The following is a 141250-nucleotide window of genomic DNA, read 5'->3' as shown; positions in this document are numbered from 1 at the left end:
TGCCTGATTCAGGGAAAAAAAATAAAATAGAGAGTGGGAAAGGACTGCCAAGACATGAGCAGCTCTGAGCCTGGGCTGAGCAGGCTCCTGTTGCCTCAACTGAGAGATCTCCCTGGCTGCCACACACCCTCCCAGTTTCCAATGAGCTGTGCTCATTGCTATGACCACTGCTGTCTCACCAGTACCCAACCCCTGCAGTGCTGCAGTGCCTCAGTTCAGTGCCTGTGCTGCTCTCCACCAGCTGGGATTTACCCAGCATGAGCACCAGTTAAACAGATCAGGACAGTAGATAAAGCTGCTGAGGAAAAAGTTCTGTCATATGGCTTGGACTTCACATCTCATTTCCTAGAAACTGGGAGAATCTGTGATTACTCTTAAGATAAAGTTAGTGATACCAGAGAAGAGCCTCTGGGTATGACTGAGCAGGGAAAATGCCCAGAAGCATCAATTCAGTGAATATTTACTCTAATTTGCAAGGCCCCATGAAAGGGTGGTACCTGCAAGCCCTGATCAGCCCAGAGCTGATTGCAATTTGCTCCAATAGTCTTTAAAACCACAGAACACAAAACCAAGCAGTAACAGGCTGTGGGGACCCTCCCATTGAACTTTCAGGCCTAGCAAAACCCCACCACTAGTTTTACAATTCTTTCTTCCCATTGTATACATGGGAGGAAAGAATTGATGAAAGAAAGAAAATGTGAAAATATATTTAACATTCCAGACCTTTCTGTGGCTTACACTGTATTACCAAGTGCTCTCTGAGGAATTAAGAGGAGACTCACTCACACTCTTACAGGTTTGTCAGGATCATCGGTGAAGGCATTAAAACCAAGCTTGAATGTCTTAAAACTACTAAAGCTTCATTGTGGTACATCCACACCTTTAACACTGTCCAGGCTGTGGGGAGAGGACGGGGTGAGCCCCAGCCAGGGTGCTCAGGCAGTCCTGGGGAAGCAGCTTCCCAGGGGACAGCTCTGCTGAGCAGGAACATGGTCTGGTCAGCACCAGGCACAGGGAAGGGTCTTCCTCCAGGGACTCATCAACTTAATGAGGAAACCTTTGAACCAAGGCCAGTGGGGTTGGTGATGTGAGCCTGCAGGTGGGTCCAGAGCCCTGGGCAGCAGCCTGAGCACACACAGTTGGAATGGAAACTAAGAAAGTACTGCCTCATTTTTGTTCCCCTGCTTTGATGTCCATGTCCCAGTGACAGAAATGCACCAGCCAGCCCTGTGCCAGCAACAGGAGGAGATTTCCATACAAAAACATGCAAACACAAAGTTGTTTCCAATAGGAAAATACAGCAAAAGGTATACTTCTTAATTTGATACTGGAAAACATTTTTCACCCAAGATTTTTTTCAATTTCAGATTGACAGTGCTAGCTTGTATTTTAAGCTAAAACATTTTGATCTTCCAATAGCAATTGGCAAATCCTTTTGCTGGCTGGATCTCTTGTGAAATTGGCCTTTTCCATAAAACATTTTGGAAGCCTTGTGTGACTGACAGCTGTCATACTGGCATCACAGACTCTCTTCTTTTATCCCTGTCATCTCCTTCCTTGTGTCTGAATTATCTCAGGGATTTTGGTTAAAAGCTCCCAGCAGAGGAGCAGCAGAACCCCTGGGATCCCTTCCTTCACCCCACGTGGTGGTTTTAGATCATGATCATCTCCAGCAGACAGTGCTGAAATAAGAGTCTGCTGAAGGGAACAGGTTCTCATTTTCAACCAGGGCCTCTGGGGGCTCTTCTCTGTGGTGTGCTAGCTTGGGTTTCAGGCAGGTAAAGAATTCAGAAAAAAAATTACAGTTGGAATCTTTCTTTATCCAGAGGCAGAAGTTTATGTTTTCCACTTAATGTTTCTAGAAATAGCAGGAACAGCTGTTAAAGAAAACTGTCTGTTTTCAGAAAAAGAGAGAAACCCTTAATTTCAGATTTGAAATTATTTTTGCTTTGTTTAAACACACCTGCCAAGTTCTAGCTTTCCTTTCTTTTCAACTTCATTAAAAAATTGTCATACAGGGAACAAAAAACAGAGCTCTTTCCATTTTGAATGCCAGACTTTTGAAATCTCCAGCAGTTCAGGGTGAAAATTGCCAAGGAAAAGAGGGCAAAAACTGTTTTAACAGACAGCTAGACATTTGCTATCACAGGAAAGAATGAGGTAATTTAGTTCATCTAAAACACCTAGATCACCTGGAAAATTGAGCTGACATTTCTACACACACACTAAATACCAAGACATGAGCACATCAGAGGAGTTCCCTAAGCTGAAGATGTCACAAACTGCCTGTCCTGGGTACCTGACTTTGGGCACTGCTGCCCAAGAGATGTACCAAAGAAAAGCTGTGTTTCAGCTAAGAGTGACTGAGTCACAGCCAGGACTCAAACAGCAAAGGCTAAAACAGACCGCAAATAACTCCCAGGAAATAAATGTTCTGGGGCAAGACTGAAGGGGGATTCTGCTCAAAAGAAGCATGACAATTTGACAATTGAAGCAAAATTATCAGGTTACCTTCCAGCCCCAGCAGCAGCCCCTGGGATGGCAGCCAGCTCTCCTCAGCTGGAAGCAAAACACCAAAGCACATCCCTAATCCCAGGAAGAGGCTCCCAGAACACGGCCAGGCCTGGTTCTTGAGGACATGGGGAAAGGCAAATGGTCCTTGAGTTTCACTTAGCCAGTTGTACCTGGACTCACACTTGGCAGTGTGTGGGTAACATGCTGTTGGCAGTAACACAGCCAATAAATAACCTTTAGCTCACAGCCAGGGGTACTCAGTGCATGATGCTCTACAGGATTAGGTTAAAACTGCCTCAGGCTGAGTGACACCTGCTGCTTTGTCTGGGTGCTCAGGTGCCTGATCCCAGCAGGCTGACCTGCTGTGTGAGGCTCTAGGGCATCTCCAGGAAACGTGTGCTTGGCTGCACACACTGGCTCAATGAACTCAGTTACACAGCCAAGGAAAGGTTCCATTGCTTCCCTGAAAGCCATGGAAACAAGTAATGATTTATAGTGGTTTATTGATGGTCTGATTCTGCTACCTCAGGAGAAGAGTGAACAAAAAACAGGATGCTGACTCATGAGCAGAAATGGAGCAAAAAGATGACACCTTGCTCAAACCAGCCTTCAGAGCAGTGATGACATTCTGGAAGAGGATAATGACTGGGAGAAATATCTGTGGGATTGACCTGTTTGTTTTAACTTTCCCATGGCAAGTGTTTTTTAGCTGTGGGCTTTCATGTATATTAGGTGCAATATTATTACTCACAAATCATCAGCTGGAAAGGAGAGACATTATGTCAGAGGACGAAAACTGACACCCCCAACACTGGCTTCAGTTTCACCGGAAATCTGTCACCTCCCTGGTCTTTTTTGGAAGAGTCTGAAGATTTAAGTTCAATGTATCAGAGGTATTTGGCTACTCTGCTCTGGCTGACCACTGCAAGGCGTCAAGAGCTATTTTTAGACACATGAATAACGAAGGATTTTGGAGTGGATCCTGAAATGTCCTGAGCCTCAACGGGAATGTGGCAGTGGCACTCAAAGGGGCTTGTTTGCAAGTGTTTGATTTGTTCATTAGCTCTGAGCTCTCCATCCCAGTGTGTGCTGTGAGTCACATCTCCTCTGCCCACAGCCTCCCCATGGAAGCGGTTCCAGCTGAGGGGGTCTGTGCTTACTTGGGGCTCAGCCAGGGTCTGGGCAGTTCCACCTTCTACTGATGTGGCTGTGGGAGTCACAGCCCTGGCACAATCCCTCTGCATTCCCCCCAGCCCCCTGCCAGGCTGGCAGCTGGGGTTTGTCAGGGAGGTGTTGGGGACACAACTGTTGCCCTTCCTTGGCCGATCTGTGCAGCCACTCTCAGCAGCCCAGGGCTCGGGGCAGTGACTGCAGCTTCAGCTCAGGGTGCCTTGTCCCGTTTGTTTGGCTGTGTCCTGTCAGCTGAGACACCAAACTCCTCGGGCATTGCTGTGTCCGAGGCTCAGGGGGACCCTGCCAAGGCACCAGCACAGCTCCAGACCACCAGCATCAGCACGAGCATCACTGTGGTACATCCCAACAGAGCAGGGTGCAGTGTCCCTGCGCCACATCCTGCAGTGTCCCTGTGCCACATCCCAACAGAGCAGGGTGCCACATCCCAAACAAGCAGGGTGCAGTGTCCCTGTGCCACATCCCAAACGAGCAGGGTGCAGTGTCACTGTGACACATCCTGCAATGTCACTGTGCCACATCCCAATCAAGCAGAGTGCCTGGTTTATCACACCTGGGGCCTCTGGAATAGCAGGTGAACCCCTAGGGACCGGCGGGCACATGCACACACTTTTTATCACATCTCACATTCTTCTCTCCTGCAGCAGATGACTGAGAAGCTCAGACCGGTGCCCAACTCTGTACAGTGTTTCTCAAACCCTGAATTACATTTTTATTTGATTTTTCAAATTCTCCGAGAGACTCCCCGTTCACTCGGCATTCAGTGAGGCCTGGGTGCTCACTGGGTGAGCAGTTGAGGACGAACCCGGGGGCCCACCCCGGTCACGGGCACCCCTCGCGGGCCCTCCCCAGGTCACGGGCACCCCTGGCGGGCCCACCCCGGGGCACGGACACCCTCTCGGGCTCTCCCTGCCCAGTCCCGACGGTCCCGGGGCCTTTTTCCCTTCGGGGCGCCGCGGCCGTGCAGGGCGGGACCGGCGGGCCGCCAGGGGGCGCTGCGGGGCCGCGTGGGCGCCCTGACGACGGGGCGGTAACACAGCGCCCCCTGCTGGCTCCCGCCGCCGCTCCCGATCTCCCGGTGCCGTTCCCGATCTCCCGGTGCCCTCTCCCGGCTCCCGCCGCCGTTCCCGATCTCCCGGTGCCCTCTCCCGGCTCATTTTCCCCATTTAACGACGCTGCCGTGGCCCTTCCCGGTGGCTGTCGGTCTGCACCGGTCATTAGATGGCGGCACCCCAGCCCTGGGCTCCCCGCACCCCCGTGGCCATGAGACCCGTGCGGACTTTCCTGCTCATTGAACTCAAAACTTCCTTTGGCACCGGAGCAGCCGAGCGAGCTGGGATCCGCAGGGGAAAACCCACAGGATATGTCCCGGTTAGGGTGTTTGAGTGGGCAGAGACTTTCTCCACACCTCACATTCTCGAACACAGCAAAGCAAACCTCCAGGAATAAAATAAAAATAAAAAATAAAAATAAAAATAAAAATAAAAATAAAAATAAAAATAAAAATAAAAATTTATGTCGCTGGTGACATCGATCCCTGCATTTCACAGGCAGGCGGGGTGAAGCAGTTGAGCCAGCACAGGTGTATGAAGCACCTGTATAAAGCCCTGTTGGCAATGCAGATCTTATAAAGAGTCATAAGGCCTTCAGCAATGACAGGAACTCAGTGTGACACATTTTAGCTGAAAAATACTCTTCTCTTCCTGGCCTTTGGTGATTCTCACTCTTTCCTGGGTGAGAGATGGGACAGGACACAGCCTGTCTCATGTGCCACTCTCTGGATCCTCAGCCTTCCCAAAAGCTGCCAGCAGCTCAGTCCCTCTGTCCCAGGGCTCCATCCTGCTCCTGCAGTGTCCCTGTGCTTGAAGGCTCTCTCCCATCTCTTTGTGGCAGCCACCCATGCCCAGCCCCTTGCCCACACACAGCCTGGGAGACGCTTCACACCAGGTTTCTGTGAGGTGAATGTCAAGACAAGCCCCACTTACTCTTGTCTGCATAGTGACAGAAGAATATTAAAAATTAAAATAAATTCAGGATCATTTAAGAGTCAATGCAGATGGCACAGAAGAGGATTTTCTACTTGAGAAAGCTGAATTTTGTCCTCCTGTGAAAAAAAAAAGAGTGGTTTCTCATTTTGATGTGTAGGAGACCAGGCCCATTCTTCACCTGAAGCAGCAGTCTCTGTGCAAACAATTGCACTGTGTGAGTTAACACTTCTCTTGTATGGAGAAATCATCAAGAAGAAGCAATTCTTGTACCTGAGTCAGGGATAAAAAATTTTTTAGATGACCAAAGTCCACAGTAGCAGTAAAGTGTCAGACCAAGTAATTTGGTTTTACCAGTTTAATAGTTATTCAGTTAGCTAATAATTACTTCACTGGCAAGCTGAACTCCTGCACAATGAGCACTGGGCTCTTTGACAATAGCAGCAATCCCAAACTGAGTACAGCTCGGGTGACCCCTCTGGTGTGTTCAGCACTGTGTTTTGGGGGGCAGAGCACCCTATGAGAAGACTCTCAGGTGTCTTCTTACCACAGTTAAAGCCAAAGAGAGAGGAACCCTCCATGGAGGGATGTCGTTCCCATTCCTCTGACTTACACATTCCTGTTCCTACATCTCCATGTTTTTCAAACTGAAGTAATTTGGTCTGGGTTTGGAGGGTGCTGCAGTGCTTTGGGTGATGTTGAAGTGAACCCATTTAACAGCTTTCATTTTAATCACAGAATTGACTCAAAAAGCCCATGAGCCCTCTGTGGAGCTGCTCAAAGCTCATCAGGGCTGGTTAAATGATTCACAGCTGCAGGTTCATTATTCTGCTTGGAAAGTTTCTTCAAAAGGAGAGATAAGAAACAGCTCTTCAGAGAGGGCAATAAAAGCCTTCTCTTCTTTTGGTGAAGTCACCTGGTTTTAACACTTTGAATGCTAAAGAGTTATTCTAATGTAGCTGCAGGGCTCTGTATTACACATATTGCTGGTTTTCAGTAGATGTGTAGCTGGAAATTGGTGCATCATCTTTGGTGACCAGTTACCTGCCCGAGCTCTTGCTGCCCCACTTGCAGCTTTCCCAGGCAGCCTGGGTCTGGCACAGTCACAGCACACGTGCTGTTACTGAGCAGCCCCTTCCAAACAAATCTGACTTTGGTGATCAGTTTTCACGTGTGGCAGAGCTGCAGCAGACTTGCTGTGCAGGGTTCCTGCCCTGTTTGCTTGCAGTCATTGAGGGAGAGCACAAGGGGATGGCTGAGCATCCCAGCAAGAGCACCATGGAGAAATGCACAAGAAATTGATCAGGCTCTGCTTCTCTTCATGGAAGTGTTTATTGGAGAATAACAATTAAATTCAAGGAGACCTCAAAGTATCCCATGCTGCTGCCTGGACCAGCATGCCAGGCTAAGAGTGCTGCTGGGACCAGCCCTTGACTGTGTGAGCTGCAGGGAAGCACATGGCAATGAAACAGCATTTGCAGTCCAGGCACATCCATGGCTGACTCCTCACCTGGGTAACCACAGCACTTTTTTGTGCAAAGGGCTTTTCATGCTGAAAGAAGTCAAGACACGTGGAGACAAAAGTTTTGGTCATGTGTTTATGTCTGCCACGAGCAGCAGTCTGTGCTTTTTTGCTAATCCTCTTGTAAGAGGGGATATCATCTCCTTTTCATAACTCAAAAGTTGCACAAAATCCAGAGGAGAGAGAGGGTGCTGAACCAGTATTTTATTTGACTGTTAGCCCCAAAGAACATTGGTGGATCAAATCTTACTCTATTACAACCACACAGATATTTTAACAGAGCGGATATTAAAGCAGAGCATCCAGTGGGAGGTTGTGTGTAATCAGGAGGAAGTTTGCCAGACTTTTACAAAAACAACCACCTCAAAGAAATGATGGTTTTTAAGGCAGCTCAACACTGCCAGACTGCAAACTCCTACTGAGGAAAGCACTGCTGTGCAAGCATCAGCATGGGATGGATGTGCTCTGAGGAAGCAATGTCAGCTTTTCATCTGGGGGCAAACTATCCCTTGGAGAGCTGTTGCCAGGTGAGGGATGATGCTGACAGGTGAGGGATGATACTGGCAGGTGAAGGATGATACTGCCAGGTGAGGGATGATGCTGACAGATGAGGGATGATGCTGGCAGGTAAGGGATGATGCTGACAGGTGAGGGATGGTGTTGGCAGGTGAGGGATGATGCTGACAGGTGAGGGATGGTGTTGGCAGGTGAGGGATGATGTCTCCCTGCTGCCATGGGCAGATGGGCAACCTGTGGCTTTGACCTTGGCCTGCACCATCCATCCATTCACACAGGGCTGAGGGATGCTGAGCCAGCCTGCTGTCCTGCTGAAGGATGAGGGGCAAGAACAGACTCTGATTTATTTAGCCCAGAGTAAGGAGTTTGACAGTTCTCTGGGAGTGGGTTGGGATATACATGCAAACTGTATAATATTTATTATTTATTTATTTTCGTTGATTTTTTTTCTATGTAAAGAGAAGAACATTTGAATAAGTTTTACTAAGTTGCAGTAACGATGTTTATTTGCATTTGTGGATTGGTTTGTTTTTTTAAGAAGAGACATCTTGTTTATAGAAACCTCCAGACAGTAATAGTAGGGAAATGCCATTTGCAGTGCCATGGATTCCTAGTTTTCCGGGCAATGAAACACCCAGTTAGGAGTGGTATCTGGTTAATGATGTAATTTACTTGTACCACAGAATTAAAGGTTTTGGTACTGCCTCTCTGGCGCCAGCTCCAGGCAGGATTCCACTCCAGTGGAACCAAATCAAAGATCCACCTGGTCAGAGCCAATACCTGAGCCCTGGGCATTTGCTCTCTGAGGAGATGTTTCTAATTCCATTTCCTCCCCATAGCAAATCTTCACAAAGAGATCACTGTGCCTCAGATGGGAGCACAGACCTGAAGCCTTAGTGCTGTCAGTGCCACTGGGATTTGCAGTGTCCCAAGCCATGCCAGGTCCCTGTCCCAGCTGTAGTTGTCCTCCTCCTTCCCACAATAACTTAGGAAAAAGCAAGATTACTGTTACTCTTACTCTTTCCTCCCCTTCACAGTTTCTTTTTGAAATACAAATACATTCTCAGGTCACACATTTTTGTACCCATCAAAGCGTCTTGATTTCCAAATTGAAGCAGCCTTTCACGCAGGCCTGCAGCTGTGACATGCTGCCAGTCTGGGTGGAAATGCTCAGCTAAAGAGGTGTAATTTAGAGTATTTTGCATGGGAAGACTGAAGCTCATTTCCTTTTCACTGTCTTTTGAAGCTCAACCCTTTACCAACACAAGGGCTGAGCCAGTGCAGAATGGACACAAAGAAACTGGTTATTCTTTCTGAAAAAGAGGAGAACACAACTTTGGTGGCTTTTCATAGCCATAGGCTGAAGCTGGCCATGTGCTCTCATCTCTTTCTAGTGACCCAAACCCAGCTCTAAATGTGGTGGCTGGCTCCACTGTGAGCCCCCAGAGCAGCAGCTGCTGGCGCCAGCTGTCAGGCACACACACCCCCAGGAATCCCAGCTATCTCTTGAATTCCAGAGGCACTGTTTGGACCAGGACCAGCGTCAGTGCACCCTGCCACTGGCGATGTAGCTGGAACACAAGGATCTGTGCTTGAGGCGAATGCTGTGGCACATTGTCAGATGCTCAGTTTAACTGAGCAGCGAATGCATTACTGTTTACATATTACAGGTTAAACTTCTTCCACCTCCTGCCTTTTGGGTTGAAAACCTGCAGCTTTGGTCTGCTGGTTCCATCTCAGACAAAGGCAGAGCCCCCAGTTCTATAGCTGCTTAAAGGCTGCTGCTGCTGCTGCCCACAGGATAACTACAGGACAGAGGGACAGGCTGACCCAGAGGGGAAGGGCTGCCAGGCTGGCAGGGAAGCCACAAAGAACACAGCTCTTGAGGACTGGTGAAAAATAAAATACTATTGAAAGCAAAAATAATTTAGATTTTATGCCAAAGAAATGTCAATTCACAAAGTTAAAGCCCTAACAGCTTTACATCAAGCCACAGTGTGTAGCTGGTGTGTGTATAACCAGGGTAGCTTCCCCATGAAAGGCTTTGTGTGCTGTTAAACAATTCTTTTCATTTTTTGCTGACTGATGGAACTGTTCCAATGAAAAATTCACTCAGCACCCCTCATCCTGGAGCCCACAAGTGGGCAGTTCATCCCTAGAGAATTGTGATACCTGAGAGAGCAACGTCCTGAATGACCCAGTCAAAGGCTGAAGTTTGCATGGTGTTGGTTGAGTTGATGGTCTCCAGAGCCCTTTCCCAACCCATTTCCCCATGATTTTGCAATCCCTGTGTGATGCTGCCCAGCTGTCAGATGAAAGGTTCAGCTTTCCGCCACGATCGGCTGCACGCTGGATATGTCCGTCCTTGCAGAGCTCCTCTGTGGGGGAGCCTGTGCCTTCTGGCACGTGCTGCTCCTCCTGCAGGGGCAGTTCTCAGGCTTGGCCCGGCGGAACAGGGGGGAGAGGGGCTGCAGAGCGTGGCCCTGCGCCGAGCTCCGGGGGCGGCACACGCACAGCAGGCAGCGCAGCTCCGCGCGGAAGCTCTCGTTCAGCCAGCAGTAGATGAAGGGGTTGTAGCAGGTGCTGCTCATGGCGAACCAGTGGAAAGCAAAGTACAGAGCGTTGCTGCTGTGGATGGCCCTGCAGGAGAGCAGCACCACGTAGCAGTTGAGGGGGAACCAGCACACGGCAAACACAACCACCACCAACATCAGCATCTTCAGCGTCATCTTCTTCTTCCTCTGGTGGGCATAGTATTGCTCCATGGTGAGGTCCCCGATGGCGTTCCTCAGCCAGAGCTTTTTGGCCACTATGGTGTAGGTGATGGAGATCACAAGCAAGGGCAGAACGTACAAGAGAACAAACGTAGTCAGGTCCAGGTACTTCCAGAAAAGATCAGCAGGAGGAGGGAAGCTGGGGAGGCAGACCATTCGGATGGTTCTGTTTCTGGAGATCAAAGAGAAAGAGCTCTCAATTCCACTAGCAGCTGCACACATCTGAGGACAAACAGCCCAGACATTCAGACAAGATTCAGTACAGGTAGCAGAACTCATTTGATGTTGTATGGAAAGTGCCACTTTCAATGGAAAATTTTACTCTAGGTCTGACCTTTGGCTCCAGTGAAGGTTATCTTAAACAAATCCCCAGGAAAAGAAAGAAATCATCCATATTGGCATCTGTATCCTCTGCTGACAAAGAGGCTCTCTCCCCTGTGCCTGCCCCAAATTACATGGTTGAACCTCTGAGCCTAAAACAGCTAACGAACCAGCCTGGAAGCAATTCCATTGATTTTCATTGTCCCTTTGTGACAGACACAGCACCCATGTGAAGGGAACTAAAACTTCTCTGTTTCACCACCCTTTCTGCTCTAATAACATGGATGGAGGGGTGTGGCCTTGGCTTATCTGGGGCTTTGCAAATATCATACAACAAAAAATATGTAAATGTCTTACCCAATATAAAACCTTGTCAGAGTCTGATAAATGGCGTGGGGCAGTGAGAAGCAGCTGGCCATGACCCAGATGATGATGATGCAAATCCCTCCTTTCACCATGGACATGCGTGGCTTGAGAGGGTGCATGATCACCTGCAGAGAACAGCAACTCCTGAGGATTTACAGCGTCTGGGTCACTCTTTGAGCCCTATCTTGCATGTGGCATGCAGCAGCAGCTCCACATCTCTTCAATGTTAAAAGGCAGAGAGACTTGCTTTACAGGATTTCAGGGAGCACAAGGGAAATGCATGAAGTTGTGTGTGTATTGGATGTTACTGCTGGCCCAGAGCCTGAGCAGAGAAACACATTCTATGTGACCCTCAGAGACTCCAGAGACCACAGTAGTGAGATGTCTGTAGAGCTATATGCACTGGGGAGGATTACCTTAGGCAATGAAACAGTAATTAAAAATAGACCTATCATGCCATCCAGATGATCTCTTGGCTGATGAGGTCTTTGGTATTTTATGCATGTCATTTCTAGTCCCATTATAAATACCTACTTAATCAAGTAGTACAGCTCCCCCAGAGTATCTGTCTGCTGTGGTATTTCTCAGGATTAGCAATATTTATAGAGGCAAGTGTTGGTTTCTCTTTAGTCCAGGACATCTCCTCACTTCTGTCTTTATCTCTTTGGGCCATACTAGTTCATTCCAGCCCTGAGGAACCCCCTCCACTGAATTTAAGGCCATGTATTGTTTGCCCTTAATTAAACACTTATAGATACCAAGCCATGCCTTGCAATCAACCCAGAATCTACTGATTAAAATGAATCACTGTCAAAGTGCTTTGATTTCAGGAGCTGTAATATTGCACATGAAATGGGCAGACTGTCAAACTCTTTGTGGTAAAAGGGACAGAATTGTCTGATTTCTGCTTTGGCAGTCCCCCTGATTCTCTGACACCAGGTGGAGCCAGTTCCTGGTCTGAAGTTCATCCAGCCACGGCGTTTATCACCTGAAGATGCTTTTCTGTAGCAACTGTTTCAGTGACTCCAGCACTGCAGAAATCCAATCTACTTGAGAGCTCACCTTGCTGGGTCTGGCCTCCCAGCACTCAGCACTCATCAGCTAAAGAACAAATTACTAACTCTGCTTCACTTAAGGAAACCCTTCAATCTGAACTGATTGCTTGACTTGAAAGGTTTTCCTGGCTGGTATCAGGGCTGGAGGAGGAGAGAATTTCTTACCTTGAACTGGACGACTTAACATAGTTCTTACTGTTTCCAGCCTAAGGCAAGGAATGGGGCAAGCGTCAGAACAGACAGACTCTCATAAATCTGTGTGCAGAGATCATGTGGGCTGGCTGATGTTTGAATTCAGCACTCATTCCCTGTGCTCTGAGGCAGGGCTGAGGAGGGCAGGGAGCCCACAAGCCCAATGGCTCAGGCAGAGCAGGGCTGGACCAGGCTCTCTGGCACTGATCTGAGTTTTCAGAATCTCCAAGAACAGACTCCCACTAACCACAACCTCTCTGGACAGCCTGTTGCAGTATTTCATCACCCTCAATGGAAAAACCATCGGTGTTTTGTCCACTGCCATGAAAGCTGGAGTTCTCCCCTCTGTTCCCTGAGTCTCGAGACAGTGCAGGCTTCAGGCACTGGGATTTGAGGAGGAAACAACTGTGTATTTAGCACATTATTTACTAGCACGCACGGGAGTGGTGCCTTAAACATACCTGGTGCCGGTCCAGTGCGATGGCAGCGAGGGTGAGCACAGACACGTGGACAGAGCAGTACTGAACAAACCTGCTGATGTGACACATCAGCTTTCCAAACACCCAGGTGCTGCTCACAAACCTCACCTGGAGAACAGACCACATCAGATTAAGAGGAGCAGTACCTGAAGAGAAGAAAATTGGCTTCCCAGGTGCTTTAATACAGCTTCCTGAGGCTTTGGAGGGCTTTATCCTCATTTTTTCCAAGGGAAACAGTGACTGTGCAAGAGGGTCTCAAAGTGAGGTGAGACTTACTGCACTGTCCAAACCAATGGCTTGAGCAGAGCTCTGTGTATGTTGTGTAAATGTGTGCACTTGTAAATTTACCATGGCCCTTCTGGAACACATAAAGAAATCTTAGCTCTGAGGCTAAGGCTCTGCAGGGCACACTAGGTGCCTCCCAGAAAACATGATACCTTTGGATGCTGAAAGCTGCACAGTCTCCAGACTTAGTGAGAGAAATCCATGGAATCCATCTCACCTGTTCCCAGAGAGGTCTTATTGATGATGGCTTTTCTGCAGAGGAGAATGTGCCAAATTGCCTCATTACCTTGTTATTCCTGACTGTGTAATATTAACTATAAATTAATGTCACTCATTTTGCTGCAGATTAAGCTAATTTGAAGTAAAGTATATTTACTACAAAGCATCTGTCCACAGAAAATTAGACTAGCTAATCTGTTTTCAATTAGTCTAATTAATTTCCCTGTAGGGGTGACTCTTGCAGCATTGACTGTCACTGAATTGGAGCACTGTGCTGGATCTCTGGAGCTGTTGCAAAGCTCATTCCTGAGAGAGCTTATAGAAATTTAATTACACGTGCCCAGTGTGTGGCTGTTTGCGTGTGAACACACAAGAGGGCACCAGGCTCTCCCTGAACAAATTACAGGATGCAAATCTTATCAGAGCAAGGCAGAGAAGTCCCACCAAAGAAACAGCATCAGTTTAAGAAAGGGTGAATTCCAAGAACTAATTCAAAACCTGCTTTTGGAAGGCTGAAGAGCACTCTGGGCAGGATGAAGCAGGAGGATTTTGAACTGGAGTGCTGGGTTAAATCCAGGAGCAGAGTCCTGTGTACAGGGCATGTATAGTCTGTGACAATGGGGCAAGAAATTAATCTTTCATTTTTCCCACCTCATTCATTTAATAGTCTTTTATATCATATACATTTTTAGGCACTGACAATAAAAAAGGATTGTTAGCCCCAGGCAGCACTGTCTGTAGTGGCCGAGGGAGGGATATGCCACCGACACTGTTCAGTGCAGCCTGAGCACTTCCCTGAGATGTTGCACAGGGACTGACCTGGTTCATGTTGTTTCCACAGGAAACCAGCCATTAGTTGGATTTTCTTGTGTCAAACTTGTCCCCGCTTCCTTCCCCATCTACAGGCAGAAAGGGCTCCCAGATCTGTGCCTTGCCCACGCAGGGAGGGAAGGCTGCAGCAGAGTGACCCCTGCAATGGATTGGAGGGGGTGTGAGTCCCCAGCTCCACTTGCTCAGGGGGTCTTTGGGATGGGGGCTGTGGCTGCACCCTCTCCAGGAGGCAAAAGGGGTAGGGAGGCAACAGTAAGTCTGTATCCCAGCCTGGTCCCTGCCCCTCAATCCCAGTGCACACACTGACAGGCACACACAGACACCGGCTGGACGGGGCTCACCAGTGTGAAGGGGGTGTTCAGGGTGGTGATCATCACGTCAGCAACAGCCAGGTTGACGATGAAGAGGTTGGTGGCAGAGTGCATCCTCTTGTTCTTGATGACCACGTGGCACACCAGGATGTTGCCAAAGAGGGAGATGCAGATGATCACAGAGTAGGCGACGATCAGCAGCGCCTGCACTGTCCGGCTCTGGGACTCGCCCTCGTACTTGGCTCCGCTGTCAAAGTCCCCCAGGTCCTCCAGGTTCAAGTCACTGTGGAAGAAGGACTGGTTGGGGAAGCCGTACAGTGCAGAGAAGAAGCTGGTGGTGTTGTGGTTCTCTGCTCTCCAGAAGGGCTTGGGCATGTACTGCAAGGGGAACCAGGTGTGCTGTCTCATGGCTGGGGCAGCTGAGCCCTGGTCCAGCCACACTCGTCAGCGCCTTCTGCCAGCTCAGCTGCTAAAGCCAGTGGTTGCAGGACGGAACACACACACTTGCCTTTTCAAAATCTGCCCCATGATTGCAAATTAGAGAAAAGGATTGATAAATGGGTCCTTCTGCCTGTGCTGGGGACACATCAGCTTCACCTCAGAGGCTCCCTGTAGGCTGTCCTTAAGTCCCATATGTCCCCCCTCAGAGATGCTGATTCAGAGGCTGAAATATCAGAGATCCCCAAACACTTTCTCTCTGCACCAAGGAAGAAATCTTAGTGAAAAATTCCTTTTGGGCACTGTTCTTCTTCAATCTGCAATTTATCCTCAGAAATCTGCTTTACTGGTTCTCCACACAGTCCTTAATCCATCAGGTTTCCATTTCCCAAGAGTTTTCAGAGCTTGGCAGAAACAAAAAATCAAGGGATGTCTTTTGCTCTGCTTTTCCCCCTCCAAGTATCTCTGACAACTCAGTGAAGCAGCTTTGCTGAGCAGCAGAATGGTCCCTGTGTTCCCTGTGATATGCACAGCTGCCAGATGACACACTGCACAGGAAGGAGCCAATGGCAGATCTCTTCCCAGTTTTTCCTGAGGTGTATCACAACCCACACGTGGGCAACAGCACAGCCTGACATGTGCAGATCCAGAGAGCAGCAAAACACAGACAGAGGGTGAATGTGCTATGATCTCCCCTGTCTGCTCTCTGCTCTTCTCTGGACCCCCAGCACAACTGCTGCATGGGGGTGAAGCATCTTCATTACTCTGTGGCACCTCTCTTTCTCTTCATCCCAGAGATTTAGCAGAGAACATCTGAGGGCCTTGTGCTTGGCCCCAGCCCCTTCCTGCTCTCATGTGGTGCAGAGAATGGAGTGAAAAGTGAAATCTGACAGTAGGAGCAGCAGCCCAGCATGCATGGGGGGCACCCAGGATGGGCACTCTCTGCATCCTGGCTGGGCTGGGGTCTGTGCTGACCCCAGGGCACTCAGGCACCTCTGGCATCTCTGCAGCAGCCTGGCAGAGGTGCTGGAACACACAGGGCTCCATCCCTGGGCTCCTTTGCTGTATATGGCCCCACAGGTCCCTTTGCATTTCCCTGCCATTTCCCCGCTGTGCATCAGGAGGGAGAGGGGCACAGCAGCACTTGTGTTTTGCCCACTGCCACAAAAGCTGCAGTTCTCCCCTCTGCTCCCTGAGTCTCAAAACAGTGCAGGTTCCAGGAACTGGGATTTGAGGAGGAAACATGCACATGCATGAACCCAACAGCAGTGAGATGTCCCAGGTGCTAGAGGGGGTGACTCTCATCCCATATTCCTGCAGAACAGATTTATTCTCTTGCAGGTACAAACCCTTCAGCAATCACATACTGGTTTGCTGCAGTTATTATCCACTTACAAACATTCTGAGCTGCTCAAAGCAGGATTTGGGGCTCATCATGCATTGGTGCTGGCTCCTCTCAGGCAGACAGACAAAGCAAGGGAGAAATGCACTTTTGCCAAACCATCCAGGTGAATTGTGCCACCCTTTGTTTCTGTAGAAGATTTCTGGCTTTCACGTGTTGACACTACTTGAGACACAAATTACTGGAAATTTTCATTTTTGTGAGATTATTTAGCATTCTCCTTGTTAGTGCTCTTTTGAAAAGAAATGTCAGATTGCTGAAATGTCACTTGAGATGCATATCCACCTTCTGAACAGATCTAATGTAATCTCATCAGCAGATCAATGTTGATGAGGGCCAGAGAAATCAGAGCTATACTATAAAAATTCAGATCCTTGGGAACATGAAATCACCAGATGTCAAGCATTTTCACAGGACATTGCCATGGTTCATTGCCTTTGCTCATGGAGGCCAAGGGGCCTGTTGGGAACAAGTCCCTGAGTTCAGTGGGTTCATGGAATCTTTCCTGTGCTTCCCTCCAGGGAGTTTTTCCTGCCTGACAGAGAGAAGTGAGATAATTCAGCAGTCACACTCATTGTACAGCATGTAAAAGCATCCAGGGTCAAGGCTGTTTGCACCTGCACCTGAATTTAAGCTTATTTTAAGGAAATGAATTCTAAAGACATGATTCATCTCCACTACTGGACAAAATTAAATGATGAGGCAAATCATAATAGCAGTGGAGATTTTCTCTGCAGGGTGTTACTACAGGCTCAGTGAGTACCTGCATTCAAATGCTTGCCCCTGTCTGCTCCCACAAAGATGTACAGAAAATGCCTTCATCACTGGAGTATTGAGCTCAAAAACTGAATAAAGTTGTCCCCACAGGTCCCTGCAGATTGTTATGTTTCATATTTATGAGGTCTGTAAAGACTTCACAAGAAGGCAGATGGGAAATTCTGTGAACCCGAGGCCACTGCATTAAAACTTTTCCTAATGCAGATATTCCCATCATGTTCCAGCTGTGGAATTTTTGGTTTTTGCCTTGGTCTTCTCCATCCATCCTTCCCTGAGCTCCACTCCTGATGCTGTGTGGGGTCCCCATGTCATCAGGAAAGGAGGTGAGAGCTGCTGGAGATAAAGTGCTGCTCTGCTTTGGGTCTGCACTCAGGACCCCCAGAGCTGATGCCCAGAGCTCCCACCAGGAGATTCCAGCCCCTGAGAGAATCCTCTCCTGCCAGCTGGGAGCTGGGATCCTGGCAAAGCTAAACCAAGGTCTGCTGGTGCAATAATCAGATTTCTGGGTTGAAAAAGAAAGTGTCTCTGCTCTGCCATTCAGAGCTGAAAGCAGCTGGAAGCAGACAGGAAGTTTCAGTGTTTCAGTGGCTGAGCCTCGTCCAAAGGGAGAAAATTCAACAGCTGAAATTGTCAAGTCCAAATGACTTGACAATTCAATTCAATATGTTTGTTGCATCATTCACCTTCTTGAAAGATTTTCTGCCCTAGAGAGTTTCATAGTTTACTCTTTTCTATGTGAAATAAAAGTTTGATAAATAACAGAAAAAACAAAAGCTACAGAGCAACCTCTGAAGTTTTATTTCACTCAAAAGGTGTGTTAGAAATAAAGGTCTGGACATTCCTTACATACCATGAATCTGCAACATTTTCTCTTTTCATATTTGCTTTAAAGCACTTGGGACACTGTATTCTTCTCCATTTGCAATGATTATTCCTGCTTTTGTGACTCAGAAAACGTGGGACAAACAGGAACAGGAATTTTACAGGACATTTCATGGACCTGATCATAATAAATAACCCACATTTGGTGATGACAGAGTGAATACCCCAGTAATACACTAAATAAAGCAGCTCTGTAATTCAGACAGGTGCTAACCATTCAAAACCACACTACACACAATGCCTTTCTGTGCAGGTGAGCCAAGGTTTGGCTTCTGGGGAGGGAAAGATCTGCTCATCTCCAGCAACCTGAGGGTCACCCGTGTGTGCCTCCATCCCACTCACATCAATCCTGTGTGCTCCCTCCTGATATATGAGAGCCATTGTGGCTATAATCCAGCTTTTACAAAACATTTTCACTTAATGAGGGCAGACTTTTGGGCAAAATCATAACATTTACCACTCTCAATGTGGTAAATTTACCAGTCCCAATGGCTTTTGTTTTTTCCCTGAGAAAAATCCCTGTTTGGCGGAAAAATGTGGAAGGAAGGTGCTGGGCACAAACTGTCTCTGCCAGATACTGAATTATATCCCCTTGAAAGAGAATTTGAGCTTTTATTCTCAGATCTTTCTTGGAAGCAGTGTGATTGAATTCTCATGCTGCAGACAGACAGAGGGAACAAAAAATGGAGGACACGTGTGGGATACCAGGGTGCTGATGCTTGACTTGGGAGCTGGAAATAACTTCTTCAAATACACGAGGCCAGCCTTTCTGCAGTGAAGCCTGACATCTGAATTATTCACAGTGAATAACTGGGGAGGAGCTGCATGGCCTTGGGGCCAACTGCTGCGCTGTAATGGACCATGTCCTTTCCTAGAGAGCAGCCTGGGTCAGCTGAGTGTCCCGGAGAAACTCCCCAGGGCCAGAGGAAGAGTCAGCTCTAGCTCAAAACAATGTACCTGACAGGTTTACCATGACTTCTCTACTGTAGCTGCAATTATTTCTAATTCCATATGCCAGACACCCAGAGAGGAGCAGCACACACAGCAAAGCACTTGAGGAGGGCAGAGGCAAGCTGTTCTCAGCTGAAAGGACAGAGTTCTATTCTAAAACTTCAGTTTATTCCCCATGACTATCCAACGGCTGTGAGGTAAAGCCAAGGGACTCTCTGTTGGCTCAGAACATGGAATTTGGCATGCATTAATGCAGAAGATTGGCCCTTGGCAAAGAAGGCTCAGCAGATACAGAGGAGACAGGATGTACAGGGGGGATGACATGGCAGCTGTCACTCATGGTCCCTCAGGAGACAGGAGTGAGCACTGCCAGGTTCAGGCAATGCTGGGGGTTTTTCACTTTCTAGAAGATTCAACACCAGAAGAAAAAGACAGGTGGGTTTCCAGGTGGGTTGTTCCACAGCCAGCTGACCCTGGCAAAGGGTGGGCAGCTGCTCCTGAAGCCTCTGTCAAGCCTTTTTTCTTCTGTTTGAAGGGAAAACCTTTGGAAGGAAAACTACTTTGAAGTTTTGAAAAATAACAAAAAAAACCCAGTCTGACTATATAGCAGCTTAAAATGTTCAGACAGAAATCAAGAGCCAGGGTCCTTGAATAAGTGATGCAGAAGATAAAGTATGGTTTGAAAGGAAACATTTCTGAAGACAGGGATGCCATGAGCCCTGAACATACAGTGCCAAAACCCACCCATGAGTAGCAGCTTTCTTTTTGGAGAGAGTGACTGGAGAATAGGTGGTATTCTGAAAGAAATGCTGGTTTTTCACTGAAAATCTGAATGAAATCCAGGACATAAATGCCATGACCAACCATCTGAAGTTTTAGCTGTGGACAATATATTTTACCTCGTTCCATTTAAAAAAAAAATTAAAATGCTTTGCTATATTTCAGAAGCAAATACTTCTCTAAAATAATAAAATTTCCAACTTCAGTCTCTCAGCCCAGAGTTCAGTTGCTGAATTTGGGGTCTTGGCACACAGCTGGAGGAGGCAATGCCTCCAGGGGACGTGGCCCTGTGCAGGGGTGCCTCAGGGAGGGCAGTGGTGCTCCAGAACAGTGAGAAGCAGAAAATGGCTTGTCTCAGGTGTGGGAGGTTGGCTCTGGAAGCAGCTCAGCCAGGAGATCAGCCCTCACCCCACCTGCCAGCCCTCACCTACTCCCCAGTGCCCTTCACATCCTTGCCAGTCTGGGCATCTCCCACTGGGACTCTTTTGCCCTTAAAGCATTCACAGCCTTTTTCAGTGCCTCTTATTCCCTCTTGGATTTTGTTTTTTCTTTTTTTATTTCTTCAGATATTTCAGGGGCTAAGTTTTGGAAACACTGATGACGATTCCAGCTTGGGTCAGTTTGCATTCCTAGTATGAAAAGCATTTCTTGCATTCATCCCCTTCTCTCTTTTCAACTGCCCTTTATCTGAGTGCTCCAGGAAAAGCAGAATTATCCATGGCTTTGTTTTCTCTCCTTACAGCCCCAGCTGCACTCACTACAACTCCTGGCTTGCAAGGGGGAAAAAAATTTCCATGTACTTTTTCCTTTAGATGCCAAATGCCATGTTCCCAGATCATCTGTGAATGCCCAAATCTCTTCTCAACATCCAGAATTTGAGGGGCAGAGGCACCACACACCCCAAAGACAAACCTGTCTCTGGCACACCAACACATCGGTGCCCCTCCTGAGAGCCCTCCTGATCCCTGGGCCCCAGAGGCTCCTTGGCAAGCGCAGGAGTGATGTCAGTGCTCAGAAGTGAGCTCCAAACAAGGGCTGGGGCTGGAGGAAAGCTTGGCAGGATTCAGTGCTCAGCACTGTTTGCTGTGCAGCAGCGGCACAGCTGGCGTTAAAGGGGTTTTGACCATTTCCCAGCCCAACCCTGCCACCCTGTGCCTCAGCACCTCCTCACAGAGACGGAAACCAAGGGCAGGGCTCAGAGTGAAATGCACAGCCCCACTGCTGCCCTGATGGAGGGGTGATGGCCCTCACAGCTCCTTCCTCTCACTGACTGACCCATTTCTGAGCACAGACCAACTGCAGCTCAAAACCAGCTGCTCTTACGGCACAATCACCTGAAACCTCCCAAAATTGTGCTGTTATGTAAAATTACACAGCTGCTACCCTCTCTCCATAACATCCCAGCCTTTCTTCTCTTTGCCCGGCTGCTGGTGCTGGGGGAAGCCAGGTGGGTGGTGTCAGCACTCAGTTCAGGGAAACAGAGAGCCTTGGGAGGAGCACAAACCAGAGCCCAAACTGCTGTGCCTGGGGTTTGGCTCTGGGCAATGGAGCAGGGGGTGGTCTCAGAGCAGCTCTTCCCAGCTGAGAGCAGAAGCTGGGCACAGGTGCCAGGAACCACCCACCACATCCCTGCTGTGGTCCCACAGCTCCAGCCTGAAGTGAGCACAGTGCAGGTGGCAGCAGCTCGGTCTGGAGGGACTCCATGTAACACTTGGATTTGAAAGAAAGCTGGGAAGAAAAGAAGCTGAATGTGTGTCCAGGAAGGGATGTTTGTTTGAGCTGGTCCTAAAGATAAAGAGATATTAGAAAAACCACAAAATCCTTTGGAAGTATCCTTTTTCCTGTTCAGTCTCAGTGTGTCTCCTGCTGCAGAGGTCTGATGCTGGCACCAGGATACAGAGCTGGGGCACCATCCCCTGCCCTGGCACACCCTGTATGGGGGAACTGCACTTTTTTCAAGGTACCACCAGTAATTTGATGAGGTGACTTGGCAAAAGTGTGGGGCATTACAGGGGGTGTTTGTTTAAATTACTGTGTAGGAATATTTTTAAGACAGAAGAGTGAACATCCAGGTTGAACCCTGCTCTCTGCCCATCACCTGCCCAGGGCAACCAGGGGAGTTTGGGGCACCACAGCCTGAGCTGCCCACTCCTCACCGGAGCATCAGGGAGCTGTGGACACCCAAGGAATGGGTGCACTGAGCCCTCCTGCAGCTCAGCCTGAGCACATGGCCAGCACATCCTCCCTGCTGCTGCCCCAGCACTGACCTCAGCACTGCTCTGCTGACCCTCAGCTCATGACAGCACCAGGCACCTCTGCAGTCCCATCATCCCATCAGTCTCAAACTCTTCTCCAGTAAGTCACTTCCTCCTTTGAAACCTTTCCTGAAACTTTTACAGTTTCCAAGTTAGTGGTATTTTAAAGTTCTGGTCCATACTGTAAACTGACAGTGATCAGCAGAGTAGAAATTATCTGGTCTTGTTTTCTCCCCAGCACACAACATTCCACATTACAGAAACACACATTGCAGATGAATTACTTGGCAGTGAAAGTGTAATGAGACAGCCTTTGTTCTTCTTTATTTCTCTGTAACATGAGTGACAGGAGTGGGGGAAAAAAGAAAAAGAAAAAGAGAAAAAGAAAAAGAGAAAAAGAAAAAGAAAAAGAAAGAAAAAGTCAACCTCACCCAGCTAAAATAAGCAAGAGACAAGAACATCTTCATGTGTTCCCTGTTAAGCAGAAGGAACACAGCTCAGCCAGACCCACTGGCAAGTGCTGAACCCTTCACTGTCCTGAAACTAACAATAAAGGACAAAAATGTTCTGAAGGACAGATAAAGCCATTCCAAAGGACTGAATCACTGAGAATGGGAGTTTCTTGGTGCAGGGAACTAGGGAAAGAAAAAAGTGTCTGAGTCAAAGTACCCTAAAGGCTTTGCCTGATGAATCAGGTTGATGAGACCTCACCTGCTTCCAGAACATATTTTTTAAGGTAATGTCATTCATTTCTTTCATACTGAAGAATGTCAAGGAGGAACAATGCAGTCATCATCACAACTATTTTCCTTCAGAGACTACCATTGTATCTAGGCTCTCAGCTTGGAAGAAATGCCTGAAAGGAGATAACTGAAAAAGAGAATGAAATTAAGTTTGAGGCTGTATTACCTCTTCTCTAACAGTCAGAATTTGAAAAGAAATACAGAAGTCTATGAGAAGGTTTCCTGTGTGAGAGGTTTTCAACACAGACTACAAATTCTTTTTGTTTTTTGGGGTTTTTTTGGGTTTTTTGTTGGGTTTTCTTTTCTGCTGCTGTTTACTTTAGTTAAGGACCTTCTCCTTAGGCTGGACAGACTTGGGCATCAATCAAACACAGGCAACTTCTCTGAGGGCTTCCATCTCCTCTGGTCAGCAATAGATCATGGCTGCAATTGCAGCTGTCCTGAAATCAGTTGTGGGGGAAGAGGGGGAAGATGCAATTTGGGAGCCAAATAATCTAATTTAGAAATGTTTCTCTCCAATCACTTAGTGATTTGGTTTGGGTGATCACACATCACTCTGGAATGGGAACACTGCGTAACAAGGGAGAAATACAGGAGGAAAAAAAAGAAACAAGGGAGAAAAAAACCCCTGACATCCCAGCAACTCCCAAGGTGCTGAGGACTGACCCAAAACACAGAGAAATGCACTTAATTTTATAAAAGTAGCTTAAAAGTCTACACAGCTATTCCTGTCTTTAGCTCTAATCCTGATCCCTTTGAAATGAATGGTATTGTTATTGTTTGTGTTTTCCTAAAATTTCCCAGAACTTAGCCCCATGAATGTTCAAAAATAATGAGCTGTTTGGGAACAGGCTGTCTCCTTTCAGCACCTCCAACAATGGCCAAAAAGCTTTTATGAACCTGTGTACCTGATTTGCACACAAATCTGACCTCCAGAAGGTATTATGAAATTTTAATTATAGTCCATCTGAAGCAAAATGGCCCTGAATTACATCCAAACTTCTCCCATGCTGAGCAGAGGATTTTGTGCCTGGCAGTCTTACAAACCTCTTCTGCTGCCAACTTAACAGGATAACACTCAAAAACCTTGAGAGCCCTGAGTGGAAGTGGCTATTAATTACAAAGGTTCAATTATCAACAACAGCACCTGAATTGCTGAACCTCAGACCCAGCACAGCAGGTCCCCCTGACCAAACATCGCCTCTTTCTGAATCACTGGAACATTTGCATGAGTCAACCTGAAGCAAAACAAGCAGCCCTGCACACAAAGGATGCCTTTCTGTCCTCTGATCCATAGTTCTGCTTTGACCCACGCTGGGCAGGGACTTTGGGAGCCACTGCTGAGCAGCTGGAGCTGCTGCAGGGTGAAGCAGTTGTAAGCATAAGCAGCCAGCCAAATTTGCAAGAAAAACACTGAAAACATCCCCATGTGTGTGAAACAAAAATCAAAAGAAACTACTTCTGCACAAGCGTCTGGTTTAGGATGTTTTGTTTGTTGTAGTGTCTTTTTTGCCACAGGAAAGCAGGCAAAAGCAGCCCTGAACCTCTGGCCGTCACCTTGCTCCATCTGTTACTAATCAGCATCTAGGACAATATGACTTTTTTCCTGTTTTCTGTGCAGCCAAATTCCCAGAGCTTACACACAGGATGGAAGGTGTGCTAATACCTGTGCTAAATGCTCTGACAGCAATGAAAACACCTCAGGCTTTTGTGAGGAGCATCAGCACAAACACTGATGTTTTGAGAGTGCACTGGCAAGGGCTGGGGGTGGTGACCCAGGCCTGGAATCCAGTCCTGGGCTGGGGCCACTGCCACAAACCCCAGATAAACAGAGGAGGTTGAGCCACGCACACAAACTGCAATTCACATTCCTGACTGAGGCTCCTTCGGGACCCTCCTTCCTTGCAAAGCTCTGATTTCCCTCAATCAGTTCTCACATTCCCTCTCTGTGCTGTGCTCCAGCCTGGGCTGATCACGTTTGCCACAGCCAATATCAGTGTGACACACAGCCAGGAGCCAGCGAGGGGCTCACTCTGCAGGAACAGAACAAATTACTTCTGTCTTCACAGAGGTTTGGCATCGAAATGTCAGATGGAGCAGGTAGGCAACCTGCTGGAAAGATTTTCTCTTATCACACAAAACAAACCAGGATGTCAGAGAAGCCCAGCTGAGTTCTGTCACGTGTGGGGTTGTGTCCTGCAGTCAGGAATTTGTTGTGCTAGGTATGAATCCAGTTAAGGTTTGTTGCCCTTCCAGTCCACACTGTGACATTTATTTGCCATCACCTTAAGACATACAGGGGTTCATTGATTCTCCTCCATTTGGTTTAGTAATTTATGTATCTTTAGCCTACAGAAAGCTGGGTCATGACTGTCAGCTGGCAGGACAAGGACAGACCCAGAAAGGTGCAGGACATGTTCAGAATGTGCTTTACAACTCATTGCCATTGCATCAAAATCCTCATCTGCTCCCTGATCCCAGACTCTCAGTTACAGGACGTACCTGTACAGTCCAGGTACAGACAGGCACAAGATCCAGATGTGGCATTGCCATGACAACACTCTTGTAAAATGGATTTTCTGCTCTTCTGAGACTCAGCATTCAGGCAGAAGCAGCAGTAAAGCTGGGTGCTGCAGGAGACCCAAAGAACTGCTCAATGGAGTGTGCAGAGCAGCACCAGGACACCCTGGGAGAGGGGGTCAGTGGGACAAATCCTGGGGGGGAGGCAGGGATGGAACCCTCAAAGCAGCTGCTGTCATGAAGCACTACTGAGGCCGTGAGGTTGTGGAAAAGTGTAGCCATGGTATTTTCTGAAAAATCATTTCCTTAGGATTTTTTCTCCTGAGAAGCTGAGAGGCCTCGGAACAAAATGTAAACATTGATTATCTGCTGCTGTGGAATGCAACAGGTGCATCTGAGATTGGACTCATAGTCCAGCTGTCCGGACTGTCTCGGTCAGCCACAAGCTTTTGTTATCATTTCTTTTTCTATTCTTAGCTAGCCTTCTGATGAAATCCTTTCTTCTATTCTTTTAGTATAGTTTTAATATAATATATATCATAAAATAAGAAATCAAGCCTTCTGAAACATGGAATCAGATCCTCATCTCTTCCCTCATCCTCAGACCCCTGCAAACACCAGCACAGGGCAGATAAATGAAGCAGCACAAAGCAGCCCAGGGAAAAGGATGCACAGGAAAGCCCTAACAGAGCATGACTGGGAAGCTAAAGAGCTGTCAGAGGTCACAGATCAAGTGCAGGAGCCACGTGGCTCAGGACACAAGAATTGGATGATATTGATTGAATATGGGCAAAGTCTGAGGAGGTGCTTGGTTTGATTTGGCAATATTTGGGCAAACTGAAATGAGAAGAATTTTAAATCTTTGTTCCATTTTACTGGAGTATTAAAATACCACAAATTAGGATTTAATTTGTGTTTCAGCAATACTGATATCCCCCTGGGTATTGAATGAAATTGCTGTCTGAAACATGAGGTGAAATACCAACATCAACTACTGCTATTCAAATTCTTAGAAAATGAAGGAGCAGCAGCAATTTACTCCCAAAGCCTTTTGAGATGACAGCTGCTTCCTGACAGACCCTGAGGTCACAGCATGTAAGCACCAACCATTATGCTAAGTGATGCCCCTGGGCACCTCAAGCACTGTGTTACTGTGGCTCAGCTTGATGATTCCAGAACCTTCCCCACAGCCTCTCCACTTGTAACCAGTCTTCAGGCTCTCAACTTGACTGAAGATGATAACTTACCCTGACAGTGATTTATCTGAGTTTCTCAAAGCATTAAAAGCTGTGGCCCAGTCTCCCATCCTCTATCACTGCAGACAGCAATTTGATGCTCTGCTGGATGATCAGCCTTTTGGGAGTTTGCTAGCTAATGAAACACTGCTATCAGTTTTATCAAATCTTTGTAGAGCTTCACCCAAGGGAAATCATAAAACTCAGCCACAGCACCAGCAATCCATTTCCCAGGATGGTCCTCATAAAGCCACTGTGAAACCTGGTATTTTTGCACCTAAAATTTGCAGTTCTGCCTTAAGTCTGTGGGTTCCACTCACTGAGGATCAGAACAGGACCCAAGAGGATCCATTTCTGAGCTGTGCATCTGGAATATTAACAAAGGCATAAAAGCCATGGCTCCTCACCCACTGGGCTTCTCAGACTGGCAATTAGCAATGCCAGGGGATCCTGGTCAGTTCTTCCAGGCTAACTCACAAAATATCCCCAGACTAAAAATCTCTAAAGGCTGCAGACAGAGAAGCATGAGGCACAATCCATTGTGACACAAGACTTGCAGCCAGACCCTCAGAGGGAGCAAGGATGGGCAGAGAGGAGCTCACAAGGAAAGGGCAGCTTGGACTTGGCTGGCAGCTTCACTTAAGGACCATCTCTGGCCCTTCCCAGGCAGCTGCCTTGGGTCTGTGCCAATGACTGGACAAAGGGACAAACTCAAATTTCAGTTATTGCAGGCTCTAGCCCCAACCTAAAAGGTCGATATATTTTTTTTAATAGTTTCAGTCATACCTCATAAAAATCAAATTAATCATTCTGGTCACATCAAAACAGCTTTGTGAACCAAAAGGATAATTTCCATTTTCCCCTTGAAGACTCTTCAAAAGAAAGAGGGTAGTTTTGACATAAATCTCCCTCAGATATTCACAAAGTAGAGCTGGAATGCCTGTTCCAGCTTTATTGCAGCAAAATCTTTCAGTCAGGAAATGTGCATTGACATTTTTGTGAAACAAGAGATTACAGCTTAAAGGCATGACATGCCTTCAGCAGTGGGAAATGGTTTTAAATGCTCAGCTTTGCAAACAGCTACACGTTTAAGAGTGTGACCAGACCCTGGTGCAGGACAGGAGCCAGCCACGGGCTCCAGGGCTGGCAGTGGGTAACAGAGCCCTCCTGTGCAGCTGCACAACCTATGAGACCCCTCCCTTGTGGCTGTACAGCCCTTGGAATAAGGTATCGTACACTGGGCTGGTGCAAAAATCCAGGTGCATGTATCCAGGAACATCTGTAGGCAGGTTTATAGCAGCATGAGCTCAAACATCTGGCCCATTGAGCAGATAAATCAAAGAGCAGCTCTTCCCAAGGAAAATTATTTCTTTTGCATTGAGAAAATGAAGCAGGAGGGAAGTTTTCTGGGGTCACATGCCAGCTGTAACCTACTGAGCTGTATATGCACAGGGCATTGATGAAAGGAGGTTGAGGATTGTTTCAGCTCTAACGAGCTCTCCTGGCCCTGCTGGAGCACTGCAGAGCTCACAGCTGAACAGCCACCTCCTTATTCCCAAGCTGCTCTCACTCCTTGGCTTCTTTTGATGTTTAACAATCTGAGAGTCTGCAAATTGGACTAGTCACAATTCTCATGTTCAGCCTTGTACCAGAGGCTCAGTTTTGATCAGCCCATCCAAATCTGGCTGCACATCCCTTACCTCACTGGCTCCAAAGAGCAACAACCTGGAAGTTTTCAAAAGGATGGGAAGGAACACCAAACCTGGAGGGACCGACACTACAAAAGCACCCACACCAGTGGCCTCTCCCACATGTTATGTTTTGCTTTAGACCTTCCTGCATTCGGCAGTGACATGGGGAACAGAACTGCCTCACTGCCAGCCCCATTCCCTCACAGAGCCACTGCAGTCCCAGCAGCAGGAGCCCACGGGCAGGCAGGGACACACTGTGCTCACTTCCACCCCCAGTGGGTGCTTTGGGCTTGTTTGCTTCTCACCAAGCAGGGCTGCCTGACCCAAAGAAGATGGCTGCTCTTTACTTGCCTCTAAAAAGGAAACATTTCCTTGGAAGAAAAAAAAAACCTAATATGAAAAATGAGGATCCAGTAAGGAGGTCTTACAGGCTGGGTTTCTGTCAGCTCCTTACAGTGGCAGACTGCAAAGCTTCCCATACTGACATACACAAAGTAAGACAACTTCTTTGTTATACTTGATGACACTGAATAAGAGAGTACTTCTCTCTCCTGTGCCTACCAGACACGCAGAGCATGCACTGAACTGTCTCTTACACAGCAAGTTCCCTGCCCACACCTTCTCCTAACAGCCTGAACTCCTCCTTTATGTTTCCTTGTGTGTCCTCAGGGATAGATGACTGTTTCATCTCACCCATCCTTCCCACAGTTAAAGAATGCAGAATGAAGCCTGTCTCTCAAGAACACCAAAGGATATTAGGTTTACAAAGCACCTGGTGAGCAACATATTTACTTCCCCAAAATAAGAGCAAATTAACAAACAAATTGATTTCCAAGACAGGCTGTCTTTGATTTTTAACACCATAAATGCTAATTTCAGCAACAGCTGTTTGATAAATCTCATGCCCAGCCCTGCTCTTCTCACATCCCAGAACAGTCTGTGACTGAATTTATTGATTGTTTCCAAGTGCTGCAGCAGGTCTGGTACCTTGTGTGAGCACACTGCCTTATTCCTACATCCCACATCCCAGACTCCACACATGAACACACCAGATGCAGCTTTCTCTTCTGCTCAGATCCATCCTCTGATTTTACCTTGCAGATCCCCTTGTTTTGGCAACTGTTGTGCCAAAATTCCTCTCCCTAGGCAGTCTGTGAGCACATCACTCCAGATTTGCCATCACTCCTATAATTTGCTATGCCAACAAAATTGCAAACAGGCTGCATGGCCAGTCTGGATCACCAAGCAATTTATGATCTGTTTCTGTTTTGTCCAAAGCTTTCCCTTGGGTTTTCTCAGTTTGGGGAGGAATTGGTGCTCACAGGACACAGCCCTCACATCACAGGCTCCTCCAGAGCCTGCCCCCACCAATGTTCCTCACAACCCCTGCTGGAGAGGACACCTCTGCCACTGATGCTCCACTTGGCCCATAAAACATTACACTGGAGGAATTTTGGCAGCCTGCTGTTTATGGAACGCGCATAATCCAGCTCCTGACCCTCTGCTGCCCTGCTTGGGGCCAGCACCCAAAGCCCAGGCTGAGCCCAGGCTGCAGAGCTGCAGGAAGGGCAATCTCCCTGTTCTGCTGCCCTGAAGCAAGGGAATACATTCAAACTCACTCCTTTGTCTCAGTGCAGGCCCAAAACATTTTTGATCTATTTTTTAACAAGTCAAGGGGGAAAAAATAAAATAAAGGCTTCTTTCTTCATTCTTATTTCTCATATCATAGCTTCTAAAATTCCCTGCAACTGATGGGTCTGGAAATCGCTGGTTTGCAGTAGCAACTGAACCAGCCTTGAATCTGAGCAAAGTTCATCCATATTCAGAGTATTCAACAGCCCTCCAGCCCCTCACCAGACTTAATGAAGTGTAATGAAAGAAAAAGAATGAGCTTCGTCCTCACTGCCAAAGGAAAAGGCAGCTGGAAATATGCAGGGGCTTGATATGAATTGAACATGATTATGTATGTGATAACCACTGTTCTGAAGAAAATGGTGCTGTTATACCTAAGGAGCCCTCAGCAGGCCCTTGTAATTACAGCCACTTAGCTGCTTTAATTGCCTCTGAAAGCCACCCAGAACAGATTGCTTTTATGCTCTTTCCATTTTAAAACCAGGCACAGAAATATGGAGGCACTAACCTGCATCCATTTGGGTAATGGGGATTCAGGGGAGGGAGCTGGACAGGTATTTACAGGGAAGGGCTCAGTACTGGACCCACAGGGCAGGAGGATGTTATGGTGATGTGTGGGCACACTGATGCTGGAGGATGGCTACCACAGCCCACAGGTGAGCTACAGAACTCTGGTCCCACCACCCACGCCCAGCAAAGAGCCAAAGGATGTGTCACAGCAAGGGTGACAGTGAGGCCCAGCTCACCATGGTCCTTGATGGGGTTCTCACAGTGGTATGCAGTGCCCTGAATTTGTGTCTGCCCACTCACTCATCAAAAACAGCAATCCAACTCTAAATTAACAATCACTTTTCTGTATTCTTCATTGATTCACAAAGCTGAAAATATTATCTTTCTCTCCTTCAAATTAATTACATTAATGGTTCACAGTTTCTTGGGAAACAATTCCCAGCTCAGTTCTGGCAATGAAGCAAGACTGGAATCTGGCCTAAGCTATTCTGCTAGGAAAGACCAATTGGAGCTGTTCTGGAGAGAAGAAAATGTCCCCTCTCTTCCTTGGGGAAGGAGAGTATTCCAGAAGGAGCTTTTTTAAACATTCTTTGTCTTCAGTCAGTTCAAAGTGTCCTTGGATCTCTCCTGGAGAGAGATGGCTGAGGAGAGGGCTGAGGAGAATACATGAAGGTCAGGGCTCCAGCTTTCCCTCCTCAGCTTCTAGAAGCACAGTGCACAATTGAAATGATGCCCCAAAATCTTTGCTGTGGACAAGGATCCAGCCCAGCTCCAAGCACACAGCCCAGTGTTTGTACATGGCTTTCAGAGCCCAGAGTTCTTTTGAGACATGAGTTTGAACCCATCATCCAGGATGGATCTGCGATTGCGCCGTAGCCTCCTCTGCCTCTCCAGATGGATGACTGCTCCCAGGAGCACACCAGCAGCCACGAGCAGCAGCACTCCCACAACAGCCAGGGAGATGACTGTGGCCTCTATCTGCCCTTGGGTCACCTTAGATCCAAACAGCATCACCTTCTGGGACCCATCCTCATCCTCAAGTGCCAACCCTGAGAGACAAACAGAAAGGTATTTGCAACAACCAGCAATACCAGAACTGAAAGGTTGCAAGAAATGCAACAAAGGAACATCAAGAAAAACATGATGCAAAGTAGTGGAATCACCAGCCCTGGAAATGTTCAAAAAATTTGTAGATATGGAGCTTAGAGACATATTTCAGTGGTAGACATGACAGTGCAGAGTTCATGGCTGTACTCAATGATTTTGGAAGTCTTTTACAAACTGAATTATTCAATGATTCAAAGGAGGCCCCAGTGCCATCCATTGTCAGACCCTCATCCCTGAGCCCACACACAGATTTGAGATGGATTGTTCCTTCCCCAACCTGCTCCACCCCAGAACCTGACAGTGTCTCAGAGGTGTCCAGGCCCAGTCAGCCACTGCAGTGCCCAGCCCAGAGATGAGAACACGTGTCCAGGCTGGGCTGCTCAAGCTGCCCCAGTGCAGGCTCCCTGTGCCCATGGCTGCTGTCCTACACATCCCTGAGTGCACTCACTCAGCCATGCCCATGCTGATCACCTGAGCTTGCTTGTGCCTCCACACAGAGGCAGCAGCCACCTGCTCAGAGAAGGGGCTGTCTGCTCAGGCAACAACTGTTGGCCAAGGTTTCTGCCTGCTGAGCACACACAAGCTGATATCTGCTTATGGTATGAAACCAAATTATTTAATATATGGCCACCACTGCTCTCACGTATTTCCTACTCCTCTTCTGCTTTGTCCGTTTTGAGTGAAGAAAACATCGGGGAGAAAATGACTGAAATAACAGTGGAGAAAGTCTGCTGAGTTGAAGGCAAGTGGCTGCATTTGCAGCTGGCCTGAACTGGCTCTCAAATCAGCTCAGCTGAATTTCCTCATAGCAGCTGAAAAATGGAGTTGTGAAGAAAGATGAAAAATCAGGAAAATAAGCCACCAGTGAACATTATTCAGACTTCTACCACAGAAAATTTCAAGGGCATCATATCTACTACTCCCCTTCTCCCTGTGCTGCTCAACCAAATGCCTTTCACATCTGTTCTTTACAACGCTCAGAAAACTCCAGGCATGTGCTTGGGCTCTTTTCCCAGGGGAACATCAGAGCAGAAGGCAGATGTGCTTGTGTGCATGCTGATTTCATCCCTTCAGCTTGTAGAGATGATTGTGAAACTTCCCTAAACCACAGGGTCACTGACAGTGCAAAGCAGGAAGACAACCCATCCCAGGCACCCTGCTGCAAACCTCTGCCAGTACCTAAGCTCAGACTCTGAATCCATACTTAGCAGGCACAACAGGGTGTGAGGTCACCAATCTTTTCCACCTAACACAGGCAAACAAACCCAACCACCCAACTCCCCTATTTCTATCACCAGAGGACAGACTGGTGCCCTCCCTGTTATCTACTGAAGCAAGGCCTCACACCAAGGACCTGCCAGGCTGGCAGAGTAGAGGCTGTGGGTGCTGTGTGTCCCTCCCTCCCCTTACACTGACCCAAACCTCTCTGTTGCTCAGGGATTGCCCTCTCCCCTTCCCACAGACAGAGCTTGGCAGTGCTGTACACACCATACCTGGGGTGGCAGTGATGTCTTCCAGCTCTGACTCTGAAAGGAAACAAAAGGAGGGTGAGAAGGTGTCGGGCTGAGCAGGAAAAGCCCAGAAAAAGGCACATCTGGCAAGGGTCACATCCAGAGGCAGCATGGTTTCCAGGACTAGCAGGCTGTCCTTTGTCCATGTCCATATTTTCCCTCTCTACATGACATGAGAATTTTTGTATCACCTGCTTCAGAGGCAGCCCCAGCTCCAGTGCACAACCCTTTCCATCCTTCAGAAGGAAAAGTGCTGAGGGAGAACCAGAGATGGCCCTGACACTGGGCAGGCACTGGTCACCTACATCTGAAACACTGGGGCATTCACTGTTTTGGTAATAACATCTAAAACCACATCACCATGTGGGCTCAGAGGGTCACTCACCTCTGAGCACCTTCCTGTTCTCAGCAAGAGCAGTTACTGTCCGAGAGCTGAACACAGCATTTCACACACAAACTAAAAATCAAACTCAGAATAACAACACAGGTAATGTAAACTCCAGAAAACAATTTGTTTTAACTCCAGCTCCAGGTATTACCATATTTAAAGGGAATATAATAATTTAATTACACTTAAGTAATCATCTGCTCCATTAACTGGCTTTTTATAGCATGTGAGAGAGTTGAGATACACTCAGAATTCCACAGCAGTAGCAGAAGTGCTGCTGGATGTTTCACAGTGACAGCTCCCTACCTCCTCTAGGCAGGACAGTGAAGAGGATCTCCATGCCAGCATGGATATGGTCAGACACATGACAGTGAAGCAGCCACGTCCCAGGGTTCCCAACCAGCATCTCCACCATTTCAAAGGTCCCAGGGAACAGATCCACAACATCTGCTCTGTAGCTTTTGCCATTCTGTCAGAAAAGGGAGGCCATTAGCTACAGTGCTCAATGCATCTTCTCAGGAAGAAAATTCTGCCAGTGTTGCTGGAGACTTCAGCTTTTTAATGCTCAAAAAACCCCAAAGCTTTCAAAAAGCAGCTCCAGGCCTGCAGCTTGGAAAGCAAACAGTCTGGTAATGCCTAACCCTAACAAGGATTAAACTGGACATCTCAGCACAACACAGGCTCAGGGAGTCAGACTGGGATGTGTAAAACCACATCCTTTCCCTAGCTGGGTGGAGCTTCAGCAGTCTCATTAAAATACATTCAAACACAGAGACAAGTAGAAGTGCTGGTATCAGTGGTCAGTATCTGCTTTACCATCAGCAGATATTCTTACCTTGTATATGAAGGTCTCAGCATGAAAATGGACTGTGTGGACATCAACCTCGTGACCCATTCCCAGCAGGTACCAGTTCACCCTCTCTCCCTCATGCATGGTCAGCCCAGGCAAGGTGGCATAGAGCCTGCCATTGATTGCTGTGAGGGAATGACACAGAGGGAGAAGTGTCAGCTGTCAGTGAAATTGCATGGGTGCTGCACAAATTAGAGGCTACAAAGCTCATACAGCACCCAGTGTACCAGCAGTCAGTGTCCCCCAGCTCAGCTACTTATCCTCCCTGCTCACAGGCAAGTCTCTTGCACTCAAGGCCATGCTGTAGCTCAGCTCAAATAAATCTCAAAAATCACCTTTGCTGAAAACCTGCAGTCAGCCAGTAGTGGTTGCTTCTACAAGTCAAAATGCATAAAAATGGCATTTACAGCCCAATGATGGAGAAATGTGTATATACCTACATGCACATAAATGTCTGAGCAATTTCCTTGATGAACACTGAAAAGGGGTAAATCCTGCCAGTGGGTAGGATTTACCTACTTTCTCAAGAAGGGATTCTGATGTGACTGCACATACAGGAAAGAGATCAAAACAGTGAGTGAGCTGACTGCTATGGCACACACATGGAGACTTTCATGCCCAGATGACAACAGAGGAAGTAAGATGGAAAGAGGCAGGATCTGAGGGCAGAGCACCAGGTTTTTACTCCCAGGTCTGACCTGGATAATTTGTGCAGCCTAAAACAAGTATCCAAGCTCAGCATGGGAGTTCTGCTAGCTGTAATACAGAGTTAACAATTACACCTTCATGGATGTGTATTTGGAGAGTCTTTATCTGCCATACAAAACCAGCAGTAATGACAGTACACAAAATGCAACTCCTCACTGTTCTTATTTCCACAACTGTCAAGGGACCTGTTTTGCTGAGGTTATCTTTGATATAATATGGAGAGAAACTAACATAAACAACATGCTAATTTAAACAAATGTGTTCATCCTTCTATGGTAGAAATAACCTAAAACAGCTAAAACAACCGAGCCACATCTTGCAGCCACACAGCTCAGAAAATTAATTTGAAGCCTAACATACTCTGATGGTCCCTGAGACAAAGAGAATTAAATTTGTCTGACAAGTTAATTTCATGTTTGATTTTATTTCCTTTTCTGAGTCACTCAGACACATCAGAGATTAACCTCTCTGGCTTGGATGTTGCTGTTCCTCCTTACAGAGACAGCCACAACGATAAACCTTCACTGCAGATCAAAGATGAGGGCTGTAGGTGTGCTGCAATATTGAGACCAGACAGTTTAGTTCTGTCTGTGCCACTGATAATGGGAAAGGATGAGGACATTCACCACAAGTCAGGCTCCCTACTTAGAGAGGTTGCAGAATCAACACCAACATTACCGTGCATTTTGTTGCTTTCCACAAATTTCTCATCCAGCAGGTTGATGTTGTGATTTCCCTTACTGAAACGTTCCACATTCTCCTCCAAGTACCAGGACTGATTTTCATCAAAAACCAGGAAGAGCAGAGCAAACTCCCTCTTCACATCCTTCCTGCTCCCACTGGAGCGCAGGGCCCCTCTCCGGCAGACCTTCAGGGGCCCAATCAGCCCACTGTACATGTCCTGAGCAGAAGGAAGGAGAGCTCTGAGGCAGGGACCTTCTCATCCTCTTTTATGCAGTTCTTTCAGCAATTGTTTTCTATTCCCCCATCACCCCTCTGCACATATCCTGAGCAGAAGGAAGGAGAGTTGAGGCAGGGACCTTCTCACCCTCTTTTATGCAGTTCTTTGCCTTTGAGCAATTGTTTTCTATTGCCCCATCACCCCACTTAAAACAACCAGTGCTGCTGTACAAGTATTCTTGTTGGAGAGCATCAGCCACTGAAGCACAGGAACAGGAACTGTACGTGCTCTTATAAATGCAAATCCAAAAGTCATAAATATGGATGGTATCAAAGTATTTTGCACTTGGTGACTGCAAAAACATCTGCAACTTGAGATAAAAAGGCCATTATTTCTCGGTTGAATGTGATGGTTTACATTCACAGGTTTACAACCTGCAGGATCCTCCAGGTTGTTGCCCTGTGAAATTAGTGCTATGACACTACCAGCAATGGTCAAATCTGCCTGCTTTATTCATGAGGTTTATTTTGGACAGTTTCTGCCTTTTGTAGATTAGCCCTATGGCTCTCACCAGTACAAACCATGATCAACTGGGAGATGTTCTAAAAGCCTACAAATAACTGGAGGGAGGTTAGTAGGAAGGAGAGACGATGGAATTGTTTTATGAAGGTTTGTTAGGAAAAAATAAGGACAGACATCAGGAAAATTCAGATAATTTCCTCTCCATGGAGAAGGCCGGACATGTTACCAGGTGATTCTTCCACCTCTTACCTGGGCCAATCTCTAAATTGTACCCAACTCACATTGTTTTCTAAGTGGGGTAAAAAATTGGTCTAATTATGCTTTTCTGGTTATAACTTCTATTTTACCTTTACTGGGTCCACTGCAGAGTAGTAGATCCAAGGCACACAGGCTGAATCATTTGGCCCTGGCCCAGCTCTCTCAGGAACTTCCCAGCGGTATGTCACAATGTCACCTGAGGGACAGAGCAGCACCACACACCCCGTGACACACCCACTCACCAAGCAGCAGCAAAACCAAATGGAAAAAGAAAATCCTGTCTCCAAAACCCAAATTCAATTCTGTATTTACTAAATATTGCATCTGCCTCACCCAAACACAAAGCAGGCTGGAAGATCCCCTCTCAGAGCAAGACCAAGGGGTCACAGGATGTAAACACTGTCTGGTACCAGCACAATACAGGTTTATCTGCTGCTTTTGAGACTGGACCTGACCATGGAAGCTCATTCAGATGGAGCTTAAGATAACCTTTCTTCTCTTTGAAATGAATTTATGATGCTGATTCAAATTGGGGTTTAAAATCATCCGTTTTTCATATTAACAGCCCATTTCACAAAGACAGGATCTGGCTGACAGCGTGACTGAGGCTTGGACAGTCTGGGCAAGCTGGAGAGAACCAAAAATTAAATACACTGGTATCTGGATCATGAGACAAAGTGGCCATTTCAGTCAGATCCCAGCAAGCAGTTGTGAATTTCTCCCATTTTATACTATTTTCATACTTTTGTGCTCATGCATCCTAAAGAATAATCTCCCTCATCCCAGGACTGGCTGAGCTGTCACCTGCCATCACCCTCCCCTTCCCACAGAGAGACCCCACTCAGTGTGGGGGGATAAGGCTGCACACAGAAGAATGTCCTACCCATGTCCCAGAGGGCTGCCATCCCCACACAAATGGTACCACTGAAACTGTGCTGGACCTGAAAAACCAGTTACTGCCCAGTCGCAGCACTCTACTGTAACAAAATCAGGACATCTGAGGCTGCTGAAGGAAACCAGTGTGGCTCTGGGACAAAATCAGCACTGTGAGTGAGCCCACACAGGAATGCAGCTAGAGAAGGGACCTACCAGGGTTTGCCACCTGGGGGTGTCCAGCCTGCTGCTCCAGCACCCCGTGTGCATGGACGGAGTAGGGCCGTGAGGCGTTGTTCTTGAACACGACGTTGAGAATATCGCCCACCTCCGCCCACAGAAAAGGGCCTTGAGACAGGAAGAGTGAGCTCTGAGACCAGCAAAATCCATCAGCACATGTCCTGGGATATTCCCACCCCTCTCTCAACGTCTTCCCAGAAATATTACCTTATAATATTTATCATGTTCCCCTTCCTCTTCGCTACCTCTCAAAAAGAGAATTGGATGTCAGTCCCAACCCAAGTCTTAGGAAACCAGACTGATTTTCACAATGAGGACAATGAAGGTGGTTACACATCTTAACTGGGGCCAGCACAGCTAAGGCTTGATTTCTGAATACTGCTATGCTAAATGTCACATGTTGATCACCACTTGTTATCAGTTTCAAAAAATGTGGCAATATTCAACTGAGCCTGACAGTGTCTCAAATCAGAGCTGCAGCCTATTTTGAGTTACAGATGCTGCCCTGGCACCACTTACAGCCTTGGTTCATAACTCAGAGTTCTGTCTCCACAGACCTCCACTAGTCAGTGCAAAATGCTCCTCCACTTCCCAAGGCTGCCTGCTCTTGCCCCAGAAGCATTTTTCACAGCTACAGATTTTCCCCTCTATTTCTCAGACCCCTGTCCAGAAGTCAGTGGTTGTTTCTGTCCCATAGTCAGAGACATGCAGCTGTGAAACATGCTTTGCCCAAGCCATGACAGAACACTGGTGCAAAGGCAAGTGGAAAAGCCCAGACTTTCCTACAAGCTGTGCACAGGACTCCTCTAACTGCTGTCTCCAAGGCGGCAGATGTGAGTAGGAGACAGTCCCAATTTCTCTGCACTGACACAGCAGATGCCTAAATATCCAGTGAGCCTTCAGATTACAGCTGTGAGCCTCTGCAGCTTTAGAGCCCCACTCCCATTTCTGTGTGAGAGGAAGGTGAACCCTGTGCACAAATCCTTACCCAGTATCCCCAGGTGCTCTTCACCACTTATCCTGGCCTTGGGGGTTTGGAAAGTGCCATCTGTGTACTCCCTGTAAACTGCTTTCTTGTACCTGGAGCCGAGCAGTCCATTCTCATTGCTCAGAAACACATCAGCATAGCTGGGAAATGCAGAATAAGTGCTGAGATAAACCAAAAGCTCATGGGGAACAAACAACTAACTTGTGTCAGGGGGTTCACAAGCTGCAGGGGCTTCCCAGAGCCAGCCTGGGTGGCAAATGTGAGCATAATGGCACGGAGGGCTGCACTCCCACCAGCAGCACCACCAGCACGTGCACCAGGTCACACAGGGTGACCAAGACACCCAACAGGCTCCAGCAGGGTCAGCTGGGCCACTGGCAGAGGCTTCCCCAGAGGGTGGGCTCTACCTCTGAGCAGAGTGGTTGTGGCGCTCCCTCTCCCAGCTGCGGTCGGGTGCGTAGTCCCAGAGCAGCTCCTCGGCCGCGATGTAGAACGTCCTCACTCCCCTGTAGAGATGGGCAGAGCCTGTCCTGCCACACCTGGAAACGCTGTACTGCTGCCTCATCCCAGACTGGTAGTGATTGCTCGTCTGGCAGTAGATCTCAAAAGTCCCTGGGGGAGGCAGGATGAACAAGGAAATCAGTTGCCTTTGAAGATTCCAGGAGAGCAGTGTCAGTATGTGCCTGGTGCATCTCTGTGCTGCTTAGGGAGCTTGGCTGCCACAGGCCAAGGTTAAAAGGAGTCATTGGAGAAATCAAGCAGGAATGGCACAACAAAGTGCTACACAAACATCATCTCAGGAAGCTTTCCTACACAGTAAGAACCTGTAGCAGAGCTGACCCTGTAAGAGTTCATACCATGCTAGACAATCTGTCACAGGAGCAAATACCACAATGGGAGACTCTTCCATCTGCCCAGTCAGCTGTGCAGGCACTCACCACTGTGATCAGGCTGCATGAAAGCAGTGGCAAACGTGTGTGGGAACAGGTTGGCTGAATCTCTCCGCATGCCGTTGATTTGCAGGGTGTTGCCCTGGAACACAGCTCCATGGACGTCTGCCTCACTGCCCAAGCCCAGGAGGTGCCAGGACACTCTGTCTCCTTCACACATGTCCAGCCCAGGCAAGTTACCAAACATAAGTCCATTGATGGCTGGAAAGGAGAAAGCAATTAACTCTCTGCAGGCAGGTGTCAGCCAGGAGATTTTGAGCATACACCTTGCAGGACAGGCCTGCCAGTCAGAAGAAAGGTAACTTGTTTGTAATTCACCCCTGGGTACACTGAGAGCACACTTCTCCAGACAGCTGTGCTGCTTGTCCATGTCTCTCCTGGTGCCTCCAGCCTGGCTTGATTCCAGGCAAACACCACACAGCCCTTCCAGCCCCCAGCTCAGCCTTTAGGTGAACATCAGCCCGTGCTTTGCAGCTTCATCCCTGCTGTCAGAGAGCAGCATCCAACCATACCATGCATCCTGTTGGATTCCTCAAACTCATCATCCTTTTCCACAGATGTCTCTTCCATCCTCAAGTAGTATTTTATGTTGGCATTTAAATACCAGCTGAGGTTCTCGTCAAACACATTGAAGAGAAGATAAAATTCTTTGTCGATCCCTTTCTATAATTACAATGATGGTTGTTAACTTTTAAAATGCAACAATTAAGTATCCTTAGAGTTAAATCTCTTTTGCATGGGCCCTGTATTCCCCTTTATTTTAAAACATGGCTTATTGAGAATCAGGACTCCATCCCTTTACTCATGTTGAACATTTGTCTTTTATTTCACAAAAGGCATCACTTGTGCATTTTCCATTATATTTCACATGAATAAAACGAACAAAACTCAGTCAAGGCCATGAAGTCAGTGCCCTCTTCCTCCCCTACACCTAAGGTGTCTGTCCAAACCAGTCCCAAGACCAGAGCCCAGACACAAGGCAGGCTGATGACCACACACACCCCACCCCTCCTGCCTCCTATCACAGGCCTGGATTGGGGATTTTTTAATTACCCTAAATCCTTCAAAGTGTTAATTCTCCTAAGAAATGCACTCCAAACCATGGTGTTTTCCCACTAAAAGAACACTGTGATGGTGTCCAGACTCTCCTGCTGGTGTCACTGTCCCAGCAGCACACAGGCAGCCAGCCTGCTGAGGTGAGCCATTCCCAGGCTGCAGCACATGGGTACAGCAGAATGGCCATGCACCTTCCACAATTAAACATTCATTAAAGGTTTGCCTGAGATTGTGGAGCCAGAATTGCCACCCCAGGTGATTTCTCTGTCTTACATTCACAAAGGTCTGTCTCTTCTGCTTACATGCTTCCAATACCTGCCCATGTTTATCATTATCACAGCTCCTTCACCTCAAGGGCTGTATGTATTCCCAGTCCTCTTTGCTCAGCAGATCCACATTTCCACCTTGGGTGTACATTGATTTCTTCTACACTCCTGATTTAGTCACACGGTGTCCCCACTGACTGTGAGCTCCCCCAGGAAGGCTCTGAGGACAGCAGTCCCCAGATCTGTCACCAGTCCCTGAGCCACACTGCAGGACAGCAGTTGGGGTTTGATTTGCCATCTGCTGTCTTTTACAACAATACTCTGCTCCTCTGTCTGGTACCTCCTCAGGGATATCAATTTACTGTCTTCCCTAGATTTACTGCCAGGAAATCTGAGTGAAATTCCAAGAGGAAGTTCTGGCTGCCTTGAGGTTTCACCGCTCCATCAAAAGCATAAGACTGACATGGACTTTCACATGTTTTTTTGTAGCCAGCTCTGTTTGAAAATTAACTTCTCTGGCAGAATAAATGAGGCTCACCCAAACCTCAAAGCATTGTATCACCCAAGCAGAACACCTGTAGGCAAAAATGCCTTTTCAGTGTTTCTGGGACTACAAGACATGCCTCTCTGAAAGCCTGCTACACAAGCCTCAGGGCAAGAGATAAAGTAACTGCTCCAAGATACAGTTCTTTAGCCAAGTTTATCTATGAATTAAAAGCAGAGCTCAGGAACTGTTTTGAGGGCAGCTCTTGAGAGCCCAGAACACTACTGGCCTTTCCCAGAACACTACTTGCCTGGAAAAAGTTGATACCAGCTGTACCAGCATCAACTTGGCCAACAACAAGGCTTTGACTCTCCTGGACTCACACTACTGCACATTTGTTTTTAATATGCTAATGTTCTCCTGATGCTTTCATGTAGAGAAAAGAAGCAAAGACCTGGTAGGAACAGGGCAGGAAAACCCCTTTACCTGCTTGTTGTTGTCATCCAGAGTGCCTGCCTTGCAGATGAGCAGAGGCCCCACCAAGCCTGAGCTGGAGTCTTTGACAGGGTTTGCAGCTGAGCTGTACATCCAGGTGAGGCAGGGAGGGTCACTGGACGTGGGCCCCACATGCCTTGGCACAGTCCAGTGGTAGGTGAAGTTGTGCAGTGGTGCCACAGAAACCCCATTCTGGGACAGGCCTTTAAAACAGGGATTACAGGATTATTCCCAAGTCCCTGCACAAACTCTGTCACACCTTCTCACCAGCTATTTCAGAGCAGGCTCTACTTCATTTGTGCCAACCAAACACCCAGCACCTCTGAAGGGTGATGGGGGGGTACTCAAGGAAAGGGATCCACCAACCATCATGGTACCACATCCCCTCTGATGCCTTCCCATAGGACACTCCATGTGGATGGATGCTGAAGGGCCAGGAGGCTTTGTTAAAAAATGTCACCAGGATGGTGTCACCAACTTCAGCTTTGATCACCGGACCTAGAATAGAGCAGGGAGAGCACATCAGCAACAGAGCACTTCCCCAGGCCATCAGACAAACCAAAGCAGACAGGGCACCTTCCTCCAAGCTGCAGGGCCAAAAATGAGAGGCAACAGATGGTGTGGCTTTGTTGCTGCTGAAGGGAGCTCAATGGGAGCAGGGGCTGGCAAGGATTGTCTGAAAGCAGTTTGGGTGCACAGGAGACCTCAGAGAGGTATCACACCTTCATACAGGGAAGTAACAGAACAGGCAGATGTGCTGGAATGCCCTCAGGATCAGCCCATGTCTCTCCTCCACCCATGTATGGCCCCCTCAGCCACCCAAAACACTTGCTTCAGAGGTGTGAGATGCTCCAAGCCCACCAGAGTCTGTAAGCTCACAACCCAACCAGCCAGAGAGGAGCTATGAGCCATTACCATGCCTGTCCATGAGCACCCATACAGGAGAGAAAGCTCTCTGTGAGAACATGGGGTTTGCAGCATGCCTTGAAGGGGCTCAGTCAAAAACACAAAACCAGGAGCTACTGCTGTGATCTGTTTAGCTCTAGTCACACATACTGGACTGCATCCCTCACTCTTACCTCTAGAACACCTTCAGAATGACCCCTGAAGTGATTCTGTCCATTCTACCACCCTGCACCTTGCCTTGTTCAGATGTGACCATTGTGAAGCAGCTCTTGTGCCCCTCCCTGCCCCCCAAAATGAGCAGGCAGGTTCAGCCACCCAGCACTCCCAGCATCAGCACCCTTCTGACAGACACTGACAGAGGATTTGTATTCCTGGAGGATTCTCACCAAGTATTCCAAGGTGTTTCTCCTCTTCTGCTTGCTGCTTTTCCTCTCGAAAGCTCTCATCAGTGTACTCCACATACTTTGCCTTCCAATAGACGCCCCCAATGCGGTAGAGGCTGCGCTGGAAATACTGCTCAGCAGGACTAAATGCAAAAAGCAAATGTCAGGCCATGTCACAGAACAATGAGCCCTGTTCCCCTGCTCCCACAGGCAAGGCCATCACCATCTCCAAATCAAGCAGTATTTCAGACAAGGACAGCACCTCTAGTTTGGAACAAGCACAGCTTTGATTCTACAAAGCTTTTTTGCCCTTACAGACCCATCACCTGTACGTGCGTTCAGGGAGCACCTGTAGCACAAAGCCCTCTCCCAGGTGAGATCAGCATCACTACACATGATGTGTGAAGGAATGAACAAAACTGCAGTGCAGTCAGTGGGCAGGCAGTGCTAGAACTCCACCCTCTTCAGAAGCTGGGGACAGCCCCATTCCCAACTAAAATAAACAGCTGTAAAGATATTTATTTCCTCCACTACCACCCTCACCAAATAAAAGTAACAAGCCTTGCAGGAGAGGTAGTGCAGTTACAAGGCCAGCTCACAGGTCTAAGGTCTGCAAGGTTTGCTGCATGACATTGAGTAAATAATTAACCACTCTACATTTCCTCTTCTCCATCTGAATAAGGAACATCCTCTCCCACAGATTACTAGGGAAGGGACGTCATCTCTGGGAAGGAGAAGAATCTCTTTCAGTTAGCCAAAGACTGAACAGGAAGTCTCTCAACTGATAGCCCTGATCATGGGATGGAGAGCTGCCACCCAAGTGCTGGTATCTGATTTCCTAGAAATTGCATCCTGCAGCAACACCAGCCTGAGGCCCATCTGCAGGACAGCAATGCCACCCTGTGTCTGCTGCACCAGGGGCTTTTTGAATCATTTCTCAAATAGATCAATCTGTTCCTAGGTTAGGCACAGCAAGCAGAAATGAAGCCCAAAGACAAATGTGACAGCTCATGTTGTACATCTGCTGGGACTTCTGCTGCTTGTGGGTACAGCTGTACCACACAGCCCTCTCATGGGAAGGCCCCAAGGTACCTGTACTGCTCTCAGTGCAGTCCAGCTACAGCAGGGTTTGATTGGCTTTCCCAGGAAATGCACCCCATGTGAGCAGCAGGCATGAATTTTGAAAAGAAAGAAATTCCACACTTTCTTAAGCAGTGTTCCTGATACAGGCCAGACTCCCCAAACCCTGCCCAAGCCCAGCAGGCTCTCACTCACCTGTCAGGGTCAGTGAGCTGCCTCCCAGTGAGCTGGTCGAGGGCTGAGGGGCCGTAGTCCCACTGCACCTCCTTGGCAGCTATGAAGTATCTCCGAACTCTCCCTCCCAGGCTGGCGGCTGCAGCTTGCCGAGAGCAGGGCCGGACCTCATAGAGTGCCCCCATCCCAGCTGCCCAAAACATGAAGGTGGACACTCACTTAGCCCCTCCAGCCAGCCTGATGGGCAGTCCCAGCTCCCCTCTGCTGTCCCAAAAGGCACATGGATGGGAGAAGGTGAGAAACTCCACAGCAAGGAGTTCTGTGAGCAGAACTTCCAACCTTAGATATTGGATGCTATGGAAGTATGGACTGAGAGTGACTGGAGTCTTCTGCTGTCCTCAGATCTATCATGCAAGTGCCTCTTACAGAGACCAGAGCTCTTAAGGCACTGCCTCATCTCAGCTTTCAGCTGTACCAAACATCAAACATCACACCACGGTACAAGTCACCCCCACTAAAGCTGCCCTGCACATTAGTAACCAACCCACTCCAATTTTACAAGACAGAATCACACAGAATAATGAGGTTGGAAGAGACCTCTAAGAGACCTCTAATATCAAGTCCAAGGCATCACCCACTCATTTGTGGGTGATAGGGAAAAATGTCATAGGGACATTTTTCCACGCCCAAGACACTGTTCCCTACCACACTGTACATCACGTACATCAAAACCAGAGGACACAGAGTCCATGACATATTCCACCCCCTGCCTTACCTTGTATGTGATCATTGACCTGGCAGCTCAGCAGCCATCTCCCAGGGTTCCTGGGGATCATATCTGCTGTGACAAAAGTGGCTGGGAAGAGGCTGGCCACGTCTGTCCTGTGGCCCCGGATTTTGAGTGTCTCTCCATGGAAGTAGGCTGTGTGAACATCAATCTCATTGCCCATCCCAAAGAGGTACCATGAAACAGAATCCCCAGCACACATCTTCAGCTCAGGGAGGTTGCCAAACACATAACCATTAATAGCTGCAAAAACAAGCAAGCCAAAATTAGAGAGCAGAAAAGGAGCCCAGAGGAGCCTTCCTGCCAGTGGGTGACAGCACAGACACAATAGGAGGGTGGACCTAAGCAGAACTCCTCCTCCTCTTCTCCTTTGGAGAACCCAGCTCCACAGCTCATTCCTAAAGCAAAGGGTATAAAATCTCACTCAAGCCAAAAATACTTCAATTTTCTGGAGCTGTTGCCCTGTCCCTGAGATATTTGCTAAGCATATGACCTCAGAGCAGATCCTGGAGCTCTGACACTCCTGAGCATCTCAGCAGACACAGTGGCCTCACAGAGGTGACACTGACCGTGCATTTTGTTGCTCTCCTGAAACTCCTCATCTTCTTTGTCCACAGAGCCAGGATCTGTGCAGAATGATGCAATGTTCTCATCCAGGTACCAGCTTAGGTTCTCATCCACCACACTGAACATCAGAAAAAAATCAACATCCACATCCGAGCGCCTTTGAGAGCTGCCAGTCAGCGTTCCTGGGGTGAAAGGAGAGAGGAATGAATGCAGAAAATAATCATGCAGAAAATTACACATCAGGCAAGAGATGAGAACCACAGCAGCAGAGAGAGTCTTGTCACATGAGCTGGAGACAGATGCTTTCCCACCATCCTCACAGCTCACCCTTGTCCAATGTATCCCTGCCAATACAGCTCTCTCTCCCAAGCTGCTCTGCCACTACAACAATGCCTCAACTACAACACCTGCAGTCTTCTCACTGGAACCAACCAGTCACCATGATTTTCATACACAAAGTAGATCCTGGAAAAGAGCCTTGCTTTTAACATGGATTCAAGCAGCTCTCTTGGATCAAGAGTCCTGCAAGCTCACCTGCCCAATCACTATGGGAAAATGACAATGCAATGACCAGAATCCAGCTAGAACCCAGGTACTGTCCTCTCTAACCAAGCTGCATTTCCCCCTGAAGCTGGGAGCTGCACAGAATATCTTCACATCCCATCTCTATTCATGTCACCACAAGACCTTTACATTATGGAACTGCAGGCCTCAGCTGCTTTCTCCTGGTGTTTTTACCTGTTTTACATGTAAGTAAAGGTCCAATTAATCCAGATGCAATGTCCCTAGGTGCATCAATATGAGAGTGGTAGATCCAGGTCAAGCAGTTTGGGTCATCATCAGTTGGACTGTGATCTTCAGGGACAGTCCAAGTATAGGTGTAATTCCTTCCTGGGAAAACAGCATCATCCTTCTTCTGATCCTGGGGGGACATATCAGGATACAGGGATCCTAGAACAATTGAGCAATCACAACATCCATTCAAGAAGAGCCAAGATGCCCACACGTCACCTTATACTGAGCTGAGAGTCACCATCCCAAGGCTGAAATAGTGTTTAATCATCACTTCCTCAAAGAGGCACTGAGGCACAGAGCCACTGTAAGGCAACTTGCCCAGTAAACAGGTCAGCACACAGTCAGCAGGATTATTTCCATTCTGCCTAGTGCTGCTTTGCCTTCAGTTCTGCACTCTGCCCCCACAGCCAGTCTCTCTACAATCTCTAGAGCTGATCAGTGTTTTAGAGGTTGTAAAATCAAGACATCTGGGCCCAGGTCAGGACTCCAGCCCCATGAGCCTACTAACCCAAGGCTTGGTGTCTTCACCAAACACCCAAATGCAGTTGCTTTATGGACAGTTCTCCTCCATGCATACTCCTAAATTCCCAGTGAGAAAAATCTGTCTCCATGATGGCAGTAGCTCATTTACCTTCAGAGTCCTTTTTGTAGAAAACACCGTGAGGATGGACTGTATATGGTCGAGTAGCAAAATTTTTTAGGTGTAGTTGAATGGTATCCCCCACTTCTGCTCGGATGACAGGCCCCAGGAAGCCCAGCCAGGCAGGCTTGGGGATCTCAGTGGTGTATGTGGAGTCTGTGTACTGCTTGTAGACAGCTTTCTTGTAGGTGCTTCCCACCCTGTCCTTCCCAGACTGCAGGAATGCTGAGGCCTGGCTGTTGAATTCAAAGGGAAAGGCACCATGAGTCCTCATTACACACAACAGCTGGTCAATACTGCAGCACAGGGATGGTGACACTCCACTCTCTGGGCTACAGCAGAAAGCTTTGGCATTAGAGGACCCTGGGATGCTCTAAGCCACCCATGCATGGCCACAACCTCAACCCCAGCTCTTCACCAACACACACAAAGTGTTCCCTGAACTGTGCCCTGCACACAAGACATGGGAAGGACAGTGCTTCCCAGACAATCCCACGTGGGTGTCACAGGGAGAGCCCTTCTCATGCCCCCTTCAGCCTTCACTGGGCTCTTCAAAATTCACTTTGATTCCTCTGTGCCATTTCCAGTAAATCACAAGGCAGGGAGAGTGGAGTCCAGAGCTCTCTGGCCAAAATTTGAAGTCTGAAATTCTACTTAACAGTTTCCAAATTCCTTCCAGAGTGGCAGAAGGATCAGGCAGGTTCATACCCAGCACATAACCAGCTTCCAGAGTTAAAACCTCATACAGGCACTAAAGTTTAACTCACAAGCATATTTGCTCATTATGGGTAATTCTTAATAGATAAGAGATGAATCACAGTCCAGGTATTACCGGAACCAGCCTAAATGAGAGACAAGGTCACTGCCCTCACTTCCCCCTTGGGATTGATCACCCCCAGCATGAGCAGCCCTGCAAGGGAGGAAAACCCTGATGCAAATCTCAGAGAATGAACAGTGGAGCTGCAAATACTAAACATTGGCCTCATCATTCAAACACAGGCAGGGCTTGGCTCTGGCCACACAATCCAGAGTTCAGCCCTTTGCCAAGTCATCCCTGCAGCCATTATCAGCAGAGTTTAAGATGTTTTACAGATGTGCCTCTTTCTCCACACAGTCCATTTCTTCTGAACAAAAAAAACCTCCTTGAAATAATTTACTACTCCTATCAATCATATCAACATCTCATCCCTTTCTAATTGCCACTTTCATTTCTGCAATCATTGTACAAATAGGTCCCATTAACTAATTGTTTGCAGTGACAAGAGTTTTTAAATAGCTTTTAAGTTCAATGGCCCTGAATTTCATTTCCTTCTCTTCATTTATTATGAGAGAAACCAAACAAAATCCAGTGCATTCATTACCACTTTAGGAGTCAGCAGTAACATCTTTATTAACCCTGAATGTTGGGGTGTTTCCTGGGTACTTATTTACATCTATACAGCACCTCCAGAGAACAGAGACTTTTCCATGCTAAACTGACAGACTTTGATGTTTCTGTTGCACCCTTCCTGTTCCTGTTGCGCTGTTTCTGAAGGAGGTGTCTGAACCTCAGTTATTTTGGAGGGATAAAGGACTGAGAGAAGGTCAAAAAATACCAGCTATTTGCCACAGAAAATGAGAGCAAGGAAAAAAAGTACAAATGCCTTTAAAATACTATGGAAACCTTTAAAAAAAACAAAACAAACCATGCACACAAAAAAACACCAACCAAAGAAAAAGGCTTGATGTTATGAAAGCTAAACCCAAAACACTATTTGTGCAGTAACTTGAACCAATTATTGCAGTTTCCAGATTTACTTTCGCAAGAGAAACAAAAATGTTTTTCAAACAGTCCCTAAAATCCCATGCAGGAAGTCCCATTAAGTCTAAGGCTCGAAATTCCACTGAAACAAAAACAAGCTGGCTCTGTGAAGTCATTTATATAAAGATGAAAAGTCATCATGCTTCAGGATAAACAAGCTGATCACCAGCTGGAACTAAGCAAGATGAAACTTCAGGGTAGAGCATTGCAAAATCTGGGCAATTTTAGAACAATCTGTTCTGCATCTGCTCCATTTTCTGTTCCGTGTTTGTTTTCCATATCCTTCTCTCCAGTGTATGGGTCTGGACTCTCCAGAATAACCATCCCTTTTCCCACTGACACAGGTTTTACCACAGGAGCATAAAACAAGTTAAACATTAAGCTCATAAAGATCAGAATCTACAGGAGTGTGTCTCTTGCTTGCTCAGATGCCCCACAGAACTTGCATTAAATTCCACATCAAAAGACAGCTCAAAGCCAGCCCCAGACTAAATTCTGTACCTGTTACGTGCAATACTCTGGTTAGCAAGCACATTCCTCCCTGTTGGAGCATAGTTCCAGTTCACCTCGTGGATCCCCAGGTAATAAACTCGGATCACACCCCCAGCAGATGTGGGTGACAGCAGGGGGATGCAGAGCAGCAGCCACCAGACTGAGCCCATCTCAGCCTGGAGGGAAGGGGTTTTTTTGGAAGCTACACCTGTTTGGGAAAGACAAAAAGAATGAAACAGGATATGACCATTTGGTTTGAAGGTGCTGGACATTTTGAGAGGGTATGAAGAAATCAGGTGTAAGTATTATTGGGATTATTACTCAAATATTGAAGAAGAAAATCTCTCTGTAACAAAACTGACACACAAGGCGAATGGAGATCATGCCTTGGTAATGAGTTCCCAATACCAAATGTGCTGCTCTCATAATAGTTTAACTAACCCTTTTTTCACTATTTCTCACATTCCAAATCATCTTACAGGTCCAGATACAAAGCTCAACAAAATAGTCCTGGTATATGTACACTTTAAACTGTCACCAAGGTCACTCTATTTTAAGTAACCTGAGGAAGTACAGTTTAGTCACTATGAATTTTAAATTTTAACTTCTTTAAAGATGGCTCTGAGGGAGCAGCTATCTGTAATCCAGGAGTATATCTCAAATAGACTGCACAAAGTTTTTCCTTTCTGTTCTGTTCTTTTCCCCATGATTTTGATCAGTGGGTAGCTTACTCATAAAACTTCCAATTGACACCAAGCTTGTTGGCACTAAGCACCAGAAATACTCTAAAGAGAGTTGGGAAATAGTTGGGGAAACTGTCTGAAATCATCAAAATACAGTTGAATAAAGGCTCAAAGAACCTTGTGAATAAAGGCTCAAAGAACCGCCTGCATGAAGGAGAACCTGATGCAATATGGGCAGTAGAATTACACCAAAAGATAAGGAAGGATTAAACTGCATTTAAAAATCACATGAAAATGACTACAGAAGTTCTCATACAATGATATCCTTAACAAAGCTGGATGTAGCCAGCAAACAAACCCCACCTAAACAAGCTGTTGAGATACAGCCCTTGAGACATGCAACAGCAACTCAGAATTGCAGAGAGAAACAGAAAGTAACAGAATGAGAAGCATGACCTAACAAGAAAACTCAGAAGAATCAGTTTTCCTTTCCATACAGAAAGGGACAGTGACACAGCACCATGGCAAAGGTTTTTCATAAAGAGACTGTCATTACTTATTCTTACTGTCTTTGTAACAGCAAAATGAACGAATAAGGTTTGTCTGCAGCAAAGCTGGATGTTCTGTAAGCTTTCAGTCAGCACAGCATCACACAGAGCTGCTTTGAAACATCTTCTAACATCTGATACCCAACAGACATGATTCAACCCCAGCATGTGGCAATGGACTAAGCACCCTCAAATCTTCACTTCTTGATTTTCAAACATGCTGTGCTATTCTCAGAAGCGAATGATAATCAAGAATTGCTGTTTCCAAATAGTCAATAAATTGGACAAAGTTCAGAGACATCTTTCCTTCCTTTCTCAGAAGGGAGCTGTAGGGATCTCTGAGATGCTTTGGATCCATCAACACAGCATAGCTCTGCTCCAGTGGCTCCACCAGCAGCTCCTGGTCATAGACCTGATAAAACTCAGATACAGAACAGCCCCTTCAGAGCAGCTCCAGCAGTGTGGGAAAAACAGCAGCACACCGGTTCATGCCCACCCTACACACCACTCAGCTTATTCCCTGCTGCTGTTCATAGGGAGCTAAAACACCTTTTTTTCACTCACTCTATGCCAAGGTGGACTCAAAGAAAGGAGTCTGGAAAGCCATACCTGTGCTGTTTCACACCGCAGAAGACCAGAAGAAGGCAATGGTGACAACAATACGGAAAGAAACAGCAGCAGCAGCCCTCAGCCTGCCACCACCCAGCCCGAGGGAAGGGCAGCGGGATGCTCCTGACTCAGCCCAAGCTGCGGCCTTCGTGTCAACTCAGGGCAAAGTTCGCGGCAGCTCCGGGCGCCGGGGGCGGCCTCCTCAAGGCCCGGCAGCCGGGACAGGCCGGGGTCTGTGGCGGCAGCCGGGACAGGCCGGGGTCTGTGCGGGCAGCCAGGGCAGACTGCTCTCTATGCGGGCAGCACCACGGCACGGCAGAGCAGCGGCTCTCCAGGCTGGGAGGGAAAGCTGCCCATCAACACAAATCCGCCGTGCCAGAGCCCTGCTCACCGCCCCGAACCCCGCATGGCGCCCGGGGCTCACCCACAGCCACCAGTGCCGTGCCCTGCCATGGGTGAGTCAAGGACAGGTCTCTGGCACAGCCTTCCCAAGCTTTACAAGAGTCCCACCTGGACTCTGCTTAGAGTTTGACCAACATCGCACACACCCCTAGGGTAATTCTAGGGAACAGCAAAAAATATCCCTGAATGGAGAGGTAGGAGATATCGCAAAGTCGGTGCTCACATACCCTTCACTGTAACTAATCACCATTTATTTACTTGATTATTGCAACGTCAAAGTAACTAAATTAGTTTCAAAAGTTTTTGGTTTCAATTTTTCGTTGAAATTAATATTTGCCTTGATTAAGGAAAGAAAAAGAAAGAAAACCAAAACCAACTCAAGTTTTATACTACATCCATCCCTGAATCTTGTACTTTACAGCAGAATCCTCCCCAGGACTGCCCTATACCGGGTCCCCGACAGCACAAGAATCGCGAATGAAGGGAAATCAGATTTCAGGCGGGGTGTTGGGATCCAACTCCTATCTGACCGAGGCAGACGATGCAGGGATATTCCCCGACACCTGACTGCAGGGAAACCACAGCCCGAGAGCGAGGGGAAAGCAGAAGGAAGGCAGGAGGACGGACGGCTCATCCCTTACGTGCGGAGCGGGAGGCGGCGCGGCGGGGCTGCGGAGCGGGACCGGGAGCGCCGGCGGGGACCAGCCCGGGAGGGACAAAGGGGCTCTGCCTCCGCGGGCTGACCGAGCCCAGCCCCGCAGCGCCGACCGCGCCCGCTCCCGCCCACAGGGCGGGCCGGGCTGCTCCGCCCCGCACCTGCGGGAGCGCCTCTGCCGGGCCGGGCCGCGCCCCGGCCGCGCACGCGGAGCCCGATCCGCGGCGTGCACCTGCCTGTCCCGCCCCGCCCAGGGCTCCCTCCCGTTGCGGGGAGCCCCGGGAAGGTGGGCGGGGGCGCGGGCGGAGCCGCGGCCAGCGGCACCCACCTGCTGGGCAGGACCGGCGGCGGCACCGTGCGAGCACTCCCCAGGGACCTCCCGGGGGGGCGGTGGCGGCCGCTGCGGTCCCTTTAAATGCCTGCGGTGACGTCACACAGCCGCGCGCTCCCCCGGGAGCACAACAAGAGTCACGCTCGCGGCTGCCGGGGCGAGGGGCGGGGTTTGGCAGCTTCTGCCAATCAGCGGCTGCTCCGCGCGCCGGCCCCGCCCCCCGGTGCGTCGCGCGGCGGCGCGCGGCCCGTCCCCGCTGGCGCGGCCCGTCGCGGTCCGAGGATGCGGGAGGCGCCCGCGCTGCCCCGCGGCCCCGCCGCCCCCGGCGCGCCCGGGCCCGGCGCCGTGCCCGGCTTCCTGGCCAAGCTCTGGGCCTTGCTGGAGGATCCGGACAGCGACGACGTCATCTGCTGGAGCAGGGTGAGGCGGCCGCTCGGGCCCGGCCCGGGGAGGCCCGCGCGAAGGACTCGAGGGTGGTGGGGGAGCCGGGCCGGGGCTGCGGACCCCTGCGGGCGGCGGTGGCGGAGAGCCCCCGGCTGCCCGGAGCGTGTCCAGCCCGCCTCCCCGCCCTCCTCGCGGGGGTGCGGGCGGCCCGGCGTGCGCGGGGCCGTGCCCGGGCCCTCCCCCGTTGCCCGCCCCCCCCGGCAACGTGCGGGCCGCGGTGGCGGCGGGGCTGGCGCAGCGGGACATCCCCGGGGACGGCCCCGAATCCGCGCTCAGCGCTCCGAGCGGGGCAAGGACGCCGTCAGGAGCCATTAACTGCCCGCTTTCCTTCCGGAGCGGGGACGGATGTGCCCCGCGGGCGCAGGGCACGGACACGCTGACCCGGCACCCAGACGCGCACTGTGTTTAGTTTTGTTCCCTGTCATTTTTAAATCCGTAGGGGTTTTTCTCCACTTTTTTCCCAGCCGTTTGCCCTTTACAAAGACAAAGATGAAAAGAAACGCAGTATTTTTGTTCTCTTCATGAACAATATAAAAGTGATGCAAAAAGCTCTTCCTGTTTCCAGGAAGTTTGGTCTTGGGCATGTTAAAAATCTGGCACTGCTGGTGTCACACTTACCCCTGGTCACCGCTGGGTTGTGTTGTCTGAACTTTCGGTAACTGAGCAACGTTACGTGGTTATTTTTAGTGATGACATAGCACGTACAATGGAAGAATCTTGTCAGGAGCTGGGCAGGCTGATGAAAGGAGATGCAATCTCTTTAGTGGCATGAATTCCGTTGGGCTTGTGCAATGCTTATGTTTATTTGGGACAAAGGGAGTGAGTTTTTAGAAAAATTTTGCTTTGGATTAAGATCACTGTGTCAGGGCTTTAAGAAAATTGCCTGTTCAATAGAAGTGTTCTATGTAATTGTGTTTTTGAACTCACACTTTTTAGTCCAGCCCCAAGTGTTCCCACAGACTGTTCACTTGGTGAAGTCTTTTGCTTTTTTCTGCTGTCAAAACAGTCTTTGCTGATTTATGATCTTCACTTAAGAGCAACACCTTATAAAAGCTGTGCTTATTCCCTAACTGTTACTTCTGCTTGTTTCCTAGAATGGCGAGAATTTCTGCATTCTGGATGAGCAGAGGTTTGCCAAGGAGCTGCTCCCCAAGTACTTCAAACACAACAATATCTCCAGCTTCATACGGCAGCTCAACATGTGTAAGCATCAGCTTCCTCTGCATTCTCTCTGCCAAGTTCATGGCTACTGGGCTTTGGTTTGCATTTCTTTAAACAAGCACATGGACTTGGCAAGTTTTTCATCCCTAAAAACCCAAGCCCTGGACTTAAGTTTGCTTTAGAGAAGACAAGATTGATGGTAGAGTGTGGTTTAGTGTTGCGTTTTTGTGTTTTAGCTCCAAGGCCTTTAGAGTAACAACTGTAAGAACATGTGCTGGTGCCTAGAGGTAGTGTGAGGTTCCCTGAGCTCCAGCACTGCTCTTGCAGCAAATAGGTGTGTACCCATGGTAGAAGAGGCTGTGTGTGCACCCTTACATCTAGAATGTGAAAAAAATAATTGCCTGGATTTTGGGGCTTCCACTGCTGTTGCCTGCTCTGCTGTGTGGGAACCAGATCAGTCCTGCACTACATTTCTCATTATGTTTTCTCTGCTCAACTTGAGAGCATCGTGTGGCAGCATTGCACAGCACATGTGCAGTGTGGCCAGGCAGAGGGTGCAGTGAGGGTGGCTCAAGGGCACAGTGCAGCATGCAGGGCTGCAGCAACCAACAGGAGGAACTGCAGAAGCTTCTGGAACCGGTGGAGGCACAAACAGCATGGGAGGTGCTGCCTTAGTTAGAATTTCAGACTGAGAGGGAGGAGCTCTCTGTCCTTGCCCAGAAGGTTTGCCTGATCTCTCTAGCTGATGCCTGTGTAGGTTTTGTAACCTGTAGCACATCTGTTTAGTCTCTGGGCAGAGGGTAGGTGCTTCTGTTCGTGTCCTGTGCTTGTATTTGTGAGATCCATCACTTGAGTGACTGGATAATCCAAAGAAACAATCATCTCTTCCCTTGTAGCCAGGATAAATGAAAAAAAAGTAAATATTCCTATGTAGCTGTAGAATGTAGTGGCAGCCTCCTTTTCCTGCTGGATCTATCCTGGCTTTCTAATAATAGTTGGAGTGCATTAATTGCGTTAAAACCTTGACTGAGGAGAGACGTGGATTGGCCTGTCAGCTGAATCATGCATCTCTACCCTGTGGTGTTTGAGCAGTGATGGAAATAGAACTGGCAATGCCTTACTTTGTGCAGGCAGTCTAGCATGTAGAAGCTGCTCTGCTGCAGGTGTTTGCATGGGCAGGCATGGAATTCACTTCTCTACCTTGATTTATTCTATAGACCATGGTTGTCAGGGATAAAAGGGAAAGTGTACCACTCCTCTGCATCCACTGGGACATGATTCTATTCAAGATGTCATAATAAATCTAATTTCTAACTAACTGTTGTGAAGGCTTTTACGTGGCTGTGATGGTTTGCTCTTGGCTGGCCTCTGCTGTGCAGCCTGCCAGGGGCAGACAGTGGACATATCCTCTAGCTGTGAAAATCACAGCAATGAAATCATGAGCACCAGGAAAGGCCACCTTGGCTGTTTTTCATAGTTTCTACCCCCAGTAACTGTAGTGCAGTGGGTGTTTTGGTAACATTGGACTTTTCTTAAGCTGTATGTATTCCAAGTCAGCTTTCAACTGGAAGAAATGGCTTTGTTGATTTCCTCTCCACAGATGGTTTCAGGAAGGTGATTGCTCTGGAGAATGGAATCATTACAGCAGAGAAAAGCTCAGTCATTGAGTTCCAGCACCCTTTCTTCAAGCAAGGGAAGGCACATTTACTGGAGAACATCAAGCGCAAGGTACAGTCTAAGCACATGTTTACTTCACTTGGTAACAAAAAGTGGCTTATCAGGAGTTTGTATGGGTGTTCCAAACACAGCCAGCAAATACCATGGGAGCCAAGGTAGCTCCCTCACCATGCCAGGCCAGTGCTTGGCTGGGCCTCCTTGTGCCAGTGCTTAGACAAAACCTGCCCTGCTCTTGGTTCTGAACTGGGGTAGGACCATGGTCTGCAGTTCTGTCAGCATCTCCAGCTCCGAGAAAGGCACAAAGTAAAATAAGAAAAAAAAAATAACATTCCCTTTTGGCACCCATTAAAAATTAGCAGAGACATCAGTAACCAGTTCATTTGGATGAGTTTGCTTGAATTATATTGCTCCTCCAAAACTGTGTTGCCACTAAGCTACATCCTTATGAGCACTATCTGCTTTTCTTTTGTCTGTTCAGGCCTTGTGTGACCTGTTTCTGCACAGATATTTATCCTCTATTGGCACATTACAGCCCATAATATCCTGAGGAAGACAGTATCATGATACATCACGTTGACATTTGAACAGCAGGATCTTTTCTTTAGGCTGTTGTCAGGTGTGGCTGCATTGCCCAGGGCAATAAAAGCCCAGCATGGGCTGGAGAGGCACAATGATGTTTGGATTGATTCCTCACTGAGCTGCCCCTGCTGGGAGCCAGGATCGATGCAGTGGCACTGCCTGGGGCCTGTCCCCCCCTGCTGTGTGCCCAGCATGTCCCAGCCTGCAGGCCTGGCAGGGCAGGTGCACCCTGACGTCAGGTGTGGCACCATGTGCCCCAGGGGCGGTGCACTGGGTGGAGTGTTCTAGATGGAAAGACAAAAGCTCTGCTCTGTGCCAAGGATATTCGTGTGGAGTGTTGAATAGGTTGGTGAGAGATGTTCTTTGTTGCACAGGAAATGTTAGTGATTTTTTTTGGTAAAGCAGTCATTCATTTCCTTGCTGTTCTACTGCCTGGAATGGGGCCATATTCCAGTATTGCCTCTAAACTGTATTTCAAGCCTCTGTCTGGAATGCAGGTTTGAATGCAGGACTTGCTTTGCTTCCTCCCTTCCACTTTTAGCTCTGCTGGTGTGCAGACACCCTGTGTGTCTTCACAGAATACCAGACTGGTTTGGGTTGGCACCTTAGAGCTCATCTCATTCCACCCAGTGCCATGGGCTGGGACACCTCTCACTACACCAGGGTGCTCGAAGCCCCATCCAACCAGGGATGGGAATGGGACTGCCAAGTTTCCCTGGGCAGCCTGTGCCAGTGCCTCAGCACCCAAGGACTGGACACCCTGATTAGCCAGTTGGGGACTCTGAAGAGCAGTTCCTTGTGCTTGGGCAGAATTCATACTGGCCAAGTTCCTACAAATTTCATTGTCTTCCCACATAGGGAGGTTGTGAAGAGAAATCAGACAGCATTGAATTCCATTTGGGATGCACCCTGTGTACATTAGCATAATTTATTAACTGCAGCAAACAGCAGAGCATCTAGACTGCAGACAGGGAGGAGAACTGTCAGACCCTTCAGTGCATCCTTTGCACCATGGGATTGTGTCAAGAAAGTAATTAGTCATGTCTGAAAAGTGATTGCACAATAGCTGTGTTCTGTTCCAGCACAAAGGGATGGGATGTTGGTTTATAGTACCATTGGTTCATTTCTGACCATTCCACTCCCCTGTGGAAGACAAGATGTGTGAGCCAGCTTGCACAGGAGTTACCTCACACCTCAGCAGGCCAATACCACATGGGTGCTTTCATCTCCCCCATGGAATCCACATGAGATGCTTTCACATCCTCCTTGGAATTTAGCAGAGTAACAAGAAAACTCCCAGCAGGCTGTAAGTTGGGAGGGACACCTGGTACTACTCCATGTGGCTCAATTATAGTCAGTATTTGGCAAAATGATGTTCAAAATTATGCCCACAAAACCTGGCTGTGTTATATGCATGTGATGCACTATAGACCTGTCTTTTTCCAAGTCCTGAATTGTGTTGCAGCCAACAATGCTTCTGCTGCAGAGAGAGGTGGTGAAGGAGCTGGAAAATGTTTAATTTAGAAGTGCAGGAAGGAGATGGTGAACTTTTTGCTCTCTGATGGCTTTTCCACTATCGTTTAAAGCAGCAGCATTCACAGATTGTGCTGTGAGCAGAAGGATGGTTTGGATTCTTCCTTCTGCAGCCAAGTCTCCATAACTTTGGAATGTCACTGAGTAGAGAGGTAGCAGAGGAAACACCAATAGGGGACTCTGCAATTCAACTGGTGTGGGATAAATTTTCAGATTGAGTAGAATGCATCTAACTAGACACCTTTATCTCCTGGTAACTTACTGGAAATTTATTATTCCTTTGCTGGCAGATTTACCCACACCTAGAAGGAATATAATCATCTTGTTCTTCCACTGTCAGCTGTGGGGTTTTTTGGCTGGTGTTCACTCTGTGACACTAGAGGGCAAACTGTCACCAGGCGTGGCAGGGAACCCCCAGGGAATGCCCGTTGCAGTGAGTGGTTTTGATTGTGAATTACAGTCATGAATCTACTGTCTCCAGGTACAAAGTACTAATCTCATGTTTTCATTGGCATCTTGTTTTGTTCATACAGTGCAGCCTGTCCTAAGGATTGTCACCTGTAGCAGTTGTGGTGTTCTGTGTCATGTAAGAATTGCAGCCTTACCTGATCTTGTAATGGGGCCTGGTCCTACCCTGCAGACTGGCTGCGCTCTCCCTGTACCAAGGAGCATGCACTGTTTGTAGTAAAGTGTGTGTACCTATTCCAGGTGTCTGCAGTGAGAACTGAGGATCTCAAGGTCTGCACAGAAGATTTGCACAAAGTCCTGTCTGAGGTGCAGGAGATGAGAGAGCAGCAGAACAACATGGATGTCAGGCTGGCTAACATGAAGAGGTAGACTCGGCTGTTTCGGGGTGCTTATGCATTGAGTGTTGCTTATATCTGATGGAGATTGGCTAAATATGGGTTTCATTTGAACTGGAAACAGGTGAAGCTATATTTTTTCCTAAGAATGCCCTTTCCACCCCACACAACATTCTGAATCTTGTTTGGTTTTGTACTTCAGTTACAGACTGGAGATTTAGACTGGGTGTTTGTTGGCTGCTTTGAGATTTCACTCTGGTTGCCAGCACCTGTAGTAGTTTCCAGGTCAATAAAAGTATTTCATTTTTTGAATACAAACAGGGTTGGATGCAGTGAGGGACAATTGGTATTTTGTTTTCTTTCTAACTGGAAGTGGACTTTGCACATCCTTGTCTCTGTTCTCTCAGATCCCCTTCATATAGGCACTGATAATTCATTCAGGTCATTGCTTTGCCAGCAGATATCAACCAGAGTCCAGGAGATACCTTTCTCTCTCTCTGTTCCTTAAAAAAAAATAGCCAAGCCCTTTGAACACCACCTTTAGATCTGTCCCAAGGCTATCAGTGTTTGGAAACAGGCTGAGTGTAACACAAAGTCCTTACTCAACAGCTTTGAGGCTTTGAAGGAATACCTCAGATCAAGATTGGTGGAGCAGCAGAGGATGAGGGTGTCCTTTTTAAGTGAGTGTTTCATGCTGCTGATGGAAAATGGAGTTAAGTTAACCCAGAGTTTGTTAGTGGATCGAATTAACTGAGGGTTAGTTATCCACAGAGGGAATGTTGCCATTGGTTCTGCAAGGTACTCTAAAAGTTTAAAAGCTGTAAAACTAGAGCATATAAAGTAAACTCTGTTCATCCTCTGTCTTCTGATTTATTCTGCATTGCAGAGAAAATAAGGCCCTGTGGAAAGAAGTGGCAGTTCTAAGGCAGAAGCACAGTCAACAACAGAAGCTGCTGTCTAAGGTACCATTGCAGCATCTTCAGTGCTACCATCCTTATTCCTGCCTCTGTGATACTTCATGGCATTCTTTGCTTATGTAGAATGACAAATGACACAGAGCTGAACAGGCTGTATTAATACAGCATAAAGAAAATGGTCACAGTTCCTGAGTGTCCCAGAAGTAGCACAGTAAAGAACCACAAGTAAAGCACTAAGGAAAAGTCATAGTAGGATGTCAGTGTGTGGAGACAGTGCATGGTAACAGGAGCCCAGAACTTGAGAGATTGCAGGTACATGGAATGGAGTCTGTGAAAGACCTTGGACCAGGATACACTTAGACCACTTGAGAAGTGAACTTGGAATGCAGAAACCGTAGGAGTTTGCACGCTGGAAAAAATTTTCTCTGGTTTATTCCTCAGCTGTTTCTGGTCTGGAATCCTCTAGTGACTTGTGCTGCTATATTGCATTTCAAAAAAAAGCCAACTGTGCAAAGTGAGCTAATTTTTCTATGCAGTTTGTAACTCTTGCTTTCTTCTTTAAAATATAATTGCAAATGTTTTTTTAAAATATCTGTTAATTTCTGTCATGTAACTAAATCATTTTATAGTAAAATCTGATTTAAGAATTAGTTATTAGGATTGCTATGCTGACCATTTGGTTTTGGTTTTCTTTTGTCTTTCCTTTTAGATTCTTCAATTTATACTAAGTTTGATGCGAGGAAATTATATTGTTGGGGTCAAAAGAAAAAGGTAATTACTTGATAGGTCCCAGACCAGTTCCAGATGTGAATTGTAGGGATAAATCAGCTTCTATTGTGTGACAGGTATTTTTATCACTTTTATATTCAAACTTGAGAAAGCTGATGGAAGGTCAGTCAAGCACAATATAATTATCACTAAAAGAGGTGGGAAGGGAATATTCTATACATTTTCAATTCCAGAGGGCACAGTTACCAGAAATGGTAAATCACAAAATGTGCACACATGACTGACTTCTTCCCAACCACAGTGTGTGTGTAGGACAGGCTGCCTGCAGTACCCTGCCCAACACACAGTCCCAAAAGCCAGGCTGCTTGGGAGGCAGGAGTGACAGCCATTGCTGCCTGTCCTTGGCAGTGCTGCAGCTCTTCCTGTGGCAGGCAGGATGAACTAAAGCTCTGCTCTGTCTCAGGTCTCTCACGGATGCTGCGGGTGCTTCACCCTCCAAGTACAGCCGCCAGTATGTCCGCATCCCTGTGGAGAGTGGCCAAGCCGTAAGTCTCCCCAGGGACACAGGCAGTGGGTTGGACAGGATGAAACACAGTGATATCAGTCTTCCTCATAGCTACAAATATCCTAACTTGGTAATCAAATGCTCTCCCTTTGTAATGGGCAGCTTTAGAGCAACGCTCTGGCTGTAAAATTGTGCAAATCAGTGCAACTGGTCACAGATGAAATGTGAACAGGAAAGGGATGCTGCAAGGAGAATGGGGCTTCAGTATGAGAAAAGGTCAGAGCCTGTGGTTTACTCATTCTGTGCTGTATCTGCAGATGGCTTTTTCTGAACATAGTGCAGCTGAAGAGGATGGAAATGGTACAGGTCTGATAATCCGAGATATCACTGACACCCTGGAAAATGCCACCAATGGTCTCCTTGCTGTGGCACACACAAGTGGCAGAGCCAGGTATGTCCAAAATATATGAAGTATTTATGCTTGGGTTGATAACTGGGTAGTTCTGTTAATGTTGATGATCCATCTGGGGAACAGAATGCCTCTCTGAATGTCCATTTGTGCATGACAGGCCTGTTGTAGGCTTTCCTTCTGCAGCATGTAGCATTGGTCATTGTCAGAGCTCTTGTCTCTTCAGGAGTCCCTGGAGACCTGTCAGGCTGATGGCATTGCAGGTTTAATTTGCTGAGGCTTTTCTGTCTGTTCAACAAATGAACACATACTTGACTTTTCAACTGAACAGGGAATGCTTATATAGGTTTCTAATAATCCAAAATGTATATAGATTGCTAACAAATCAAGATGTATAGTTGTATCTCCAGTTTCAATACTGCTCTCACTAATCCTATCCTAGGGAAGGCATTCTCTGTGTGGCAAGAGATTTTACTGAAAACTAGATGTTAATGCCCAGAGTAAAATATGGAATCTGATTTGGAATCTTTTTCTTTCTAGAGTCTGTCTGTTAGGAGTTTCCCTCCTGCCTAATTCCTATATACTATATTGCTGATTTTTGCCTGGGATAAAGAGATGTTTTGCTCTGATACATGTTTTCTGTAAGCTATAGCTAAGAGATTCTTTGTCTGCCACTTTGCTGCTTTTTCTAAAGACCAGTTTGTTACTTGAATCCTTGACTGGCTTAATCTTATTTAGATTTGAGATAGTAGACCTGAAATGAATAGTAATATAGTTGATAAATTCTCCTATGTGTTGTTTCTGTTTGGGTCACTTTTTAGAGAGCCACAGGCAGCTCTGGATCCTGGCTTGTCTCTTTGTCAAGTATCACAGCCAAGTGAGTTAAGTTGTGCAGAACCTGTCCCATCAATTCCTGTAAACGATGTCAGCAAACCCAGTGAAATAGGCACGGCTGCTGTGGAGCTCCACACTGCACAGCCAACTGCTCCAGAGGACCCTGTGTCAGTAATTGACTCCATCTTGAATGAGAGCAGCTCTGGAAACCAAAATGATCCTTTGCTGGACAGGTATGAACTTGTTTCTGAAAGGTGTTATGCTGTTGTCACCTCGTGGGATGCTGTCAGAGTTCTGGAGGGTGTGTTGTTTGGCACAACACAGGGAATTAGCTTTTGAATTGTCACTGACAAAGTGAATTCTCTACACCTTTGTTACCAGGGCTTGAAAAAGCCAGGTGTTGGCATCACACATTGAGAAAGAGCAAGTGTCTTTGTCACCTTCATGGTGACACGTGTGCCTGACTGCTGGTGCATGTGTCAGTGTGTCCTGTCAGCCCACTGCTGTCACTGCCAGGTGCTGCCAAGCAGCAGGTGCAGGGCACTGATCTCAGGCTGGCATTGTGGGCACTTTGTTCCTGGTGGTGGATTGTCCTGGTGGTCATCTCACTGTACCTTTCCTCCTCTGCCCCTCGTTTGTACAGAGCTGTTTCCCATGTGCCCTGTCAGATCACACAGATCAGGGGTGCAGGCTGTGGGTTCCTGCCCCGCTGTGGCTGCAGGGAGCTGTGCCAAGGACAGAGCTTTAACCCTTGCTCCTACAGCTCTTCTGCTGTGGTCAGCAGCAGGCAGGAAGGTCTGGGGTGATGTCCCAGCACTCTTGTCTGAAGGCCCTGCTGTACCTTCCCTCCTGGCACTGCAGGATGTGGGGCAGTGCCTTGGAGCTGCCCATTCCTCATGCAGGGAATTCAGTACAGGAGCACCTCAGGGCACAGCGAGACATGCAGTGTGGGCACTGTGCCAGCAGCTGCCCTCTCAGGTTCTGCACTGTCCCTCATGTCCTTCCCACTGTCCCTGGAAACGTGTCCAGTTTGGCAACAAGCTGATGTTTCAAAGTAGGTGGAGTTCCTTCAGGCCCAGATTGTTTCCAGCCCTTTGCTTTTCATTTATTGTCCCAGAGCAAAGCCATCAGACCTTTGTTTAAACACAGATACTGGTGCACAGGCTGGGATCTGAGAACATTCAACAGGCACTCAAATGATGGAGGAAGTAGGTATGGAAGGAGGAACTGCTTTTTGACCTGGTAGCTGTAGCTGTGCTTGCTGTTCTGGTAGCCTTCCCTTGCACCTGTACCTCAAAGAACTGGGAGTGAAAGGTGATGTGGGAATGTGATTTCATCCATTTGGCTGTCCTGGATTGTAGCCAACCTGCCCTGTGGGGCAAGAGAAGGCCCTGCCTGTCAGCTGTGCCTTACAGTGCTATGTAATTCTGTCTTTTTAGAGAGGAAATTCAGGATTTTCTGAACTGCATCGATGCCAGCCTTGAAGAGCTCCAGGCAATGCTGTCAGGGAAGCAGTACAACTTCGGTGCCGAGGCCTTCAGCGACGTGAGTGCCTTCCCACTGTTCTGAGAAATACTGCTCAGGCTGTGCCATGAAATGCTGCTAGTTTAGTTCATGTTGTAATGGGTAAGAGTCAGCAGCATCTTGAAAAGCAAATAGTTACAAATAGAATTATCTGTAGGTATTCACAGTGTACAAGGTAGTACTGGGAGTCTTTCCAGGTCTGTTCTACAGAACTGAAGGGAGGGGAAAAAAGGAAAAAAATTGCCTCATTTCCCCTTCTTAAGCCTAATCACATACCATCACATCCTGACATACATCCTTGTATTTGATCCATCTGGGTGATATGGAGTGAAACTTAGCTGTACTCCTGGAATCACTGGGAAATGGAGTGGCCTTTTCTCCTCCTGTGACCTCAGTTTACTGCCACAGCTTGAAGCTCCCAGCTGAAGGCCCATGGAGGTGCCACTGTCCCTGTGCTTCAGTGGAAGGAGCAGCTCACTGGGTCCTGCAGTGCTTTCAGGAGCTCTGCAGTTTTATTTCAAGAACTTCATTGGTTGACATATGATCTGGTTTTCTTTTCAGACATTTAATCCGGAGCTGCCAGCCCTGGATATGAACTTGATGGAAACTCCCCCTGGTATTGAAAATGTAAGAGTAAGATTGACTTCTGTGCTGGGGAGGGCAAATGTGATGCTGGGAGTTGAACCTTGCTTGATGCAGCTCAAGGGTGGGAACAGGGTTGGTGGCACAGGGTGACACTGCTGGTTCATCTCATCCAGCTGACTCCAGGGTTTCAAGTATCAATGTTGGTTTGTTGGAATTTAGGAGGGATCTCAAGATGATAATTTCCAGTCTTACATTCCTAATGCTGTCATACACTTGGAATGCCTGTCTGAAGACTAAAGGAAAAGTACTAAATGAAAACTGTAATGCAATATACTGTAGCTGTTCTGAACATAGCTCTGTGGGATTTCCTCAGAAGATACACAGAAGTTCAGCACAAACTTACTTCTCTTGGTGCAGTTCCTAAAATTGATTCATACTACTTTAAAAAAATAGCCTTGCAAGTGTTATTTTTGTTGTAGTCCTGAAATAATATTTAAACTAGGATTTCCCAGTCAGAAGAGCTTTGACTACAACTGATAGAAAATGCAGCTGTGTTTAAGCAGCGCCTGCAGAATTCAATTACATGATGAAATCATGTTTAACTGTTATCCCAACAAGACCCATTATAATTAAAACTTCTGGTTTGGAAGGTAGAACAAATATTTGCTAGTCAGAAACTTGTTTTGTTTAGTAAATTAAGTTTGTCTGTATTTCACTGTGCCTCCTTCTGAGAGCCCCTATGTGCAGGCCTTTGTGTGCAGTGACAGGATCACTGCTCGGTTGCTCCATCTCTCTTTCCTCCTCCTTTCACATCTAATTCTGTTCACCAGTAAAGTCAGTAAAGATTTCCATTTTGTTGTTGTTAAACATTCTGTCATAACTCTCTGCTTTGTTTCAGATGGCAAACTTGGCAGAGAGCACTGAAGGTCTGGGAGCAAGTGAGAGGGAAACAGCAGGAAGCAAAGGTGGGCAGGAAGGGACACTGAGCTCTGTGGCAGCTCCAGTCTCTTTGCAAACTGTGTCTTGAAATGGAATTGTTGTAGCCTGTAATAGCTCCTTCTTTGGTCTGGGCTTAAGCTTCTTGTGAAGACTGATGTTTCACTGATCTTGAAGCTGTGCCTCAGTCTTTAAAGGCCATCCTGTGCCCTGAGGTTTTTCACACAGGAAATATGGGTCCCATCCTGTGTCCCTTTTCACACGAGTGCCACAGTGGGGGGCAGATCTGCCAATGCCCCTGTGGCAGCATCTCCTGCACAGGCTGTGATCCCCCAGAGGCAGAGCTGCTCAGCTTTCCCCTGCAGTGCTGCCATTGCAGAGCTGCTCAGCTTTCCCCTGCAGTGCTGCCATTGCAGAGCTGCTCAGCTTTCCATTGCAGTGCTGCCATTGCAGAGCTGCTCAGCTTCAGCTTTCCATTGCAGAGCTGCTCAGCTTTCCCCTGCAGTGCTGCCATTGCAGAGCTGCTCAGCTTTCCCCTGCAGTGCTGCCATTGCAGAGCTGCTCAGCTTTCCCCTGCAGCGCTGCCATTGCAGAGCGGCTCAGCTTTCCCCTGCAGCGCTGCCATTGCAGAGCTGCTCAGCTTTCCATTGCAGTGCTGCCATTGCGTGCTGTGGGAGTCAGGGCTTGGAGTGGCCTTCAGGCACTGATGTTTGCAGGCTCAGGGGCATTGGCTTCACTCTGACAGCCATGGGGGTGTGGGGTTTGTCCCAGCCCAGCTTGGGCTTTCCTGTCGTGCACCAAGTCTGAAGCAACCTCTGCAGGTTTCCTTGCCTTGAATAAGAGCCTTCAGGTGGTGAAACACTTTGAACTGTTTGTTTTTCCCTCAGATATGCAGCTGATCCAGTACAGGGCCAACCCTCTGCTTTCCTTATTTGAAGAGCTGCCTTCAGGTGAAGCTGCAGGGAAGGCAGAGGATCCCAAAGACTTTCTGCTGCCTCCCCTGGAGGAGAAACCTGCTCTCCAGCCTCCATCAGCCAGTGGAACTGTGGTGCCACTTGCAGCTCCAGCAAGCCAGGCCGAGCCTCTGGACACTCTGGGAATGGGTGATGCACCTCTCCTCCCAGAAGATGGGAATGGAGAGTATAAACTATTTCCACTCCTGCTTCTCAGTCCTGTTGCTAACTTCATAGATGAGGCCTCTGAGATAGAAATTTCTTGAACTCATAGAACATCTGTAACCAGCTTAGTGCTATGGAATAACCACCAAAGGAGTGAAGCAGCAAGAAGTGTGAGCTGGGTCCTCACCTGCTCCTGGGGACCCTGCTCTGCACAGACAAATGGGAGTTCTCTTGCTGCAAGCAGGGAGCACATCTGGGAGAACTGAACACAAGCTCAACAACAACAAGAGCTGGTGGAGTGAAGGCACCAGACAGAGGGGAAGAACAACAACCCTGTAAACATACCACAGTGTATTCCATAACTTTTTATCCAATATTCTTATTGCAAGAGGAAATCTGTTTGTATCCTGTTTGTAAAGTTTGGCTGGGTTTTTTTGTTGGGGGGTGGTGTTTGTTTTTATTAGCTGGATAGTAATGTGGTGTGTAATATTTTAAACCTGGGTTTTACTCTTTGGAGAGCCTGCTTCAATAGGTGGCTTGCCTACTGTTTGAAATTAAGTTGTTTTTAAATTTTGTTTTTAATTTGAGATTTCTTTTTTTTGATAGTTACTGGCTACGATTGTTTGCATCTGCTTAGATTACTTTCATACTCCTAGATTTGCTCCTAGGTTTAGGGAACATTTTTCCTATGGAAAATGACATTTAACTGTGGAGTATTATTTTTTAACATGCTAGCACACATCCATTGCCCTGGATTGTAGGAGTTGTGGTAGGAAGTGCTTGCCCTCCTGTGTAGTGCTGATTTCTCATGCACATTGCATGGCAGTTCCGGGGTAACCTGCCCCCAGTTCACAGGTTGTGTGTCCTTGAAAATGGTCACTAGGACTGATTCATGTTTAGCAAAGGCCAGCAGCTGTCCCTGAAAAGAGAAGGGGAGCCCTGGGGTGCCTTGCACTGACTCACATTAAGGTGTCTCTGCTGGTTGCAGCTTTTGTTCCCTGCCCCTGTATGGACTCAGGTTTCACGCTGCAGGTTCTGCCCGTGGAATCTTAAAGCCAAATCAACCAGATGCATCTGAGTCTTTTGACAATGATTTACACAAACTATTCTACTTCACCAAAAAGTCATCCCCAAAGTTTCTTTTGGCACTGTTTCCCAAGTTCTCTGAGCAGCTGCCCTGTGGAGCCCAGCCCCAGTGTCAGTGGAGCAGCAGGGTGTGTGCTGGTTCCAAGCCTGTCACAGCTCCACCAGCCCACACAAACCTGCTCTGTGCTGAGGTGACAGCAAACTGCTGGGGCTGCAGGAGGCCTGGATGCAGGTAGAAACCCCTTGGATAATATCACCTGCCAGCACAATTATTTTAAATTTTTTCCAGTTTTAGGAATTCAGGCTACCTGCAGGCTTTGTTCTCTCTAATGTTCCTGATCTAATAAGTGCTGAGCTCTTTCATATTCAAGAATCCAAGGTAGATATTCTGAAACCTGCTAGATAATGCATGTTACCTCTGCTGGCCCAACTTCATTGGATTTGTGCTTCACTGTCAAATCTGAGTTGCAGAGGAAGGTCCTGCTCCTGAGTGTGTAACACCTTCAGTGTGATTTTATTTCTGTGCTTCTGTACCTGTTCTTACCTCGTGACCCTTCTCGTTTCCATCTTTTGAATTGCCTTTTGTCAAATTTGTCTTATTCAAGCCTTCAGTCTTTCTTTCACTGACTTGTTGAGGTCAAGGGCTGAATAGTCTCAAGTGTTCATGAGCTGAAGGGAGAGGGGGAGGTGAGCATGTTGCATCGGTCCCAGGTCAGGTTTGGTTTGTTAATTCCTTCCCAAAGGCCAGAGTTTTGCCAAGAGTGAATCAGTGAAAACCAGGCTTTTGTGGTGTGCTGTTTGACAGCACCACGCAGACAGCAGAATTCTTGGGAGGTTGATCTGTGCCTCTGACTCCCTGCACTGGTTGGACTGTAATTTCTGTGATGGATTAGTGTCCTGTTCCTCTGTCTCAGTCATCTCCCCTCAGCGCAGCTCACTGTCAGGTATTGGGTCTGAGTGCATCATGGGTTTTTAATACACTTTCTCTCTTAAGAAGCTAAGAAACCAAGGCTTACAAAAATTGCAAAAAGAAAAAAAAAGTTTGTAAATCTATGTGTCTGGTTCATGTACAGGTCCGGGAAAAGTATTTGTGCAACTTTCTTAAGAAAGATTGCAATGGAAAGGGGAAGACTGAATAACAAAAAAAACCCACATGCTGAAGTAATTAAACTCAAGAATTGCAAAAAGATTACTGTGTTTCTTGTACGTTCTTTGTGTTCCTGTTTGTGCCAATGTTTCTCAAACCTGTTTACTGATTTCTCCAGAATTAAGACCTTTCATGCTCCTGGGGCGTGGTCTCATGATGCAGCTGCTGCTGGTTCAGGATGAGGGTGATGAGGAAAGCCTGGTGCCTGTTTCCAGAGCATGGGAGAACAGCACCTGGGACTGGGTTTTTCAAAAGAGTTGACGTGAAAGCTCAAAATACCATGTATGCTGAAAAATACACCAGATTTAGGGCACACCTGCACCTATTCACCACAGACCCCAGTAGGAAAGGCCCTCAGCTCCATAAGGTATGGATTAAAATATTCACTGGAGATAGTGAATGGAAATGGAACAGAAGGAAATGGAACAGCCCAGATCATCTGTAGCATCAGGCAGACCCCAGATCTGGCACCCTTGTGCAGACTCTGCCCAGGGTAACTGGCATCACAGGCATTACAGTTTCTGTGGGATTTTCCTTGCAGTAAGGAGCTGTTGATCATTTCCACTGCCAAGGAAAAGGATCTTTATACAGAACATGCTGCACTTCAAGATAGGGACAAGGACACAGCCGTGGAGTTGCCATGTGGAGCTGTGGACAGACTGCAGTGACAAGCTGGCTGAATCTGCAGCCCAGTGCAGCTGCTGCCCAGGCTGTGCCCGAGGGCCATGGCCAGGCCCCTGTGCCATTCTGGGTGGGGGCCCTGCCCCTCTGTAGCCTGAGGTGGCACCAGTTTGTCACCGTGACCGCAGGGCCCCGCTGCAGCAGCAGCAGCTTCCTTCCTTGTCCAGCATCAGTGCCCGTGGCTGCTGCCTGGCTCCTTGGCTTTATCTCTGTGTCTGGGGAGGAAAGATTGCTCTCCCTTATCGTTCACGTGCTGGGGATCCACAGAACACTCCCAGGCGTGGCGGGTGCAGACTGACAAAGTGCCAAGTTCCTCTTGCATCCTCCTTTCAGATCACTTTTGCACTGTCCTGACCCAGCCCTGTCCACACTGACCGTGGGAGCCGTGCCATCAGCTCCTATCTCCTGTGTGCTTGCTAACAGCTTTCCAGAATACAAGAAAAACTGATTTTGCTCTGTCTCTCCTGGGCTGTGTGATGCTACCTCATCCATCCATGCTCCGAATATTTTGCTGTCTCCTAAAACAAGATTCTTGTTTTGAAGAGCAGCATCATGGTATCACAGATGCCCAAAGCAGAAGCCAGGGGTTGCTGCCACAGTTACCTTAACTACAGGTGCCTGGTGCTGCATTTTATAAAGGATAAAACTTTTCCTGCCACTGTTCCCCCCAACCAACAGGGTAAATGTAAATACAAGAAAAAATACCTACACATCTTTTTTAGTCACACACTTTGAGTTTCAGCTTCCTGGTTGGTCCAGATCCTGCCAGTGATACATTCCTGTTGTGTTTTCACCCCAGCCATCAACCAAGCACCACACAGCCACTCACTCCCTCTCCCACCCGTGGGATTGTGGAGAGAATTGGAAAGGTAGAAGCTGGAAAACACCTGGGTTGAGATAAAGACATTAATAGTGAAAGTGAAAGCTGGCACACAAGCAAGCAAAAACAAAGGATTCATTCACTGCTTCCCAGGGCAGGCAGGTGTTCAGACACCTCCAGGAGAGCAAAGCCCCATCACGTGTAATGGTGGCTTGGGAAGACAAACACCATCACTCCATGTGTCCCCCCTCCTTCCCCCCAGCTTTCAATGCTGTGATGTGGCAGGGTCAGCTGGGGTCACCTGTCCTGGCTGTGTCCTCTCCCCATCTCCCCTGTGTCCCCAGCCCCCTCACCAGTGTGGCCACACAAAAAGCAGAAAAGGCCTTGGCTTCATATAAACACTGATCAGCAATAACAAAAACATCTCTGTATTGTCAGCCTCGTGTTCAGCACAAATGCAAAACATAACCCCATATTAGCCACTGTGAGGACAATTAATTCTACCCCAGCCAAACCACTGTCTTTGGCTCAGTTCAAGACAATGTAGGCTTCTACCCTTCTCCAGCAAGCTCTGTTCCCTGCAAAGGAGTTCCAGTGATTTACCTTAACGTGGTCTTTTCCTTCTTTGAACAAGAAGAGCATGAACACTGCAGCCCATGGCAGCTTTTGCTGCTTCCCCCTGTCCCAGTGGCTGCAGGCTGCTCTGGCATCTCGTGGGAGATTTCTGGTGGAGGAATACAAGGCCACAAGGGAGGATCCCTCTGTGCCACTGCAGAGCCAAACCATGTCCCACCAGCACTACAGGAGTGTCCACACCAGGGGCTGGGATTTGGTTGGCTGCATTGAATTAGTTGAATTTGGGTGTAACAACAGCAAAGGCTCATTTCAGTTCAGCTGAATGCAAGGAAGCAGAAGAGATTCTTTTACTGGAGCAGAAGAAAAATTGAGAGCTGCAGAAAACAGCAAAAGGCAGTGAAATCCCTTGAAAGGGATATTTCAGTGAAAAACAGATACTTCTCTTATGGCTAGTGCTCAATTACTGAATTATAGAGATCAACTATAACATTTAATGAATAGCAATATATCATTACAGTAAAGAAACCATGATTTCATGGTCTCAAAGATTTTTGACTGTGACAAGCTTCTCTTTTTCTCTCTGGGCATCTCCATGTTCACCTGTTTCCCAAGTAATCTGAAGGCACTGGAGGGATGTATGGCCCCAATCAGGGCTTGTAATTAAAAACAATGAACCAATTAAACCAAGCAGCTAAATTGCCCTGTGAGAAGGGAGGATCCATCCGTGAGATGCAGTGGGGTTGGTGGCTCAGATATCTGCAGCTCTTGGAAACTTTTTGGTTTTAGATTTGTATATCTGAATTCATCCTCTCTCAAATAATATAGAATATTTCAGCTGGAAGAGGCCTACAACAATCATCTGTCTTGCTCTGGTAATGTAAAGATTTAAAGGGTTTTATGATCCTTACCTTAAAGCATAGTGGTGGGTGTCACAGAAGCTGGTGAGAAAGTGAGTTGTGAGGACCTAGATGGCTCAGCTCCCTATGAGTCCTCTCTCAGACCTGTGTGTGTGTAATTTCATGTTAAACCTTATTTGTTAGCAAGCAACACAAGGAGGAAAAGAGGAAGAAATGGTTGCCTGGGAATCAAAAGAAATAAAGGGAAAAAAAATTAAAAACAGAAGGGGGAAAAACATACTCAGCAGAACATAGAAAAAAACGTAGATGTAATTTCTGAACTTTCTTCTTCGCACCCTTCCTCAGGGTTTCCGCTCTGCCCACGGCTCTGGTGGTCACTGAGACACTTTTCTGATAAAGAGGAAGGAAAAACCAGCAGCTGTTGTCCCGGATGCTCGGTGGCAGAGAGAGCCCAGGCAGGGAAGTGTTCCTGACTTACCCCAGCCTGGGAAGGGCAGATCAGCCTGGCTGGAGGGGGAGCCGCCCTGCAGGAAGGATGGGAATGGTGCTGCGAGCAGCCGTGCTCCTGAGCTCCCTTCTGCACTGCAATGGTGAGTCTGGGCTGGGCACGGGGCCCTGCCCTGGCTGTGCTGGGCAGGGGCAGCTCTGCTTCGGGATGAGCTCAGATTCACTCCTCAGAGTGAGAGAAATGTACTGGGATAAAGGCAATGGGCTGCTTTTTTACAGGAAAAAGAGTTTTCGGTTTCTTTACCCAGTGGTTTAAGTTTCTCATGTTTGGCTTAGGCTGAGAGAATGGTGTTTCAGAAATATAAATAGGCAGTGGAGGAGGGAAGTCTCTGCTGTTCCTCAGAAGCCCCAAGGGGGATGTTGGGGGCAGCCAGTGGCTGAGACCAGGGAGCTGCAACTTGGACTTTAGACCAGCTCCTTACCCCCAAGCCTGAGTTATCCAATAACTATGAGCCTGTGCTCCTCTCAGTGCTGGTGGTGGCAGGAAAGCACCAGGCAGAGCAGGAGAGCCAGGCTGCCCCCATGGCAGGAGTCAGTGGCCCAGCCATCAACCACCTCCCATCTGTCTCATGCCACAATGATTTTTGGGCAGCCCAACCCTCACACTCCCCACTGCCTGCTGGTGTTTCTCATCTGGTGGGCTCTCCTTGCCAATGCTCTTGCTAGGGCTTCACCACCTGGGAGCTGCCTTCACCCTGGCTGCTCTGTGGCTTCATTTTCATCTTCCTTTCTTCCCGCAGCTTTTCTGGAGCTGAGTGGCCCCAGTGAGATCAAAGGGGTCTGGAAGGACTCTGTCACTCTGCCTTGTGCCTATGTGCCTGTGGAGGACCTCGTGCAGCAAACCCTCACCTGGACTGTGGTGCATGACGAGGGTTCAGGTGCCATCATCCGGAGGGATGACTCTGGGGACCAGGTGCTCCTGTCTGAGTACAGGGACAGAGTCAGCATCCCGAAGGATGACCCAGGAAATGTGTCTCTCCTCATCCTGAACCTGGAGATCTCTGACAAAGGAACCTACACTTGCCAGGTCACCTGGAGAGACAGCAACAACAGCCTGATAGCAAAGGAGATCACCACCAGCTTGGAGGTTGTTAAAGGTAAATCCAGGAAGGAGGCTGTTCAGGAGGGAAAGGCTTGGCTCAGGAAGGCTTTTGGGAATTAGAGCAGGTAGGCAGTGACTGTGTGTTTGCATGCAGAAACATTTTACTGATCAGTGTCAGCCTCAAGCAAGAAACAGCAAATAGATCAGAGAGGCATTCTGCCCAGGACACAGCACCCTGCAGCTCAGGGAGGACCTGTGGCTCCTCAAGGACCAGCTCAGCCCTGGCTCTATCTGTAGCCAGTGGCTCGATGTTTCCCAGTGGCACGCAGCAATGGGGAAGTCCCAGGGATACTGTATTGCTGTTCTTTCACTAAATTTTACCAGCATGTGCTCGCCCTCCCTCTGCCAATGTGAGGGGTTTATAGGGGTACACAGGCTGCAGACACCGGTGAGGTGTGGTGGTGTACGCAGGGGTCTGAGGATGATGGAAGAGATGAGGATCTGTCTCCATGTTTCAGAAGGCTCGATTTATTATTTTATTATATATATTATATTAAAACTATACTAAAAGAATAGAAGAAAGGATTTCATCAGAAGGCTGGCTAAGAATAGAATAAAAAAATGATAACAAAGGCTTGTGACTGACCGAGACAGTCCGGACAGCTGGGCTGTGATTGGCCATTAATTAGAAACAATCACATGAGACCAATCACAGATGCACCTGTTGCATTCCACAGCAGCAGATAATCTTTGTTTACATTTTGTTCCTGAGGCCTCTCAGCTTCTCAGGAGAAAAATTCGTAAGGAAAGGATTTTTCAGAAAATATAATGTTATAATTATATACTTATATATTACTATATATTATTATATATAATATATAATATTATAAATTATATAATTATAATGGCTACAGTGCGGCACAGCTGAGCTCATCCTGTACAGGGAGGCGATGCTAAAGCCGAGCTAAATCCTTCCACCTGGGAAGCGAGAGCTGCTGCGGCCGGGGGAGCGTGCCCAGCCCGGCCAGGGCTCCGTGACCCGGCCCCCCTGTGCTCTGTGTTGCAGTGGCAGCCACCAAGCCCATCATCAGAGCGGCGGAGCCGGGGCTGACGCTGCCGGCCGGGGCCAGCACCAGCCTGAGCTGCGAGGCCGGCGGCTCCCCTCCCATCAGCTACCGCTGGTTCCGCCGCGGCCCGGCGGGCACGGCCGAGCTCCTGCGCAGCGGGGCCGAGCTGGCCTGGCGCAGCCTGCGGGCCTCGGACAGCGGCACGTACTTCTGCGAGGCGCACAACAGGGCCGGGGCCGGCGCCGTGCAGCGCAGCGATGCCGTGCGACTGACGGTCACAGGTGAGTGCCGGCCGGGCAAACCCTCTGCCGAGGGGCCGAGCAACCGCAGCCTCTGCCCTGCCCTGCCCGGCAAGGAGGAAATGCCAAGCGCCTTCAGCGCCCTGACACAGCCCTGCCCGCCGCCTCCAGCCCGTGTCCTGCTGCATTTCCTCTGTTCAATTTCCTCCTCTTTGAGGAACTGCTCTTTTCTGATGCAAAACGGGATTTCTACTTCAAACACTCATTTATTTATTCCTCTGTGGGTTTTTTTGAAGTTCTCCTTGGCTCTGTAATGTTACCCACTGCAGTTCAGCAAGTTTAGACAAGGAGTCGGGGCTTTATTTGGAGAAGCAGGAACAAGGGAGTGGTAATTCAGTGGCAGAACAAACCAAGCTGGCCTTTGCTCCCCACCACCAGCTGCGTGTCCCAGGGGGACACACTGAACTTCATTCCAGGCTCTGACACCTCCAGGCTCTGCAGGACAGGGTGTCACAGGTTGGACTCAATGGCCTCAGAGGCCTTTTTCAGTCTATTCAATTCCATGATGGGTGCCTGGTGGAAAACCTGCAGCTCTCCTTGGCTGGTGACTGGATCAGCCCAGCTGTGAAGCCCCTGATGGCAGAGCCAGGCTCAGGCACCTCCCAGTGGCTGAGAAAGAGGCAGAGCCCGCCGAGCTCCCAGGCACGGAGCTCTGGTGAAGCCCTGGGTGCTTTTCCCGGCAGTGCCACCCTGGAGGGAGCAGCACAGGAACGGGGCTCAGTGCTGCAGCTGCTGCCGCACGCCGCTGGCACAGCATCCCCCTCCTGCCAGCTGGGACGGGGCTGCTTCCTCCTGCTCCCACCCCTGGGGAATTCTGCACCACAGCAGCATCTCCATGGTGGTCAGACCCCTGCGTGAGCCTCTCCTCCTCCTCACCTTGCAGATGTGCCCACAACAACAGCAGCCTTGCAGAGGAATGTGGGAACCACGGGGGGACTCCACTCAACCACAGGTCAGGGTGAGAGCGGTGGCAGCTGATGGCAGGGGAGGGATGTTGGGGCAGTGTGCCACCAGTGCTTGGAACTGGTTTTATTGCTGGGGAACAGAGTCTTGGCATTATTGAACTTCAGTCTATACACCTCAGGTTTTAACTCGGGTATTTCTGAAAGTAGATCTTCCTTCCCTCAGTTTCCTATCCTTGCAGGGCTAATATGTTGTCTTTGTAGGAGGGACTGTATGTGTCTTAGGACTGCTGAAAATGCCTTTTCCTAAGCTGCAGATCATATGGGATGGGATATTCTGGGTTTGGTTCTTTTCTGAAGGGATTTTTGCAGTTATCTGATCCCTAATGGAAGCTGATGAGGGGAGGCAGATCTGGTGTCTCTAGCTCCAGACACAAAGGATGCTAAAGCTTCCTCAGACCGAACTGAAAACATGTACCTGACCACGGACAGCAGATTTGAGGGAGGGTTGTGGTTTCCCATTTGTTTTTGCGGGATTTGGGACTTTTTGCTTGGACTAGAGCGGGTCTGCTTGTTGGATTATGTTTCATTTGCATCTATGGTGCCCCAGCAACCACGTGGGGATTGTGGAAGCTGAGGGAAGATGTTGACAGGTGTTGTTTGTTCTTGCAGAAAAACCTGAAACAGAGCTGGTGTCTGGAGGTACCTCAGCAATCTCCTGGACTCCCTGGGGCCCCACCACTACTGCAGGTGTGTGTGTACAGACATGCAAATGCACACAGGTCCCTGGTGTGTGTCTATGCAGTTTGGTTATACATAAGTATGTGTATATACTATATATAGTATCCATTCCATGACCATATGGTACTACAGGCACTCTATAGTGTAGTGTATACATAGTGCTCATTTCTGTGGTTTGCCTTGTAAAGGGGCTGGAGGCATTCTCTTCTGATCCTACAGCTCGAATCCCAGAGCTCCTGGTGCTAAAATGAGCACTGGAAATGCACTGTGAGACTTTAACTCATCTTTGTTTTCTAGATCTGCCCATAACAGCAACAACTTCTGAGAGTGGTGTGGGATATGCAGGGAAGAATGAATCAATTCAGGGTAAGAACAAAACCAAGCTGAGAAGAAGATTAAGGACCCAATCTAGATGCTCTGTAGTCAAAATTAGTATTCTGCCTTTTTAGCTGCAAGTTGCATTAACAGCTGTTCTCAAAGGACCCTGATAATTCATGGTGACTCTTTTAAAGATTCTGGATGTTTTTATGGAAGAATTAAAAAAAAAAATTGTTGACATATGGGGCACACGGAGTTGTTACTGTGCTCCTGAGCAGCTGGTCCATTTTTATCTTGGACTATCAAAGCTGAAACAGCAGAAAAACCTCAATGTGTGCCTCAAGCAGACCTACACATCCTCCAGCTTTGCAGCATTGTGAATGGTTTAGATACTTCCCATACAGAACTGAGCAGCATCCTTGAATGGCAAGCTTTATTTCGTGACATGCAGTGCAGTTATCCTGCCCAGCTCACATCCCTGGTCACCTCAGCATGGGATGGACACTGTCTGTACAGCTGGGGTCCCTTGGTGAGGGGTACACAGTGCTGGGACACATAACACCACTCAGAGCCACAGCACCAAGGCTCTGTGGGGACACAGCCCCATGTGCTCAGGCAGGGCTGGCCTTGGGGACATGGTAAATGTCACGTCCCTGCTGCTGCTGTCACCCAGGAGGGCTGCCCTGTCTGAAATCCCTCTGTTGTATTGCTTTAGAATTCCAGAGGACTGGCTTGTCCCTGTACATGGTCATCCTGATTGCTGTGGTGTGTGGTGCTGTGGTTTTCCTTGTCATCTCTCTTATCACTTGCATGAGAAAGCCCAAAGAAGGTGAGTAGAATGTTCTGGAAAACCTGAATGTTTTACACATGCCCAGCATGGCTTTACCTTTGATGGGTTTTGGGGCCTGGAGCAGAGCTGGCAGCCACCAGCAGGCAGGAGATGACACAGATGGTGGGAGACCCAAAGAGGCAGAGAAGTCCTTGCAGCCAGGAGGGTCTTCAAGGCTCTAGCTGTGGGGTTGGGGCAGCAGTGGCCCTGGTGCACCTGAGCTACACCCTCCATCCCTGCTCTGGCTCTGGGGCAGCTGAATCCCTGCCCTGCAGCCCATCCCAAGGTGTGTGGGGTCAGCAGTTGGCCCTGGTGCTCCTGAGCTGTACCCTCCATCCCTGCTCTGGCTCTGGGGCAGCTGAATCCCTGCCCTGCAGCCCATCCCAAGGTGTGTGGGGTCAGCAGTTGGCCCTGGTGCTCCTGAGCTGTACCCTCCATCCCTGCTCTGGCTCAGGGCAGCTCAGTCCCTGCCCTGCAGCCCATCCCAAGGTGTGTGGCTCACTCTGCCACAGAGCCTTGGGATGGTTGTTTCCCCCTGCTCCTCACAGACATCCCAGGGCTCAGACTCACCTGCCTGGCCAGGCTCATGGTTCCAAATCTTGAAAGTCCCTGGCAGAGGGTTCATCCTGCCCTGCTGCTGGGAAGAGCCTTTGGCAGCAGGTGCTGCTCAGCAGTTCCTGTAGTTGGCACCCACAGGGAAGAGGTCACTGTCAATTCTCCCTGTTCCATGTCAATTTGTTTCCTCTCTGGTCTTTGGGCACAGGATCCATTCACTGAATGCTCAGAAATCCCCTTGACCAAATGTTCCTTGGAGCCCCCCCTCATCAGCTGTGCAGGGAGCACACAGATGTGCTTTGAGATCCCACAGACTTTATTTTCTCCTTTGTTTCACTAATGACCTTCCTGTGACTCCATGCTACCAATTAATAATAAAATTGTCAGATATTTATTTTACCATTTTCCTTATTTTTCTTCCTTTTTTTTTTTTTAAGGAATCCAGAATAGCCACTTTCAAAGCTGTTCTTTATTGACTTCTAATGAATAGGGAAACTGTGGACTTCTAGTTTCTAACCTCAACTTTATCTTTGACATTGGGTCAAAATAACCCAGTTGTGTGATAGCTGAGTTGTTTTTGTTTTCTTGGACTGAATCCTGGGAAACTGAGTCATCACCCACCTGACATGATATCCAAGGCTGTTATTTTTATTCCGTCTTGAGAAGTCATTTTCTTAAACCAAGAAGTTAAACAAATTCTTTTTTAAGGAATGCAAATACAAATTATTGACACAAATTGTGATTTTTCTTTTCCAGCTCAAGTCTATGATGTGAAATTGTGAGTATAACCCTTTCTCTGGCACATTGATGAGTCCTGGGGGGAGGTATCAGAGCAGAAATAAATAGTATTAGCTGTCATAATGAAAACCCCCTTAAGCAGTCTGGGTGAAGAAGTTCACAGTTAGCTCAACAGCACATTGTAGAATGGCTTGTGGGTTTTCCACAGCAACAAAGAATGTGGGAAGAAAGAACCTTTTGATGGCAATATCAGTATTGTAGAAGAGAGCAAGGGCTGCTCATTGACTCCTAAGCCCAGGGAGGGCTACTGAAGATGATTGCCAGGGCTAAATTCTCTGTCTTTTTCCAAGGCTAAATTTCCAGTGTTTTTCCAAATGCAAAGGAAAGGAACTCCTGTTTTGGAGACCACTGGTTATATTCTGAATTATCCTGAAAGCATGCCTGGCTGAATTTGCTGCTTCTAACCATAGATAGGAAGGAAGTTATAGCTATTTCTAAACTCAGGTTTCACATCCTGATCCACTTGTAAGCTGTGGAAGTTTTACTGAAAAGCCTGATAATACAAGCAGAACCATTTCTCTAGGTATAGAGTGCTGCTGACTTGAGTGTTACAGTGGGCTGTGCCAGCATCCCAGTGCTGGGCCTCCCCAGCAGTGTGTAAGGCAGCAGTTTAAAGAACATTTGAACCCTGAGCAATGGAACAAATGCTGTGGTTACATTTCTCCTCAGAGGCTCTACCTTAATTTAAAAAATATTAGATACCATAAGCCAGACAGTGGATGTGAGCTGTTTTCAGTTCTCAATTTACACTTCCTCCAATATATTTTTAATAAATATTTATTTCTCTTCAGCAATTATCTGATTGTGCAAGAAATGGTGGTAATCCTTTCATTGCTCCCTGGAAACTTTCTCAGGGTTGGAAGCAATGCTGCTACAATTCCCAAGGTTTTTCTGCCACCAGAAAGCAAAGGACAAAATTCTCTCCTTCAGAATATTGCCATAGTCCAGTGGCCTAAGTTTACACAGGTTTGGGTCAGACTGTAATACTGTCAAAATCCTGATGGTTGGAGATGCGTTGTTTACTCTGGTTGCTATTCTTTTTGTTTTTTTTTTAATTTCAGCCACAACTCGAGAGCAGCAGCTTCCTCAAGCACAGGTCACTATGAGGAACCCATCTCTGCCACTGAAAACCACTATGTGATGGAGCTTGGGGAAAGCAAAGTCTCTGAAGAAGTAAATAAGGATGTGTCTGGCTGTGTGGCAAACCCCCAGGAATCTGAGTATGAAGTAGGGGACACTTCCTGAGACCCAACAATGCTCTGCAGATACCAGTCCTGAGGAGCACCTTCACCCAGACAAAATACATATTTATTTTCCCTTCTGCCCCTGACAAATAGGTTGGACAAGCAGTGGTTGCTCTCCCTCCACAGTCCCTGCAGTGAAAATGCAGGAACTTCAGTTACAGACTGCTGTATAGAATTTCTGATTTTGTTTTCCTTGATTCCCTTTCACCACCTCTATCCACTAAAGCCCTTTGAATGCTTCAGGTCAGACTAGGAGCACTGTACTGAACTTACTGCTGTATCTGGCCCAAAGGAGCAGTGTTTCCAGCCTTTGTGTGATGGGAGGAGAGCCAGGGGTGCTCAGTGTAACCTCCCCATGGGTGAGCAGGGCAGGATGAGGCTGGCTTGGGAATGGATGGCTCCCCTCCTGCCCACCTGATGTTGCACAGATTTAATATAACAGATTTTATAGAAACAATGGAAGGCAGATTAAAGCCAAGAGAAACTCAGGAACCTGCCACAGCAGGAGAAGCAGTGCAGGAAGCAGGAATGTCCTTGCTGTCCTTGTGCTGCCCTTGATCCCCCTGCAAGCACTGCAGTGAGGTCCAGGCACACTGGCCACAGCTCTGGCTGCTTCTGGCACTGCAACCAGCCCCTTTCTGTCTGAGCTCATCTTCTCTGTTCTCTCTTCAAATGCATGATGGATATTTGAAAGAAATTAGGTACTCTTCCATAAGTTTGGGGTAAGATTGCTTACACATGCCTCACGTATTTTGCTGTGTGCATTTCTGCACAACTGGCTCATTCTGGAATGCCAGCAAGCCACTCACAGCCCCTCACTAGATACTCAAGAAGTACTTTCCTCACCGCTTAAAAGGCCTGAAGGGTAAGTTATGAATAATTTCTACTGCCCTGAGTTAATCTGTTATGCAGGGTTATGGAGAAACCTTTTTATAACAAACAGGGCAACTCTGTGTCCCATTGAAGCCATGCAGGCATGTGTAAAACAGAGGGAGTGACCCAAGGGATGAGCAAAATGTTGGTAACACAGACACAGGATTAATGGGCCGCCAGCTGTGCTGCTCACACTCAGGACAGCTCTGCATCTGCAGCCCTCTAAGCATCAGTTCAAAACTCACCAGAATTCAAAGGGAGTATGAGGTGCTAAAGAAAAGGCATTCCAGTCAAAAACCAGGACTGTGGTACTGTGAAGTCCATGGAATGTCACTAACTTATGTGTGCGTGTTGGCCTCATCTTGGGTTTAGCAGAGCAAGAAAAGTTACTGAGAAATGTTGTAAAGAATAATAATTGCTACAAAACCACATCTGTGCCAACAATCACTTAGAAAAAAGAGAAGAAGAAACAAATGAGCCAAGAGTGCCTATGGGGGTCAGGGCTGAGAAGGTGAAGAGGCTACAGCTTGTTTACAGCTTCTCTGAAAAGGATGCAGAAATTAATGATAATTATCTGGTAGCACTTTCAAAGGGCAAAGAAAAGCACTTCTTTGTATGCAACACAGAAATAAATGTGGAACACAGTGCTGCTCACCCAGGGCTGAGAGCCAGAGGTCTAATGGGAAATTGGAGGAATAATGATTTAGAAGTTCATCTGAATGCACAAATTACCAGGCACTTATCAGTGACCTTATACTTTCTCCTGTGCTACAAGTTTTATTTCTCTTTATTAACAATATACTTAAAAATCAAGGGCTGAAATCTTGATTTCTGAATGAAAAAGAAATACATGGCAGCTACTGGTGCTGTCATGGAGAAAACTGCCAACATGTACATGCAGCTTATTGCAGATGTGGAGAAAAGAGGTGTGAGTGTGTGTTCTGCCTGTGTGAGGTCAGAGGGGTGGGAAGGAAATGTGGCAGGAGCTGGAGCACAGCCCATCCACCTGAGCTCAGCCTGACTGCTGTGGCCACTGGAGGGGGAATGTGGCCACCTGGAACGACCTGCAGAGCTCTCATCTGAGGGGTCTGATGTGGCCAGAGCTCCAGCCAGCAGGCAGGGAGCACTGAGGGAAGGCAGAGATGCAGAGATGGAGGGTGTCCCACTGAGGGACAGGGTGCTCAGTCACACTGAGCTCTCACTGCTGGAACCCCGTGGGTAAGGGCTGCAAGGAATCCCACAGCTTGCCCCAAAATCACTCCATTCCAGCTGCACTGCAAAGCCACAGGCAATGCAGCCCTCCCAGTGTGGTTAAACAGCGGTGTTATCCTGGCTGGACAGCCAGCAGCGGGAGCTGATGATATTAAATACAGCTGTTGTGAGGCAAGCTCATTAAACTGAAAATAATTCCATGAATTCTGGTCTCCATGTGGTTTGTGTCTGCATGCACTGTGGGACAGCTGGACAAGGTCCAGGTCCAGCTTGGTCTGGGGTGTAGCTGGGGTGAAGAGCAGCTGCTGTGCACCCTGGGCAGTGGCAGAGGATGAGCTGAAGTCACAGCAGCTCATCCCTGTGGTGGTGTTCACAGGGGTCCCAGGATGAGGGGAGATATGAGAATCCTGACTCCATGTTTCAGAAGGCTTATTTATTATTTATGATATATATTATATTAAAAGAAAATGATATATTAGAACTACACTAAAAGAATAGAAGAAAGGATTTCATCAGAAGGCTTGCAAGGAAAGGAAAAGAATGGAATGATAAAATCTTGTAACTGACCAGAGAGTCCAGGACAGCTGGACTGTGATTTGCCATCAATTAAAAACAACCACATGAGACCAATCACAGATCCACCTGTTGCATTCCACAGCAGCAGATAATCATTGTTTACATTTCGTTTCTGAGGCCCCTCAGCTTCTCAGGAGAAAAGATCCTAACAAAGTGATTTTTCATAGAATGTGTCTGTGACACATCCCAGAGCAGCAGATTTACCAAGCCCAGAGCTCAGGCAGGCTCTGCAGAGCACTGGGAGGAGGAGCTGGGCAGCCTGCAAAAAGCCAGCCTCAGCTGGGGCTGGGTGAGCCTGCAGGGAGCAGCAGCAGTGCTGGGTGGTGACTGCAGGTAAGGGACATCTGTGGCGCCTGGGGGGTGCAGCCCACCTGCAGCACCAGGAAAGAAACGAGAACTCAGAAGGCATCCAACACATGGGGCACTTTCCTGGAATCAGGAGCTGTTTACAAGGATTTGGCCAAGCTAAAAGCAACCCAGAACTAATGTCATTGACCTGGGAATTCCTGGGAAGGGAAGTGAATTTTTTCAGAGAGAGCACTTGTACATCATGTTTCCTCTGTCACACAAGCTTTAAGGGGAAATGCTAATTTACACCAATTTCTGTTTCTTGAAGTGGAACAAGGGCATGTTTTGATGACTGACTCTATGATTATCTGATGTGACAACTGTGGTGTGAATGGCTGGGGGAGATCACACAATCAGCTTCTGAGGGACATCCAAAAAGTACTTAGCAAAATACACTGTTGAGTCAGATCTGTGAGTTAGCTATGGCTGAATCAAACAAGAAAGTCTCAAGCAAAAATTGCTTCTTTTTTGAGTGCACATGGTTGAGAAAGAGCACTTTAAGACCCTTCTTCTTAGATTATCTACTTTTTTGATTATTTGCTCATAGTTGAGTATTGAATTTCATCTCCTTGAATGCTAAGCATCTTGTTTATCACCACAAAAATGATAGCAAACTTCTCTGGCCACTGGCAAACTTTGTCAGAAGATGAATGTAAGATGTAGGCTCAGCAGAGCTGGTCCCTATGAACAGGGTCTGAGTCACCATGGGGGGACAAGGGGACTTTACTGTGTCACCTGCAGATTGCCCAAAATGAGTAGCAGAAATGGCAGAACAAAGAGTGCCTGCGCTGTGCCACTTGAAGAAATGACACTGGAGAGAGTGTCCTGTCCCGTGTGTGGGAGGCAGGTGGGTACCTGGGGCACAGGCTGCAGTGCCTCACCTGCAGCACTGTGTGGGACACAGAGCAAGTTCAGCCCAGAGCACAGACACTGGAATAAAATACTGCATTTTAATAAACCAGGTATCTAGCCAGCATGGCTGAGACATTGAAGGTTTTTCTTCTTGTGTTCAGATACAAACTCTGAGGAGTCCTTTCAGTAAGGGAGAATGGGCTGACTGTGTGACTCAGGGAGCTGTGTCTGTGTCCAGGCAGAGAAAGATGTCATGTACATCACATTTCGGGAACTACAGCTATTCATCTCTGCTTTAGTTAAATAGTCTTTTTTTTTTAATCCTGCATAATTAGAGCCTCAGGAAGTCTTGCATGTCCGGTTCAAAAAATAATCCCATCAGCAGTTTTAGCTTGGGTTTTCAACTTCTTTCAGGGTGTGTTCCCCAAAACCCAGCTTCTCCTAAACTGTTTTGTGAAGGAGACTGTTTGTCTGGGACAAGGCTCTACTGCCAGTTATAGATCAAGGTGTGGAAAGATTTGGGTTTTAATCATCTCTATGAAAGTTGACACATTTCCCTCTTTGAGCGACACAGCTAGCAACTTTAACAAGTGTTTTTTTGCTTGTTTGTTTGCTTTTAGGCAGGACTCAAACATTGCTAAAATCTTCTCAGGGGCAGCATGGGCAGATGGATCCAGGCCATGTGCACTGGTACCCACTGGCAGCTGCAGCAAAGATGTCAAGAAGAAAAATCAGCAAAAATCAAGTTTCAATGTCTTACATAGACAAGAATGGGTGTGGCTGCCCCCATTGTCTTCCTCAGCAGGATGGCAGCTGGTGGTGGCTCTCAGAGCCCTGGATGAATTTCTTACACCAGGTCTTGCAGCACAACATTTAGCTTTTTGCTCCAGACAAGTTACACCACAGAGATCAGCAGGGTGGAACCTGGAATCCCAGTCAGCACGGGCCCCACGGGTGGGCATGCCCCTGCCTGGGACTGAAATGGGATCCACCCAGCTCTCATTGCCCTCCTGACTCTGGGAAAATGAAGATAATCTCCAGCTCTCATTGCCCTAGCAGAGAGGGAATAAGCTGTCACTGCCATGGAGCAGCACTTCCAGACATGGCTTCAGCTGCAATGTGAATCTTTCAGCCACAGCAGACTGGTATTTGTTGTGATGGGATGAGGCTGTGGCAAAACCATCCCATTTACCTTCTCTCCCAGCTCCAGTAGAAAACAGCTCCCTGTCTCTCAGACACATCTGCCTCCTGCTCAAAGATACTTTTTTGCAGCTGTTAGAACCATGTGCTAAGGCATGGCTATTGAATAAATCCCAAAAAGCTGCTCTAGTGACTATTAACACCTATAACAGAATTCACTATGCCACTAGATTTGCTTTTATACATATTTCTTATCTTTCTGTAACTCCTTCTCCTTCTGGTAATAATTAGTAAGCACAGATCAATCCTGTGTATCACACCTAGATAATTCTTGGAAATAATTTTAAAGATACCTTACAGAGCACACTCAGAATGTCCCTTGGCTGCCAGTCAGAAGTCACCTCCTTGTCAAACACAATGTGTGCTTTCAGAACACAACTTTTGCCCATGAACTGGACTATTGCAGCAGAAATGTGAGCTGGGGGAGTCTGTGATGCTCAACATGACCTGACAATGGGCACTTGCAGCTCAGAAAGGCAGCTGGGTCCTGGGTGCATCAAGAGAAGAGAATGGGGACAGGGAATGGGACTGGAAAGATCCATAGAGCCTTTCTCCTTCCTTCACCCTTCACCTAACTCAGCAGTGAAATGGACTCGTGATGTTTCAGAAAGAGGATCCTAGATGAAAAAGAACAGAATAAAGGGAAGTGTTCTTCACTTGCAGTCTGGTCCCTGGAGGGTGGGAGTCTCTTGGGGAAAGGAGGACAGACCTGTACTTCTGGGAGAATGGGAGAAGTTGGATGGATAGTGGTGTTTGTGATGACTTTCATCAGCTGCAACGGTGAGTAAATGCTTCAATGTATAAGAAAAAATAATCAGAGTACTAAGAGGATGGCAAAAATCTTTTGAATTATAGCATTTTTTTTAAATTGACAAGTCAGTTGGGAAGTCTTTAGCTTATTGTATTAACCATAGAGCCTGAGAATTCATGAGAGTCTCCTTTGGCATCAGATACAATGAGGTGCTTTCTCAAGGGAGTGCAGCAAATGGGGCGGTATTGGGCAAGTCATCTTCCCTGCCCCAAGGCAAGAGCAGAAAACAGCTTTTTGGGACCCTTGGCAGGGACCCACTGTGGTGTCCAGCTCTCAAAACAGTCTTGGTGAAGCTGGAATATGCATTCTAAATTTAATAACTCATCCTCATTGTTCTGTTAGCATGGCCCTGGGAAGAAGAAGAGCTGTGAGAGCAGGTGCTGGCACATTTGATTCCCCTTGGTCTTTCCTACCTAGTGACTCCCTGGTTGCATCAGGAAAGCTGGGACTGGGACCTTGGCTTCATTTCCTATTCCCCTGACTGAATATACCCTTTCTCAGGGCATGTTTGACACTGGCAGCAGCAGAGGATAGTTTTGGGAAACAGGAGAAAAGTGTTCTTACACACTGTATACAAAAGCATAGGATTGCTCCTGACATTTAAAAAATTGGGTTGAAATGTATTACCCATTCTTTCATAAAAAACCCAGCTTTGCAAATTACTGGGATCTGCCTCTCAACCAACTTCTTGTGAGCTAAAGCTGCTGGATATAACCAATGGCTTTCTGGGGAGGGGAAAGGGGAGAAGAATAAGAGGTACTGGGAGAGATGAGCCAAGTCAAAGGAAATTCAGGTGATTTGTTACTTACAAGAGGCACGTCCCAGAGGAGATGTGGGATCCATGGGCAGGCAGCCTGAGAAATTGGGAGAATGTGTGGAGAAAATCTGCCCACTCTTCTCCTGTGCCTACCTGAACACTTGGCAGGTGCTGATCTGGGTCAGGTCTGAAATTTTCCAAGGCTAAAGCAAAAGGATAGATTTTGGTCCACCATTCCTATTCCAGATTCAGTACTGCAGGGAATACCCCTAAATGTTCCTGCCCACAAGGAGACTGTCTGTACCGAGAAAGAATTAAGAATTGGCAAGTGCCCAGAGAGAAACTCAATAAAAATAGCCATGAGGTCAAGGCAGATGTTCACTTCCCCACGTCTGATGACGTGGGCTGGCTTGGTGCTGTGGTGTGCAGCACATCTGAGATCTGGCCAGGTGCTGGCACCGGTGAGTCCTGTCTCTCTGGAGGACGTTTCCCTCCTCTGCTGCATTCTCATTTCTTCCCTTCCACTGCTGTTCCTTGCAGCCTTCCTGGATCTGTCTACTGTCCACCAGGTCACGGGCACTTGGATGGCATCCACCACTCTCCCATGTACCTATGTGCCTACAGAAGATTTCACCCAGCAAACGCTCAGCTGGAGCGTGGATCAGGGCTCCGGCACCTCCACCATCTTCCACAGGGACGGCACTGGTGACCACATCCTGCTCTCCAAATTCCGAGGCCGAGTCAGCGTCCCAAAGCACAACCCAGGGGATGCCTCGCTTCTCATTCAGAACCTTGAAATGCCTGACAGTGGACACTACACTTGTCAAATCGTCTGGAGGTCCAGAGATAACAGCTTGATAACAAAAGAGGTGACCACTATAGTTAAAGTTGTCAAAGGTAAATCCAGCAGTAAAGTCCTGCTCTTGTGCAGCCAGGTTAAACCAAAAGAAGGTGGGGGGACCAGTGTTGGTGTTTATAGTCATTCACACCACACTAGGTTGGGGTTGAAGCACCTACCTCCCTTGCTGTGCTGGTTATCCTTCCCAACACACGGAGGTGTAGGAATGAACTGGGGAAGGGAGCCAGTTAGTGTACAGCCCAAGCTGGATCTGTTGATGGGCCAGTTGAACCCATGATGTTTGAGATAATATCCAGGTCCGGTTCTGGGCAGGCAGCCAATATCTCTATGGTTCTTGTAGCAGGTGGGTGTTGTGTGAGCCAAGTCTGCCTTCTCTCCTCCCGAGCATCCTCAATGTGTGCTAGAAAAATCTCTTTCTGCAAGGGGGCCACCCACCCCAGAGAGCAGGACCTTGTGAAAGGGCGGCAGGAATGATAGCAGAGCTGATGTAACCTGGATTAACACACAGGTTACCTGAGCTCATCCTGGGCAGGGTGGTGATGTGAGAGCTGAGCTGCTCGTTCGTGGGAAGGCACCGCCAGCAGGAGCGAGAGCTGCTGCGGCCGGGGGAGCGTGCCCAGCCCGGGCAGGGCTCCGTGACCCGGCCCCCCTGTGCTCTGTGTTGCAGTGGCAGCCACCAAGCCCATCATCAGAGCGGCGGAGCCGGGGCTGACGCTGCCGGCCGGGGCCAGCACCAGCCTGAGCTGCGAGGCCGGCGGCTCCCCTCCCATCAGCTACCGCTGGTTCCGCCGCGGCCCGGCGGGCACGGCCGAACTCCTGCGCAGCGGGGCCGAGCTGGCCTGGCGCAGCCTGCGGGCCTCGGACAGCGGCACGTACTTCTGCGAGGCGCACAACAGGGCCGGGGCCGGCGCCGTGCAGCGCAGCGATGCCGTGCGACTGACGGTCACAGGTGAGTGCCGGCCGGGCAAACCCTCTGCCGAGGGGCCGAGCAACCGCAGCCTCTGCCCTGCCCTGCCCGGCAAGGAGGAAATGCCAAACGCCTTCAGCGCCCTGACACAGCCCTGCCCGCCGCCTCCAGCCCGTGTCCTGCTGCATTTCCTCTGTTCAATTTCCTCCTCTTTGAGGAACTGCTCTTTTCTGATGCAAAACGGGATTTCTACTTCAAACACTCATTTATTTATTCCTCTGTGGGTTTTTTTGAAGTTCTCCTTGGCTCTGTAATGTTACCCACTGCAGTTCAGCAAGTTTAGACAAGGAGTTGGGGCTTTATTTGGAGAAGCAGGAACAAGGGAGTGGTAATTCAGTGGCAGAACAAACCAAGCTGGCCTTTGCTCCCCACCACCAGCTGCGTGTCCCAGGGGGACACACTGAACTTCATTCCAGGCTCTGACACCTCCAGGCTCTGCAGGACAGGGTGTCACAGGTTGGACTCAATGGCCTCAGAGGCCTTTTTCAGTCCATTCAATTCCATGATGGGTGCCTGGTGGAAAACCTGCAGCTCTCCTTGGCTGGTGACTGGATCAGCCCAGCTGTGAAGCCCCTGATGGCAGAGCCAGGCTCAGGCACCTCCCAGTGGCTGAGAAAGAGGCAGAGCCCGCTGAGCTCCCAGGCACGGAGCTCTGGTGAAGCCCTGGGTGCTTTTCCCGGCAGTGCCACCCTGGAGGGAGCAGCACAGGAACGGGGCTCAGTGCTGCAGCTGCTGCCGCACGCCGCTGGCACAGCATCCCCCTCCTGCCAGCTGGGACGGGGCTGCTTCCTCCTGCTCCCACCCCTGGGGAATTCTGCACCACAGCAGCATCTCCATGGTGGTCAGACCCCTGCGTGAGCCTCTCCTCCTCCTCACCTTGCAGATGTGCCCACAACAACAGCAGCCTTGCAGAGGAATGTGGGAACCACGGGGGGACTCCACTCAACCACAGGTCAGGGTGAGAGCGGTGGCAGCTGATGGCAGGGGAGGGGTGTTGGGGCAGTGTGCCACCAGTGCTTGGAACTGGTTTTATTGCTGGGGAACAGAGTCTTGGCATTATTTAACTTCAGTCTATACACCTCAGGTTTTAACTCGGGTGTTTCTGAAAGTAGATCTTTCTTCCCTCAGTTTCCTATCCTTGCAGGGCTAATATGTTGTCTTTGTAGGAGGGACTGTATGTGTCTTAGGACTGCTGAAAATGCCTTTTCCTAAGCTGCAGATCATATGGGATGGGATATTCTGGGTTTGCTTCTTTTCTGAAGGGTATTTTTGCTTGTCATCTGATCCTGAATAGAAGCTGCTGAGGGGAGGGAGATCTGGTGTCTCCAGTGACAGACACAAGGGCTGCAAAAGCTTCCTGAGACCCAACTGAAAACATGTACCTGACCAGGGACAGCAGATTTGAGGGAGGGTTGTGGATTCCCTGTGTGAGCCTCTCCTCCCCCTCACCTTGCAGATGTGCCCACAACAACAGCAGCCTTGCAGAGGAATGTGGGAACCATGGGGCAACACCACTCAACCACCAGTCAGGAAGACAGTAGTGACATGGAGCACACAGTGACAGGTGAGTGTCCAGGCCAGGGTTATTCACCTCTGTGCCAGGAGAAGACCAAGGCAGGGAGTTTGCTCTTCCACAGCAAGATCAGATGCCTGTGCTGAGTATGAATTGTGTCTTGATTGTTACCCAGAGAGGCAACAACAGAAGCTGGCACCCCTACTTGAGAATGTGCCTGATGATGGGAGGGGACAAGAAAATGTTTTGTGTGTCCCTCTGGGACCAGAACTGTTGAGGCTGCAGAGCTTCAGAAGGAGGTCACTGGAGGCAAGATACCTGGCAGAGGCTTCCACACCTCAGGGAGTTTATGGTAAAGCCCTCCAGGCCAGCCAGGGAGTCACCATAGGAGACTGAAAGAGAGAGTGAAATCTGGAAATCTGGGGAAGTGCCAGCAGGGCAAAGCCAAAGCATTCCCAGGCATGATGCTTCATATCAGCCAGGGCTGCCAGGAACCTGTGGGGCAAAGCTCAGGAGGGAGGGGGACATGAGTGCCAAATGCTGCCCCAGCTGGCAAGACACACACAGGATAACAGGTGAGTCTAGGCTGGCAGAGCAGACCCCATTTTCCTGATGCCTAGTGGGGCTGCAATGCATCCACCATTCTCCGCTGACAGATCCAGTCCCAACCACACGGGTCTCCAGGATGGATTCTGCTCCAGTGGGGCCTGTCACAGACACAGGTGAGTGGAGTCTCATGCTGGAAAACACCAGATTTGCACTGGCAAGGGCAGGGTGGCAAATATCATCCCAGACCAGCTCCACATCTGGCTGCTGTGCTTGTGGCAGATACAACTGCAATGCCAAATCCCAGGCATTTATCCAGGCAGGAGCTGCACTCCTGACTCCTGCCCACACACCTGTTGTGGGGGTGTTTGCAGCCTGCAGTTTGCTGTTTGTTTTCACACAGGGATGCCCCATCCCTGGAAGTGTCCAAGGCCAGGTCAGACGGTGCTTGGAGTGTCTGGTTGGTGGGAGGTGTCCCTGCCCACGGCAGGGCGTGGAACGAGATTATCCTTTTAAGATCCTTTCCAAACTGAACCATCCCGGCATTCAGTGACTGCCAGCAAGTGCTGAACCCCCAGGTGGCCTCGGCCCCTTCTCAGTTAGGATTTAAATGCTGTCCAAAGCAGGGGGGGAGTGGCGGCTCCCAGCCACCGTGTCCCCTGGCTGCGGTGACAGTGCTGTCCCCCCATTAGGAAAGTTAATCCACAAACACCAGAGGTTTATGTCCAAAAAGGAGACAGAGGAGTCCTTTTACTTTATTCAAATAAAGGGAGAGGTCATGGGGCATTCCCCTGTGATCTCTCACATTTTTGGAGGACGCAGCCTTCTTTTTATCCCAATTTCCCAGCCACATTTCCCTTTTCTCTTTCCCCATTGGCTGAGGTACTTGAGAGGTACAAACTTCCCAATACGCCTGATACCAGAGATTCCCCTCTAACGTATAACCCTCCCTTTTAATTTTTAATTCTTATGGAATTTAGGGTTTTTTCTTCTCCATTGTTTCTTTCATCTTTCAACGTCTAATTTAATTTGTCAGCCGACCTAAAGTTTATTGGCAAAAACAAATACCTTTTTCCATTCATCAATCAGCGGAATCTTTCCCATTGTTTCTTTTATCTCCCAGTGCTAGTTTTATCTGCCAGCAGCCCCACAGCTTGTTTGTAAAGACAAATCCGCTGTTCCTCTCGCCCCGCAGGTTCCCAGCGGCTCGCCCCGTCCCCGCTGCTGTACGGGCTGCCGGCCGCGCTGGGCGGCGCCGCGCTGGGCGCGCTGCTGGCGGCCGCGCTGGGCTGCTGGCGGCGGCGGCGGAGGAAGGACGGTGAGCAGCGACAAACCCAGTCGGGACGGGCGGTGGGACAGCTCCGGGAGGAGGGGACGGGTGGGAGGGACAGTCCCATCCCCATCACTCCCATCCCCATCATTCCCATCCCCATCACTCCCATCCCCATCGCTCCCATCTCCATCACTCCCATCTCCATCATTCCCATCCCCATCACTCCCATCCCCATCGCTCCCATCTCCATCGCTCCCATCTCCATCATTCCCATCCCCATCATTCCCATCTCCATCGCTCCCATCTCCATCGCTCCCATCTCCATCACTCCCATCCCCATCGCTCCCATCCCCATCATTCCCATCTCCATCGCTCCCATCCCCATCGCTCCCATCCCCATCACTCCCATCCCCATCGCTCCCATCTCCATCGCTCCCATCCCCATCATTGCCATCCCGGGTTGATCCCTTCCAGAGAGAAACCTGTGGGAGGGTTATTCCCAAAAACGTTTTGTTCTATGACACATAAAACAAGTCGATGCATACCTTAGATTCTTTTTTTTTCTTTTCTTTTTTTTCTTTTTTTTTTTTTTTTTTTTTGTCAGAACCTCTCTATGAAGTTGCTTTGTGAGTACAATTTTCTCCTTGGGGGATTAAGATGGAGGGCACTGTACTGGTATCTGTTCCTATAAAGCCTGTTTGCTCAGGGAAAAGCAAAGATTTATTTGCCTTACAGGAGGAGGATCTGAAGACCTTGGCAGTTTAGTTAGCAACACGAGGACTTAGCATGTGGTCGCAGGAGATAGCCAGACTGTTCTTTAATATGGTAGAAAAACTGAAGAATACTCTGGGTGCTTTGCTGTGCCTGTCACATGCCATGGGAAACCTGTTCTCTGTGGGAAGTTCTTGCCATTACTTAGGAAAGCAAAAGACAGAAATTTGCAGCTCTTCCTTTAAGTTCCCTCTACACTTGCCTTTCTCTATAAGAAACATGTCTTAGTGCTTGGCCAAGTATTACTTTGCAGAGTTCCTGTTAGCATATGATTATACAAACACATCTTCTGTCCTATCCTCATCTCAATCTTCAACACCTTCATACTGCTTTCCTACTCAGAGACACACCACAACCATCTGTAGCAATTTTTCCCAAATAATCCTGGTATTTACTTTCCAAAGGCTGGACTGTCTACTGGTAGCTTTAGAGTATAACATGATAATGCCACGAGAGTTTATAGTACCACTATTAACCAGAGCTTCTGGTTGTGTAATTCTTTTAACAACACTTTTTAGTGTCTTTCAGAGCCCCCCAGGCCCTCACTAGAATAGTGAATTTTGCTGTTTCACAGATTATGTGGTAGATCTTGTCTCTAAGGTGTAAATGAAGTGCCATCTGCTTTAGTTGTCCCTCTCACTCTGTCTCTCTGTCCCAGCCACAGAACTGCAGATGTCGCCCTGCTGCAGCCTGAGGTGGAAGTCCCTGCTAAGTGCCAACAGGAGGAAACGTACTCTACCACCATGAAAGACAGGAAAAGCCCTGAGTATGAGAACCTTGTGACTGCAATGGAATCTCAGTATGAAACAGAAGGAATTTTGTAAAGTACCAGCTTTTCCACATAAGCAGCCATGCAGGGCTGCAGGTACTGAATAGTGAACTCAGCAGAAGGAAACTCTTCCTCCTGTTGTCCCTCTGTTCTGCTCTCACTGCTTGCTTTAACCCAGAGGAGCTGCATAACCTTTTGGTCTTTGGCAGACCCGGCCCTGCCTGCAGGAGCAGAAACCCCCAGCCAACTGTTTGTGTACCCACTTCTATAGAGCAAGTTGTTTCTCAGCAACCTGAAGGACCCAGGGCAGGAAGAAAGGATCTGAAGGAGTGAAAACATGAAATTCTTTGGCCTGTAAATCCAAGAGTAGTTTGTGCAATGCTGCCAGTCAGTAACACTAGCAAGGGATACTCTCCAATGTGTGTTCCTGTTAAGACATCCCAGGCTGCAGGGAACCAGGATTGTGCTGGAAATGGAGATCCTCTGGCTTTTGCAGTTCAGCAAATACTGGTTGTACATCCTGCCTGTGCTTGAGTCTTTTTGTTGTTGTTGTTGTTACAGCATGGTAAAGGGACCACAGAGGGGAGGTTGATGTCCCAGGAATGCCATTTTTGCTATCAGAATGGAGCTCAGTGCTCAGAGAGAGAGAATGAGTCTCTGAACTGTCACCCACTGGTTTTCTCCTGGAAAACAAGAACTGATGTTGAAGGAAATGTTGGCATTTAATTTTTCCAGTATGAGGGCCAGAGGCATGATAAAATAGAGAGAAATTTGAGGCATTTGGATAATGATTAAGGGGCCTCTCTGAATACAATAGGCTGACATCAATTTACTCTGGGGGATGTAAGTCAATCTGTGTGATTACTGTGCAACATGTAGATGCAGTTCCTGCCTTCAGCTGCAGTGCATTCCTTGCAGTACACTGTCACTCAGCAGCCTGATTTGCCTTGTCACTGTTAATTGTTTGCATCTTGCCTGGACTGCAGTGCTGCTATCAGTTCTGTCCTCTCTGTCTGTGCCTCCATCCAGCATCTCTTCGTCCTCCAGGGACTTGGCAGGGAGGAGGAATGCCTCCTGGCTTTAGCACACCAAATTTGTAAGAATTACTGGTTTTTTATATCAGTGGGTGCAGCAAAGAAAGCATGGGGAAGCAGCTGAGCGTGTCACACACACCCTCCTGCTGGGCCCTTCACCCACAAGGCCATGAATCATCTCTGTTTGGGTCAGCAGCCTAACAGCAGGGTCTCTTTGCTGTTTGTGGCCTGAGTGCTGTGTAGAGCCACACTTTTACCTTTACAGCTCTGAATTGCAGGATGTGAGCTGGGAAAGATCAGGGAGAAGAAATCTCCTGCCTGTATTGTGAGGGCTTCACAAGCATGGTGACAGCCATGCAGGGAGGGCTGTGCTGGCTGCCAGGCTGCACTCCAGAGAGGCAGACAGGATCCAGTCTGTCCCTGTGGGACCCATGGCAGCCAGCCCTGAGGACCTCATGCTGCAGAAGCTACTGGCATCAGCAGTTCCAGGGGTGGTGCAGAACAAAGGATTTGAGGGGAATGGAGAGCTGCAGCCATGCTCATGCAGGGCTGTAGCATATGGTGCAAGGTCAGTACTGGGTGAAAAGGGAACTGAAAATTTCTCAGCTTCCCCATCCTTACCTCAGCAAATCTAGGCCCAAAACACATGACATGGCACTCTCCTTTCCCTTCTCCCCAAATATAATCCTCATTAATTTTCAATTATCTTGGTAGTTTGTGCAAGTTTTCCTGCTGTTAAAAGCTCTGAGCTCCAGGTTCACTCATTGAGTATGTAACACCAGGGTTTTTCCATCTTGTGATTCCTCCCAGCACTGATCTGCTCTGACAAGGTCTGGACACCTTCCTCAGAAGACATGAAGCCTGGGAGAAGCTACAGAGGAAGAAGGCAACAGGAGCTAAGAGAGGGGGAGCAGATGGACCCAGATGGACCAGCCCCCATGTACTCCATGTTGTAATTCCTGTAGTTAGGGCAGCAACAGGACTTTGGTCACAAGTAGCAGAAGAGTGGAAACATTAGAAGCCCGTCTCCAGTGCTGAGGTGTTTTTCCCTGGGTAACAAGTGTGTGATTATTTCTTTATTTTACTTTAGCATGTTTTCCATGTTTCTAGTAAAATCTGTTGGCAACAGAACATTTTTCTTCTGAAAGCCACAGGGAGTTCTGCAGAAAACTTCTCCTTTCCTTGCACTGTGCTCAGGTGCTGAGCTCTGCTGCAGAAGGGAAGGAAAAGCTCAGCTTCTGCCCTGAAAGGACACTGCCCCCCAAAAACACACTAACTCAAGCGGCCATCACAGTGTCATGAGACTCACAGTTCCCCTTGCAGTGCCTGTCCCATGGAGGGGACCTGCTGGCTTTTACAGCTGCTGGGTTTGTACCATACTTCAGAGCAGGGAGGTGGGAGATGAAGTCCCAGAGAAATTTGTACCACTGTGATTTGATGCTTGTTCTTGCAAACGAGTGGAAGGGGTTTACTTTCTTCCCCTTCACCCCAGTCATCTGGAAGGATCTGGGAGCTGAAGGGAAGAGTTATCTAAAAAGCAGAGGGTAAATTACTGGAAGCAAATATTGAAAATGCATGAGGAAACAAGAATGAAGAGCATCCACAAACCCTTGGCCAGCTGTGGTGCAAAGGAGGTTGGATCTGTTGAAACCTCGAGATTTGAGTGACATCAGGGCTTGGGACTGACATGGCTGTGTGCTTCATGGAGGAGCCACTGGGGACAAAGCAAAGCCTGACATCTCAGACCTTGCTCTCTTTTGAGGCTAACCTCAGTGATAAAGATCAGAGTGATGTCTGTGAGTCATGAGGAGGTGCTTGAGAGAGACCATGGGAGTGTGAGTCACAAGGAGTAGGGCCTTTTCTGACCACTTGTGGACCATGTTTGTCCAGAAGTTCACAAGCTATTCAAAAAGCAGAACACAATTTGCTTAGGCAATTATATATTCATAGGTTCCAGCTTAGTACAAACTCCAGCTTCTTCAAAATATTTACTAAGGAATAGTTGCCATAAAAAGGCCCAAAAGCTTAGTATTCAAGTTTATTAATACTCTCAAATATTGCAAAATTTTCTGGTGGTACTGTCCTAAAACTAGTCAGTAGAGTCTTGGGATTTATTTTATTCTTGAGTTTTCCATGTCAAATGCTTTCAGAGAGTTTGATTTGTAAAACTGGGCTGGATGCTGCCCCTGTCATTCCCCCACCGTGACATATCTGAAATGCTACAAGTCAGTTACTGAAAACACTTAGCAATCATTACATCTTCAAGTGGGATGATTTAGAGGGAATTACTTTAATTAAATAGCAGAATAGGCAACCTTGCTGCAAGTGCTGACTAGGAATAACCATGCAAAAACAAGAAGTCTTCTCCAAACAGCGAGGCTCCTAGGAGAGGCAATGGTCTCCATGGCCTAATTTAAAACAGCTTGAACCAACATGCATTTTTCACAGGCTAATGGGCCACAGGGAAGTTAATGAGCAGCCTCATTAGTTTGTACTCCATATAAAATGATTACTACATGTGCAAAGGCAAGATTCTTTATTATGGATAATGCTGCCTTTAGCCATGATGTTGTGATTATAGTTGCCAGGATCCTTGTTAACTGAGCCTAATTTACAGCTGGCTAGTTAATGCTGTGTAAGAGAACAGCATCGTATTTGGATGCAAATAACAAGGACCCAGGGCACAATTCCTTGTCTTCACAGCACAGAGAAGTTGCACCAGCACCCCTTCTGCTCTGATTTACAGTTGGGAGGGACACCCCAACAGATACTTCCAAAACCAGGGTGGAAGGGAAACCTGGCAGCACAAGACCCTTCAGGTGTTCTGGAACAATGGGATGGGCTGCTCAGTACGTCGGTGGCTTTCTGGAGAAATGCCGAGCCTGGAGAGGAAGGCTCCTGCCAGCGCAGGAGGAAAGAGCTGCACCCCCGGCGTCGCGTTGCTCAGCAGTGCCTCACTTGGGGTATTTGACAAACTGACACTCTGCACACTGAGTGTCGGACTCAGCTTGTCAAATACACGCAGTGCCACACTGCAGCTCCCGATGGCCTCGCCGGATGCCAGCCTGGGCACACAGAGGGAAGAGAAGCACAGCAGCTGTTGTTAACTTCACAGGCTTTTTCCAGTTAGCAAAAAGAATCACGTATCCTCCCATATTTCCCCCTTCTGCTCTCTTTTTTGGGTGAGAGAGAACCACACCAGCAGACACGGCCTTCTTCTGAGGAAAATACCCACTCTATTAATTCAGAAGTCAGAAAAAGAAGTACAATTCTGCCCCTGGGCATACACATAGGGGTTCATCACTGACTCTGTTGGAGGCTCCTCCATTTGGCAGAATACTATAAGGATTATGATGCTGAAAGAAAACCAAGCTCCACAAAGGGAAACAATGAACTTCTTCAGAAGTGAAGTGAAACTTTCTCTTCCGTTGACAAACGAACCCCCTTCTGCTTCATTTCTAGCAAACACAGAAAGTCCTTGCTGCAATAAGTGGAGCTTTCCACCTCCAAACACTGGTATAATCCAGTTTTTAAGGGTGAATATCATATTCACACACACACACAGGCACACTTCTTGCACAAATATACTGTTATTCCCTTGTTCTTTTAACAGGAGTGTGCAGGAAATGCAGAAATGCACCTAAAGAAAACTAAATAACAAACATACACAAGAGAATATGTTGCACAGTATCACTCTGTTCTGTGTCCTTCTCAGATGTTGACTGTTTAGAAAATCAGTCTAAAAAAAGATTTGAAATTTTGATAGAGTACAACTCTCCCAGAAAAACCCATACTGGCTCCTAAGTCACACACCCATTCAGCACAACACTGTTTGTGTCATTCATACTTTTTGTGGACATGTCCAGATATAGCTGAGTTTTTAGCATGGTGTTTTAGCTTCCTTACCAGTCCATGGATTTTAATTTCCCATGACCAGCATCACCAGTTTGTGAGAAAGTAGTCATGCTATTTTTAGTATCAAAATAAAGACTGAAATGTTTGTAATTATATTTTTAAGGTAGACTATTAAAGACACTAAAGTAGAATTAAGTATATTAACAGTATCATACAGTGGGCAATTCAACAACCATTTCCACCTCTAACTTCTGTGATTATTTTACACAGATGATCATAGGATTCCATCTAATATCACATACAGAAACATACCTGGAAAGGAAAAGGTTTTTTCAGGTGAAAGCATAGCAAATACATCTTCTCCAAAACCAGAAGAGAGTGGAGTAAGACTTAAGAGCAAGAAAACAGCAACAGCTTTAAAGGTAAAATCTGTTTTTAGACTGAGTCACTACCAGGCTTTGCAATTCTGGCATTCCCCTGTCTCCACCTTTGCCTTGGGTGCAATGTAGATAGTGACCAGTTCTGTGCTCTGCCTCCTCATTCCAAATGCAGCTCAGCCGTGGCAGATAAAACTATGTGGCAATGGATAAAATCAGCACATGCACTTCATGAAGATAAGAAAACTATGTTAATGAGCTGATTTAAGATCAGCCTACTGGAGTACACGTGAACCTGTGATACCCCAAAGGACTCTATCCATACCAAAACATGGGGAAGCCACTAGAGAAAGACTAAGCAGGCTCTTCCACGGGTATCAGTGACCAGATTGCCTTCAGCTTCAGTGCTGATGTCTAAGAGAGGCAGATCTAGCCTTGGAGGGGGAAGAAGAAAACAACGTAGCACTGCTTCTGCAATTGAAGCTTAAAATAATCCCCCACTGTGGCTTTCTGGGGGGAAAAACAGCCACTTAAAATGTTGCTGTGAGGGACAGATAAGGGGTGGGGACACAATAGAGATAATTCTATCAGCAGATGGGAATGGAACTTGAAACTCTACCCGTAGAGATCATATCTGATGTGAATGGATTTGTCATTGTCAGAGCTTCTGGTTTCAAGCTAAAGTGGGTATTCCCTAGTAAAAGCTCAGTGTTATAAAACTGAGCAATCTACTGCATACTCTGAAGGCCAAACAGAAAGAATTTTTCTTCCTGCATTCTGACATAAGTCAGTCCCTTACCAAATTCACAAAAATTCCCCTCCAGGCTGCACATCATTGCTCAGGTATTTTTACAGGGCTGTCAGACTGTTCTGCAACTTGTAATGAAAATAAATGAAAAATAAGATTACTGGATAGATTCAACTCTAAACCTAATAACAGCATGCATGGAAGTGTGGCTGTGTGTTTTTCACATGTTGAGTAGCAGAGCCCTAGGATGCAGGCTGCAGCCATTTCAAGGCATGCATTTATTATGCAGGATTTGAACTAGAATCAAGGTCATCTCTCTTCTCCCCTTGGTGAAACACAAATTGCAGCCTGAATTGAAAGCAAGAGTCCCCACAGATCTGTGGCAACAGGGTCTGCTGAACCCCTGGCCAGCTGAAACCTTGGGTTGTGCTTCCCCGAGGAGCTGGAAGCCTTTGTCATAACAGAGACAAATAAGGCTTTGCTCGTGGCAGGCTTCCACTGGATGCTGTCCTGCTCCATATATGACCTTCCTATGCCCCCAGCCCTGCAGTGGACACTGCAAGGAGCTTTGCCAGACAAATGCTGGTTTGAAGCCCCCAGGAAGGGCCTGATAATGCCCCCATTACCTTAAGGTCACCCTCACATGCTCCCACAACCCCTGCACTTCCCATAGCCCCTGTCCCTGCACACTGGACTCTGTCCCCATCCCCAGACACCCAAAGAGGGGAAGTGCAGTAAACTTTCATCTTCTCTACCAAAACCACGGGGGCAGTGAGAAATGGAGCTGAAGAGCACACAGGCACACGGCTGGGACAGGGTCTCTCCCTGCTTACACCCTCCTCCATCCCACACCCTCCCCTGCTCTTTGTGAGCTGCCTCATCTATGACTAATTTAGATCAACATCTCCCACTGCCAGCAGCTCACAGGCAGCATGTGTGTGTCTGTGAGCTGAGGGAGCACACACATGTACCCTGCTCCTGAGTATATATCACTGCTAAATATAATTCATCTTCATCAAGGAGCCAGGGCACAGTGCTCCCTGGCTCACACCAGTGGCATTCCATCCCTGAGCCTGCCCTTCCCAAGCACACCCAGGCAAATGCTACCTCATCCCTGGAAGGAGCCACCCAAGAGCCCCTCTGGCTTAGGCAGACACAGCCCAGCACCGAAGGGCAGCAGCTCAAATCCAAGCAGAATTAAGATCCTGGCCAAGTCCAAGGTGTAACATGGGGTGGAACGACAGCTTTCTTCACTGCCAGGAACATGGACACCCCACACCTTTCAGTGTCCCAACACCCATGGGCCTTTAGGATTTTAGGATGAAACCCAAAGGACACATCCTCCCCTGTCCCCAGCCCCAGTTCTGTGGGCAGGACAGGGACCTGGCACCTACCATGGCGGGGCCGTGCAGAGCCGTGTCAGGCCGGGCCGGCAGCGCGGGCTCAGTGAGGGTCGTGCAGGAGCGCGGTGGGGGCTCAGCCCGGGCACACAGCTCAGTTTTGAAGGGGCTGCTCCTCCTTCAAGAGGAAGCTGCGAATGGGGAAGATAAGGCTGAGGTTAGATAACAGGAAATGTCTGGATGTGAGTGACAACACATCCAGGTTGTGAAAGCAGCACTCCCCATCCTGCACGAGGCTCACGAGCGAGCGGGGTGAGGGCGAGTGCCACGGCCTTTGCCCAGTGCAGCCATGACGCCTTAGGGCCGGGCACGGAGGGCCTGCAGCACGCAGCCCCCGGCAGGGCAAAGATGGGCACCGGGAAGGCTGTGAGCAGCCACCGACTGTCCCCAGTTCAGCCATCTCCATCCCACAGTGGGCAGGCTCTGCTGCCCTGGCTGCTGAGGAGCCATGCAGGGGGCTGTGAAGGCACAAACAGGCACAAGGGCTCTGGTTCGGGGCACAGGTTCATGCCCAGGGGTGGATCTCTCACCCTGAGAGGAGTCTGAGTGAGGTGCGGGGAAGCAGAGTTCTGTCCTCAGGGCTCCAGCCATTGCAGGAGGTTTTGTTCCAAAAGCTGCCCCACAAGGCTCACCTTGCTTTTGAACTCATGGCCATGCCTCAGCTCTTCTGTTCTCTCACACTCACATGAGCAGACCGGATTTGCTTTCCCAATTCCAGCACCCAACCAAGGAGCTGGCCCTGTCTCTGTGCCCCTGCTGGTCCCTCCACACACCTCTGGTGTCCACTGAGGTCTCTGTCCTGGAGCATCCATAATGCCGGCACAGGAAAGTAAACACCAGTGGATAGTTCAGAGCTGTAACCAAAGCAAGTCCCACAGTTTCTCCTCTCCTGTCCCCTCCCTGTACCATCCTCAGTATGAGGCAGGCTCAGGTGGCACCTAGAATCAGTGCTGTTTTCATCCAGCCTGGCCAGAACCTCAGCTGGTCAGCACAGCTGTGGGGACAGAGACCTGCAAGCTGCATTTGCCCAGGCCAGCAGCACAGTCTGGCCATGCAAGACCAAAATGACTTCAAGCAAACCCAGGAATTTTAGAGTCATTCCTCATCTTTCTAGGCCAGTATGATACACAGTATATTTTGTAAGACCATGATTCATTAAACATATATTTCTCTGCACCATCCCAAGCATGTTTGCCATCAGCTAGCCCTGATGGTGTGATGGACACTTGAGGGACACCCCTCCTGTAGGATTGGTTTTCCCACTCCCAACATTCAGCTGCAGCCCTTCCTTTCCAGTTTTGCCTTCCCACTGCTGTCTGGCTCTTCAGCCAAACCCCACAGACAGCCTCCAGTGCTGGTGGCTGGGGCCTGCCCTAAGTCCAGCAGCTTTCAGTTACATTATCAGCGTGCCAGGACTGCAACCACAGACTTTGTGTTTCTGCAGCTCTGACCAAACTCTTAATCTGGAAAGCACTTATTTATGCCTCCAAGTAACTGAGCCCCCTGGGAGCACCCACGAGATACTCCTGAGACTTTGCAGACACAGTAAGACCAGCCAGCCTGCCAACAGTCAAAACCATTCCCTGTGGCTGAGGAAAACTCAGATAATGAGGAATACAGTTACTGTCCAGTTCCTCTTTCATTTGCCTGTGTTTTAAAATATACAGTAAAAGAGGAATGGACAGGTCTGGGTGGTTTTGTTCTGTTTTTACTTTGGTTTTAACTGGCTGCAAGGAGTAGGGCTGTTCATGTAGTCTCTGTAGTTTTTTATGCAAGCCAGCATGAGCTTGAGTGCATGAAGGCTTTCTAGCCAACATGCCACCAGAAACCTGAGACTCACCAGCTGGAGCAGTGGGAGATCAAGCATCCTTCCCCAGCCAGGACACACTGCTTTGTCTGCACCTGACCCCAGCCCAGTTCTGTGGGCCCACAGTAACATCCAAGGTGGAAGGCTCTCAGGGAAGCTGATTTCCTCTATGCTTTGCAGATGTCACCACACTGCCCTACTCTGTGCAACAGCCTTGAAATCACACTCAGCATTTCCCAATGAAGGGACTGCTTTCAGTGCACTTGCAGTGCACACAGCTCTTAGCTTGCTCTGGGAAGAGGAAGAAAGGAGGTAGAGAAGCGGTGGGCATCACAGACTGCCATCAAATAATGTTTCAGAGACTTCTGCATACTGCTCCCCAAATTTTCTTGGAAAATTACTTGTAAAAAAGTGCATCCATTTGATTAGCATGCAGCAAATTCTCTCACAACGCAGTCTCAAATTCTTGTACTTTTTACCTGCCATAAAGTAGGACATGAAGGATTAGCAGGTTTGTACTGGACATGGAAAAACTGGGACTCATTTTAATACCTATGCTGCTCTGTGCAGATCAATCCACGCAGACATGAAACAAAAAGGACATAGAACTCTTGGAGCAAGTGCAGAGCAGATCCACAAAGTTGTTAAGAGGACTGGAGCACCTCCCTGACAAAGACAGGGAAAAGAGTTGAGACTGCTCAGCCTGGAGAAGAAAAGAGTGTGTAGAGAGACCTTACAGCAACTTTTGTATTTGAAGGACCTACAGATACTGGAAGCTGGAGAGGGATTCTTCATCAGGAACTGTAGTGACAGGACAAGGAGTAATGGGTGAAATTGAAAGAGAGGAAATTTAGGCTGGATATTAGGAAGAAATTATTTACTGTAAATGTGGGGAAATACTGGAACAAATTGCCCAGGGAAATTGTGAAAGGCCCAACCCTGTCACAGTTCAAGGCCAGGCTGGATAAGGCCTTGAGCGAGCTGGTCTAGTGGAAGGTGTCCCTGCTCATGGCAGGGGCAGTTGGGACTAGATGATCTTTAAGGTTCCTTCAAATCCTTACCTTTCTGTGTTTCTGTGATCCAAACCGACTTAGCCAAGGCCAGATGATTGCAGAATCTGGCCCTTGCTTAGCTTGCCTTCACAGCACACAGAATTAAGTCCATCAGTTTTGAAGCCACGATATGAAGGGACGGGAAACACAAATTATTCATACATCAAATCCAAAAATACCAAACCACTCTTCTGAAGTTTCTCCTCCCAGGTGAAAAATACTGTTATTTACTCCTGCATTGGCTAATTGTTCAATTTGGGAAGCTCCTTAGTTCTTGGAGAGCTTTCAGACTAAATCTCAGAGAGCCTGTTGCTAGCAGACTTTCTCCTGAGCTATCTGTGAGACCAGCAGGCACTGCCTTGCCCTGCAGGGAGGTGTTAATGACCCAGGGTCTAACAAAGCCAGCAGTGACCCCTCCTGCAGTCAGCTCCACCAAAGCCAGCAGTGACCCTTCCACCAGTCAGCTGTAACACCACCCTTTTCAGTTTGTCCAGATGTGGGTGAGCTTTGACACTTGTCAGCATTACAGGTGCTCCTTGGGAGAAGCTGTGAGGCCCAGTGAGAGCCCAGCATGAATGCACATGGGAGAAAGGGTGAAAAGAAGGGTGTTTATGTGAGCAACCACAGCAACTGTGTGAGTGAGGAGGAAAGGGGAGACCAGGAGCAGCCCTGAGCTGCCACTGCAGCACTTCCCCCCGTGCCTCTGGAAGCACTCATGGTGCTGGATTCTCCAGAGAGCAAGATGGGGTGAGTGTTTCCACAGTTCCTTCCCTCCAGAAGATGGCTAATTATGACAGCTTAGCTCCAGGCATTAAAACAACTTGCAATGGTGCAGGAAAATATCACAAGTATTCCTTGAAGGCCAAGCTGTGCATGATGGAGGAACTCCCTTGGGAGGTCTTTCATCCCTACATCTGAGCAGGGATCTCTTCAGCAAGCAAGGTTAGAAACATTTTATCCTCACCACAAGCCTGCCTTTAGAACAAGACTTCTCAACTGCCACGTCTTGTCAGCAAAACTCACTGAGCTGAACCCTGCCTCACTGGCCAGCCTGAGCTTTGAGTTGTGTGAACATCTTGTTCCCATTTCCATTCTTCACCTCGTTCAGAAAGAAAAACAAATCAACACACCACATGGACCTCTGAGTTTTGCTGTCAGTGCCATCCTCCCTTCCTGCTCTCTTTTCTGGCAGGTGCACAGCAACAAGAGTCAGAGGCTTGGCTCCAGCAAACAGCGGATATTTCTGTTCATGGCTGATTATGTGTTTGGCACACTTGTTTTAGACCTCTGGTTAAGGGGGGGAGAAATGAGAGACAGAGACAGAGAGAGAGGAAAAAAAAAAGGCAGACAGCAACCAAGAGGTTCAAAGCTGATTTTCAGATGGACAGTGAGAGATAAGAAAACCCCAATAACTGTCACAGCTACTGAGTGACCCAGAAGACATCCTGTACCTCATACACTGTTAAGAATAGCAGTCAGGGAACAGTAGTAGTGTTGATATTTAATCCTAAAGAAGTAGCAAAATAGCACCAGCCAGAGGTCAAGTAAGTTCATGTAGCTTTGACTTATTTAATTTTAAAGAGTTCACTTGGATTTTTACATGAGAGGAGGAAAACCAGACTTCCTTTTTTTTCGCTAGGTCTGGCATACCTGGTCAGTTGAGATGAGTTCTCTGTTCAGAGGTGCTAAGCAACCTTGTCTAGAGATTTTGCTTCAAAATAAAGTTTATTGCAGCCACCTTAATTCCTTAATTTCCTTAATTCTAATGCATCATTGAAAAATAAAGATAATTTTCCACATTTGCTCCATCAAAGGACTATCTTTTTTCTTGCAGTAATCTTATTACATGGATAGACAAAGAGTAAAGTCTTGCTCTAGGTCTGAAAGATTGATAGACTTCATCTCTTAAAGAAATCATGAGCTATGGAGCTGCTTTATTCACTGCTGGTATCAATACTTACTTCTGAGAACAGAATCCAACCCTAGAATTCTAAAAAGACAATTGTGGATTCATATATCTATTGGGTTTTTTTCATAAAAAAATTTAACAAGCATTTAAGTTGTCAAAGACAAGATTGTGCCAATTCTTTCCACAGACAATGAAGGCAGGAGAGCAACTGTGCTTCTGACACTCATCACTGAACACGCAGTAACTATTTTTTTTTTTTCTCTGCATATTACTTTCAGAAACCACACATCAGCCAAGTTTCTCTGCTGCCACTTTCTGGAGATCCTACCAAATGAATATCCGGGGTACAGAGCACTGGTGATGGCTACAAGGCCTGGCAGGCAAAGGCCTGTGGGGAACCTGCACACTGCTGCTCTGCACCCACAGTCCCTGTGCCACACCAGGCTCTCTCCCACATGGGAATACAGCAGGAAAAGCAGCTCTGCAGTGGGGCTCTCAGACTGCCCTCCCATTGCTCAAGGGACCAGTGCTGGTAAAAGCAATTGGCAGTCAGGAAAGAAAACCACATGAGGCCTTTCATGTCTGGAGATATCACTTCTAAAGGCTCCTAAGTCACAGATAACTGGAAACCAGGACTGCAGCTAGAGAGATACCAGTTGCCCAGTCCTTCCATTCTTCCTTTAGCATCTGCTGCTGGTGAGCCCCAACTGATAGAGTGCTGGGTCAGCCAGCTCCGAGTCTGACCCCGGGCAGATCGTTCTGCTCTTTGGTTAAGCCTCAGAACTGACTGCAGGAATAGCATGGAACCAGCACACCAGGAACACCTAAATGCCAGGTTGGTGTGTTTATCAGTCCTGCACTCCACGGCAACTGCTGCAGTGTCACAGAGATGTCCCTCAGCACTGACCACTGTCAGACCCTTCACTCTGGGCTTCAGGGAGGAGGCAGATGTGCAGTTATGTCTCACCCCCTTTTAGAACACAGAGGGCATTTCGACACCGCTGCCTCTGCTTGCAGAGTCACTGTCAAAGGGAAGTCCATGACCGCGGGGCTCTGGCTCGCAGCTTGCCTGCTCTGTTGCTCAACAGTGACAGTTGGGTTTACATCAGCCACCTTTCTCTGTGGCAATGAAGTGCTTCCCAAAGACCATCATAACAGAACAGAAGGGGGTTTCTGTACAACACACCTCTGTCTCTCAGTACATGAGGTATCATGCTGCTAGGCCACCTCGTAACCATTACATCAAATCTGTCCTTTTGGGACACAGAAGTTGTTCACAGACATTGTGAAAAAACATCTGTAACAGCAGGATGACCTGCTTCGTCAGACCTCTTCAGAGTGGCACAAGAAAAGCCAAAACAGAATTGTGTGGGTTGGTACAACTGCCAACAAGTTTGCAAAAGTGGGAACCCTGATTTTCATAAGCATTGCCTTGGCTGCTGCAAGCTTCTCCCCCTTACCAGGAGGAAAACTGTAGTTTGAGAGAAGGCCATAGCCCTCATAACTTGGGCAGCCTTTTCTTTTCTTTTGGACTCTTAAGAGATTATTCATTAAGTCATATGCCTTCACACTATAGCTGAACTGGGATAGACACACCAAACAGACCAGAATCTCTCCAACACCCATTATCTATTTCCATCACATCTTCCCTCTTGTGCTGGAGCTTTTGAGACATTCCAGGGTATTTTCCAGTCCAGTGAAATTCTATCAGCACACCTCTTCCCTCTGCAGTACCTCATGTGACAGCCTAGAGCAGCGATGCAGGCTGAAAGGAAAGAAAGCATTGGAGATTTCTCCCCCTTCCCAAAGCAGCTGAGTTGCTTCACATCCTTTACTCAGTCAGGTATGAATCAGAGATCCCTTCAGGCAAGAGCATGGAAATATATGGAAGGAAGGAGGTTTTATTGACCCTGATGGCTTAATCTTATCCCAGGATGTGAATGAGCTTTAACAATGCTCAGACAAAAAAGTTCAAACGTAGACACAAATGTCTCTTTCCAAAGCAGCTTATGGAACATTGCACAAATCCAACAAGGCACATAAGGTCTATTTTAAGCAACACCCCAGCCTTATCCAGACAGTGAACTTACACTTGCCACCAAGAAAGACAAGAAATTGCCCATCAGAGCACATGGCTTAGTGTCAGGGCATGGATGATCCGCTGAAATGCCCACAGGCAAGGAGTCAGGCCGTCCATCTGCCTGCAGGACTGGTCGGAAGGGCTGGCAGGGACACAGGCCTTCTCGTGGCTTTCTGTAAAAGGCTGAGCAAATGTGAATGTTCAATCTTAAACCCCGGAGCAGACCGGGTAACTCGAGGCAGGGCCCCTTCTCTGAGCAGGTAAATACCCAGCCCGATGGGCAGGCTGGGCAGGGACACGGCTGTTCCAGCAGTGATCTGTCGGGAGAGCCTCAGCCGGGATTTGGGCAGGCCACAAAGACAAGTGTCGTTCAAAAACTGTTCTGCTGTGTATCAGAGGTATATGTTCTATAAAGGATGTAAAACTTTCTAGTAGATACAAATTCAAATTTAGCGTGACTGGTGCAAGTAAGCGGGGAGAGACACAGAGGGAGAGACGCTCCCGATGTCACCGGCACATCGGGGAGAGCAGCGCTGTCTCCGGAGGTTGCAGGGGGGACTGAGCTGCCCCGGCCTCGCTGAGCCGCCTCTCGGGACCAGACCGGGCCGGGCCGCCCCAGCACAGAGCGGCTCTTGCTCGGGGCAGGGCCCGGAGCTGCGGAGGGGCCCGGTTGGGCCGGCGCTGGGGCGGAGCGGCCCCGCCGCCCCCGCTGCCGCCCGCGACCGTCAGGTGTCGCTGCCGCGCCGCTCTCCGCCCGACCCGGCTCCAGCTCCGGGCCCTGCTCCAGACGCGGACCCTTCCCGGCTCCAGCCCCGGGTCCTCGGCTGCAGCCCTGGGCCCTCCTCGGCTGCAGCCCCGGGCCCGGCCCGGCTGGCCCCTCGCTGCGGCCGTCAGGAGCGCCCCGAGAAGCCGCTGCCCGGCGGGGCCGGCGGCCGGCAGAGCCCCGCGTTCCGCGGCGGGTGGTGCCGTGGAGGCTGCGTGGGAACATTCTTGGCGGTCCTGGGCTCGCGGCCTCTCCAGGGAGAGGACTGCTGGTCAGAAGGGGACAAGGACGACTTTCAGGCGGGGGTGGGGCGGCCGGTTTTATTTTTAAAATCCGTGTAAAAATATTGCAAATAAACTCCGAGCCGGCTGACGGGCCCGGAGGCTCATACGCAGTCAGCGCAGGGCAGTCCCGCTCTGTTACTGCGGAAAGCCGCAGCACCGAGGAATTCCTTGTGCTGGGAATTGACTTCCCTACAGCCCTGCTGTGGCCCTCGATATCGCTGTGTCAGCCACGGCTTTCTGCTGGGACTCGGCTGGAAAAAAAAAAATTCTGCAGGGCCTGTCATTGTCAGTAATGGCAGGAACCTGGTTATTGTCAGCCCCAAACCATATCCAAACTCCCACTGCTCTGCTGGCCATCTCCACCCCTGTCCCAGCACTGCTGCCAAGCACAGTGTGTGCTCAGGGACTGTCCCTAAGCGTTTCTGGGTACTGTGTGCACACAGCTGATGGCAAACACCTGCCATGGACCTGATTCCTGGGCACAGGGCACCTTATCTCTCTGCACAGGATCACAGTGACCATCTTTCCCCCACTGGTCTGACTTTGCTTCCTTCAGCCTGACCCGGCCAAGTTCTTCCTTGCTATCCAGCAGTCACAGTCCCTCAGGTTTTGCAGGTGTTTCCAGTTGGGGTGAGCACTGTAATGAGTTTCATGCTGCTAATGCCTTGAGACAGGAAACTTGAGGAACAAAAAGGATGGGTGAGTGACAGACTGCATCACACAGCCAGCACTGGGGGTGTGGATGTGGCATGGGTCAGGCTGCAAGTGAGTACTCACCACTGGAATGTCCTGCAGGAAAGGGGCCTGTGCCAGGCCTGGGAGGATGCAAAATGAGGTGAGGAACTGAGCTGACCCACAGGCAGGTCACATCCTGAGGAAGGGGAAGCCAGAGAGAGCAGAGACAGCACATTTGCCTGGGCTGGCAAGAGTGATGGCAGTTGCAAAGCACAGTGTATGTAGCAGGGGCAAAAAGGGAGACACTATTGCTCCTCAAGAACACCTGAGCTGAATCATCAGGAGTACCTGCACTTTGCAGTGGGAGCTGGAGTTCCTGTAACCATGTGGTGGGGAAAGCCACGGCTGGTGCAGACAAAATATCAGTGCCTGCTCTCTAGCAGTGTGGCCCTGCCAGTGTGCCTCACTCCTGCAGCAGAGCCAGAGCTCCCTGTGCATCTCTGCAGGGCTCTGGCTCCCACTCCTGGGGTCCCACAAGCGTTCCTGCTCACAGCTACACAGAGGTCACTCATCCCCTTTGAGCAGCTCCCAAGACACACTGTTACTGGTGCAATTTGTTGATGAAGATGTGGTTTGCAATGTCATTTTCTTAGGGAATGAAACATTTTGTTTCTTTACTCAGGGACACTTTTTTTTTTTTCTTGCTTGAATCAATCTTTGGGAGATAAATAAAAGTGTACATGCATACTGAGTGTGGCATGTTCCTTCTCACATTTCCTTTAATTTATTTGATGAAGTGAGAGGGCTCTCCAGTTTCTTTACAGTTCTTTATTTTTCACTTGCAAAAACATGGGATGAATAAAGTAAATGCATATTTCAGATATTTTTTCCTTTCAGCCCTTGGTTCTTAACCTTTTACATCATGTGCCCACGGGAAAGATAAAAAGTATTTCTTACTTCATGTGACCTGAGAATTTGGGGTTTTCTGTCTCTTAAACCTTTTCTCAGTTTACACAGACATACATACACTTCCCTGCATGTACAGTGTGACAATAGCTTGAAAGCAAGTTTGTCTTCCTCAATTTTTTTTTTAGCTCACATAAAAAAAGATTGGGAGCATTTAACTTCTCACAAAGTCCTGGCTTTAGCCTCTCTTGAGCTTGCCCCACACTGGCAGCATTTGGTTAGACTGTGTTTGTCCCAGACCTTACCAGCAGTGGCACCAGGCAAGCTGCCTGTCCCGTGAGAAGAGAGGTCCTGGTGGGTACACTGCAGGGAAAACTCTTTCTCTCAGGAAGAACTTGAAAGACACAAACCCCTAAAAGTTTCAGCATTTCAGCTCTACACCCAATTTCAATAAATTTGCAACAAAGTTCAGCAAGGTCCAGTAAAGGCTAAACTGGCACAGTGGGACTGCTTGCCATTTTCTTTCATTCCTGTCTTTAAAGGAGGGTTTTTCTTCCAACAGGAAAGCTTCTTCCCTCCTAACCTGCAGCCCCCAGCATGGCACAGCCGTGCCCTGAGGAGCCTGGATCACAGAGCCAGCCAGCCAGCCTGGTGCCCTCCCTTGGCCATGGTCCAGCCGGTGCCACCCAGCACAAACAGGGGCAGGTGATGTGGGGATGTGCCCTCGTCCTGCCCAGCAGCTGGAGAAGAGGAGGAGAGGGCAGTGGGGTGAAACCCAGGTCCTGTGGGGAGCAGCCAGCTCTGCCCACACCTCTGAACAGAACAGAACAGAACAGAACAGAACAGGCCATTCCTGAGCCCCAGGATCAAACAGCATGAGTTTGGTTGTGTGTCCACATTACAAAGCCCTTGAATCCACATGTGGAGCCTTTGTGTTCCTAAAGCACAAGGTTCAATTTTTCATGTAGTTTTTTTTCAGTTGAAAGCACATGAAAAAAACCATATCCCATGCTGCAGTTCATCTGAGCAGTGTTTGCATAGCATGGAGCTGTAAGCTTGCCCATGCTGCCTATTGGCAATTGCTCCTGATTTATGATATTGTCCAAGCAGTGTTCAGGCATCATTTAGGAGAGTATTATTAGCAAAGGCTAAAATAGTGCCAGGGTGTGAGCTAATAATTAAGTAGGATAGACAATCACTGGTCCAGTGCTGAAGCTTTTAAGCTGAGAATGTTTTGTTCACAGCATAGCCACAGCCTGGGAGTCAGTGGAAGCTGGAAGGATGTCGTTTGGGAGATATGCAGTTTATACAGTGCTCTGCCAACTGGGATATCCCATAGCATCAGGAAACCTTCCAACACTGCCCTGTTTCTTCTTTTTCAGTGACCATCAGCTGCTGTAACACAATTCAAGCACTGTAATTTTTATATTCTTAGATAAATAATCACAAAATCAGTTCTACTAGGAAGGTTGTTTTGGTTCAAAAGAGGAACATGAATGAAGTGTTGCACACTGTGTAGGGGTTCAGGCAGGATGTGCTGGGTCTGTAGCAAGAAGAGGATTGGCACCTGGAGAGCAGGAGGAGGCTTTTCTCCAAGGTAGCATTTTCATCACAGGTAGCATTGTGGTGCCATTCTTAGAGATTGTGGATACTAAAGCAACTGGGATCAGGGCTGCATGCACTTAAAATACAATTTTGAAGGGCTGCCTTGGTTATTCTTCAAATGCCCAGGAAGCTTCTTTGCTCCTGCTGTTTGTACAGAATACAAATACTATGGGAGCACTATTGGGATCAGGAAGGAATCAATGTGGATTATTCCTAAAATCAGGGTGGTCCACATTTCCATGGAAAAGTAGTCAAAAACATTTCAAGGTCATTAAATTAAAATAAAAGCATTTAAGGATAAAGACTTTTCATGTGTTTTGAAGTACATTAGACTCTCTTAAACAGCTAATTTTCTGTCTTGAGCACAGCAGAAATTGCTCATGGTCAGTAATTGATCCAATACACTTCATCCTCTGCAAGTTTTCTGTTCTGACACTCCTCCTCACCATTTTCTTTATTTACTCACTGTTTAAAACCATTTGTGTTTCTTGTCTGAGACCACATCCTCTGCCACAGGCAGCTCCCAGCTGGGTGCACTAATCAGCACCTGACCTTCCTAGTGAATACACCTGACTCAGCTAGGGTGAGACTGCCAAGGGTCTGCCTTTTCTGCTGTCCTTCCCTAAATTGTTATTTGTTCTCAGCAAGCTTTACATTATTTCACGATTTCTTAGATGTTTCTACCTGTCAGTTATTCCAGGGCCTTTTGATGAAAAGCGAGGGTAGAAGAAAATCAAGCTGGAAGACTACAAGGAGATGCCTTTACTCCATGGCACCTCTTCCAAGCCTCACATCTGAAGTGGGAATATTCATATGCATGGAAAGGTACTTTGGCCTAGCAGAAGTTGGTTCCCTGCAGCACACTCCTGAGCTGCAGGCTGAGCCCAGACTAACATGATTTAAGTGGCAGGGCTTCCATCCCCTCACACTGGGAAATGCAGCCAAGGTTTTACAAATCTTGCTGTTAGGGCATTTTTCTTACTAGGTTTCAGTTTTAAGTATCCTTTTGCACAGTTGCATCCCACTAGTTTCAGATACAAGCTAAAATGAAGAAGAATGACCTGAAATGAAGCCAAGGGAAGTGCATGAAGTGATATTTGCAGAGTACATTGATAGAAGGGGACAAAATGTCCTTGGGAGAACAAAGAAATTGATTGTTAATGACACATTTCATGATGCAGACACCAAAGGAGTTTCGTAACTGCTGTGAAATCCCCATATGTTACCCTGATAGTGCAGACCTGCAAAGTGCTCAGGGTGGCTCAGGGCAGGGGATTGCAGGGTGGGCATTTGGATCTCCTGGGTTATCAAGCAGCCCCGTGCCTGCCCCCACCCAGCTGGGTCATCTCCAGTGCTGGGCATCCATCCCCCAGGGATCTTCTGGACCTACTGGCTTGGGCAGTGCACAGACAAGTGAGGAGCTTCTAGGAGCAAGGCTCAGACTCAAGAAAAGGGCATTAATCTGACTCTAAGTGCCTGACAAACTTTGTTTGATCGTATGAGAACTGAACAAGCACAGAGGGAATTTTAGTGATGCCTGCACTGGAAATGGATTGCCACCCTAAACCCTGAGCAGAAGATCCAAGCCCAGCAACATCTGACAGCAGCTGTGATTGGTCCACAATCATTTGGCAAACAAAAAAAGAATTTTAAACTGATTTAATCCTTCTGGATTTGTCTAATAATCAGGTTAAGATGAGAGCCATGCTGTGGACAGAAGGAAGGTCAGCAGCCCCCCAGTATCTTCAGGTGAGAAAATTAAGTGAAGACGATGGATAAAGAGGAAAGATTCAATGAGGATAATGGGAAAGAGGACAAAAAAAAGTTAATGCCAAAACTCAATAATGACAAATTGAATGAAGTGAGGATTTCTCAGTGAGTGGGGCAGCACCAAAACAAAGTCTGAACATGCTGGGGAATGGCCTGGTCCTGAAGCCTAAACCATCCAAATCACTGCCAGCAGTTTTCTTTTGAAATCTTCAACTACCAGGGGAAAAGAACTGGAGATGCAGAGAACCTCACAAGCAGGTACAGCACAGATGGCTGTGAGCTCTGTATCTTTTAGGTGATGTATTGGAGTTCTAATGGCAGCAACATGTATAACAAATGAGGTCACCAGACTAATATTATTACAGCAAGTTCCACATGAATTAATCATGTTTGAGCCATGATAACAGAGGGTTGCTTAGTGTATTATCTCTGAGGCTCCCATCTCTCTGGCACTTGCTCTTAAGCCAGATGCCTTGGGATGGGGCATGGACTGTTTTTCTTCAAAAGAAAGCAAGCATTTCTTTCAAAAGCAGACGCATTTATTCTGTTTTATTCTTGGGTAGATCAAACTTTGGTAGCAGAAGCAATTCCAAAACTGCAGTATGATATTTTTTGTAAGGTTTTATGTTGGGTTTTTTCCCTCCTTTCTGTGCAAGATACTGAAAGGACCCTGGGAAAGTTTCCCCCACCAGCCTTCTGGTTTTGAGATAAATATAATCTCTTTATAAAAACACACACTCACATAGCTTGCAGCAGCCTTGTGCTGGATGTGGTGTTCACCATAAATCACACCACCTCACTGCCAAACCAAGTCTAAAACAAAATGAAAGAAACTTCTTAGTGAGTGTCCAGCTTTATTTCTGTCCTCAACAGCAGGAAACTCATGTGAAAGGTTTTTACTAGTTCTTGCACCAAAAAAAAAAAGGTTTGAGAGATCTCCAGATAAAGGTTTTCCTGAATTAATACACACATAGGTTTGCATACATCAATAAATAGAAACTCTTATGACCATGAGAGGGAAAATCCATGCAGGTGTGGAGCTGCTTGGGTGTCTGTGTGTGACATTGATAGGTCTGGTCACAGCGCTGGCTTCCAGTGTGACCATCCTCCCTGATGCTGGGGGGCTGCCAGGCTGCTGCCAAAGGAATGAGAAAATCAAGAGAATGAGAATTTTGACCAAACCCCTGGTAATCAGAGCAGTTGTTAATTGACTTGCACCCCACAACAAAAGTTGAAGTCAGGTTAATGGCAGTGGCTTATCCATGGGCTATTTTTCTCAGTCTGGTCATCCCAGAATCACTGCTGTGCTTTACTTTGCAGTACAAAAGATGTCTCTGTGGCTCATAAGTAGCAAGCAGGAAACCAGCAGGAAAGAGTGAAGATTCCACAAAAATTCCACCTTTTCCTGTATTACTGACTGTGCTGATGCTTTCTCTGTTCAGTTCTTGTTTGGCTCCTGGGCACTCACCCAGACTCACCCTCTGGCAGAGACAAAAAGTGCCATTCATGGAGTGAAAATTGGAGCTTTGGTTCTGGGTAACCATTTGGCTGACAGATGTTTCTGCTTGCCTGTCTCCATCATTGCGTTTTCTCCAACTAATTCCTGTCCTAGGAAGTGTGTGGCACTAGAGCAGAGAAGGAATGGGGGAAACCCACAAAAAATTAAAAACATTTTCAAAGCCTGGGGGTGTGAATTTCTGACCTGTCGGCTGATGATGTCGGGAGGGTGTGCCTGCACCTCCAGGTATGGGTGGGAGCCTGGCTGCAGGGGATCTTTCATGTAAGTCAAAGGCACAAGTTACACAACATCTCCCAGCTCTTGTTTTACAGGTCAGGAAGTGCCAGCAGTCCAAGGGTTCAGAGAAATGCTGTCTGACAAAATGTGCAGAGTTCAGCCCTGGTGCTACAAAGATGAGGGACAAGCTACCCACGGGTAGTTTGGAAAAAAAATAGAAACATACACTAGGTTTCATTTGTTTGTTTTTAACTGTTTGGTTTGTTTTCATTTTGTTTAATTTCTGACATGTTTTGGCCTTTGTGCAGAAAAGTAAGAAAACAGAAAGAATTATGTTATTTTCTGTGTTCATTTGTCATGAGAGTCACAAAAATCCAGATTATTTTATTCCTAACTATGTCTATTAACTATACAGTGTCTCACAATGATCCCATAAAATCCTTGGGAACATGGACAGAGCAGAGCTGCTCATTCTGCCCACATGCCAGTGTGACAAGGAGGGTGTCACACAACTGTCACATCTCCAGCTCTGGGAGTGGCTCAGAGCCTCTGACCCGTCTCATGCACACAACTTGTGCCTCACTGTGTCTCAGGGCTCACACAATGATGAGTTTTTATTTCCCAGCAGTGAGGCTGATGGGCCTCACTGTTCAAGGAGGGATGGTGGCAAAGTTTTGTGTATGGGCATTGCTGCATCTTAATAGAAATATTTTGAGGATTTCTGACTTCCTGGAGAGGTCTCTAAGCAGCTCCACCTTTGGAAGCACAGGACAATGGTGTTAGAGAGTAAGATTAAAATCTTGGAACTTTTACATGCATTTTTTCAGAAGGAGTGAGGTCACAGGAAAATTACTTAGTTGTTGGAAGGAGACTGGAACTGTTTCTAAACATTTGTCATTTTCCTACAAGGGATTTTTGCCACCTCAATGAGCAGCTGTCCAAGACAGGAGGCAGCTGAGGGGAACACTTTGATGACACTTTGGCTGATCTGGTCCTGCTGATGCTTCTAAGGGCGAGACAGTTTTGCAAAGCTCCTCCACCCAATTCAGAGCCCTGTGACTAACTCCCCTGCACAGAGCCCATTTCCTCAGAACAGCAATCACAGGCTGCAGACAGCAGCCTGGTCCTGCCCCAGTACAGCCAGCACAGTCCAGCATGTCTGAGGGAGCCTTAGCCTGGGTGTGATACCCAGCCCAGGAATTCCAGTGTCACGAAGTAATTATTTGTAATAACTCAGAGTAACAATTTCCATATGTAGGACTCGAAAACAAGAACTACAGGTTAGGAGATAGATACAGCTTGTTAGATGAGAGCAGGATTTCCATGTCCTTTAAAATAAGATCTGTCCTGTTTTCTGTTTTGGTCTCCCCACCAAAATAAAATCAGCTGCAAACAGATGTGTCAGTGAGCAGAGGCGGAATTATTGCCAGAGGTGTGAGGTGGGGAGGGTTTGACATGGACTGAACTCTCAGCACCATGATCATACTTTACTGATTAAAGAGCCTGAACAGATGCATCTTTCACTTCCAGTTTCACTTGACTATCTCCTCCAGGTCAGCAAGTTTGGTGTTCAGGCTCTTTCAGGACTGTTCAGAATGTGGAAATTAATAGAGTGAAACAGACACAGACTGAGGTGTCCCTAAAAACATCCATGCAAAGAAGCCTGTGTGCTTCCCTGCATGGAGGAATGGGATCTTCCTTTGCCCATCCCTCAGAGAGTTCCTTTGTCCAGCTGGGCAGAAGAAGCCAGGAAGGTGAAGGTTAATGCCAAGGAGGGTTTTGAGCTTGAATGGTGGCTTTTCTTTCCTCCTCCACCCCCCATTCCAACACACACACACAGGGTCTGGCACACACACACATCCTGGAGCAAGGAAAGGAATTCCCTGCAGGACAGCAGGACACAGGCCAGGACCTCAGATGATACCTGCAGCTGGTGAGTCCTTGCCCTCACCCCACAGAACCTTCAGCCCTCCCAGTGCTCAGAGCTGGGTCAGCAGCCCCACACACAGAGCTTGCTCTGTTCCTGGGCACAGCATCACCCTGGCTGTGGCCAGCACAAATCCTCTGGCCCCCAGCCAGCCCGCAGAGTTTCTTTCTCCCTTTCTCTGCCAAAGCAAATTGACTTGTGACACCTTCCCTGCTGTTTTCATCCTTTAAAGGGTGGAAAGCTGAAAGCCTGGCTTCACTGCCTTCACTTCCATGCCTCCTTTGTGCTCTCCCACCTAGATGTTAAATGGGCTCTTTCAGGGAGCGCTGGCCATTGGAGTCGCGGTGGGCAGGCAGGGGCACACGTGTGCTGCACCCACTGCCAGGCACAGCCCAGGGGGAGCAGTGCTGCCCCAGCAGTGCATCCTGGCTCCTTTTGCTCCCACTCTCCAGCATTTCAGCTCCCTGGGCCTTGGCCATCCTGCTGTTTTCATTTCAGAAAATCATACAACCTAGGTCATACCTTCTCTGATATAAAACATGTTGCAGGTTTTGACTGAAAGATAAATAAGAATTTTTGTGCCCTGTAGATCATGGATCTTATGGTCATCTAAAAAAAAAAATTTATAACTTCACAATCTCAGACAAGACCTTGTCCTGACAAGTGGATACCTTCTTCTACTTTCTGCACCTTAGCAGAAATCTAGTCCACATATACACTACAGGATCACCTTCTCAGTCATACATGGTTTGCATTATTCTTCCCAAATAGACTGAGAAAGGCATGTTCATGAGTGAACTCTGACTCTTCTACTCCTCACTCTTCTATTGACTCGTCTACTCCTCTCCTTGCATGAGATTATGAGGGACCACCTTGAGACTTGTGCTTATGTGAAATATAACACTGAGGTATTATGACAATCCAGTCAATAATAAACTGTTTAACAATAAAGGTGGTGCCAGAACCAGGTGGGGTCACCTGACAATTTTTTTTTGCTAACAAAGGCACAAAGCACCAAGCCCAAAGCCCAGTGGAAGGCACCTGTGCACTCAGATGCAGTGCAGTGCCCTTGGGTGTGGCCAGCAAATCCATCACCTGTGCTGTGACAGTGGCCAAGATGCACCAGATCCCTGCACAGGTGATGAGCACAGCGCCCTCTGCCCTGATCAGTGCAAGGAAAGTACATTGCCAGGGTCTCTTCTGCCTTTTTTCAGAGCAACTTGCTCTATTTCCACTCTGGTTACCAATAGGAAGTTCCTTAGCTGCACACTGCCGTGGTGAGGGCATCTCAGCTCTGTTTATAACAAATTCAGAGCCTAGAGGTAAAAGATCCACAAGACACCAGAATGTGTCATCTGGCCTTGGAAACTGGGAAACAAAGAGCTTCTAAATATGCAGGGACCTCCCTTTGTTCCTGGGACCACATAGCAAGAAGACAGAAGAGCTCAAACCTATACAGAGAGGAATGTCTGCCCTCCTCCCTTTCCATGTGCTTCAGCCAGGATGTTTGTGCAAGAATAAAGCCAGTTGAACAATAAAACCCACATGTCAGACGGGGAAGGGAAGTCTGGAATCCAGCACACCAAAAGAAAAGATTGACATGAGTTCATCCTCATGATAAGGTGCCCCTCTCTAATGAGGATGCACATCACAGCATCTTTGATAAGGGGCCAAACTGATAATTGCAGCAGTGTGGTACTTGGCACTTTGAAATTTTCACCCAAGAATTGTGAAGCACTTTATAATTTAAATCTTTATATGAAATGGGAGGAGCAGCAAAGAGATAGCTTTGCTTATTTTGAGTGTGAAAAACACATAATTCCATCACGACACAAACCAGAAGGCCCTAATTCACTGGACATGATGTTTTTAATGAATTTTAATGCCCAGTCATACTACAAAGCCAGAGGACTTGCATGTCTTCATGCTTAGTAAGTATTCTTATGACCTTTTGTCATAAGAACATACATTTTTAGTAGTAGAAATTATATAAAACAATGGAACACAAGAGTCCTCACTTTAATAAGCATTATTAACACCTCAAAACATGGAGTAGGAATGAAAGTATTGTGAACCAAGTCTGGCAATCCATAAGATGAAGTGAGGTCTGGGCACTGGGAGGTTTTACATCTGAGTACTTGCAAATTTTACCACATTTTCATCAGATTCATTAGTTTTGGTTGAGGAAAAATGTTGGCCTCTCATCTGTCTGTGTGGCAAAAGTCCTTGCTAGGGTTTCCTTTTACATATAACACCAAAGTAATTAAGCTCCTAATTAGCTAAACTTTGAACAAAGTTCTGGCAATGCCTTCCCTGGCAAGGAGAGTCAGCAGTTCTTACTGGACTGGCGCTGTCAGACATTTCCAGACAGCAGCACTGAGCACCTCTCAAAGCCTACAACTACCCCTCCTGCTCCAGGCAGCTGACAGAGATGTTAATGTCCCAGAAGTGATCCCAATGCAACATTTCTCTATTAAAATTACTTCCAGAGCAATCAGGTTTGCCACATGCCCATGGTCCTCAGCACTCTCAGACATCCATGGTGTATCAAGGGTTAGGGCTGGTGGATTCAGTGCCCTTCACTCCTGCCACTGTCCCAGCTCAGGAAGGGCTGTACCAATATCCCTTGCCAAATGTCCCCAGCCAAATGAGGAGAGGAAGAGCTTAGAGATACAGATGTGGAGCCTTCAGGTTCTGAGGCTTCCCTGCTGCGTTTATTTGCTTCTGCATGTCTATAGCCAGCTTGAGTGAGGGAGTGCTGCCCTGGCTGAGTCAGCAGCTGGGGCTGTTACACTGCCAGCCCTGGCACTGACCAGCACAATTTGGCTTCTGTCTGTCCCTTTGCCCGTATTTTACTTTCAGATTCTCTTTAAACTGGCATAAGCTGGTTTCCCCTGCAGCAACAGCAGCAGCAGCAGCAGCAGTGCTGACAGGGTTTGCATGGTGCTTGAAGTTCTTATCCCAACTTCATCCCAGAAAACAACACATGTATTTCCCCCAGCCAGCTCCCAGTGATTACCAGGGCACTATTTGTCCTTTCCATGCCAGAGTCTGATGCCTTTGGGATCAGGCTGTGCCTCACTAACAGCTCCTGGCAGCACTGATTTCAGTGAGTCCTTGGCCCTGTGCAGCATCACTGATCCTTCACCAGCAAGGTGCATCCTGCTAGCAAAATAAACCAATACTAAAGATAAAGCAAGGAGCAGGTGTCTTGTAACACATTCCTCTGGGCTCTGTGTGCAGCTGGCAGTGCTTTGGCAGGGTCTGGGAATTCTGGAGATGAGGAGGAGTAAGGGAAAACAGATTTGCTGTGGAAGGGCTGACAAGCTCTGTATTGAATAATGGACTCCAGTTTGTGTTTGGCTTCTCATGAGCAGACAGTGGTAGAGAGCCAAAAGTGTATCCAGCTTATGACTGGCACAGGAGCTCCTTATGGGGAAGTCCTGAGGAAAGAGCTCAAAGACACTGCTGAAAATGTCCCCTAGTCCTGTCAGGTCCTGTTGGCTGCAGCTTATCACAATACAGAAATGCTCTGTGCCTTCAAATTTGCTTTTCTAAGGGAGAAATGGATTATATGGGCAGGGTCCTGCTTATGCTCTTATTTCTGGTGGATTTTTTTTGTCACCTACTTCTACTAAGATTTACCTTTTAGGATCAGTTCCTTGGCATGCCCAAGCTGTTTTTTCTCTGACTGCACTAAAGCTGTTCTGCCTGTGACTTGTGTAATACACACTGCTGGTCTCAGATGGTCATCACTGGTCCTCTCCAGCCCTTTTGCCAGCACCCTCAGCAAGGAGATCAAGTGCTTTACCACCCATAAAGACATTGCCATGTCATTCTGATCCCCGTCATGCCCATGCATTTTTACAGACCAGGTGTATGTCCCAGGATCTGCCGGAGAACTCCTTGCTGAAGCTGCCTGTGCCAGGTTTGTTCTTGCAGAGCAGAGCACAGAGGTGCTTTGCAAACATTCTCACAGCCTTTGAGCAGCACAGGGCATCTTGCCACCACCTATTCCAAGCCTGAGTTAGCCTCTTCCTCTGGGACCACAGGCAGGAAGTAGTAGTCTACAAGTAGAAGCAATCTGGGGTGAAGACAGCTCTCCTGTGCTGTCTGTGTGGCTGCTCTGAGCAGGATTATTTCCACTCCAAATGTGTTATTGCAGGGAATAGACGGGAGCTGGGTGGGGCTGCAGGGGCTGCAGGGACAATAAAAGGAAATGCCTCTGCTCTGCACATGGTCTGGAGAGGGAGGGTGCTAGTGCCAGCCAGGAGGGGATGTTGTGCAACACAGGGTCCAGAGGGGAGGCATCTGCAGGAAAACCAGAGCAGAAGAAAGTATTTGAGAGAGAGTGGATGTGTGGGTGTGTGGGTGGTGTCAAGGGAGTGGGAAGGAGACAAAAGAGGCTGTGTATGGCTGTGTGTGAGAGGATTGAAAAGATGAGATGAGAGGCAGAATGTCTGTGGGTGGCATGGGGAAGGATGCAGCGTCTGCCCTGCGCTGCCAGACAGAACACTCCATCCCAGATGCTCTGACCACCTTTTCAACCCCATCAGCCACACCATCATTGTACCCTGTTAACCCTCCATATACAATGTCCTTGTCTGAGGAAGAAAAACTGTGGTATAAGGGTCTGGGTGGGGTGCCAGGGTTCAGCAAGAACTGTCCATCCCTTCAAACAAACAGACAGCGTCTTTTCAAAGCTCCCTTGAGCACACAGAGAGGCTTCAGAGTTGCTGTAGTGTTGGGTCTGGGGGTCATTAGAGAACAACCTCTCCAAAAATGTTTCTCCTGACTTTTGAGTCGCTGAGCCATCTTCTTCTTACAAAAAGTATTCACACATATCAGTGTTACCAGAGGGAAAACAAAAGCTTCATCCTTCTTAGCAGTAGCCTTCCAACTATACTCCTCCCTATAATTTCAACATTTTGCAGTTCAAGTTTTTGCTTCTGTTAAAAAAAAAATTGGCTTGGTTTGGAGACTGCTTGACCCACATGGCTTTGACCCTGAGGTGCTAGCAAGTGACATTTGAAATCAGACCCCTCTCTAAGCCAGGTTCCTGAAAAGCATGGGCCAAAGAGGCTGATAAATAAAATTAACAGGTTTGAAGACAAAGTAGAGGAAAGAAAAAATCAAGCTTGTTCATAAATATCCTTCAGAAAGTGAAAACATAGAAATAGTGACCTAATGGGAGGCTCTGCTCAAAATTCCAGAGGATCATGGTAATCTGATATGTACACTGACTTTATGAGTCTGGAGTCCTTCTGAAGAATCAGGCCACAGCCACACACACTTTGTCTTAGCCTCTGCATGCCATCTCCATGCCCTGCTGTTACAGCTCTGGCTTGTAAAGGGTTTCAGTTTGTTCCTTTGCTGTATAGTAATTGCCCTGCATCAGCTTCAAATAGGAGAAAAAATGTTTAAAAAAAAGACAAAAGGAGCCTTCAGAGGTTCTGAACGCTGTGCCTAGGTGGTGATCTCATGGCAGTAATGACCTCAGAGGTGTGTTTGGCTTGGTTCAGATTCACAGAACTGCCTCTTGCCAAGGATATTTAAAATGGGCCAAAAACATCTGTAAACACACCCATCCAAATACACATGCTGCAGCCATGCAGTTACAAACACACATGATGGGATTCATGTTAACTCACATGTGCTCCTATTGGGAGATACAGGGTCTGCAGCCATGGTCAGCCTGCTGGTGCTGTTTATCTCACACCTCAGTTCACCTCAGTTTATCTCACAGCTCAGTTTATCTCCCAGCTCAGTTTATCTCAGTTTATCTCACAGCTCAGGTGCCCCAGCCCACAGCTCACAGACAGTGAACTCAGCCCATCAGTTGTAAGCTGTGCCATGCAATACACATCTCCTGTGGAGTTCCTGATCCTGGATCCCAGACTGGGGGACTTTTCCCAGGTCTTATTTCTCTTATTTCAGGTTAAAATAATTTTTAGTAAGCCATGTGAACTTTGCTGTGCTCCTCATAACTAATCCATTTGAATCAGGAAGGAAGGTGCTTCTGGGGGTCCTGTTTTCCAGGATGAACACTGTGCTCCTCACAGCCACAGCTGTTTGATGGCTGTTGCTCAGAGCTGCTCTCAGCAGTGGCTGCAAAGAGCTGTGGGTTGCCCCTGCAGAGCCCTGCCTGCTGACATTCTTGGTGCTCAGCACATGCACTGGATCATTTTCACAAGCTGCTGTGCATTCCTCTCCAAACACACGTGGGATGCACTGATTACCTCCTTCTCCAAAGGCTAAATCATGTACTCAGGACTAAGGCTGGAAGCTGGCAGGAGGAACAACCCTGTCTGCATAGGCAGAGCGCTTCCATGGCAAAAACTCTTACTCTCAAAAGCACATATTTTCCCATAAATGGCCAGTCACACAGAACCAGCAACCACGAGCTGATGTGGGCATAGGGAGGAGCTCTAATGTCCATAACTGTGACATGATTGAACTGCAGGATAAAATTGTGGGTGACTTCACAGTCAGTGCAATGTGCACTGATGGTACTTGGGGCCCTCAGCCAGCACACAGGGCTTGGGACTTTCACCTGCCCCCAGCCCTGGGAGGACATAGAGCAACAAAAATCCATTTTTAGCACACTCAGGTTCTCAGCAGCTGCTGAACATCCTGACCAAGCAGCACGCAGCTCTGACTCCAGCCTCTCCTGGGCACTGACAGCATCTGATGGGATCTCCTGAGCTGAACAAACTGCCTTTGAGGAGATAGAGTGTACTCTAACAACCACAGCAACTCCTTTTAAACTGTTTCAAAAAATACACAGCTTTAATCACCTGTTTAAACTATATTTCAAAAACTTTGTCACATAGGGCCGTAGAAAAGGCTCCCTGAGCCTGCCAAAATTTGGAATATTTTCTCTTGAAGTGACCCTGTTTCAGTGTACTGTTACAGCAGATACCAAACACCACCAAGGCCACGTCAGACTGTAACATTTGCTGCCATCCTGAGTTTGCTTCCACTGAGTATTTGACCTCATATTTCCCATGCTTGGTCACTCTTAAGAAAGGTTGTTTTGTTGGTATGGAATCCCAATAGGTATTTTCAAGTTCAAGGAAAGTGAAAAGAAAAAAATCCAAGCCCCCACTGTGCAATCCTCCCTCTGCACCAATCCTGGCTGTGCTTTTTGCAAGGCCTCTATCAAGGAGGGATGAAAGGCAGAGTTCAGGACCAGGTCTGAAACCTGGACTCAATCCAACAGCACTAAATCTCCAGCTGCAATGATGTTACATTGCAGGAGACAGGAGGGTGGAACCTGGAGGGAAATTATTACCAGTGCTTGAAAGTTTCCCCTGAGTGCTTTGGGGCCTCTCTTAGAGTTTTGTAGTGGAACTTAGCAAGGCTTTTTCTCCATCACTGCATGGGACAAGTAATTTCTGCTTCAGTGTTTCTGCTGGCTTGTTTTGCATGAAGAAGACTTCAACACCAGCTTCACAAAGCAGAATTCTCAGGTGACCTGGCCTTTGTTCAGGGAAAAAGGAAGTCACAGGTCTGTCAGCATCCAGGGAACTCCTGCCTTTCAGCTGCCCCAACAAGACCCAGTGAATGAGAGCAGGGAGCTGGGAAGGTGCTCTTTGCAGCTGGAATTTTCTGATCTTCTATTCAACCTACGATTAAGCAGTCCCAATGCAAATAGACATTCCTGCCCTTTCAAACCAGCTTTGTGTCAAGATATTTCCAGGCAGGCAATGACAAGAACAGGCAGGGGAAGAGAGCCTTCCTCATGCCGTTGCTATTAAAGATCTAAAGACCTGTTCTCCAGCTCTTTCCTTTTCCAGTCCCTCCCACATCTCTGCAAAACTGTTTGGAAAATACAGCTTTGGTAATCCAGAGGCTTTCTCCTCTGAGTCTGCAGGACTCTGAAACAGAAGCAAGACAAAACCTAATTATCACATTGATTAAATCATGGCCCTGTCTCACTGGGTTTACTCCTGTGATTAGAGTTCCATTGAAATAGGAGAACAGGGGGCAACCAAGGAGTTATCCCACCAATTTCAGTGGACTGTGGATTTTAGCATGGGTATTTACAAGTTAATGATGGTTTAACTCCACTGGAACTGGCTGGTCTTGTGTGCATGGAAATGCAAAAGATGAGATCACAAAAGCAGCAACACCTTGGCCCAAGAAGCTTGGCCAAAGGAGGAGTGAGGTGTTTTCCAATCCTGCAGCAAGACACGCTGTGTGTTTGTATTGCAGACAGGAGCACAGCCCCAAGCTGGGGGCAGAGGAAGGCTGTACCTCTGGGACAACCTGCATCTGTTGTAAATACATTTTTTGCCTGACCTAGCAGCAAAACTATGTGTCACCCCACTCTAACCAATACTAGGCAGGCAGTGAGGGAACATATTGCTAATTGGGAAGAAAATCTTTCACAAAGCAGCAAGTCAGTCATGAGAGGTTACCCTAAGGCTGAGGGTAAGGAAGGACAATGACTGGCAACAGTGTCATGGGAAATACATACCTGATGTGGGGGTTCAGAGGACTGTGGCAAGAAATCCTGCTGTAAAACTGACATTTTGCCTTGAAGGAGGAAAGGCAAAATGCTATTTAGAAGCGTATTCCTTTCAGTAGCCTTCATGCTCTTCAGACACGCCTGATCATTGTGTAGAAACCCTGACAGTATTTTCAGCCCAGAATGAAGCTACACACAAAGGAACCAGGCAAACAGGATGCCAGCAAGCCCTGCTAAAGGAAACACCATGTAAACCAGGGAGAGGAGGTCACAATGACTATAGGATGTGTTACTTCTATAGAAGGGGCCAGCTCAACCTTTGCCTTGAGTAAGATTAAACCCGGGCAACTGTGTTAAATGACATTGTGTGGGGAGGATGTCATGGGCTGGCCTTCACTCATCAAAGGTTATCATCCAAGTTATGGCAGAGGAACACAATTTTTTTTTTTACAGATCTGACCCATGCCCAGCTAACCCTGTCTCCTGCTCTCAGATGCAGCCATGACTTAGTGCTTGAAGTGTTCGGGTTAGGGTGTTAGGCTTAGAAAAGGAGGGTCCTCCCTGGTTTCAGCTCACTGACAGTGCAAGGCCAGCCTTGATGAAGTGTCTCAGTTAGTTCCCACATTTGTTCATCTAATTAGGGCCACTGGACATCAGAGCACTACATGCACAGGTAGCAGTGTCAGCAGCATGGCAAACCCTGAGTCACACTATGTGTTTGCAGCACTGTAGGATGGAAAACAAACTCAGAAGCATGGTGGAATGATTTGTTGATCCTGTGTGTTGGTAGACTCTTTCAAATAGTTTCTCTTCACTATCAAGTAACAAGTCCAAAAAATAAAAGATATTCCTATTGGTGGATAAATGTTTTCCTTCTGTCTGAGCGGCTCTGTCAGACAGAGAGCTCATCCCTGCTGCTCCCACAGCAGCGTCACGGAGATCTGACAGCAGCAAAGTTTCCAGCCCTGTCCCATAAACAAGCAGAGTTTTCCAAGCCCTTCCCTGCTTCCACTATGGTCTGAAACAAATCCATAACCAGCAAAAGAAACAATTGCATTGGAACAGAATCCCTGGGCTTATTCTTCATTTTCTAAAGTGGACGGAGCCAGAGGTGTGGAATTGGGTCTCTCTATGATGCCTCCCATGGGATAATGCACAGTTTGCATTTCTCCAAAGCCAGTGATTTGGAATAGCAGTTGTCAAGTAATTTATTTTTAATGCCCTTTTGAAAACAAATTCCAAACCGTTGGGGTTTTATTTTTTTGGAGGGTGCTGAGTTCTTTTTTTAATAAAACCGTTTAACCCTAAGAGCTACAGTTGTAACAAATTGGTTTTGATCTGTTTACTAATGGGCTTACCTGCTAGAAAAGGCTGTTTCAGTGGAGCAGTGACATTCAGGGCCCCTTTGAAAGACACCAGGGACCTAAAGACCATTGATGCTGTCAGATTTCCAAGGCTAAATTCCTCCCTATAATATCCAGGCTTGCAGCCAATTTAGCTGGCTTGGAGCAGTTGTAGCTTTAAAACATGCTTGATGTGTATTCAGATTTCAAAAAGAAAAAAAAAAAAAAGCAAACAAACCCAGCATTGCAGTGATTCAGAAAGATACACAGATGATGGAGTGGAGCAACAAAGTCAAGCACAAGCAGGCAAAGCCAACACAAGCAGAGATGACCTTTCAAATTCCACAGCACTAATTCTGCTCCTTGGAAAGAGTGCCTGAGCATTTGTACCCCAGCCCGATACAACTATTTCCTTTCTCCATATCTGATTCCCTACATGGCTGCTGTGATACCACAAGAAATAACTTGAAAACAGTGGGCTATTTATGATTCTTTTTTTATGAAGACTCACTGTTCTTCAGAAACTGGTCATTCATGGATATGTTTCTTCGGCAGGAGGCAAAGAGGAGGGAAGGTGATTCTCTGTTTAAGTTTGCTCAAAAATTCAGGAGAAATGTTCCCATTGTTCCTGACACATTTTTTTGACCTATGGCACACAAATATCCTGAATCCCCTTTCCCATGCAGTGGAGATAAAGAAACACAGCTGAAGTCCACCCAGCTACCAGTGGCAATAAAATGTAATAAGTTTAGAGGCTCTAAAGCATTTTTTAATGTAGTATAATGAGTGTTGTTAACCTCAGAATTCAGAGGAACTTACAACTGCAGAGGTAATCTTTTCTGCTCTTAGATTAGGAAAGAGGTACCTTGGAATGAAAAGATTAAAACATTTTATCCATGGGAATCCTTTGGAAAAGGCTGTGCCATTTTAATTATTTTATTGTTGCTACAACAGTAAGCAGAACCATATTGAGACTGTGGACCCTAGACGTGGAAAAATATGGATGAAAAGCACTAACAAGCACTAGTCTTAACTGCAGCCTTAAATTAGTCTGTCCCAGTGGTACCTTTTTGCTTACAGGAAATGCCTCCTGAGGTATTTCCCAGGAGAATGAGAGCTGATGAGGAGGGACTGCATAGTTTGGAATACTCCATGAATGTGTGTGAGGAGGCAAGGAGGGGCAGGGGGTGGGCGTGGAGGACGAAGGGAAGGAGGGGACTGGCTGCTTTATTTTGTCTTTTTAAAGGCAAATCAGATTTATGGGGGGGAAGGGGGGACGACGACACACTACTCTTTCATTTTCCAAAAATGTCTTTATATATCTTATATTCAAAAGTAATTGTAAGGGTTGTTTAGAGACAGAGGAGATGTCATTCCCAAAATTTCACTACTTGTCAAATCTTGTATGCAGAGAGAAAACAAAGATCAGACCACAGAGTACCAGATGGTAAATACAGAATCCTTCATATTTCTTCATAGTTTTTAAAAATCTTCTGACCTTCAAGACAGTCTGTGTGACTGAGATGTGCTGCACTCTCGTTTTCTAAAGGCTTCCATTTATTTAACACTTTAAGTAGTTGTTTGCAGGACTGAAACCTGTGACGTGAAAGAGATCAAAATAGCTTAACATGGATTAGAGTACGTTTTTCTCATGTAATATATCCCTTTCAGCACATCTCCAGAGAAGGTTTTATAGCACAGATATTTCTCGAAGTGACAGAACTGTGAAAGTGAGTGCCCGTGGTATGTGTTTACCTTGGAATAGCCACTCAAGAGGCTTATTTCTCAACACAGACTTCTTCATAGACACAAAATTTCCCTGCAGTGCAGATAGAAAACTTTCTAAAGGAAACTTCCTACACAACAGCAACTAAAACCCACAAATGGGTTTGGGGGTGGGACCAGGGGGCAGAAAGGGAATGCACTCGGGTCCGTATTGCTTTTCCTGCCTTCTCTGTGATAACTGGCGCTAGAAGCCGACATCGCAGACAGACCCCACTCTCGGCAGCACCAGAAAGGAGCGCAGCAGGAGCTCGGGCCAGGCTCTGAGGGCTCTCACATCCCACTCTGCTCTCTCTGGTATGGCAAAAATCCCCACGAGAGGAGCCTGGAGAGCCCTAGAGTGGGAAACAGAGTGCTCAGGTACGCTGGCGTGCAGGAACAGCGGCCCTCCAGAACACACTGCCCGGCTGTCCGGGCTCCTGTCACTTCTTGACTCTCGCACCGCGTCTGCCCAGAAAATCGATCCCGATTTTCCAAAGCAGCGTCACTTTCTGGGTCGCTCCTTCTCCGTCCCAGCTCCTGACAGCGCCCGCAGCCAGCCGGGGCAGAGGCAGCCCCGGGGCGGCCTCAGAGCCCTTCCCGTGCCCGGAGGGGCTCCGGGGGCTCGGCTGTCCGGCCGGCGGGGGCGCGCTCGGGGCGGGGGCGCCGCGGCCCCGCCCGGCCCGGCCCCTCCCGGCCCCGCTCCGCCCTCCCGCGCCCACTCGCCGCCGCCGCGGCTCCGGGACCGAGCGCTGGGGCCGCCGGCAGCCACGGCCAGCATCCACCGGGCACCGGCCATGGGCCGCGCCGAGCCCCGGCCGCGGGCATGACAGCGCGGCCGCGCCCCGAGCTGCGCCGCGGGCTCCGCGCGGAGCCAGGCGAGTACCGGGCGGGAGCGGAGCGGTACCGGGAGGGAGCGGAGCGGGTCGGCACCGCCGGGGGGCTGCGCTGCGGGTCCCGGCAGGGCTCGTTCAGCTGCCGGCGCCGGGGGCTCACCGGGAGGCGCTGGACGGGCGGGCGCGGTGCCGGTGGTCGGGACGGGACCCACGCGCGGCTCCGGCAGCCCCGGTGCGTTCGCGGGGTCCCTGCTCCGTCCCGCCGCTGATCGGGGCAGCTGTCGGGGCTGCGAGCCGTGCGCTCCTATCGGGACAGGCTCGGGAATTGCCGTCGCTGCCCCGTCCCCGGCAGCAGCTGCGGAGCGGCACCGGCTGCGGCCGGACACGGTGCCCGGGCTGCACGGAACCGCAGCTGCCCTCGGTGATTTTTCAACTCAACAGAACAAGCAACAAAATATGGTATTAGCATAAGGTTAGCTTGAAATGATGGAAGATAAGAGGGAAAACTTTCCCAAAATGCCAATTGGAAATTCTCAAATGAATCATCCAACACAAACAGCAGCAGAGTGGAACAATTTTCTTTACAGGGAGTTTCCACTGGAATAAATAGCAAGTTCTGTTAAAAAAATATAAAAATAAAAATTTGCAGCTAGTTGGAATACTTGTAATGCTTGCCAGGGGCTGGAATGTGCCCACAGAATCCTTGTGATCCAGAGTGATGGTTCATTGCAGCTTTTCCTGCCAGTTCTTAAGAGCCACTTGCAGGTTTTACCTATGAGCCCTACCTAAGATACAGGTGGCTGAATTTCCCTTTACCTTCTGATGGTCTTCCATATTTAGAACATTCCTTAACATTAATTTTCCTAAGCAGACCCCTGCCTATTGATATCTCTCTGTCACCTAGAGTGTTGCTGTGATGTGGCAGCTCCACATTATCTGTAGGTGATGGAAAATGAGGACCTTTAACAGAGTGCTCTTTGCCTCAGCATCCCAGCCAGGGTCTCACTTGCTGAGCCTCAGCATGACCCCCTGTTTCTGCAGGAGCATGAAGTTCTGCATAGATTCTGTTCCCCAGATGGACAAGGCAGGACCAGGCACTGAACCTCAGCCTTCTGCTGATGCCTTCAAGGACCTGGTCATCACTTTTGACTTTCAGCTCATTAAGCCAGTGGTACTTGATGGGTTATGTACCAATGGGAATTTTCCTGGTCGCAACACAGCTGCCAATGCCTTGCTGAGTCCTGCCTCACACCCAGCTCCTGGGTAAACTTCCTGGGCCCCTGGACTGGTGCTTTCCAGTGAGCAGCTAAAGAGAAGTGAAGGATTAGTGTGTGAACCAGAAAGAGGTGTTCAGGGGGCTGTTTTGGTAAGCACAGACCTTTTAAAGCCACCCCCCGAGCCTGCAGCTGACCAGTTTTCTCCAAGATCTCACTGCCTGCACAGGCAATAGCTTGCTTGTAGCCCATCTATTTATCGCCCTCTAGTGAGGTTTTAAAAATTAACATAGATTCCTTCCACGAGGAAAATAAATATTAGAGTTTGTCTGTTTAAAAAGATTTACATTTTCCAAGAGTCAGTGGCTTCAGGGAATCCCCCTAAGCATCATACCACACTTTGGATGGTTGCATAGCCTGATTTTGGGTGGGCATGGGCACAGAATGATAGTGTGTGTCTCCCCTGCAGTCTCTGGGTGCTCAGTAAAGGTCTTTCCAGCAAGCACTGGACACAGTTCATTCTTTTGACCTGTCTTTAAGTGCTGGTGCACTTTATGTTTTGGCTGAACCCACATGTAGATCACTTGACAAGGCTCTGGTCTGGGTGATTGCTGCTGCTTCTTGGTGCTCCACCTTCCTTAATTACAATTCACCTGGGCTGGCCCCAGACTTGGGAAGTGGCCTGGTCTTTGCAGAGGAGCTAGCTCCAGGGGCTGGAACTCCTTCAGGTTGTAACCAGGGGATGTGATTCAATCCCCTGTGTGGTCAGACTGGTTTTACTCCACAGGTATGGGAGAGATGAGGAATGCACTGTGAATATGGTTTCTGTTAATTAACCTGAAGATGTAGCGGATGCTTGTTCTTCATGACCAGTGATGAGGGATCTCAGATCCCCTCCTGCTTGCAATGCATAAGATTCTGATTTGCAGCTGTGATGCAGAGATCTTTGTGGATCCTTTCCTAGTCCCTCATGGACAGCATTACCTCAGCACACCATGTTCCATCTTCCTACCTGCCCCAGGCTCAGCACCCCTCTGTCACGCCAGAACCCTCCAAAACACCCCCAGATTTCCATATTTGTTCTGTTTAACTTCATCCATACACTACCCACTCCTCCACTCTTGCCAGTGACACCTTTCAGCTGTTGCTCCCAGCAGATCTGGATACAAACAGCTCTGAGAATGCCCACAGCAGCACTCAGCCCTTCAAGCTGTTCTCACCTGTGTCCTGCATCACCTGTGTGAGGTCACACCTTTGTCACACTGCACCTGTCTCAAATGAGCAGCCTGTGGAGCCCTGGCAGTGCCTCAGCACTGCTGAGGGGACACCCCACGGTGTCTGCCTGGAGCTGGCATGCAGAGGTCCCCCAGGGGCCCTGCTGAAGTGTGGTGCTGTGGTGCACTGATGGTTTCTCAGGAAGTCAGGAACTCTGCCCTGGCAGCTCCCCACCCCTCTGTGTGCTGCTGGGGAGGGACTGACATCTCCTCAAGGCAGTGCCAGCACTGGGGGTGCTGACATCTAACAGAGCAAACAGAAATTCTCCTTAACAGCACCTTCTCCACTTCATCCAGGGGCTGGGAGTGTGGCAGTCACTGTGGTTTAAAACAAAGCTAAAAACCAATAAACCCCACTCCTTCTATCTTCCATTCTCTGCATTTCCTCCTGAGATGTCTCAGAGCTGTGGAAAGAGGAGCTGGCACAGGGCTGGTGCTCAGAGCCCATGCACTGGGGATCAGCCCTTCTCTGCTTGTGCACAGTGCTGCTCTGCTCGTGTTCCCACAGAGCAAATGGCAGCACAGATAAGGACATGAAAGTTTCCAAAACCAGGCACCCATAGTTAGCCCCTTGGAAAACAGCTGGGGTGGAGCCCAGTTTGTGGCATGTGAGAGAGAAACTGAAGCAAAACAGGATGTTTTTGTGATTTAAAACTTATTTTTCATAATTCCTATTTAAAGGCTCGGTTTGGTTTTGAAGTTGTCTGCCATATTTATGGGGAAATTTATAACCCAGAGAGTTTTGTGTGTGTATGATGTGTGTATGCAGATGTGTACATGCACATGTCCTTGTGTAGGCATTGCCTGTGAAGAGGCTACTGCTCAATCTGAGGAAAATTTTCCTCCTTAAAATGAGTAAAACTAGTAGGTACTAGCAGCTAAGTAATGGCAAATATAAATTCTATGTAGCTCTTCTGTAAATCTTGCTAGTTTTTTGCTCTGAATACCTCAATATGAGAAAGATTATGTCAAATTATGAAGTGTTTACCAAAGACCCATGAAAATACTCATGACTGGAGGTGTTAGTTTATGCATAAATATGTTAAGCCCAAGTAATGGGAAATGGGGTGTAAGAGGCAGATCAGTCTGGCTGATCAAGAAGCTTTTGGGGTCATCTGTACCCCACAGGATGTCCTGTATTTAGCCTAATTTCAGCTGATACAGTTTTCACACTGTGGATGTTAAGGCAAAAGTGAAAAAGAAATACTGTGAGAAATTAAAGCAGGGAATAATATATGAATAGAATAATTGTCTTTAAATTGAATGTTACTTGGAGTTTTCCATTGTCTGCCCCTTCAGGCTGTACTGGGAATGGAGGCACCAACATTTCCAAAAATCCCCATGGCCACTCTCCAGGTGCTCCTGGGGACAGGTGAACCTCCACACCTCTGATCCAACCCCAGCCTGTGCCCTTGCATGTGGCATGAGGGGTCAGAACTCTGCTTTAGCCTCACTCTGCTTGCCAGGGGATGATGAACCCACTCTCACCACCCCATCCCCTGCAGAACATTGAAATTTTATTACTGCCTTCCAGGGAACACCACTTTCTGCCTTTGTTGTTTCTTTTCCTTGGCTCATCTCTGAGTTTCTGCAGTTGCTTCTGTGGAATAATTATAACAGCCTTGTGCAGGGAACTTTATGTGCATAGTAGCGATTCCACTGCTTGTATTTTTCCACCTCTCATGCCATCAAAGAATGGGACGTGCTCTTTAAGGCCACACAGCCTGACTTGCGTTGGTTCATAGCATTCTTTTTAGTTAAGGAATGTGCACATCTCTTTGCTAGCCTTGGCAAACTCTCCCATGGCCTCCAGGTTATTTGATCTTCCAGCTCCTCATCATCTCTGATCAGATTCTCTCCCTCCCTTTCTCAGCCCACTGGCAGCTCTTCAGGCTGTGTTTTCAAACCTCTCCTTTGCATCTTCTTTTTCACATGGGTTCAGCTGCTCCCTCCTGCCTTCCCTTTCTTGACCTTTCTCAGCTGCTGAGCAATGTCTCTCTCTTGGCCTCTATCACTGCTCAACCCTTAATGCCTTCCTGCAGCTCCAAAAACTGGCAAAAAAGTGCAATTGTTTAGGCCAAAATCTACTTTTATTTGCCCAGCTCATGTAACTTTAGACTCAGAGCTCCACTGAAATTCATTATTGGATCCTCATTTGAGGCTAGGATGTCTATTTTTCATTTCAATCAACTGCAGAATTCTGTGGAATTAAATCCTGCAATTCAGCACAAACCTATGCCAGGGTTTGAGAAGTAGTTTGACAGTAAATGCTACTATGAGTGTGCCCACACTGATGCTGACAGGCAGATGAGCAAGCAGCAGGAGGAAAATGCCTTTCATGGTGTGTGTGCTAGCAGAGATGCTGTTGATTAACCCATTTTTCAGGCAGCCAGCTCTGCAAGTGCCATTTCACAACCACCACCAGCTCTGCAGAATGCTAACGGGATGCTTATAAGGCATAAAGGGATTAACGCTCAGCTCTAATGAAATCCAGATGCACAGAGCTGCCTCTTCTCAAAGTCCTCTCTCTGGCCAAGCTGCAAATGAAATGATTTAATCATTGTAAATAGATGAGAAGCACCATCACTTGTGGAGCAGCACTCACTGAGCTCACAGGCACTGCTGGCAGTGCTGCTGGAGGGGCTGTGTCACCCACTGTCCCTTGGCTGTGTCACCCACTGTCCCCTGGCTGGGGTCACCCACTGTCCCCTGGCTGTGTCACCCACTGTCCCCCTGCCTGCAGGGACATCAGCCCTGGGGGAACCTAGGACCTTCCTTGGGGCACACAATTCCTGCAAGTTTCCATCAGGGCTGGCTTGGAAGCAGCCTCCTTCCATCCCTGAGCCAGTCCAGGGCAGTTCTGAGGCTGGAGGGTCCCTGGTCACTCTGCCAGGGGTGCTGTGGCCACTGGCACCGTGGTGGGGCTGTGGGAGAGGTGAGGAGCTGAGCCAGTGTCATGTGGAGCTGCGCTGTCTGCTCAGGAGACCTGGAGCATTTCTGCCTTGTAAACTGTTTGTGGTTTGCACTTTCTCTTCCTTGGGCAGTTTATATTTTCCTTGTCACACACCAGACCTGGGTAGTCTGCATTTCAAGCACTGGGAGTTAATCTGGGCCCTAGCAGGGTCTGGACCATCATACTCATGATCAGAAGCCCTGCATGGAAAGGCTGAAGTAATTCTGCAGCTGAGCAGACTCAGCTGTCTACGACTTTTTAATTTTTAATATGGCAGGAGGAGGGGTTTTGAACCAAGAGGCAGGGGGAAAAGGAGATATTTTAAAGGCACTGAGGAATGTGTTACATTTTTCTGTTCCTCTGGTTTGGCTGCTCTGCAAGTTTTTCATTTTGCCAAAGCTCAATTCAGTAGACTGTTTATTTGCATTTTTAAAGAAAGAACATGATTCTTCATTTACTTTGGCCTCATTGATGAATTTTTATACTGTGAAACCCAGCAAGTTCCCTTCCAATGTTATGTATATACAACTTCACAACAGAAACTCCTACCCCACCGTACCAACCTAAATTAAATGGTCCAAAAGGTTTTATAAAAGTGTGTTCCCTCTGATTTCCCATGTGAGTAGAATCTGTAGTTACCTTCTAACCACTGGTGTCATGCTCATCATCAGAGCATGCCTCAGCTTAAGGCCAGACACCATATATGAGTGTAGAGGTTTTCTTCAGAGCTATAGAGGCAAGAATTCCTTGTGAGATGTTCCTGGGGTGGATTTCAGCATTGGTTCAAAGGAAGGAAAGGAATGAGGAAAGAGTCCTGATATAAATTTTTTATCAAAACATGTAGGGATAATCTGTTGTGATGGGTTTCCACCATGGGAAGAAGCACTTCAGGAAAATCCCAGCAGGTGCCAGTGTTTGGTCTAATCCATTGTCAAAACATATTTCAAATTTACTTGGCCGTGAGTATCAGAATTGTGACAAAACTCTCTGAACCTCTAAGAAAAGGTGAAGAAATTTTGCAAAAAAGGTTTTATATTTCTTACTGCTTTCCTCTAGCAGCTGTTCATGTCTTGCTAAGCCAAATGCTTAAATTCAGAAGTATTTCTGAATCAACATCAATATTTATTGTTCTCTTCAATTTCCATCAATTAGTGATTTGCTGTGCTAGGAACAGAGAACAGACTTGCATTTGTGTTGTTCAAGGTTTTTCAAATTGATATTGATGCAAAAAATACTTTGAGTGTATCCTTTGGATGTTCGGGGCCTATTCCTGCTGCAGCTGCTGACTAAGACTCATCCTCCCCAGCAGTAATCATTTTTTGTGCAGTGTTTTTTGGTTTTTTGTTGTCCCAGAATACAGAAACACCCTTCTCTTGCTGAACCTTAAAATTTGCAGAGAAAAGACCTCCTGTGGATGCTCTCAGCAGAGGCTGCCTGTAACTTTCAGAGATTCTGCCCACCAACACTATATCAGGGTTGAGGTTTGGAAATAACAGGATATTTTTTATTCTTGTATTATTCAATTTTCACCTCTCTGTCTGGTTGTGGGACCTCAGTGAGGGAGCACAGAGCTGCAGGTGGGCACAGTGTGTTTTACAGAGGCACAGCTGATGGATGAGAGCTGAGGTTTCCCTTCCTGCCCAAAGCTTTTGTGCCCCTTTTCAGGTGCCTGTCTTTGATGTCAGCTGAGAGTTTTGCTCTGTTTTGGGACCCTGAGCAGTGCCCTGTTATGGGACTGAACATTTGGGCTGTTCTCCAGGCATGGGCACTGCTGGAGGAGGACAAGGCAAGGCTGTGCTCAGTACCAGAAACATCCCCAAGCCATGACAATTTCCCAATGTCCTCATTTGGATTCCAGCCCAGTGCCATTTTGGAATATCCCCATGACACCAGCTGCTCAGAAAGACCTGCTTCAGGCTGGACTGGTGCTCCGGGCGGTGACAGTCCCCTCCATGCCCTGCAGGACATCCTCCCTCACTGCCATCCACTGCTGGCATTGCTGCAGACCCCAAGGAAGGCACAAGCAATCCATGGGAGCAGGGAAAAAATGTGGCATGGAACAGATTTGTGTGAATTAAGCTGATCCCCGGGCACCTCTCTTTCCACCTCCAAGTGGAAAACCCACTTGGGTCTTGGCAGACAAGAACTGTTTCTCCCAGTCCTGCTTATATGGAAGACTTTAAAATAAACCAGCAGGGTTCCATTTCTTGGAAGGAAAAGGAAATATTTCAAAGTGTGTCCTTGCAAGCTGATTTACTGCCACAGGGCTGTGCATATTTTAAGAAATGTTTTGGTTTGTTTGGAGCTGTGTATTAGCAGTAAGGGAGAGGGAAGCAGTTAGTGAAACATGACAGGAAGATGAAGTTGTGTAAAATGGCTCAGATAAATATTTACACCCGAGTTTCTTAGCTCTGAGTTCACATCAAACCATGGTTCATACAGAGCATGTTTTTTGCTGGGCCTGCTCCATTTTGGAGCCTTCTCCCTTCTCCCTGTTGGGTGATGCTGGAAGGAAGCTGGTGAGCAATGCCTGGTCCTGAGCACTGTCATGGGAGCACTATCTCTGCTATATATGGCATCCTCACACAATCACAGAGTGGCTCAGGCTGGAAGGGACCACACTGGTCCATCCCCCTGCTCAAGCAGAGTCATCCCAGAGCTCAGTGCACAGGATTGTGAGCAGACAGATCTGGAATATTTCCAGAGAGGAGACTCCACACTGTCCCTGGGCAAGCTGTTCCAGTGTGCACAGAGCCTGCACAGTAAAGTTCTTCCTGATGTTCACATGGAACTGCCTGTCTTCCAATTCCTGCCCATTGCCTCCTGTCCTGCTCAGCACCACTGAGCACAGCCTGGCTCCAGCCCTGACACCTCCCTTCAGACACTGATGGACACTGATGAGGTCGCCTCTCAGCTCTCTGTTCTCAGGGCTGCGCAGCCCAGCTCCCTCAGCCAGTCCTTGTAAATGGGATGATCCAATCTTCCCCTGGCTGAGAATGGTGCAAAGAGAGGGAGAACAGTGCAGAAAACAAATCACAGACCTGGCTTTTGTTTTGCTCCTAGAACTCCAATCACTCACCTTTAGGAGACACTTGGAGGAGAAGTGGAGGGTTTTTAATGTTATTCTGAGCTGGGCAGGAAACCAAGGCTGAGAAGAAAAGACACCTCCTCCAAGGAGCTGATGGCATGCTGTAGGAGGGAGTGCAGCTTTTCAGGGCACTGTCAGCCAAGACCAGGCTGACAGAGTGGCACAGCACCCTGGAGAGGCTGGGGGCAGACACTCAGACCCTGCCCTGCCTCCCAGTGCTCTGGGATGGATTTCCCGTTTGAAACAAGGGGGAATGGCTGGAAGACAAGAGCTGCTGGAGCCCCTGCTAAAACTGCTCCAGCTTGAGGGGTCACATTCAGACTGTGCAGTTTGCTGGGTGGCAGATGAAGTCCTGGAGCAGGGTGAAGGAGACAGCAGCTATGTGAGTGCACTTTTCCCTACACTCAATTTAAGTGTAAATCCACATACAGTGGCAAGCTCAGTTTTTTTCAATTCACATAACCTAATGCCTGATTTCCTTTTATGCCCTGAACAATTGTCTCTTCTGTTTCATTACCTCTCTCTAATGGCATTTTCTAACTGAAAGTGCAACAGCAGTGTGCTATGGGGACATGGCAGGAGCAGGGACAGCACAGGAGGCAGCAGTGCCCACATTATCTCATTAAGAGGCTTTCGAGGGCATGCCTCTGCTAATGTAAACTCATTATTGGAGAGGACAGCAGCAGTTGTTTTCACATGGATGGATCCAAGTCCAAGTGATGAATTGTTTCTCTACTCTCAACTGGGTTCTTAAGTGTTTTTTAAATGTTGTCTGAGAGCTAAGTGGCCATGTGCTACATTCATACAGTAATGTTTGCCCTGGTCCAGCAGGCCACTGGATTCCTGTCCCACTGACAGCTGTGCTCAGCTGATCAATAGCAGTGATGTGCTATCTGCTCTGACACCCCATGCTGATATCATGAGGAGAATATTTGTAGGAAGATAGTGTTTCACAATATCCATGCAAGAATAAGAATAACGTTGATGTTGTGGGCTCTGAACAATCTGTGATGCTCCAAATAATCAAAGACATTGTGGCCCATGTTTTACTCCCTCTGACCATGTCTTTAGCAACATAAGCCTCCCTGACAGATAAGAATATCAGCATGAAATGGACTCTGAATCCATGATTCTAAAAACTGGGGTGGCTTTTTTTGAAGAGTATATGATACCCTTTAATCATCTTTGCAGCTGGGAAGTGACTGTCTAATGAGGGGAGAGTGACACTGACAGCTTAATGCTCCACATAGAGTCACAGAACCTGGCAGCTAAGAGCACTGGGAGCAGCAAATTTCCCTTGGAAGTGTGAGCTGGGTGCTGCAATCTCACCCTGAAACGCTGGGGTTGAAGAAAGCACAGTGTGGTTTCAAAGAAACAGTGTCTCAGTGCTTCTGAAACAAATATTTCAATTTATGTTTTACAGAAAAATAGCCCTGTTAAACTTTTTTTTTCATCTCTGAATGGCAACATAACCAAACTGCATCATTCCAGTGCCACAGGCATTGCAAACTTTGACCAGCTGTTGTCAGAAGGAAAACCCACCCTGTGCTAAGCAGATGTCATTATTTTTCAGCTCCATCCCACCTTAACTATTTGGAGAATAACATTCTAGTGCAGAGGTCAGCAGGGAGAAAAAAATCCAACCAGTGCTGCTGGCCAGCTGAGCCGATAGCAGAGACCATACATGGATCTGGAATGAAGGGCATCAGACTCACAGCCCCCCTGGTGCCAAGAAATACACAGCTAAAATCAGCAGCTCACAGATGAGTAATGCACAAACATGGCCCAGAGTGTTAGAAGTGTTCAGGCACTTCCAGAGTGTGTTGGGTAAATGAGTCTCTGTTTCCATGGCACCAAAACAGCACAGGGATCACGCCACGGCCTTCGGCACTGCTGTGATTCCGTGCCCAGTGAATGGAGCAGAGCTGAGCTCCAGGAACAGCCCAGCCTGGCTGCAGTGTGGAGGGGCACAGCGAGCTCCCCTCTTCCTGCAGAAACATTTCTGTAGGCAAGGGCTGCCCAAGGCTGCTGGCAGCCAGGTGAGTGTGCCTGGGAGCCACCCCCAGCCAGCTCTGCTCCAGCCCAGCCCTTGGGCAGGAGGGTCAGGGGGTTCCAGCATCACACAGGGGACCTGTAATGCTGCTTCTGGGTAGTGAGATGGGAGGGGATTTGTGCAAGAAAACCATAAAACTGTAGAACTTAGAATAAGCTGGATTCAGAGTGCATTTACACAGCACTGTGAGAACACTCAAGGTGTTAGGAAGCTCTGTCCTGGTCCAGCAGTCTCTTAAGAAAATATCACTTTCATGGGCTGGCCCATGCACAATCAAATTGTTTAAAATGAGATACACAGCTAGATTCTCCCATGCAGAGAGGGAGTACACAAGCAACTGTTTTACTTTGTATGCCTACTGAAACCAAAGGCAGAACAATTTATAATTCCTGTATTAAATAAGATAAGAGTGTGCGATAAGAATGTGTGATAAGAATGTGCTTGGTGTGCCATTGAGAGTTAGATATTTTCTTGTAGGTAGAGGCTCAGTAGGAGTTCGAAAACATAGGCCTGGATTATCACTACTGCTGCTTCTAGAATAGTTAGTAAGAAGAGAACTAGTAAGGTTAGGAGTGGGATTGCTGGTATTGTGGAGCCTACAATCTCACTGTGTTGTGGCTGTAGAGATGAGCTGGATGAGAAGGTGGCCATGCAAATTAAGTGTGTTAACCCTGAAATTGTGCCAGTTAGCTGTGTCAAATTCCCTCAGTCAGATGATTGTTTTAGAGTGGCCAAAATGATTGCCTTACCTACAGTAAGGGGATTCCAGTGATGTCCTGCCAAAGGAGTGGGACTGGCTAGGATCAAAGGAACTTTGGCTGAGGTCTTGGAAAGCAATTTTTTTGTTTGCCTAGAGTCTGTTTGGGGTCAGGCAGCTGGACCTCTGGACAGCTGATGATCTCAGCATTCACCAGAGAGATCAAGTATGGGGAGTACCTTGTGTCCTGTAGT

At 47.9% G+C, this 141250-nt stretch overlaps 5 protein-coding genes and 1 long non-coding RNA gene across 7 annotated transcripts; 4 read left to right on the top strand and 2 right to left on the bottom strand.

The window, feature by feature from the left end:
- Nucleotides 1–9601: 9601 nt before the first annotated feature.
- LOC128945667 (G-protein coupled receptor 83-like) lies at nt 9602–15090 on the bottom strand. The gene is made up of 4 exons (XM_054289459.1): nt 14592–15090; nt 12898–13023; nt 11181–11314; nt 9602–10674 (listed from the first exon to the last, which is right to left on the bottom strand). Exons 1-4 carry the CDS (start codon nt 14967–14969, stop codon nt 10050–10052), a joined length of 1263 nt encoding a protein of 420 aa, XP_054145434.1. The 5' UTR covers nt 14970–15090; the 3' UTR covers nt 9602–10049.
- A 15526-nt stretch (nt 15091–30616) lies between these two features.
- Nucleotides 30617–52888, bottom strand: HEPH (hephaestin). Of its 2 annotated transcripts, none has more exons than XM_054289447.1 (21): nt 52825–52888; nt 49609–49807; nt 47298–47542; nt 46610–46822; nt 45874–46053; nt 45293–45547; nt 44539–44707; nt 43267–43406; nt 42341–42472; nt 41966–42177; nt 40186–40336; nt 39662–39874; nt 39131–39335; nt 38724–38863; nt 37712–37843; nt 36712–36818; nt 35620–35842; nt 34219–34358; nt 33690–33852; nt 32978–33010; nt 30617–31426 (listed from the first exon to the last, which is right to left on the bottom strand). In XM_054289447.1, exons 2-21 carry the CDS (start codon nt 49767–49769, stop codon nt 31182–31184), a joined length of 3459 nt encoding a protein of 1152 aa, XP_054145422.1. In that variant the 5' UTR covers nt 49770–49807; nt 52825–52888; the 3' UTR covers nt 30617–31181. The 2 variants fall into 2 exon arrangements, with proteins under 2 accessions (XP_054145422.1, XP_054145423.1); XM_054289448.1 differs by lacking the exon at nt 52825–52888 and adding an exon at nt 52483–52521.
- Nucleotides 52889–53109: 221 nt separating this feature from the next.
- LOC128945862 (heat shock factor protein 3-like) lies at nt 53110–68856 on the top strand. Its single transcript, XM_054289755.1, has 13 exons — nt 53110–53247; nt 54366–54474; nt 56033–56160; nt 58930–59054; nt 59911–59986; nt 60651–60712; nt 61134–61215; nt 61493–61626; nt 62406–62651; nt 63858–63963; nt 64504–64569; nt 65426–65492; nt 66351–68856. Exons 1-13 carry the CDS (start codon nt 53110–53112, stop codon nt 66680–66682), a joined length of 1671 nt encoding a protein of 556 aa, XP_054145730.1. The 3' UTR covers nt 66683–68856.
- Nucleotides 68857–72283: 3427 nt separating this feature from the next.
- Nucleotides 72284–80398, top strand: VSIG4 (V-set and immunoglobulin domain containing 4). Its single transcript, XM_054289742.1, has 9 exons — nt 72284–72338; nt 72996–73352; nt 74364–74645; nt 75547–75630; nt 76238–76315; nt 76604–76672; nt 77340–77453; nt 78765–78786; nt 79868–80398. The coding sequence occupies exons 1-9, from the start codon at nt 72284–72286 to the stop codon at nt 80049–80051; spliced, it is 1245 nt and encodes a 414-aa protein (XP_054145717.1). The 3' UTR covers nt 80052–80398.
- Nucleotides 80399–85787: 5389 nt separating this feature from the next.
- On the top strand, nt 85788–92301 carry LOC128945986 (carcinoembryonic antigen-related cell adhesion molecule 1-like). Its single transcript, XM_054289921.1, has 7 exons — nt 85788–85891; nt 87220–87576; nt 88206–88487; nt 89389–89457; nt 89962–90069; nt 90675–90740; nt 91760–92301. The coding sequence occupies exons 1-7, from the start codon at nt 85837–85839 to the stop codon at nt 92299–92301; spliced, it is 1479 nt and encodes a 492-aa protein (XP_054145896.1). The 5' UTR covers nt 85788–85836.
- On the top strand, nt 91820–93340 carry LOC128945849 (uncharacterized). The gene is made up of 3 exons (XR_008483897.1): nt 91820–91882; nt 92442–92463; nt 93267–93340. It is a non-coding gene; the product is annotated as an uncharacterized LOC128945849 (long non-coding RNA).
- The last annotated feature ends 47910 nt before the right edge of the window (nt 93341–141250 follow it).

The sequence above is a fragment of the Melozone crissalis genome, unplaced genomic scaffold (genome assembly GCF_028551555.1).
Source record: "Melozone crissalis strain CALT ecotype California unplaced genomic scaffold, PUWL_Pcris_2 ptg000068l_1, whole genome shotgun sequence".
NCBI lineage: Eukaryota > Metazoa > Chordata > Aves > Passeriformes > Passerellidae > Melozone > Melozone crissalis.
This window is presented reverse-complemented; position numbering and strand designations above follow the sequence as displayed.

Bases quoted from the DNA above. Each gene is read 5' to 3' on its own strand.
- LOC128945667 (XM_054289459.1), bottom strand. From the start codon at position 14,969: ATGAGACAGCACACCTGGTTCCCCTTGCAGTACATGCCCAAGCCCTTC. The intron at 13,024-14,591 runs GTGAGCCCCGTC...TCTGTTCTCCAG, and splicing joins TGAACACCCCCTTCACACTG to GTGAGGTTTGTGAGCAGCAC. The intron at 11,315-12,897 runs GTATGTTTAAGG...TGTTCTCTGCAG, and splicing joins TCGCACTGGACCGGCACCAG to GTGATCATGCACCCTCTCAA.
- HEPH (XM_054289447.1), bottom strand. From the start codon at position 49,769: ATGGGCTCAGTCTGGTGGCTGCTGCTCTGCATCCCCCTGCTGTCACCC. The intron at 39,875-40,185 runs GTATGGTTGGAT...TCTCCTTTCCAG, and splicing joins GGAATCCAACAGGATGCATG to CCATCAATGGACTTATGTTT. The intron at 38,864-39,130 runs GTAGAGCCCACC...TGCATTTCCCAG, and splicing joins CACAACCACTCTGCTCAGAG to CTATGCTGATGTGTTTCTGA.
- VSIG4 (XM_054289742.1), top strand. From the start codon at position 72,284: ATGGGAATGGTGCTGCGAGCAGCCGTGCTCCTGAGCTCCCTTCTGCAC. The intron at 73,353-74,363 runs GTAAATCCAGGA...TCTGTGTTGCAG, and splicing joins CAGCTTGGAGGTTGTTAAAG to TGGCAGCCACCAAGCCCATC. The intron at 77,454-78,764 runs GTGAGTAGAATG...TTTCTTTTCCAG, and splicing joins CATGAGAAAGCCCAAAGAAG to CTCAAGTCTATGATGTGAAA.
- LOC128945986 (XM_054289921.1), top strand. From the start codon at position 85,837: ATGGGAGAAGTTGGATGGATAGTGGTGTTTGTGATGACTTTCATCAGC. The intron at 90,070-90,674 runs GTGAGTGTCCAG...CTCCGCTGACAG, and splicing joins CATGGAGCACACAGTGACAG to ATCCAGTCCCAACCACACGG. The intron at 90,741-91,759 runs GTGAGTGGAGTC...CTCGCCCCGCAG, and splicing joins GGGGCCTGTCACAGACACAG to GTTCCCAGCGGCTCGCCCCG.
- LOC128945862 (XM_054289755.1), top strand. From the start codon at position 53,110: ATGCGGGAGGCGCCCGCGCTGCCCCGCGGCCCCGCCGCCCCCGGCGCG. The intron at 62,652-63,857 runs GTATGAACTTGT...CTGTCTTTTTAG, and splicing joins AATGATCCTTTGCTGGACAG to AGAGGAAATTCAGGATTTTC. The intron at 65,493-66,350 runs GTGGGCAGGAAG...TTTTTCCCTCAG, and splicing joins GGAAACAGCAGGAAGCAAAG to ATATGCAGCTGATCCAGTAC.